The sequence below is a fragment of the Geotrypetes seraphini genome, chromosome 2 (assembly GCF_902459505.1).
Source record: "Geotrypetes seraphini chromosome 2, aGeoSer1.1, whole genome shotgun sequence".
Taxonomy (NCBI): Eukaryota; Metazoa; Chordata; class Amphibia; order Gymnophiona; family Dermophiidae; genus Geotrypetes; species Geotrypetes seraphini.
Genome location: NC_047085.1, coordinates 12650824 through 12785606, shown reverse-complemented (window position 1 = coordinate 12785606; position 134783 = coordinate 12650824). Strand labels below are relative to the sequence as shown.

General features: G+C 44.0%; 1 protein-coding gene across 2 annotated transcripts; it reads right to left on the bottom strand.

Moving 5' to 3' along the window:
* Nucleotides 1-21454: 21454 nt before the first annotated feature.
* On the bottom strand, nucleotides 21455-120113 carry EEF1D (eukaryotic translation elongation factor 1 delta). Of its 2 annotated transcripts, XM_033933042.1 has the most exons (8): nucleotides 118881-120113; nucleotides 102295-102421; nucleotides 91281-91352; nucleotides 47229-47316; nucleotides 35163-35272; nucleotides 34310-34534; nucleotides 26058-26252; nucleotides 21455-21539 (listed from the first exon to the last, which is right to left on the bottom strand). In XM_033933042.1, exons 1-8 carry the CDS (start codon nucleotides 120110-120112, stop codon nucleotides 21501-21503), a joined length of 2088 nt encoding a protein of 695 aa, XP_033788933.1. In that variant the 5' UTR covers nucleotide 120113; the 3' UTR covers nucleotides 21455-21500. The 2 variants fall into 2 exon arrangements, with proteins under 2 accessions (XP_033788933.1, XP_033788934.1); XM_033933043.1 differs by lacking the exon at nucleotides 91281-91352.
* Between the last annotated feature and the right edge of the window lie 14670 nt (nucleotides 120114-134783).

Sequence of the window (134783 nt, the reverse complement as noted above, 5' to 3'; positions counted from 1 at the left end):
GCTGGGTGCCTTCTAGCCGGGGCATTGGGTTGTGTGTGTCACTAGGCTGAAAAGTTGCATGGCCTGGGGTCTGGATTGGTGCTCATGGAAGAATTCTGTGTGTGTGCTATAGAAATGTAGGTATCACCTGCATGTGTGACATTAACACATCACATCAAGACCCTCTGGCCTTGACCCTGAACCTCTCACTTCGCCGGTGGGGGATCTCACTGCAAGAGGCACAACCTAGAAGCAGTCGGCCAGTGCTTCTCCTCACTGGCATCGCACTGGGGTATGCTAGAAAATGGCACAGGGCCGCGTTGGTCTTGTAGGGTCCATCTCCAGCCCCGGGTCTTCTGTTCATGTCCCCATAAACTCTGTCCTCATTGGCACAAGCCTCGGTTAGTTAGGATTGGACAAGGTTCTGTACAACTATTTATAAATCACAACTAGAAGCTTCTATTTCTATCTGGTTTTAATACAACTTTCCCAAAGGTTCAGTTGTCTATGTTTTTACATCAGCTAGGCAGGTAATTGGATTGTCTTTGAGACATTGGTATAAAAGAGAACCTAAATTGTGTAGTGGATGAACAGGAAAATAAGTGTCTATTAAATAGTGGAGATGCTCCTTGATGCCAGCAACAATGGACAATTCTGTTATAGTGACAGTAAGATGCTTCAGCAGCTGGGCCCAGTATCCTGTTGCAACAGTGGCCAACCCAGGTCCCAAGTACCTGGCAGAAACCCAAAGAGTAGCAACATTCCAGAGCTGAGATTGTGATGTCATAATACCTCATTCCACCAATGCCTAAGAGCTAACCTCAGCAGTGATGTCACAATGGCTGGACTGTCCTTTACTTGACTCACTTAAGAACATAAGAATTGATGTACTGGGACAGAATGATAAAATCCAAAAACAGCTTCTGCCAATTGTCTAAGTGTTTTTACATATCAATACAGTACTAGTCTCAAGATTTTAGAGAATGGCTCCAGGATCAAAGTTTGTCTCCATCCATACCGCACCTACCGTGTTTCACCAAAAATAAGACCTACCCTAAAAATAAGCCCTAGCATGATGACTTTCGGGGTAGGTCTTAATATAAGCCCTACCCCAAAAGTAAGCCCTAGTTGCCAGCAGCAGCGTTCCCCCCCGACCCTGCCAACACATCTCTCCCTCCGACCACGAGACATAAAGAAATGGAGCTTACAACAAACCGGCAGCGTCAGCAGCAAGCAAGACAGGCTTCTATGCAGCCTGGGACGTAGTTCTGCCGCATCAGTGATGACATCATTAGCAACGTGGCAGAGGAACGGCCGCGAAGGAGCCTGTCTAGCTTGCTGCCGACACTGCCGGTTTGTTATAAGCTCCATTTCTTTCTGTCTCACGGTTGGAGGGAGAGATGGGTCAGTGGCGGGAGGGGGATAGAAAGATACTACACAGGAGAATAGGAGGAATATAAGCTGCAAGGGTTCTGTACAAGGTATGGGAGGGAGGGATAGAAAGATACTGCACAAGGGGATGGGTGAGAGGGAAGGAAAGATGTTGCACAAGTGGGGGAAAGGAAAGAGGAAGAATTGGGGTGAAGGGGAGATCACGTACATGTAAAAAATAAGCCCTACCCGAAAATAAGACCTAGTGCATTTTTTGGGCCCTAAATGTCTTATTATGGGGGAAACACAGTAGTTGCTAAGCAATAACTCTTAAGACAGTCATGGTCATTTCAGTCAGACTTTCTCTCAGAAAAAAAATCCTGCCATACTAGCACCAACCGGGGGGGGGGGGGGGGGGGGGGGGGGGGGCACATATGAGATGAAAGTATTGCTGGTTCCAAGTGTTGAGGGTTGGGAAGCTGCCAGCGCCAGTCAAAGCTCTTCTGGGAGCTCAATGGACTTATCTGCAAGTGTCTAAACTTAGCTTAAGGGTTTCACAGTTTCTGCCTGAACTTATCGAAATATGTAACTGTTACTGTATTGTAACCAATTCAGAAATACATTGTGTACACAGGAGAAAAGGAGAAACTTTCGTAAGGGTTTAAATAGCTAGGTTGTTAGGTGAGACTTAACCCTTTCAGGACCAAGGGACATATTTGTCCCATAACTTTAAAATCCTATAAATTTTGATTGGGATAGTCTACAGTTCTAAATTTGATATGTACGGATTCCATATGATACTGCCTTTATGTAAACAAACTGGTTCCGACATTCATTCATTAGCGTCGTTGCTAGATTGACGAGAAGATTCACTTGCCACACTGTCCATAAGCCAGAAGTGTGATTTTTTTAAATAAAAATAATGATATTTCACAAAAAAAATCAATTTTTTGGCATCTGCAAGCCCTTTTTACCATAAAAATGTCGTCAAAACCACAAAAATTGGCCTACGATCCTTATGGTCCTGAAAGGGTTAAGGACATAAGCAGTGCCTCCGCTGGGTCAGACCAGAGGTCCATCGCGCCCAGCAGTCCATTCACGCGGCAGCCCATCAGGTCCAGGACATGTATAGTGATCCTCTATCTATACCCTTCTATACCCTTTTTCTTCAGGAAATTATCTAATCCTTTCTTGAACCCCAATACCGTAGACTTGATGAATATCTAGGCGAGTTTTTTTTCCCCCCAAATGCCTATTGCACAGTAAATGACAGCAGATAAAGACCCACACGGTCAATGGAGTCTGCCCAGCAAAGGCACAGCTACACCCACCACACTGCAGCTTAGTTATTCATGCCAACCACATCAAGGTAGTTAAGTATGATGCAGTCCTGGCACACATTATAACCAAAGGTATTGCTAATTTGACTTGCTAATCTCAACATTAAGATGTTTCCTTAGCATATGATAAAGTGATATACAACACACACACACCTGATCTTCTTGTCCTTTGGCTTCAGTTCCCAACTACTTTTGTCCAACATTTTAAAACCAATAGGAGGAAATATTGTTTCACTTAGAGAATAGTTAAGCCAGAGGTTGTGGGAAGAGCGGATAGCGTAGCTGGTTTTAAGAAAGGTTTGGACAAGTTCCTGGAGGAAAAGTCCATAGTCTGTCATTGAGACAGACATGGGGGAAGCCACTGCTTGCCCTGGATCGGTAGCGTGGAATGTTGCTACTCTTGGGTTTTGGCCAGATACTAGGGACCTGGATTTGCCACTATGAGAACGGGCTACTGGGCTTGATGGACCATTTTTCTGACCCAGTGGAGCTGTTCATATGTTCTTAACATAATACCTCAATAGCAAGGTCTTGTTTCCTTTCTCTTATTTAGGCAACCCTTGTGCTTATCCCACATTTTTTAAAAATTCCATCACTGTTTAAGACTCCACATCTGCTGGTAGTAGATTCCAGGTATCCAGTATCCTCCTTGTGGAAAAAAGTATCAACATTACCCCTAAGTCTGCCACTCTGCAGCTTCCATTTTTGTGTCCTCTAGTCCAACTGCCTCCACATCACTGAAAGAGTTTTTATACTACCATTATAGTACTCTTCCAATACCTATTTCCTTTTCCCCAGCACAAGCTTGTCCAAGTTTTTTTTTTTTTTTTAAGGTCTACATTTCATGACTTGCAGAGGGTCACGAAGTGTGTGCAAGCACTAACACACTCTTCCCCATGTACCCTATACAACAGTTTCTCAACTTCTTCAAGACAAATACCCCCCAAGTAACAAATATCAACAGAGTACCCCTGCCCAAGCTCCGCCCCAAACCCCACCCCCATAATAGTACTAATTGTAATGCAATTTCTTCCATCCATTTTTCATATACACACAATATAATCTTAATACATAATGGTAACCACACAAAAAAAAACAACCAAAGCACACTGTACACAGAGAAAATGTTAATTATCATTTGTATTTGGTTTTTTTCAAAGAAGTCAAGGCAGATGACTTTAAAATATGCAATGTCACCTCAGGAACAACTATAGAAAAATAAACAAATATAGTTTATACTGCAAAATATAGACAGCAGATATACATTCTCAAAATTGACATTTCGATCACTAAATCTTTTCCTACCTTTCTTATCTGGTGATTTCATAAGCCTCTGGTTGCACTTCTGACTGTGCATCCAATATTTATTTATTTATTTCTGTCTCCTGCACGCTTCCTCTCCTGTGGACGTCATTGCCTTCCCCAACAAACCTCTCTCTCTGTCCCTCCATAAGTTCAACTTTTCTTCCTCTCTTCTCCACCCCCATTGGCAATATGTCTCCCTCTCTCGCTGCAAAGGGAGTGGGGAAAGAGATCCAGGGTGCGTCTCTCCCACTCCCTCTACTGTTACATCCGTTTCTTTCTCTGCCTCTTGCACGCTTCCTCTCCTCATTCCCTCCTCCAACCATAAGTCTAATTTTTACTCTCTGCCTTCTCCCTCTTCCGCTGAGTGTGATATCTCTCCTTCCCGCCCTCCCCATCCATCTCGCTCTCCATGAGGCCAACACTTTCGGCCTCCTGCATGCTTTCCCTTCGCTCCATCCTTTAAGTGTGACATCCCTCCTTCCCACCCCCCAATCCATCTGTCCCCAACCCTACTCCCATGTTCTCTCCCTAGGTCCCATTTCTCCCTTTCCTCCACACCATATCCATTTCTCCCTTGAAGATGTAAACCGCTTCAAATCCTTTGGGAGATTTAGCGGTATATAAGACGCTCATTAAATTAAACATGTTGCTAATATTAACCCCCCCCTACTAATGTAATGTAACTATTCTTATAATGAAACAAAAACCAATAGAATAGTGAATTTTATTTTACTATTTTATTTAGTCATTTATTTAGCCCGTCCTCCCAAAGGAGCCCAGAACGGGTTACAAGAGTACATTCATAGTATGGGTAGGACAAACTTTGTTGGGGAATAAAGACTTTACATCATTTACAGTATAGACAAAGGGGGGTTAGATGACAGCATTTACATTGTAGACATAACATGTGGACTTAAAAATAAGACTTAGTGGACATAGAGTGGATTAAATTACAGTAATTTCAGTGTAGATATAACATGGAGGTAGAAATAGCTTTTCTTAGCAGGTAGGAGCATCTTTGTTGTTGGAGAATGTAGTAATTCTGGTTATATTTGCGATGGTGTGCAAGTTTTAGTGAGGTTCCCTTTGGTGTAATTTAGGTGGTGTTTTGGGGATCCATCCATCAGGGGTGTAGACGTGGGTCATTAAGGAGCTGGGTTTGTAAAGAGGAAGGTTTTCATGGCTTTCCTGAAGTTCCAAAGACTGTCTAGTGATCTAATGAATGGGGGGATGATGTGCCATAATCTAGGTATGTGGAGAGAATAAGAGCATCTTCTGGCTGTCTCAGACAGTGAGTGAGCAGCCAGGTGGCAGGATCAGACGTTTTTCTGTTTGAGATCTCAGTGATCGGTTGGGGACTGAAAAGCAAACGTGAAGTACTGCAAAGGCTCTGGGTGAAGGTCATTGCAGATGCATAATTGAATATGTTAGCAACCTGATTAAAAGAAACAGTTTTCTAATATATGAGCTTTAGGTTCAATCAGTCTGTTATGCTGTGGAACTTATTTGTTTTTATTTTCCTAAGGAGTAGTGCGAGATGGCAACACGTAGGCAGAAACAGGGTGACATTTGTAAATTATATGGGAAAAGAAGATCACAGGAAAATATGGAACAATGGAGTAAGGGAATAAATTTGGCACACTTGTCACACCTAAGCCTATACTATAGGATAAAACCATAAGAACTGCCATCCTGGGACAGACCAAAGGTGCATCAAGTCCAGTATCCTGTTTCCAACAGTGGCCAACCCACGTCCCAAGTACCTAGCTAGATCCCAAGTAGAAAAACATTTTATGTTGCTTATCCCCAGCCATCTCAATAATGGCCTATAAACTTCTCTTTTAGGATGTAAAAGGTTGTTGAATTAAATTGATATCAAGTTGTAGTGATGTTGGAAAATACAGTTACAGACGTTGCTCAAGGCCATGAAGAAGAAATAATCCAGAATTACAAGAAATCATGTGATCATTGTGTTATGGTCAGCTATTATGAGGAAAGACCTAGTCTCTAGGAAAACAGGTTTTACAGAAGTGTTGACAGGAAAGGTTTTATATAATATGGCTAGGGTTGTTGGCTCAAAGGGAAATGAGTTCCAGATGTTCTTTAAGATATTTCCTCACAATGCTTAACAGACAATAAAGTCAGTAGTGAACAACAGGACGTTTCGTATATGGGACAATGGGAGAATTAAGAATAGAAAATACTGTGAATATTATACCCGGTGGTCAGGGCCTAGACACTGAAGGCACCAGTTGTGCAGGTCAGTGGCCAAAATTATTCTGTTACACTGAGTGAACTGCTTGAATCCCTTGGCAGGCTTGGACATCGAGGGAAAAACTACCATTGCAAAGTTGAAGGACCGTGATTGAGTAGATGTACCGAAAAAGGTTCGATACCACTGTCCTGAAGTCAGGCTCCACGGGGCCTGAAGGTTCAAAAACCGAACAAAGGAAAAAAAAGGAAAGAAAAAAAGGGATGAAAAAAACAAAATACTGAAGGAAAATTCAGGATGGCACAAAAAGGAGAGTGGAGAACGCTGTGGAGACCCCCCCCCCCAAAAAAAAAAACCACAGCTTCTCAGCACCACAGAGACAGAGAACTGATGGTTAGAGAATGACACGGGGACAAGTTTTTCCTCACAGGAATGCATTTTCCCATCCCTGCGAGTTCTTTTCCCATCTCTGGCCCATTCCTGCAAGCTCCATCCTCATCTGCACAAGCATTAAAACACTTTAAAATCAAAAATGTTCGAGGCTTGTGTGGTTAAGGCAGAGCTTACAGGAATGAGACAGTGACAAAACTTGTGGGGATGGGACGGGGAAATTGAGTTCCTGTAGGGATAGGGAAAAATTTGTCCCCGTGTCATTCTCTACTGATGGTCTCATGAGCCAACGTTAGACAGGAAGGCATCAGCACATGGCAGAGTTCTTCTACAACAAGATTCACATATTTTCGCATTCTTAAAGTTGATGTACTCTGTATTTCCTCTGACTATCTGCATATTGTAACTCGCTGAATGTCCAGCTCTCTTGAATGTAAACCGCCTAGAAGTCGCAAGATTGTGGCGGTATAGAAAAAACAAAAATAAATAAAGATACACCTTGAATTCTCAACCGAATCACCTCCCCCACCACCCTCTCCAGCTATCCACTTTGCTAACTTCCCTTCCAAAAACCTCTGGCACCTTTTATTTTTCTGAAGTTATGGAAGAGGAAACTGATCATCTTCTCTCCTCCAAACTTATCACCTGTTCTTCTGATCCCACCCACCTACTTGAAGCTATCGCTCCCACTGTCATCCTTCCAATTTGTCACATCCTCAACCTATCACTCTCCACTGCAACAGTTCCTCATGTCTTCAAACATGCCATAGTTACACCTCTCCTCAAAAACCCTTACTAGACCCCACATCCCCCTCCAATTATCGCCCCATTTCCCTCTTCCCCTTCCTAAACTGCTTGAACGCTCTGTTCACCACCAGTGCCTGGACTTGCTGTCTTCTCATGATATTTTTGACCCGCTTCATTCAGAATTTTGCTCTCTCCATTCTTAATGTTCCATGCCAAATCCCAATGGCCTCTACTCTATCTTTATCCTTCTCAATCTCTCTCTGTTTCTTTTCTTTTTACAAGCAGTGCAAAGAGCAGCAGTGCAAAGAGCATGTGCAAAGAGCAAAAGTCTTAGTGCTATTTGCACATGCTCTTTGCACTGCTTGTAAAAAGAAAAAGAAATAGAAAAATAGAATTTTGAATTTTAGAAACCTAAATTATTGAGTAGTTGAATTCTGATGAAATAAGTCACTTATATTAAAAATTTTTTTATAAATAAGATGAATTACATCTTCTTAAATAATAATATGAAGGTTTTTTTAGATCAATGAAAGATATCCACGCCACAATTCCATTAATGGATGATAACATTATGATCCTTGGAGTGGCAATTCTGAGATCTTTTTCCTTCATTTAATATTATTATTTATTAAGTAGTTCTCTCTGCAACCTCATTAGCCTTTTTGTGGATCTGGTCAATTTGTGGTTAATTTTTTTCATTTGATATAATTTTTTCATTGACCTTCAACCAGCACTCCCAAGTCTCTTTTCTGGGGGGTCTCTCCAAGTAACACCCCAGACATCCTGCATTCGTGTATAAGATTTTTGTTACCAAGGAGAGCTGGGGGGTAGAGCAAACCTAAGATGGCGTCTTGAAGCTGCTACGAAGACACTGTCGCCAGGAAAGACTTTTTCTTCAATTTTACCCGATGGTAAAAAGGAAATCTAAGATCCGGGTCTTCCCGGAGGTGCCTGTTTCTCTTACCGGCCCGATGGACGTCTTCGTGGAGCATGGCTCCTGAGTTGAACAACCGGAGAAATCTTCGGCTGGAGGTGGCTCACGGGCTGAAGCAAGTGGATCCTCTTTTGAAGGCACCAGCTTATCTCTGGAGAAGCGGAGCCCACCAAGTCCCCCAGGAGCTATGGAGGAGATTTTGGAGGCTAGACCGGCCCTGGGCGTTTCCTCTCTGCCTCAGCAGAGCGGGTTTCTTGACCCTGTGCAGGAGCAGGAAGATGGTTCAACAAGCCGGGTGGAGGAAATGGAGCAAACCTATGAAGAGGAACTGGTTCGTGTTTCTTCAATTGCTACAGCTCAAGGTACTTTGCCTATCATGGGTCCTAGAATGGAGAGTGCCCCCTTCCAAAGACCTAAGGTCATCAATATGGAGATGATTTGTGAGGCAATTTCCAGCCTACAACTTTCTCTGAGTAATCAAATTCAACAGTTATCTACTTCTTGCATGACGATGCTCTCTGAGCATACAGCAATTAAGAACAAATTATCTACTTTGGAGAATAAAACGGCAGACTGTGAGACTAGACTGAAAAATTTGGAATTGCAAGCTTCAATTTGGGTTAAAGATAGTGGGAATTTGCACTTTAAGAATGAAATGCTGGAGAATGTAACTAAAAGATGTAATGTTAGGATTATAAATTTCCCAAAAGTTTTTCCTATTTCAGCACAAGAGATGTTTAAGCGATATTTGAATGAGATTTTGAAAGTACCAGAGGCTTCATATCCACCCCTCTCTAAAATTTACTATTTGCCTGGGAGAATAAAATCCTAAGTTACTAATCAGCAGAATTTGTCTGGGGATAGCCTTGATTTAACTAATTTCCTAGAGAGGTCTGATAGTGAAGCCCAAGTTCCGGCTACTCTTTTGGTACAGTTTGCCATTGATTCCCATAGGGAATGGTTACTTAAACTGTTATTTAAACATAGAGATGTTTCTTTTATGACATATAAAGTAAGAATGCATCCCGATGTGTCTAAACATACCCAGAAAAGAAGAAAGCAATTTGAGACTCCAGGTACTGCGGTTAGGAGCAACCTTTGTTTTACGATATCCATGTAAATGTGTAATGGTATATAAAGGTAATAGATATGTATTTTATGAGCCGCAGCAATTATCTAAATTTATTTCCACACACTCTATACCTGCTTCATGAGTGTTGTACTCCAGTTAATCTGTTCAATTGGAATTACTTGGGGACTATCAAGTGCCATCTTTATTTTCCTAATGTTATTTTTGATAGTAAAGGTTAATCAGTCATGTTATAGGTCTGTCTCTCTTATTGTGGACTAACTAACTATGGAATGTATCATTTTACCTGTAATTATTATGCAGGAATGTTTTGATTTTTGCTAATTAGCTATATTTCTGTTTCCATGGTAATTTTCCTTTTGACTTGTTTTATTGTTATATGATGAAAAAACAATAAAGAATTAAAGATTAAAAAAAAAAAAGGTTTTTGTTACCGACATGCATCACCTTACACTTATCCACGTTGAACCTCATTTGCCATGTCACGGCCCATTTCTCAAGCGTGTTTATGTCACGTTGCAGATCTTCGCAATCCTCCTGTGTCTTCACTACTCTGAATAACTTAGTATCGTCTGCAAATTTAATCACCTCACTCATCATACCAATTTCCAGATCATTTATAAATATGTTGAAGAGCACGGGTCCAAGCACCGAACCCTGTGGCACTCCACTGGTGACGCTTTCCAGTCCAAGTATTGTCCATTTACTCCCACTCTCTGTTTCCTATCCACCAGCCAGTTTTTAATCCACGTGAGTATTTCACCCTCGATTCCATGGCTCGCGATTTTTCAAAGTAGTCGTTCATGTGGAACCTTGTTGAACACCTTCTGAAAATCCAGATATACAATGTCGACCTGGTCGCCTTTGTCTATCTGCCTGTTTACTCCCTTGAAGAAGTGTAGCAAGTTCATCAAGCAAGATCTTCCTTTGCTGAAGCCGTGCTGGCTGGTCTTCATCAGATCATGTCCGTCAAGGTGCTCAATAATGTGGTCCTTTATCAGCCCCTCTACCATCTTTCCCAGTACCGAGGTCAGACTCACCGGTCTATAGTTTCCGGATCACCCCTCGAACCTTTCTTCAAGATTGGCGTAACATTTGCCACCTTCCAGTCTTCCAGAATCCTTCCCGATTGACAGATTGGCTATTAGTTGAAGCAATTCAGCTATAGCCCCTTTTCAATTCCTTGATTACCCTCGGATGGATGGCATCCAGTCCCGGGGATTTATCATTTTTAAGCCTATCAATCTGCTTGCATACCTCTTCTAGACTGGCTATAGACTTATCGCCCATGGTTTTCAATATCACCCTCAATGCTGATGACTCAGATCTACCTCTCCACAGCCAATATTCTCTAGAGGAATCCAGGCCTGTATCTCAGCCTGCCTGTCCAATATTGCTGCTTGGATGTCATCGCCATCTAAAACTGAATATGGCTAAATCTGAACTCATCTTTCTGCCTAATCTCGCCTCCCCCCTCACCTTCTGCCATTCTCTATTTCTGTAGATAAACTCCTCCTACCTGTCTCGTCAGCTCGCAATCTTGGGGGTGATCTTTGATTCCTCTCCCCTTTTCCGCTCAGATCTAACTGCTATAACTTGTCACTTCCTCCCTCTATACAACATTACCTAAACCTGACCTCTTCACGCACACTACCAAAACCCTTATCCATGCTCTTATCACCTCTCGTTTAGAGCAGTGTTTCTCAACTTCAAGCCAAATACCCCCTAAATCTAACAAATATCAATCAAGTACCCCTACTGATGTGGCCCTTCGGCTCAAATGAACCTGGGGGGGCAGCCTATTAAAAATGGACAGGTATGTGGTGGAATGGGCAAACATGAAAAACAAAATAGCCACTGAACTTTCGTACCATTGCTCAAGATTTTACTAGTTAGGGAAAATATATTATAAGATAAGGACTTAATCCAAGAGCAGAGAAGGCTTTATAAAACCACAATTGGATAAACCAGAATACAAACCAGGTAGACAAATACGGGATAACATATTGATCTGAAAAAATGTGTGTTTTGTGCTGTGGTCACTGGAAACAGAAGAGCAGGTATTTTCTTAGGGCATTAGAATTAATTAATAAGCTCTGTTGAAGGCCAGAGAAGATAAACCAGGGGCGGTAGCTTAGTTTTATGGAGTTCTATTGTTTCAATGTGTGCCCAGTCAGGGTATTACTCCAAAGACCTGTGGCAGATAAGGTTTGGCCTTTGACCTGGTTGCTATAGAGATGGGCTTTTCTTCTTACTAGAGATTACAATCCCGGGGGGGCTCCCTCTCCTTTTTTGCAGACGCATTTATGATGAATTAAATTTTAGTAAACTATTAAAATACAAATGTAGGAACTTTTATTAGAATATATTTACCTCAAAAATGTATTGGAAGATTTATATAGGAAAAAGTAGATTTTCTTAGGAGTAGGCTAGCCACTCCCCTTTTTTCACTGAGACAAAGGATCTTCAGTGCACGCTGTTAAGCGACTCAGTAGCATGGGAGAAGCAGAAATGATTTAAAGATGTGTGTATGGATAATTTTTCTTCGTAAGTATATTGCAATATTTTATTTCTCCTGTATTTTTATAAATGATGTAAGCTAGTATTAGAATATAACTTTTAGAAATCCTTGTGTGAGGGGGAAGATACTCTCCCAATATGCATGCAAAAGTCTTATATGGTATAAAGCAGTGGTCTCAAACATGCGGCCTGCGGGCTGCATGTGGCTCTCCAGGTTTTATTTGCGGCCCGCGGTCTGGACGTGATCAACAGCATTTCTCTTCCCCTTTCCCTTCCTTTTAGAGCAGCAGCGTGTCTGGCCGGCTTGTTCTGTTCAAAGCCGCAGGTTGGCGGCTCCTCGCGCTATCCACTCCTGCATCAGAAGCCTCTCTGATGTCACAACATCAGAGAGGCTTCAGACGTAGGCACGGATCTCGCAAGGCTTTGAACGGAACGAGCCGGCCAGACACGCTGCTGCTCCACAAGGAAGAGAAAGGAAGGAGAGGGGAAAGAGAAATGCTTCTGCTACATAGGAAAGGGGGACCCTAGGGAAATGCTGCTGCTGCTGCTGCTGTACAGAGAAAGTGAGAGGGAGGTAAAGGGAAAGAGAAATGCCTTTCCTGCACAGGAAAGGGAGAAGGGGAATGCTGCTTCTGTTGCTGCTGCACCCAATTGGGGAAAGAGAGGGAAGGAAGAAGGGAGAGGAGAGGAACAAGAGAAGAAGCCAAGTTCATGGGAGGGAGGGAAGGAAAGGAGATATCAGACATTGGAGGGGAGGGAGAGATGCCAGGGCATGAGGGAAGGAGACAGATGCCAGACCAGGGGAAAGGAAGGAAGGAGGGAGGGAGAGAAAGGAAGGAGGGAGGGAGAGAAAGGAAGGAGGGAGGGAGAGAAAGGAAGGAAAGAGATGCCAGACCATGGAAATAGGACGGAAGAAGAGAGAGATAGGAAGGGAAGGTAAGACATGGAAACGTAGATTTTGAAAAGAAAGCAGAAAAATTGAACATTAAGTTAATGCCAAAGATGGATGCAACTTCGTTAAGAATGAAAACAGGGACTTATGTATAAATGCTAGTCAGTAAAATGGCTATAGTAATAAATAGAAGACTGACTATACTAAGATAATTGCCAGTGGAGAGCAAGCGACTGTTACTTTGAAAAAATGCTCAGAGAATTGAAACTCTGAAGAGGGGGTGAAAACCTCCTCTTGAGAAAAGAGTTTACCGTCTAGTCATTGCATTGGAACGTCACTTTCAAACCACTGGTAAAAGGTTAAATTATACTTGCAAGCTCACAACACGTAATATTCAAAATTTCTTATGCAAAAAATCTCTCTCAATGGAAAAAATAATGCGATGCACTTATCTAAAAAATATTCATAAGAATCTTAAGGCTCTCAGGGGTCCCAACGCGGCCCCATTTCGAGTTCTGCTTCAGGAGACCCAAAACCACATTTCAAACCCTTTGTGCAATCATACTGCTATTCCACGAGATAATCGTTCACTGAATACAAGGATTCCAAACGTTGATTGATTTTGATTTTATTTTCAATATAGTGATTGAAATGTGCCAGTTTTGAGAAAGAAAAGATATTAAACTTTAAATGTGAGGGCTGCAGAAAAAATAGAGTACTTGGAGGGCCGCAGAAAAAATAGTTAATGTCTTATTAAAGAAATGACAATTTTGCATGAGATAAAACTCTTTATAGTTTATATATCTTTCCTTTTAACTGTTAAAGGAAAGTTTTATAAACTATAAAGTTTTATCTCATGCAAAAATGTCATTTCTTTAATAAGACATTAACTATTTTTTCTGCGGCCCTCCAAGTACCTACAAATCCAAAATGTGGCCCTGCAAAGGGTTTGAGTTTGAGACCATTGGTATAAAGTATTCTTGACCAATGATATGCAAGTAGAGGAATGTTGGTATTTATAAGTAAAACTAAACAAACCCAAAATTGGAATTTATAAGTAAACATAGCAGAATAGAATTTTGAGACCATTATCAGAGATGCTGCATTTACACTCTAACTAATGTGCCTCCATTATACAAATGCCATTTGAAACAAGATTATTCTGTTAATTTTTAATAAACAATATTTGATTGGAAATATTTGTATAATTCTCATTATTCCAGTGCATTTATGGGAAGCCAAGCTCCGCACCTGACCCCACCCCATAATAGTACTAAATGTAATGCAATTTCTTCCATTCATTTTTCCACACAATATAATCGTATATATAATGGTAACCACAAATGTATTCGAGAGAACCCTGAAGGAGTTAACTGGGATCCCCCGCTGACCCGGAAGACTTCCCTCAAACGTCAGCTCTGACATTGGTGGAAAGCCTTCCGGGCCGGCTTCGGCAGAGGGGGTAATGCACCTGGAGGGAAGAAGGGCATGGGATTCCCACCAGAAGATCAGGAAGAAGGGGTCAGGAGACCCGCACAGTGCCATATACCCCCAACAAGTGGCTCATGCACCCTTTACAGCATGTTGAGAAACTCTGGTTTAGACTACTGCAATGTACTTCTCTCAAGGTCTCCCACTCATCTGTCTCTCATGCCTTCGATCTGTTCACCTTCAATCTATTAAAGATGCTTCTGCACGATTCATCTTCTATGAGAACTACCATGCTCACATTACTACTACTACTACTACTGTGTTTCCCCAAAAATAACACTGTCATATTAATTTGGTGCCCAAAAAAGGCACTAGGTCTTATTTCCGGGGATGTCTTATTTTTTCATGTAATGATCATCTCTCTCTTCCTCTCCTCCATCCCAATTCTTCCTATTTCCTTTCTCTCCCCCACATGTGCATCATTTTTCCTCCCCTCTCACTCATCCCATTGTGCAGCAGAACCTTTGCAGCTTGTATCCCTCCTTTCCTCCCATACCTCGTGTAGCATCTTTCAAGGTCACAAGAAACCCGAAAAGAAAAAAAACCAAAAAACCAATCAGTGAGGTTTAAACACAAGTATAATTTCACAGTTCCAGTCATTAATAATATTAGCTTGTTGGTTCTTGATCAGCTCTCCACACAAGAAAAAAGAAATCCTGAGACACAGGGTTTCACTCAACAGCAGAAAAAAAGAAAACCATCTTTAGTTGGAACAGTTCTTGCACTACCCCAGCAGCCATGTAAGAAAAGGGTTTCACTTCAGTGATAAGGATATAGCAGTTCAGTTTCAGTCATTCAATAGTTCCCAGCAGTAATTCCAATAAACAAGCCAAAACACAAAAATGCAAAAACTCCTGTCAGGTGACAGTCATTAGAGATTCTCTTTCTCAGGTTTGTGTATTAAACAAAACATTCACAAACACCACAGTTCTTTTTCCAATAAGGCAGGACAGACAAATCCTCTTCAAAGCACACAAAAGAAAAACCAGCTGGTTCAGAGTGGAAAGGTAAACTTTCACCAACCTCCATGCATTCCTCTGCTCCAGACCAATCTGCCTGTGTGGGTTGCTCAGCTTCTCTTGAAGAATGGCTTTAAGCTGAAGTCTGTCCCACAGCTTAGACTGCTGCTTCTCTGTCCCTCTCTGTGGAGATGTCTTCCATTCTCCTTCCTGGCCTCCTCCTCCTCTCCTTGGCTGCATCTGGGGCTTATATTCTAATTAGAGAATGACACGGTGACAAAATTCATCACCGTCCCGTCCCCGCGGATAACCGTGGGAAATAATCCCATGTCATTTTCTAGTGTCTATTTCAACCTCAGTCCTTCACCAGCATTCTTCAGTGCAAGGCTTGAGGATCAAAGGTTGTGCCCATTCATACTCTGATTCTTCCCTCTCTCCTTAAAGAATGACATGAAGGTGGTTTCCCGCAGTTATCCGCGGGGACTGGAACGGTGATGAATTTTGTCACTGTGTCTAATAAGCAACGCCCAAAGCTCTGAGGTAAAGGCAAGGGCCAAAACTGCCTCTGGCTCCCCCCTTTGGCTAGGCTGAAAATAGAACTTAGGGAACCTAGGCCTTTGCTAGTTTGCCTAGGCATGTGAGTAATACTTGCTGGCTGCTAAGTGGAAGACACATCTCTCTACCATATATATACACACATACTTGACACTGGAACAGGTACCTCTCACTTATGTATTTGCCTTAAGTGCTTAAAATGATTGAATAAAGGACATATTGGCTCATTCATTCTTCCAATCAGATCTTCTCAGCTCCAACTCAACTTTCAAAATCCTCAGCTTTTATTTGCCAGAATGTAGATAATTTCATGGTGACTCAGACTGCTCTTGGTCCATTTGAAAATCATTCAAAGATAGTGGTTGGAAATCTGGGCAACAAATCTATACCCTGGGGTACAGGCAAATCAAAAGCTGAAATGATGGGGGTTTTTTTTAGCTTTGCTTTGTTTTTAAGATGAATATTATGTTGATAAAAGGGATTATTTTAAAGGATATGAGGGGTATTCAATAATTTGCCTGAGTCTGAAAAAGTAGCCAGCAGGTTACTCATGCACAGTTGTGGCTCAGTGCGAGTTTAACATTCCAAGAGACAGGATGTCTGGAAGTCCTCATGCAAAAATCAAGCAAGAAATTGCTAGATTTGGAATACCGTTCAGTGATAAAATTTCTCACACAAGCGAAAAAGCCAAAGATCATCCAATGAAAGCATGGCTGCAGTTTATGGTAAGTCTGCAGTTTATGGTAAATTTTGGAGCAAGTAGTTTAAGTGAGGTAGAGAGTCCACTGAAGATGACCCTCACATTGGACAGCCTGTGGAAGCTTCCACAGAAATATGCAAGAAAGTTGAGGATTTTAATTTTGTCAGACAAGACAAATGAAGTTTCCTGAATAGTTGATGGGCATCTCAGCAGGTACAGTTTGGAAAATAATTTATGAAAATTTGGGCATGTCCAAGGTTAGTGCAAGATGGGTTCCAAGAACGTTGATGCCATTTCAGAAGGCTACGAAGCTATAGTAGTGTCAGGAGAACTTGGGAGATGCTCAGTGAAAACCAAATAAATCTTTTTCATCGTTTGTTGACTGGAGATGAGACTTGGGTCTATCACAGAGATCCTGAGTCCAAAATGGAGTCAATGCAGTGGAAGCACAAGTCATCCCCACCCCAAAAAAATTCAAGACAAAAAAGTCTGCAGACAAATTAATGGCAGCTTTCTTCTGGGATGAAGGACTTTTGCTTCTGGAGTTCATGCCACACAAAAGAACCATAACCAGGGAGAGTTACGACAACACAAGATCGTTTTGCGGGAGTCAATCCAGGAGAAAAGACAAAGAAAACTGAGAATAGGCATGCTGCTTCTTCACAATACGACTGTGCACATGTCACAATCACAAGCTGCCATCTAGAGTCTTGGCCTGGTTCCCTCGGGTTATTTCCTGTTCCAAGTTTTGAAGAAATCTCTCCACGGACAGCGATTTTCAAGTAATGAAGATGTCAAGGAAGCTGTGATGTCCTGGTTTGAAGGTCAAACAAGAAGTCAATTGCAAGAAAAGTGGGGTTATAAGGGGACTCTACTGAAAAATAAAACAAAACTTTTTTGAAAACTTTCTTACTGAGGTAGAAAAATTATTGAATACCTCTCATATAGGCAACACCCTTTTGTGAGCATGCCTGGATTTGGGGCCCAAACTGGCAGGATCCCCTCCCCCTCCAGGCCAACTTCATGAGTCTCTTGTATGTGTGGCAATTTCCAACTGAGGTGGAAATTTAGTGGCCAAGATTTCTCTTCCTTTCCCCAGGAAAATTCCTAAGAGACACTTCTGTAATTTAACTTTTAGGATTTTCCAGTCCTGTTTATCTTTGACCTGCACTACCCTGACAAGTTTCAGAGATTAGAGAAAAGAAAAAAAAAATCGCTCTATATTCACTCTTTTGGAACCTCAGCCCTCTTCATACCATACCCTGTAACAGATTTTGTTTTATTAGTGAAGTATTTAGGTATAAGGAAAAATTAGGCTCTTACCTTCTAATTTTCTTTCTGTTAGCCTGTAGTTCCTTTACGGATACAGCTGGAGACTGAGATAAAACTTGTATATTAGTATAGCTTCCCCTCTACTAATCAAGTCTGCTGAATAGCAAAGCAGAACCTAAGAAAAGTCTTAACTGAAAACAGTAACAGACACTCCAAACAGGAGTGGAAAAAACATCTTTAAACAACTGTTGGAACATGTGTAGAACTGTATCTTGGAAAAAAAAACATCCCCACAGCTCACTAGCTAAGCTAGCTGAGCCATCGCCGCTGTTCTTAATTCTCCCCGGCCCTAGAAAAATACTAGAACCCGCAGAAAAATTCAAAATCTGCACACAAGCAAAAACTCGCAATCACTACACAAAGACAGATAGGGTGGGGAACAATACCTGTCTACAGGCTAACAGAAAGAAAATTAGCAGGTAAGAACCTAATTTTTCCTTCTATATCGCCTGGTAGACCGGAATAGTTCCTTTATGGATGGAACGTACCAAAGCAGTACCCATCAAGGGTGGGACTCCCGAAGGGCCAACACCAGAACACATTCACCAAATACCACGTCCCAACACGCTTGAACATCCACACGGTAGTGTCTGACAAAGGCTGCAGTTTGGTCTTCTCTGCATTCCTTGCAAATATCCACTGGAGGCACTAGGGAAGCCTCAAGAAGCTGTCTGGAATGAGCCTGAGTGGACACGGGACCTCCTGCCGCCAGCACATAAGCTTTACAAAGTGCTAACATAAATTCAGGGGGAAAGACCCCCAGTGGCTCCAAGGGATTCCCTGCCTCAGCAGGGGTCCCTGTTGTACCTTGCCCCTGTAATTCCAGAACAGGGATGTCACCTGAGGTAACTGAGATGACAGAGAAGGTTCCCACCGAAATTGGACCTGAAACCGCCAAAATCAGAGCTGCGACCTGCCATGTCTGAAAAGCCTGGGACTTTCCTGATGCTGAGGAACTGACAGATGCAAAAAGGGAATCCCTAGCCACTTCGGCGGCAAGAGAATCCTTTTTTCCCTGACTGTCGGCGGCTGGGGAACCCTCCATGTGGACGTCGGGGGAAGCCCAGGCTTCCTCGCGATCCGAAGCTGACTCACGAGGTTCATGCGGCGGGGTACCCTGGCTGCTGGCATCTGCTGTCGATGAGGCTACCCTACCGCTCCGACCTGCACAACGCTTGCATTGGCCGGCCGCAAGAACCTCGCGCCCGAAGCACAGTGAGCACTTTTTCCGAAAACCGCCCTAGCTGCAAGAAAAAGTGCCGGTTAGTTGAACAATAAAAAGGCAGTTTTAAAGGGAAATTAGCCTTTTAGACGGCACACCTCAGGATTTTTTTTTCTACAGAACAGACTCCACAGCTCTCAAAGCTGGAGGGCTGACCAACTAGGGGGCCAGGCTGCCAGCTGAGGCGCCTCTGCAAAAATATGGGAAGGTGGAGGAAGGTGGGGGGAAGGACCCAGCACGAGACCCGATGGGTTTAACACCCCCAAGGTTGGACGGATCCCCAAACAGTATCCATCCAAGCTCTATCCGGCACAAAATGGGGAACCAGGAGTCCAAAAACAAAGTTTCAACATTGCTGAGGGGGAGCCGAATTAGCCTTACTACTCTGCTACCGGAGACTGAGGAAGACTGGATTAGTAGAGGGGAACCTATACTAATATACAAGTTTGAGCTCATACCTCACTGCTACCAGCAGGGGGAGACTAATACCCATCCGTAAAGGAACTATACCGGTCTACCAGGCGATATAGAACGATTGTTTTATTATTATATATGTATCTCTTGTGATCTGCCTTGGACAACGGCAGACTAGAAATAACACCGTAAATTAAACTAATTATACAGCACAGAGGAAACATCCCCCTTCTCCCTCTAACAAAGAGGAGAGCAGAAAACCTCCTTCTATACTATCTCCTGGTTTTCTTTGCAATCAGTTCTTGTCCTAATAATACTATAGTACCTTTTAACTATACACCATCTCATCATTCTGCTCAACTGCCCATCACTGAAACACACCCAGCTTCCCTAGGACCACTTCACTTGCCCTCTCTAGGCATCAGGGTGAGGCATTTATTTGCCTTATCAAATATGCCTCCGTTTCCCTTGCATACAATCTGTATCTCTAACACACACTGATCATTTTATTTTTAGACACTATAAACAATTACATATACAAATGTACGATTTAGTGACCCCTTTTCTTACAGTAAGTTCAATAATTTGCATATGGCTGCACCCTTTCCCTAACACCACACTGAGGGATTAGAATATAGTCTTTCTCTGACTGGTCCTAGCCAGCCTCAACTGACAGCATGCTCTCATCAAAGCATAAGCCATGTCTTGACAACACCTCTTTATAAGGATTTTCATGTATACCATGATATAGAAACTTCATGGTATATAGGCATAGATGCACTAAAGTCAGAGATTGTCGCTAAACCTGTTTTCACAGCTTTGGCAACGATCAATTTTAACAACCGAATTCACAAAACAGCTCATTACTATTTTTTCCCCTCAATCACCCATTTTCCAATCTGGCCATGCAAATTAACTAAAACCCCATGAAAACTAGCCAAGCGATTCACTAACATCGCTTGACTAAGCAAAAAAAACAACCCAGGGGTTTTGACATCTGAGCCAATCAGTGCCTTAGGCTCCTCCCTGTAAATCACATGGTGCACCAGGGAGGGGAAGGCCCATCATTTTCGACCTGTGGGCCTTGGAGCTGGAGGGACCGTGCTTCCCTCCAGCTCCCAATGTCTACCAAAGATAGAGGGGGGAGGGGTTCAGGGGAGCATCTGGTAGCAGGAGGAAGTGGGCATCCCTCCTGCCTTTTTTTTTTCCAGGAGGAAGGGGAAGAGGGAGTGGGCATTCCTCCTGCCAGTTCTCATGGGGGAAAAAGGAGGGTGCAGGAACAGCATGGCAGGAGGGAATGGGAATCCTTCCAGCTGTTTTTGCTGCTGTAGGGTAGGGTGTTGGTTGGTTCCTGGTGCCAGGACATCGGGGAGGGTTTTTTTCCTTTTAGGTGGCAAACATTGTGTGTTTGTATGTAACATACACACACACACACACACAACATCTGTCCATTAAAAGAAAAAAAAAAAGGTTTCCTGCCCCTAACAGCTGAGTGGCAGGAGGCTTGTTTGCTCATTTGCTCGGGCCTCCCTTTGCCGGCTTTACACATATGTGAGAGTCACTCTCACACCAATCAATCGGAGAGAGGCGGGAATTATGAGGAACCTCCACGCGAATCATTTGCATGCAGTCTTTTTAGTACATCAATCGCTCTTCCACAATCGGTCAGAGAATTGGCCAACAGTGATCCGACTGGTATTGGCAATTATGTTTAGTGCATCCAGGCCATAGCTGGAAAAGGATTTCTCTCACAAAGGGCTGAGAAAATTTATTGGTGGCATTAGGCAGGTCAGCCAAAGATGACAAAAAGTGAACACACAAGGGTGAGGGCCTCTTCAATAAGGCCAGAAAGTTCACAACATACCATCTTTTACCTGAAAAGGACAGAAGTTTTTTTTGCTGACTGAGGTTTTGATAGACACTTCCAACCTCAGCCCAGCAGAGAACAGTTGGAGTATACAGGTAGAAGTTTAGAGTTAGTACAAAAATGCAGCCTCCAAATAATGCACAAATGAATTTTATTTTTCTCAAACTTTACATTTCTTTTTTAAATTTTGTTGAAAGCAGCAATATCAACGCTCTGCACCTGAAATTGAGAACATAAAAGGAGCTTTTAAAAACATGTGATGAGGGAAAACACTGCCAGGTTTAATGCCAGATAAAATAATGCCTGCAAATACTGGAGTATGCTTTTTTTGTAGCATCTTGTAAACGAATATATTGTACATTTCATTGGTTTAAAATTTACCTTAATGTAACTCACAATAGCAACGCAAAAAGGTTATATTAGTAAATTTCAGAAAGTCTGGGGACCATTAACAGATTTTTGTAATGAATGATTAACTTTTCCCATGATAAGATATTTGATTAGGGGGGGAAAGGGGTGGGTTTTACTTGTTATTATATAATACATGAGTATTTGAATAGTTTTCACAGTAAGGATGATTTTATGTATTATTGAATAGGGAGGGAGGGATGGGGGATTATTATATTCAATTAGAATGATTTAAATTTTAGATTTCTTACATAATATTTAAAATATTATAGAATATTAATTTGTAATGAAATGTTAAACTTTATGCTTATATGAGTCAGTCAAGTGTGTATCTTTATTTTGTTTTAAATTTTTTTATTCATTTTCATATATCAACAAGTGTAACATAGAAATTTAAAGAGATCACATAAAACATACACTTGAATTCCTTTCATGTATCACTGTAAATACAATATATTATTCTGTATTTATAAACAATAATACCTAAAATATCTGTATTACCTAATATGTATAATAATTGTTGTTAAAATTTAAACCCCTCTTTTCCCTCCCCTCCCAATACACATAACAATTATAATAAAAATAATGACAAATATTTTATGAGATAAATTAAATAAAATGAAACCCACCCCCTCCCTTCTTAATAAGAGTTTTATTATGGGAAAATGATTTCATTCATTACAGAAATCTGCTAATGGTCCCCATATCTTCTGAAACTTGCCAAAATAACCTTTGTGTTGCTAATACACGCTCCATTTTATATATATGGCATACGGAATTCCACCAAAAGTTATAGTTTAACCTATCATAATTTTTCCAGTTATATGTAATTTGTTGTACTGCTACCCCAGTCAATATAAATAAAAGTTTGTTATTGTTTGAAGAAATTTGACTCTTTGCTCTCATTGCTGTGCCGAATAAGATAGTGTGTATCTTTAAGTTCATATGAGTTTAATTGCTACACTTGTTGTAACATAAAAAAATGAATAAAGAATTTTTTTTTAAAAAAAATTTACCTTAATGCTTTTAGATCTACAAAGCCATGTTATAAATACAGCTATTTGATCATCCGATTTACCTTATTCCCTCAACAGAGACATGATAAATGAGACACCACTTAATTCTATTAATCTTAGTGCACACTACTAGCTGAGTCTACAAGTTTAGTGCCTAATGTGCATAGTGTGGGTCTGCAAGAGGGACATGGGGGGTCCCACATTCACCTACTGTAGATAACTTATAAAATACTATGTTACATGCTAAAATGCAACATTTAGGCACATACATTTACATTTTACCTGCCACTCACCAGGTGTACGCACTTGCGCTTAAATGACAACTTGCGCTCTAGTCTTTTTTTAAGTATATTTTTATTAACCACCATGAGTCAACTCTATGACGACACCTGGGAGCTGAGATGCAGTTAAATTGTGCTTAGTATCCGTCATTCTCTTGTCTATTTTTTGGCTCCCTGTACAGAATTACGCCCCAAGTGGGCAACGTCTTTTGTAATGCCAAATGTAGACTGCTTTTAACAAATAGAAAAGCCTAAAGGGCTTTACTGACTTCTGAGACAGCAAAGTTGCATACCTGTAATGGAAGTTTGTAAATGCAGCCACACTTACCAGTGACATCGTCTGATTAATCCAATGTGCTGGATCTTTTCTTTATCTAAGAAAGTCTTTTGGCTTACTGGGCATGTACTGGCTACCTAACCCCCCCTCCCCACACACACACACCATATTGAGCAAGCTGCTCCATTATGGTTCTCACACTTGATGCAGCTCCCCCTGGAGCAAACATATAGCAGGGCTGGAGGGTGAGTAAACGAGGCTGTATTTGTCTATGAAGATTACAGGAAAGCAACTTTACCTTCTTCTGAGACAAGCAGGAAAGATTCAAGCAGAGTATTTAATTTGTTTTCTATCCCATTTTGCTTTTGAGTCACTAGCTACCATAGAGATTCAGGGTAATTAGAAAGTTTCTTAGTAAGAAACAGGTTCCAGAGGACGGCTGAACATGTTCCGAGAGGGAGTGGTCCAAAAACATGAGGCACAGACCACACAACAGCTTTACAGATGCCCAGCAGGGGCAGGGGCTAGCTCTGAAGTGAGCAAATAAAGGAGACTGTAGCCCAGAGGCTATGAATGCCAATGTGTCCAGGCAGGTCCCTGTTGGCTTGCTTGAGGCAAAGGCCAAAGCAACCCAAGAGAATATAGTTCTCTTGGAGGCTGGAAGATCCATATTATTGGGGTTGAACTTAAACTAGATTCAGTATCGCTCAGGAAGTAGAAAGTTGCCCACCTACAGTCAAACGAGTGCAAGATCCTTTCTGCTGGTGGGGCTGAGGAAGGACGGATGGATGACTTGTCTGGTTATTATGAAAGTCCAAGATGACTTTTGGCTAGGTATTTCAGGCGAGTATGGTAGACTACTCTGTTGTGGAAGAACTGTATATAGGGAGAACAGATAACCAGAACTTGTTATTCACTAACCTGTCTTGATGAGGTGATGGCTGTGATAAAAAGACTACTTTCCAAATGAGGTATGGATGCAAGGCTTAGTGGTTCGAAGGGCACTTTGAAAGCATCCAAAACAACACTGAGGTCCATAAGAGTGTTGGGTTATGTAGAGAAAGGTGCACATGTATGAGTCATCTCATGAAATGAGACAAAAGGGTATGGTTTATTGAGATAAATCTGTTAATATGCTCATGGTAAGCCATGACTGCAAAGAGGTGATGCTATGCCAAAGTTGTCTTCAAATCTGAGTTGGAAAGATAGAGCAGATATAGGGAACAGGGCCACTGACAGGGTCTTGACTCCTTGTTTGAATCCAGTGAGCAAAGCAAGTCCTACTGCCCCAACTAGATTATTGTAATTCTCTATACTATGGAATCACAGGAAAATAACTAAAACACCTACAAGTACTCCAAAACACAACAGCAAGACTGATCTTCCAATCACACCGCTTTGAGAAGACTAGCCCACTGCTTCTCAAGCTATACTGGCTACCCATGAAGAAAAGAATCTATTTAGTCTGCATGATTCACAAGTTCATCTTCGGGGAAAACTCCAGATGACTAGTGGCCAACATACCGGTCTCGCACAACTTCCTTAATTCAAGGACCACACAGAAGTATAAAATACCATTCCCTTCCTCCCATGAAGTATGGAGGAAAAGGATATTCAACTCCACCTACAGGTTCCTAGGACCCCACATCTGGAATAGCTACCTACTCACTACCAGTTCAGGAAAGGAACAAACATATCTCTTCCCCCAATAGACTCTCTGTTGATTCCCTGTTGAAATTGCGGGATATAAGAAATTGTATTGTATTTAGATTGGTAGATTTCCCAGAACAGTGTCTTTATTTGTAGAATGCGAAGCAGCTTCTTGATTTTGATCCAGAAGAAGTCTTTAACTGTCGGGACAGGGCTGCTGTTTGAATAAGCATCATAATATTAATTTGTCTGATATATTTATTGAATTGCCAGCTGCACAGGATTTAGTTCAGCACTTTATACAAGCACTATTAAGTGTCTGATTCAAGATTCTTGTTGGCTGAATTGATTGGAGTTTTTCATTGAACAATCACTATAATAGTTTTTCATTGTATTATTATATTTTTATTAAATGCTATGATACAGATTATGATGTTGAGTGATATTGCACTTCACTTTAATGTTTAGTTTAACATTGTGCACTAAACAGTATAAGAGGTTTTTTTAAGGATCAATGATTGAAATCTGGAACTGATAAGTCTATTTCAATTCCTCATTAACCTGAGCAGGTTTCTGAGATCTTTTCCTCTCTTCCAATAACACTTGCTGTGAATGTAATTAGAAGCTTGTTGTTTTGAGCAGGTTGAAGGTTCAACTCCAAACCCCCACACTGCTCCTTGTGACCCTGGGCAAGTCACTTAGTCCTCCACTACCCCAGGTATATTAGACAAGACTGTAAGCCTGCCAGGATAATAGGGAAAGTGCTTGAGATTTGTAACCAATTCTGAGCTCCTTCGGGAGGATGGGCAAAAAAATTGAAGGAATGAATAAGACAACTTCATCAAGATTTGTCTGCAGATAGGAATCTTAATTAATTGTATTTCGCCGATTGTCCAGCTTTCTTCTGTTGTAAACCGCTTAGAAATTGTTTGATTATGGCGGTATAGAAGAATAAAGTTATGTCATGTTATCATATTGGGGTAAATCAGTGGAAAAAAATGTTTCAAATATTCAAGTGATACTTTCTTTAGCTAGAAACAGAATTCCTAACTACAGAAAAAAATATGAATGTAACAAGTGACTCCTGTCCAGAAAATTAACTTACATAATCATCAAACTTGGTGATCTCATCCTCAAGCATGTCAGTTCCAACCTTGTCATCCTCCACCACACACTGTATCTGGAGCTTCCTAATGCCGTAGCCAACAGGAACCAGCTTGGAGGATCCCCAGACCAGACCATCCATCTGAACCGTTCGCACACATTCCTCCACTTTAGCCATGTCTGTCTCATCGTCCCACTGAGGAAAGAAAGCATGACTTATATGATTTGTATTCTTCCCCTGGAATGTAAAAACAGTGATTTGCAGACTTCTACGGTCTATGTCCCAAAAACTGCAAAGACTGACCAGAATCAGGTATTTTATATCAAATTCATTGTTGGTTTAACCATGAATTGATGAGTGTGAATGATGGGCAGACTGGATGGACCATTCCGACATTTATCTGCAGTTATCTTATGCTGCGCATCCCTGTGACACCTTAAATTTGTATTCTTTATTTAACTCAGACTTTTAGATATTTCATGTACTTATGCATTTGTTGAAACTTTTTATATGTACTTTTCTAGACCGACTCCTTCACCTTGAGGCAGGCTTCCTATAGGAGGCCGAAACATGAACTGTGTCAGGTCATAAAAGGACAAGGACATTTTATTCATGTATTGGTTTTTTATTTGTGTTTACAATCAACTAAACTAAACATTAGGTTTGTATACCGCGCCATCTCCGCAAGCTTAGAACTCGGCACAGTTTACAGAGTTAGGAGGAAAGGAATTACAATGAAGGGTTATAGGAGAGGAACTAAGAAGATAGAGAGGGACAAGGATACCAGAGAGCGGGAGGTGATTAGATTTTTGAAAAGAGCCAAGTTTTCAAGTGTTACCTGGAAGGAAAGGGCCTGAAATAAAGATGGGCTTATACTATCGTCCGCCCGGGCAATCCGGAGATATTGATGAAGAAATGGAAGCCGAGATGAAGCGAGAATCCAAAAGCGGTAACACGGTTATTATGGGAGAGTTCAACTACCCCGGGATAGACTGGAGTCTTGGAAGCTCAAATTGCACTAGGGAGACAGAATTTTTAGAGGTTATACAAGATTGTTTCATGGAGCAGCTTGTCAGAGAACCGACGAGAGGAAATGCCACTCTGGATCTAATCCTAAATGGGTTAAGGGGACCTGCTAAAGAAGTAGAGGTAGTGGGACCGTTGGGAAACAGCGATCATAATGTGATCAAGTTCAAGGTTGAGGTAGGAATACCGAAAGGAAAGAGAACCATAGCGACAACTTTAAACTTCAGGAAAGGAAACTACGAAGCAATGAGGGAAATGGTAAGGAAGAAACTTAGGAACACTTCAAAAAAATGGCAAACGGTAGAACTTGCCTGGTCTTTTCTCAAGAACACGGTGAGCGAGGCGCAAAATCTATATATCCCCAGATTCAGAAAGGGGTGCAAAAAGAGTCGAATAAAGGACGCGGCGTGGATAACCAAAACAGTGAAGGAAGCGATAGGCAATAAGAAAAATTAATTCAGGAAATGGAAAAAGGACAAAACTGAGGGGAACTGGAAAGAGAACAGGAAGTATCAAAAAGAATGTCACCGAGTGGTTCGAAATGCCAAAAGAGAGTATGAAGAGAGGCTAGCCAGGGAAGCACAACATTTCAAACCGTCCTTTAGATATGTTAAAGGGAAGCAACCGGCTAGGGAGGATGTGGGACCGCTGGACGACGGTGACAAGAAGGTAGTGGTGAAGGAGGAGAAAGAAGTGGCAGAAAGACTTGACGCGTTCTTTTCATCTGTATTTACAAACGAAGACACATCCAACATTCCGGAACCTGAGCAATTCTTCAATGGGAATCAGGCAGAAAAATTAACAACCATGGAAGTGAGCCTTGAAGATGTACACAGGCAGATAGATAAATTAAAAACAGACAAATCCCCGGGTCCGGACGGAATCCATCCAAGGGTTCTGAAGGAATTAAAGGAGGAGATAGCGGAACTACTGCAGCAAATTTGCAATCTATCCCTGAAAACAGGCGTGATCCCGGAGGACTGGAAGATAGCCAATGTTACGCCCATCTTTAAAAAGGGATCAAAAGGAGACCCAGGAAATTACAGACCGGTAAGTCTGACCTCGGTACCGGGGAAAATGGCAGAAACACTGATAAAAGAAAAAATTGATGAACATTTTGAAAGAAACGAACTTCTGATAACCAGCCAACACGGTTTCTGCAAGGGAAGATCTTGCCTAACAAACTTATTGCACTTCTTCGAAGGAATTAACAAACGGATGGACAATGGAGACCCCATAGACATCATATATCTTGATTTCCAAAAAGCCTTTGACAAGGTGCCCCATGAACGCCTACTCCGGAAACTGAAGAACCATGGGGTGGAAGGAGATGTACATAGATGGATCAGAAGCTGGTTGGCGGGTAGGTAGATGGTGGGAGTGAAGGGCCACTACTCGGACTGGAGGAGGGTCACGAGTGGGGTCCCGCAGGGCTCAGTACTAGGGCCGCTGCTATTTAATGTATTCATAAATGATCTGGAAACAGGGACGAAGTGTGAGATAATAAAATTTGCAGATGACACCAAACTATTTAGCATAGCTCGGACTAAAGAAGATTGTGAAGAACTGCAAAGGGACTTGAACAAACTAGGGGAATGGGCAACGAGATGGCAGATGAAGTTCAATGTTGAGAAATGTAAAGTATTACATGTGGGAAACAGAAACCCGAGGTACAACTATATGATGGGAGGGATGTTTTTAAATGAGAGTACCCAAGAAAGGGACCTGGGGGTGATGGTGGACTTGACAATGAAGCAGACGGCACAGTGCGCAGCGGCTGCTAAGAAGGCAAATAGAATGCTAGGCATCATCAAAAAGGGTATTACAACCAGAACGAAAGAAGTTATCTTGCCATTGTATCGAGCGATGGTGCGTCCGCATCTGGAGTACTGCGTCCAATATTGGTCGCCGTACCTTAAGAAGGATATGGCGATACTCAAGAGGGTTCAGAGGAGAGCGACACGTCTGATAAAAGGGATGGAAAACCTTTCATACGCTGAGAGAATGGAAAAACTGGGATTTTTTTCCCTGGAGAAGAGAAGACTTAGAGGGGATATGATAGAGACTTACAAGATCATGAAGGGCATAGAGAGAGTAGAGAGGGACAGATTCTTCACACTTTCAAAAAATAAAAGAACAAGAGGGCATTCAGAAAAGTTGAAAGGGGACAGATTCAGAACGAATGCTAGGAAGTTCTTCTTTACCCAGCATGTGGTGGACACCTGGAATGCGCTTCCAGAGGGCGTGATAGGGCAGAGTACGGTACTGGGGTTCAAGAGGGAATTGGACAATTTCCTGCTGGAAAAGGGAATAGAGGGGTATAGATAGAGGATTACTGCACAGGTCCTAGACCTGTTGGGCCACCGCGTGAGCGGACTGCTGGGCACGATGGACCTCAGGTCTGACCCAGTAGAGGCATTTCTTATGTTCTTATGATTGGAAGGAGCTTGAATTTCTGAGCGGGGGTGTGAGGTTGTTCCAGAGTTCTGTGGTTCTAAAGGGGAGGGATATTCCAAGTTTTCCTGCGCGGGATATACTTTTATAGAGGGGAATGATAATTTCAGTTTTTGGAAGGGTCTGGTGGAGTGGGGGTTTGAGGAATTCCAAAAGAGTGGGATAACGGGAGGAAGGATGCCATGTAGGATCTTGAAGGCTAAGCAGGCACATTTAAAGAGGACTCTGGAGTGTACTGGAAGCCAGTGAAGCTTGGAGAGGAGTGGGGAGACGTGATCGAACTTGCCTTTTGCGAAAATAAGCTTAGCCGCGGCATTCTGAATTAGCTGAAGTCTATGTAGGTTTTTCTTAGTTAGGCTTATATAGATGGAGTTGCAGTAATCCAGTCTAGAGAGGATGGTGGATTGAACAAGGACGGCGAAGTGAGAATGATGAAAGCAGGATCTCACTTTCCTCAGCATATGAAGGCTAAAGAAGCATTTTTTTACCAAGGAGTTGAAGTGATCTTTGAAGGAGAGGGAGGAGTCTATGACGATGCCTAGGACTTTGCTTGAAAACTCAAGCTGAAGAGTGGGGCCGGAAGATAGTAGGATGGAGGTGGGTAAATGATCTAATGATGAGCCGAGCCAAAGTAATTTTGTTTTGGACTCATTCAGTTTCATTTGTACAGATTGGGCCCAGGATTGGAGGTTCATTATACATGCGGATATGTTCTCAGTGAGGTTGGTGAAGTTTGAGTCGGTCTCGAGGAGGATGAGGATGTCGTCAGCGTAGGTGTAGAGAGCTTCTAGGGGGGATAGATGAAGGAGTTTCAGAGAGGACATGTAGATGTTAAACAGGATAGGAGAGAGGGGTGAGCCTTGCGGGACTCCACATATCGGCTTCCGGGGGGGGGATGAGGTACCGTTTATGTTAACGGTGTAGGAGCGGAAGCGTAGGAATTTCGAGAACCAATCTAGGACTGTGGAGCTTACGCCTATTTCAGAGAGTTGGAAGATTAAGATATCGTGATGGACGATGTCGAAAGCTGCGGAGAGGTCGAATTGTAGAAGAACAGCGAATTTGTTGCGAGAATGGAGTTGTTGCACCTTAGAGATTAGTGAGGCCAAAAGGGATTCGGTGCTGAAGTTGGGTATGAAGCCGAATTGGTGGGGTAGGAGAATAGAGAATCTTTCTAGGTAGGATGAGAGTTGAGTGGATATGATAGATTCTAACAACTTGGTTAGGAGAGGAATATTTGCTATTGGACGGTAATTGATGGTATGGAGGGGTCAAGATCGGTCTTTTTCAGTAGAGGGGTCAATGCAATATGTCCCATATCGGAGGAGAAAAGGCCCGATGTTTGCCAAGGCTGACGTGCAGAGTCCCATTCCCTACTTGTTGTCTTGTTCTGTATTGATTTACGTGGGGTTGTCTCACCTGGCTTTTGTTTTCTATGTTTTAATCCACATGTTCATTCTGGATGGCGTGGAAACTGACCCTGGATGGATATATACTTGAATATAAACAGATTTTGTGGCCATAAATGTGCCCCCCACCCCAGATGACCAGCACTTCTCCATTGCTCTTCCTGGATGAAGCAGACATGGTTCCTGCCCTTTCTGAAACAGAGATGCTCAAGGCTCCGCACCAGCCCAGCACACAGTATCGACATCAGCTTCAGCCAGAAGAATATTGGTAAGAGTAATGGAGACGTGCTGGATACTGGGCAAGATGGAGGACGGAAGTGTCAGTAAGAGCCATGCTGGTCCGGGGCTGGAATATACATTAACCCTTTATTTGGCATTGTTGCTCAGTAGCAACATGTGTTTCTTTGGCTCCTTTGGGAGATCTGCATCTCCAAATGCCTGTTACTTGGCACTGTTGTTGGCGTTCAACATCAAGCTACGTAAAACAGCCGTTTCACAATCTGATAATTAAAGAGTTAATGAGCTGTCTAATGTGACAAAGTTGGCACAAGAGGGGACTTGTAAACAGGTAAAGCAGAGAGATGGGTTAGCATCCTCTTCCCAACATTGTTGAGGAGGCTCGCTTGTCTATTAGTATTAAGAGAAAGTAAAAATTGGAATGGGATCTCTATTGGTCCTCCCGATCTTCTTCTACTACACAGCCCTTTGGACCCCGTTACACTCACACCTAATCTGCTTTTTCAAAAAAAAAAAAAAAAAGAGTATGTATTGGATCCTCCCAGAGCCCACTGAAAATATACCAGATTGGTTCTGGTTAGAATGGAGACTCATGTTTCCTTTACGTCTGAGTCATGTTATCAGTATTCAAATGCCAAGGCTATATAAGGAACACAAAATATTTGTTGATATCTGGAAAACTATAAGGTATATAAGTAACCTAACTCCTATTCCAATAACTAAATCAACGACTCAAACAATATGGCTAAACCCAAAGATCAAGGTTGGCGGTTTTAAAATTATCTGGAAACATTGGATGATTGCTGGAATTCGTATTTTAGAGGACGTAATGAATAAAGGTAAACTGCTTGAGTTTTCACAATTGCAAAATAAATTTGGTTTAAATAAATCACAATATTTCAGATGGTTGCAATTGAAGCAGGCCATTCAAGTAGGGTTCCCTGAATGGAAAAACCTTAATAATTATCATAGTATGGAATTCTTATGTTTTCAGATAGATTCCATGGGTCACCAGGCCGCAATGTGGTATAAATTAATATCTGGATTCGTAAATAAAAAGAAAAAAAATGGTCTTAGAGATATTTGGAGCATTGAGATTAAGCATCAGATTAATGCATCTCAATGGCCACGACTTTGGTCTTGGAGATTAAGGTGTACATTGTCAGCTTCTATGAGACAAACTTGGTTTTTTATTTTACATAGAGCTTTATGGACCCCTACACGTTTACATAGAATTGATAGCTCTAAGTCTAATAGATGCTGGCATTGTCATCTTGAACCAGGGACATTAGATCATCTTTTATTCTATTGTCCATTCATATTAATATTTTGGAAATCAATTTGGCCTCAAATTAATAGGATGTTAGAAAATCCGGTAGCCTTGACATATGATACGATTTTGTTTGGTACTGCAATGAGAGCTCGGAGTCAAATTTCGTCAAATAATAATAAACTTTTATTTATATTGACTGGAGTAGCAGTTCAACAAATTACACATAACTGGAAAAATTGTGACAGATTAAATTATAACTTTTGGTGGAACTCAGTTTGCCATATATAAGATGGAGCGTACATTTGCAACACAAAAAGGATATATCGATAAGTTCAAGAGGATTTGGGGACCATTAACAGATTTTTGTAATGATTGATTTAATTTTTTCCCATAATAAGATAATGGTTAAAGGAGAGAGGGTGGGAGGGGGTAAGGTTTTTATTCTTTTTATCATAAATTATAAATAATTTATCATAATAGATGTTATTTTATGTGAAACTAAAAAAATAAAGGGAGGGAAAAGGATTCATAATTAAATAATAATTGATAAAATCATTAAATTTTATATGATGTATAAAATTATAATAAGGATAATATAATATATGTTTTATATAAAGTATATTATGGAGATATCAAGTGTATTTTTAAGATAAGTGTATGAAAATTTATGACACACTTGTTGTTATATGAAAAAATCAATAAAAATGTTAAACAAGAATGAAAATGTGATATACTGTCTTTTTATGTGGGACATATCTTGAACTGACAGTATTTTGCAGAATTTGGCTACATTGAGAGTGCCTTGCTTTCAGTCACATTTATATAATACTAGTCTTTAAGCCCGTTACATTAACGGGTGCTAGAATAGATATGAGAGTCTGTCTTTCTTTCTTTCTGTTTCTCTCTTTCCTCGGCTGTCCACCACCACCCCTTGCCTGCTCCCCCCGTGTCCAGCAGTAGCCCTTCTCCCTTCCTTTTACCCTCCCCCTGTCCAACAGAAGCCCTTCTCCCTTCCTTTTACCTCCCCCCCTGTCCAGCAGCACCTCTTCCCTGCTCCCAAACCACCGTTCCTACCCTCCCCTCCATCCCAGCTTCCTGGTCTCTTCTGGCCCACCGGTATGAACCGCTGCCACTGCTCTTCATTCGCGTCTGCCCTCCCTCTTCAAAGCAGCCTGCTGATGATCGCCGGCTGGCTGTAGCGAACCTCACAGGCTGCTCTCCACCTCGGTAGCACGTTCTCTCTGACGCGATCCCGCCCCTCCTCTGATGTACGGGATCGCGTCAGAGGGAACATGCTACCGAGGTGGAGAGCGGCCTGCGAGGTTCGCTACAGCCAGCCGGCAATCCTCAGCTGGCTGCTTTGAAGAGGAGGACAGACGCGAATGAAGAGCAGCAGTGGTGGCAGTGGTTTGTGCCGGCGGGCCAGATTTACTACCCTGCTGGCCAGATTTTGACATGTCAAGACTTACAGTGAGTGAGGACGGGACTGGGGAGTCGCCGGCGTATTCTCTGCCTCCTTGCATCCGTGGTCGCCATTTCAAACTCTGCTTGCGCAGAGGAGCCAGAAAACTGCCACAGGCTTCTTTTACTGGCACAGAGCTAGGGATCACAGATGCAGGGATCACGAAGTTTGAAGTACGCATGCGTACTTAGGGTTTTATTATAGTAGATTATCTCCACTCAGAATGGGATGAGGTTCAGTCATACTTAAAATGAAAGCAGACCTCATACAACTAAACAAATACTGTTTAACCATTTGGTGGTATACTGTGCTCTATTTCCCCTGTCTACCTCTAGTGCAGGTCACTATCTGGATGCTAAAGTGTTGATGGACATTAGTGCAAAACTCTCACCGGCTTGACATCAAGAAGAATAGACGACTTGGCAATCAGTCCAGGTTTTTTGGATTTCTTCTCTGAATACTGACGCAACCTCTCTTCTCGAATTCTAGCAGCTTCTTCATCTTCCTCTTCATCACTACCAAACAGGTCAATATCATCATCATCTTCATCTTCATCCTCAACAGCAGCAGTTGCGCCAACTACTTCAATTTTCTTTATTGAAGCAGCAGCAACGACCTTTGAAAGAATTCACAGAAATGAGCGTAAAAGCCCCCAAACAAAACAAGGAATACACCGACCCACCCGCAATTAACAGAATGCACAGTCTTTCTCTGGAAGAGGAGACCTGCTAACTTCCAATTACCAACAAAGTATCAATGTGGTCATAGAGGGCAAGCACTAAATTCTTTGCAGTTGATGGAAATTTTTTTTTAGGATGATTGTTTAATCAAATACACAGCTTATCAGAACATATATCATAACCTAGAGTGGGGCAACCTGTCGTCTACCACTGAATTTTGTGTGGCACACAAGATCATGAGCTCAATGATCATTACTCAATACTATAAACCCCTGCATCCTTGTAATCATTTGGATTTGAATGCAACTCGCTTGAAAACGTTGCTGTTTAAGCCCACTGAAATAGCTACTTCAGTGGTTCATGCCTAGCCACTTCACAAAGGGAAGGAAGAACAACGTTCTCTTGGGTAAACTGAACCAAAGGAAAATCATAGGTGAGAACGGAGACAAGAATGTAAAATTAATCAAATATTAAATACAAAATTTCCATTCATTAATATAAATTGATTCAAACAACAGAAGTTATAGCCTCGCAGTCTTCTTAAGTCACTATATAGTACTGTACCAGGGGCTGAAGGGTCGCCGCTACTGCAGGGGCATGCGAGGTAGACGATGTCTCCAGTACCTTCACACGAGTTTCCAGTTTAGAGATTGCTAGCTGAAGATCTTCCACAACTAGAAAAAGGAAAGGGGAAGTGACTACTTAGTAACCTAGGCTTTTATCCGAATACTGCATCTGAGAAAACAGCTCGGAGCTTCTGAGCCCAGCAAGCAGTAGAATAAATAGCAACACAGTAGTATTGTGGTAGAAGAGCCATTCATGAACAGGCTCTGCTAGAAATGGATTGCCTTTATTTATATGAGGCTTATCTAATGAAGTAAAAGGTTCTGAAGTCCTTTATTTGCAAATACAGTGGTACATTGTAAATTGAACGATTGGCTGATACGCTATTATGCACTCCTCATCCTATCTTAGTTTTAGAAAATTAGTAAAAACGAATCTGTTCAACCGATTTGTAACCTAAGATGTATAGTTATTCTCTCTCCTATTCTGTATACATGTATCTGATGATTTCACATTGTGACTATTTCTTGTGACTGTTTCTTGTAAACCACCTCAAACTATTATGGCTTTGGCGGTATATAAGAATAAAATTATTATTATTATTACCTTCGTTTGCAAGCATAATTTGTTCCAGAAGCATGCTCGTATTCCAAAGCGCTTTCCTATCAAAGCAAATTTCCCCATAGGAAGTAATGGAAACTCAGATTCGTTCCATACCCCAAAAACAAGCCTATCCTGACTTTAGATAAACCAAACTATCTCTGTAAAACCTTTATGATGCAGCAAAAAAAAAAAAAACAAAAAAAACACCCAACAATAGAGTGACTTTTTTTTCTTATTGCTAAAAGAAATGGCTTCCTGTCACCTATCATCTCCCTTAAAAGATCGCTATCCTGGTTGGCTTGTTTGTGCATGCACTGCGCTTATGTTGTGCATGAGTGACGTGCTTGTTTATCGAGACAACGCTAGTTTTGCAAGTTTAAATTTTCTGGAGTGTTTTGTTCGTATTGCAAAACACTCGCAAACCGTGTTACTTGCAAACCAAGGTTTGATTGTATTATTCATTGCAATGATAATCATTACAGACATTCGATTAGAAGATGGTGACGCACCAATCACTTTATTCTTTTTTTTTTTTTTAATTCTTTATTCATTTTATATTTTACATCAAGTGCACAGAAAATAACAATTTAATTTAATACATCACTTGAAATTCCACAAATTTTCTCATTAAATAAGATTTATCCCCTTCCCTCCCACCATACTAATATCAAATAATACATATAATATAATTCTTTCCTTCCCTTCATAACAAATAATGAAAATCAAAAACCCACCCCCTCCCCATACTTTCATTTATGTTAATCAGGGAAAAATATCTATTCATTACAATAATTTATTAATGGCCCCCACACATCCTGAAATTTATTAAAATATCCTTTTTGAACAGCTAATGCTCTTTCCATTTTATAAATATAACACACTGATCTCTACCAAAAACTATAATTCAATCTGTTCCAATTTTTCCAATTATACGTTATTTGTTGAATGGCAACTCCTGTCAGAATCAGAAAAAGTTTATTATTTTTGGAAGATATTTGGCTCTTAGCTCTCATAGACATGCCAAATAAAACTGTGTCATACGATAATGCCACATGATTCTCTAGCAAGCAATTTATTGGGCCCCAAATCGACTTCCAAAATGCCAAAATAAATGGACAATAAAACAATAAATGATCTAAAGTCCCCGCATCGAGATGACAATGCCAACATTTATTAGACTTAGAGCAATCCAGAATGCTCTATGCAACAGGAAGAACCATGTTTGCCTCATAGATGCAGACATTGTACATTTCATCCTCCAAGACCAAATTCGTGGCCATTGAGATGCAGTAATTTGATGCTTAATCTCAATGCTCCAAATATCTCTAAGTCCAGTTTTTGGTTTTTTATTTATATATCCAGATAATAATTTGTACCACTGTGCGGCCTGGTGCCCCAGGAAGTCTGCCTGAAAGCATAAGAACTCTAAACTAAATTGATTATTAAGATTTTTTCCATTCAGGGAACTCCGCCTGAATAGCCTGCTTCAGTTGCAACCACCTATAACTTTGTGATTTATCAAGGCCGAATTTATGTTGCAAGTGTGAAAAATCAAGCAGTTTACCATTAGATATAACATCATCTAACGTGCATATACCTGCTTTTATCCAATACTTCCAGACAATCTTAAACCCGCCAATTTGAATCTTGGAGTTCAGCCATATAGTTTGATTTGTAGATTTTTTAATTGGAATAGGTGTTAAATTGTTTACATATCGTAAAGTTTTCCATGTATCTATTAATATTCTGTTTTCTTTATACACTCTAGGCATTTTGATACTAAGAACATGGCCGAGCCTGAGAGGAAATAAGAGCTGCCATTCCAACCCCAACCAGTCTGGGAGCTTTTCCATGAGCTCTGGGAGTACCCAATACATACCCTGGCACATAATATAGGCTTGATGATACCTATAGAAATTGGGAAAATTTACCCCTCCCTCTGCAATTGGCTTTTGTAAAGACACTAAGGCAATTCTAGAAATTTTACCCAGCCAAACAAATTTTGTAAGAATACTATTTAATTTTTTATAAAAAGACCCCTGAAAAAAAACTGGTATCATACCCATTTGGTAACAAACCACAGGCAAAATCATCATCTTAATAGTATGAACTCTCCCCCTACAAGACAGATGTAAAGGATTCCATTGCTCACACAATTCTGTTACCTTCTGCAATAAAAATTTTTCATTCACTTTCATTGTTTCTTCTAGCGTGTTTTTTATCCAAATACCTAAATATTTTATTCCTTCCTCTCTCCATAAAAAGGGAAATGAATCAAATAAACCTTTTGTGCAACGTACATTTAGAGGAAGAACTTCTGATTTATTCCAGTTTATTTTATAACCTGAAAATTTCCCAAATTTATCTATCAATTCGAGCAAATAAGGAATTCCTCAAATGAAGGACTTTATATACCCTACCAGAATACAGAATACCCTGTATCTCCTTCACTTGCTGAATAGCTAATAACAAGGGTTCTAATACTATATCAAAAAGTAAAGGAGACAAGGGGCAACCTTGTCTAACCTCCCTTGTAAATTTAAACGCTCTGAGAAATTATTATTAATATACAATCTAGCAACAGGGGAACTATACAATGTTTGAATCATTTGTACAAATCCTGGACCTATACCAAACCAATCCATAGCCTGATACATGAAGGTCCATTCCACCCGATCAAAGGCCTTCTCTGCATCTAAGGATACAGAAAAGGACGGATCTTTCATGGCTTTTGTAAAATATAACATATGAAAAGCCAACCTGATATTATTGGAAGAATATCTCTGAGCAACAAACCCTGTTTGGTGCATACTAACTATATAAGGGAGAGACTTAGCCAAACTTAAAGCCAAAAGTTTAGCCATAAGTTTTCCGTCTACATTAATTAAAGAAATAGGCCTGTAGTTTGAAATCAATGTAGGATCTTTATTTGGCTTTGGCAAAACTATAGTTAACGATTCTGCCATAGTACCTGAAATGCAACCTTTAGTTAGTTGAGCCTGATATAAATTTAGCAAATGGGGTAATAGGGTAATTTGGAATGTTTTATAGAATTCTACAGTAAAACCATCAACACCTGGAGCAGTCCCTACTCTAAGGGACTTCAACGCTGTTTGTAATTCTTTTAATGATATAGGCTCTTCTAAACTTCCTTTTATATGATCAGGAATTTTTGGACCCTTAATTAATTCTAAAAATTCTAAACCATCTTTTTCTCTATCTAAATGAGGCTCAGAAGAATAAAGGGCTTTATAAAAATTTAAAAATCACTTTATTCTGTTAAAAAAAACCAAACACCAGTTATAATAAGTTACTAATAAATGGTGTCGTTTCCATTTCATGCTCTTCACCATTCACGTGCATAGAGTTGTGCACGTTAGTTAAGTTACTCATCTGTAAAAGGTATTCTCCAAGGCCAATAGGCCAATATATGTTTTTGAGTGGAAAATATGAAAAAGGATCTGCAAAAGTTAGAAGAATGGTCTAATATCTGGCAACTAAAATTCAATGCAAGAAATGCAGAGTAATGCATTTGGGGATTAGTAATCAGGAGCCGTATGTGCTGGGAGGCGAGAGGCACGGATTGGGAGAGGGACCTTGGGGTGATAGTGTCTGAAAATCTAAAGGCAAAGAAACAGTGTGACAAGGCGGTGGCTGTTGCCAGAAGGATTCTAGGCTATATAGAGAGAGGCACAGCCAGTAGAAGAAAGAAGGTGTTGATGCCCCTGTACAGGTCATTGGTGAGATCCCACTTGGAGTATTGTGTTCAGTTTTGGAGACTGTATCTGGCAAAGGACATAAGATGACTTGAAGCGGTCCAGAGGACGGTGACGAAAATGGTAGGAGGATTGCACCAAAAGATGTAGGGGGGGGGGAGATTGGAAGCCCTGAATATGTATACCCTAGAGAAAAGGAGGGACAGGGGAGATATGATTCAGACGTTCAAGTACTTGAACGGTATTAATGTAGAACAAAATATTTTCCAAAAAAAGGAAAATGGTAAAATCAGAGGGCAAAATTAGAGGTTGAGATGTAATGTAAGGAAATTCTTTACGGAGAGGGTGGTTGATGCCTGGAATGCGCTCCTGAGGGAGGTGGTGGAGAGGAAAACTGACAGAGTTCAAAAAAGCATGGGATGAACCCAAAGGATCTCGAATAGAAAATAATGGTATATATTGAAGAACTAAGGTCAGTACTGGACAGACTTGCACAGTCTGTGTCCCGTATATGGCCATTTGGTTTAGGATGGGCTGGGGAGGGCTTCGGCAGCTGGGATGGTTTAGATGGGCTGGAGTCCTGGCACAATCGACTTCATGTGCTTTTATTGTTAGAACGTAACTTGGCTTGAACCACCCCTAAGAGGACAAAATTATTTCTTGCCATCTGGCTCCCCTATATTCAATCTTTGAATCCTAGGGCTTGCAGCGATATTTTCAATGTTCTTTGAAGATGAACCTTTCTTTTTCCTTTCTCTCTTGTGTTCGTTCTTGTTTCTTCATACTTGAGGTAGGGACTTTGGATCATTTACTGTACTATTTGTCCCTTGACACTTGGGTTTTGGAGATCCATTTGGGGTCTAGTGAGTAAGATGTTGGAAAATACAGTGGCATTGTCATACGATACCATGCTATTTGGCACGTTAATGAGGGCTAAAAGCCAAATATCTTCCCAGAATAATAAACTTCTCTTTATTATAACTTAAGAGAAACTGGAAAAGTTGGGATCAGTTAAATTATACTTTCTGGTGGGAATCTCTATGCCACACGTTTAAATTGGAACGTATGATTGCTATACAGCAGGGACATTATAGAAAGTTTATGGCTGTTGAGCAAAATGAAATCGATAGGGTTAGGAGAAACACTAACTACTTGGGTCAATGATTGGCTAAGTGGAAGACTTCAAAGGGTAATGGTTAACGGTACCCTCTCTAAAACATCGGAGGTGACCAGCGAAGTACCGCAGGGTTCAGTCCTGGGCCTACTCCTTTTCAACATATTCATAGGGGATCTGACTCAGGGGCTTCAGGATAAAATAACATTATTCGCCGACGACGCTAAACTATGCAATACAGTAAGTGAATGTAATTTACAGGATAGTATGGCACAGGACCTGCTTACATTGGAAAGATGGTCCTCAACCTGGCAGCTGGGCTTCAACGCTGGGAAATGCAAGGTTATGCACCTCGGTAGCGGTAATCCATGCAGAAATTACACCTTGAATGGAGAAACTTTAACTAGTACTGGTTTGCAAGCAAAATTCGTTCTAGAAGCATGCTCGTAAACCAAAGTGCTCGTATATCAAAGCCAATTTCTCCAGAAAGTAAGGGAAACTCGGATAATTTGTTCCACATCCCAAAAAGAACCCCCCCCCCCCGAGGCCACTAGTGCACTTCCACCCTACCCCACCCCACCCCCAGGAACCTGCTTCACCCCCCCTTGGTACCTCCCCCTAAACTCTTACCTCGAGCGGATACCAGCACACAGCACCAACCCACTGGACATATATGTGCGGTACTGAAAGAGCCTGCTGCTGATCTATGCTAGGCTGCTGCGGGGCCTTGAGCATCTGCGCATACTCAAGGCCTTCTGGCTCTCACTCTCTCCAAGATTCTCATGAGATTCTCGGTAAGGGTTTGGGGGGGCACGGGGTAGGGGGCTCGCATATCAAGTCAAACTTGGTTTGTGAGTCAAAGTTTGCAGGAGTGTTTTGCTCGTCTTGCAAAACACTCACAAACTGAGGTTTGACTGTATTTGTTTAGCAATTCCATTTTTCTCCTCATCACTCTCCACATATCGGTTCCTAGCATCTTTTAGTTTAGCAACTCCGTTTTTCATCTTCCTCTTTTCACTAATATATCTGAAAAAAATTGTGTCTCCCTTTTTTACATTTCTAGCCATTTGCTCTTCTGCCAGACGTATCGCTCTCTCTTTGCTTCTTTCAGTTTCACGTGGTAGTCCTTTCTATACTCCTCTTCTTGGGTTTTTAATATTTCAGGAATGCCAACTCTTTTGCCTTTATTTTCTCCGCCACTAGTTTGGAGAACCATATCGGTTTCCTTTTCCTCTTGTTTTTTTTATTTTCTTCACATAAAGGTCTGTAGCCATTTTTATTACTCGTTTCAGCTTAGACCACTGTTTTTTCACTTCTCTTATGTCCTCCCAACCTAATAGCTCTTTCTTCAGGTACTCTCCCATTTTATTAAAGTCCGTATGTTTGAAATCTAGGGCTTTAAGTATTGTGCGGCCATTCTCCACTTTAGCTGTTATATCAAACTAAACCATTTGATGATCGCTACTTCCCAGGTGAGCACCCACTCAAACATTAGAGATCTCTCCCCATTTGTGAGGACCAGATCAAATATCGCTTTTTCCCTCGTGGGTTCCATCACCATTTGTCTGAGCAGAGCCTCTTGAAAGGCATCCACAATCTTCCTACTTCTTTCTGTTTCCGCAGACGAAACTTTCCAGTATACATCTAATAGGTTGAAATCTCTCAACAGCAGCACCTCCTCTTTCTTTCCAAACTTTTGGATATCTACAATCAGATCTTTATCAATTTGCTGCAATTGGGTTGGAGGTCTGTAGACTACACCCACGTAGATAGAAGTTCCATCTTCTCTTTTCAGAGCGATCCATATCGCTTCTTCCTCTCCCCAGATCCCTTGCATTTCCATCGCTTGGATATTGATCTTTACATAGAGAGCTACTCCTCCACCTTTTTGGCTATCCCTGTCCTTTCTAAAAAGATTATTACATAACATTAGAGATTTCTATTCCGCCATTACCTTGCAGTTCAAGGCGGATTACAAAAGAGTTATAAATAGTGGGTTACAATGGAAGATCATTGGTGAATTCAAGAGAAGTTGAGGAGAAGAACAGGTAGTATCTGAGGGGAGGGAAGAAGGTGGAAGGAGGGAAGGTATTTGTGATGTTAAGAGTGTTTCAATGATTTCTTGAAGAGTATCGTTTTTATTTCTTTTCTGAATATCTTGTAGTCGGGGGTGGTTATCAGAAGTTTGGAGATTTGGTTATCTAGGTTTGCTGCTTGTGTTGCTAGGAGGCCATCATACAGTTTTTTCCTTTTGACTTCTTTGATTGGAGGGTGTGTGAAAGGGGGGTGTGTTTTTCTATGTCTGGTTGACGTAGTTTGGTTGAGGCGGTTGTTTAGGTAGATTGGGCTTTCTCCGTTTAAAGATTTAAATAGCATGCAGTAGAATTTAAATAGTATTCTTTCTTGAATTAGTAGCCAATGTGAGTCGATGTATGCCTCTGTAATATGGTCGTGTTTCTTCAGATGAGTCTCAGAGCTGTATTTTGGACTGTTTGCAGGGCAGGGGAGGTAGAGGATGTTGCAGTAATCCAGTAGACCTAGTATTAGGGATTGAACTATGAGCTGGAATTGTGGTCTTTCGAAGAATTTTTGTAATTGTCTTAAATTTCTCATAACTGCAAAATATTTCTGTATTGTTTTGTTTATTTGTGGCTGCATGGTGCAACATCTGTCTATAGTCATTCCTAGTAGTTTTAGGGTAGTTTGAATGGGGTAGTTGATTGAGTTGATTTCTATATTGGTTATGATTGGGACTTTGTTATTTTTGAGGAGGATGAATTTTGTTTTGTCTGGGTTGAGTTTCAATTTGTGATCTTTCATCCAGGTCCCGGTATGTTTGCATCCCATCCATGGGATTTATGGAACCATGTCTCTGTGATAGCAACAATATCCAGATCTGCCTCTAACATCAGGGCTTGCAGATCATGAACTTTGTTGCTTAGACGGCGAGCATTTGTGGTCATTGCTTTCCAGCTATTTTTCAGCTGTAATCTCCTTTTCTTATAGTTTTTTTGTTTTGTTTCATTTCCCGCTGCAATGCTAAGAAGTGAGTTGCTAATATTGTTTATGTTGCAATCTTTACTACCATCACATCTTGTCTTTTGCTGGGGGTGGCCTCTATAAATGCTCTTCATATCCCTACCTTCTAGTTTAAATGCCTAGAAACCTATTGCCTGAATTTCTCAGCTAGGATTCTTTTTCCTGCAATGATAAGGTGCAGCCCATCATTACAATACAGTCTTTTGTTTTTCCATGTATTGCCCCATCCTCCTATGTATCTAAAGCCTTCTAGATGACACCAGACTTTGAGCCACCTATTGAAGTTCTCAGTGTTCTGTACACGTTCCACACCCTTTCCATAAGTAGGCAGTACTTCTCAAAAACCATAGGTTAAAGCCTGGACATAGTCTTAGCCACTTGCAGGGACCCCTCTGGCGATTCCCAGTGATAAGTGACCAGCTTTGTGATATCTGGATGCAAGGGAAAGAATGTGGACAAAGTAACTAAGCCCACTGTGATGAAGGGGCTGGAGGTTCCAGCTTCAGTTCTCACAGCGAGGTAGATATAATGCCTGAGAGCACAGAGGCTTCAAACAACCTGTCCAAGACCAGTACCGCTTCTTGACTGCTGTTCTCATGAAGAGAACCAGCCAGAGAATCTGCATCCTTGGCTAATAATGGCATGGAATTGGACTTTCTATCCTAGTTTATGTCAGACTAAACATTCTAGTCCAGGGTCTGTGGTCTCGTCTGGTCGGGGCACCTGCTGTGCGGAAAATCCCTATGCCACTATCTCCACACTGAATGCAGACACTGAGGACCTTTGGCAGTTTAACTAGGCCTTCCACATAAGGTTCACAAAATCCAGGGTGAAGTCCTGTACAGTCCACCTGGGCTCTGTATCTTTGGAGAATTCTGGAAAGGGTCTCTTCTCTTGGGAGAATGCCTCCTGCTGATCCCTAGGTCTGGAGGACTCAGATGAGACTGAGCCCAAGGCTCCTGTCCCTTCCCCAAGCGGGTCATGGACGCTCCTCAGCAAGCCATCCAGCACAATCCTAAAATGATACAAGGGTAGGAAGACCTGAAGGGCCCATCCCTATCAATTTTAAGTCAAATCGAGGGATTTTGAGGCAGATGGAGGCTTTAGAAAAAAAAAAAATAATTTAAAATCCAAGAAGGCTGCCAGCAGCAAAATTACACCAAAAAATGGCACACGGGGACTCCTCTGAAGCACAAATAATGTAGGGAAAGGGGTTTTAGAGGAGGGTGACCTTGGTTCTGGCTTTCACTTTTGGAGACCTTCCCGTCCCCTGATTTTCCCCATAGCTATAATGGCCTTACTGTGCCATAGAAACACAGAAAATGACGGCAGAAAAGGGCCACGGCCCATCTAGTCTGCCCATACTAGTGACCCACCCCCTAACTTCCTCCATGAAGAGATCCCACATGCCAATCCCATCTTTTCTTAATATCTGGCACGCTGCTGGCCTCAATTACCTGTAGTGGAAGATTATTCCAGCAGTCAACCACCCTTTCGGTGAAGAAATATTTTCTAGTGTCGCCATGAAATTTCTCACCCCTGATTTTCAGTGGATGCCCTCTTGTTCCCGTGGGTCCTTTAAGAAAAAAGATATCTTCTTCCACCTCAATACGGCCCGTGATATATTTGAACGTCTTGATCATGTCTCCCCTTTCTCTGCGTTCCTCGAGTGAGTAAAGCTGCAACTTACCCAGCCGTTCCTCATATGGGAGATCCTTGAGTCCTGAGACCATCCTGGTGGCCATTCGCTGAACTGACTCAATTCTCTGCACATCCTTTTGGTAATGTGGTCTCCAGAATTGTACACGGTATTCCAGATGGGGTCTCACCATGGATCTGTACAACGGCATCATGACCTCAGACTTGACGGCTGATGAAACTTCTACGGATACAACCCATGATTTGTCTAGCCTTGGATGAAGCCTTCTCCACTTGATTGGCAGTCTTCATGTCTTCGATAATGATCACTCCCAAGTCTCGTTCTGCTACAGTCCTTGCTAGGATCTCACCATTTAGGGTGTAAGTCCTGCATGGATTTTTGCTGCCTAGATGCATGACCTTGCATTTTTTGGCATTGAAACTTAGTTGCCAAGTCTTTGACCAATGCTCCAGTAAGAGTAAGTCTTGCTTCATACTGTCGGGCATTGAGCTTTGTCGGGCACTGTGCTTCTGTCTACAATGTTGCATAGTTTAGTGTCATCGGTGAATAATGTAATTTTACCTCGAAGCCAAGTCTCTTATGAAGATGTTAAATAGGATCGGGCCTAAGACCATGTGCCTGCCTGTTTCAGCTTAGGAGTGCAACTGGGACAAATGGAGAACTCTGCCTCACAGGTTTGTGGGATGAACTTGGTCTTTGTGCTGCCAGTCAGACTGAGCCTCAACCCTCGGGAAACCTCATGCTGCGAAGGGGGAGAGGTCCATGCAGTCAGACCACTATTAATCCCAGCTAAGCCGGAAAGGAGACAAAACAGCCCGAGATCAAGCTCCTGATAAATCAGGGATGTGAACAGCTACACAGAGGATGCCCTCCCCAACCAGATCTAAAAAGATACCAATGCAGGCAGGCTTGCTAGGTGTCGCTGAGGGCAGATCCTGCTAGCAGCAGACTTCTGCAACATGAGTCTGCGTCTTCTCATAGGCAGAGGTCCCAGGAAGTGGGAACTCTGGGCAATGAGCCTCCAACCAAACACTAAGAAAAAATACTTGAAAACAATAAATCTGCAGAGCAACTTGCTTGCAGAAAAAAAGCAGCTGTTTGGGAAGGAGGCAGAATTCAAAGATGACTGGCCGCATAACCCCATAGCTCAGCACTTCTAGACAGTCTATAAAAAAGGAAAGGGCGACGTCTTTCCAACCAAAGATGAAGTCTTTATACAGAAAACTGTTGTTGGGACAACAGTTTTCTAAATAAAGACTATCTCTGGTTGGAAAGATGTCTCCTTTGCCTTTTTTTAGGCTGTCTATATGCCAAGGCAAGGTGTTCTTTTGCCTGTCAGCACTAGAAATACTAAAGTAAATAAACAAATTAGTGAGCAAAACCTTATCAGAATTGGAGTGAAAGAGTGGCCAAATGGTTAGAGTTTCTGCCTCAGCATCCTGAGAATGCAAGTGGTGCTCCCTGTGATCCTGGGCAGGTCATTTAACCCTCCATTGCCCCATAGTTAGAATGTGAGCTTGCCAGGGAAAATAGAGAAAATACATGGAGTACTTGATTACTAGTTAACCAATATACATGGGGATTGATAAATTAAGTTTCTGGCTGCTTGAGAGTTACTATTAAAAATAGACCCAACTAATACTATACCTCATACTATGCCATATCCATAAACTGATCCAGACAAACTACCAGACATGGGGTAGGCAAAGTGTGGGCATACTCAGGTGTGGCATGCCAAGTTTACACTTAAATTTCCACCAGAAATTGATTTTATTTTCAATTTTATTTAAAGTACTGGTTACTTGAGAGTTCTGGTTAATTGAGTTCTGGCTAACAGAGAGTCAATTGTATTATAAACTGCTTTGATATCTTTGGAGGAAAGACAGTATATCAAATAAAGATAACCATAACATCTGGACACTAGTCTCACTTACCTTTGTGGAGGTTTTGGTTCTCCAACTCTAAATTGGCAACTCTTGCAATGAAGTCACAGTGATCAGCTCCTGTAGGAGGTGCTGGACTCTGCAAACAAGGAAACAACATGATTGAAAATATTTTCTAATATCAATTCCAACTGAAACAGTGACTATACAGGAAGTCTGCAGATTCAAACTGGATGTCTATCACCCTGCATGTAATGCTTAGAAGTACTCAGGTTCCAGGAGAGACTTCTGCTAACAAAGATGAAAGCTGACAGAAGCAGCAGGGACAGAATGATCATCAGTAATTCTTTTAAGATCTGTTAGTCTGTCTGCAGTTGCAAAGCCATGGTTTTCCAAGATAACCGGAACAAGTGCGAGTGAAGATGTAGAAAATTTCCCATGTTACCTATGATGGCCAACCATGCTAACTGCCAAGACAAAAACTATGAATATATTTTGTAATTTTTCTGGGCAAAGACCAATGTGACCTCATTTGCTTCATCATCTTCAGAATATTAGATGTTCAAATCCTGTGCTGCCCCTTGGGACCCTTGGCAAGTCACTTAATCCTAGACTGATCCTAGATTGTAATCCACTTAAAACACCTTGCAAAAGTGGTACATAAAACCTCATTCCCTTTGCCAGCCAAACACTCAAGAGATTAAAAGCTAGAATTTAAGCATTAGTTTGTAATCTTTTCTGATCCTCAGTAAAAGCAAAATGAGCAATTACTTAATTTTATTCTACTAAAAATAACTAACTTGTAATTGTAGTACTGTAATAAAGGTTAAGCCTGAAACAATTTCATGATTTCCAGATCAACTACTTCCCCCTCCTCCCCCCAAAAAAGACCCCCAAAAAACAAAACAAAACTCTAATTTAGGTAAATTTCTAGCCTCTGGTTTTACTTAGGTCTTACTACCGTATTTTCACGCAAATAACACGCACCCGTATAAAACGCGCACACGTGTATAGCGCGCAGAAATCACGATGATAAGCACAAAAACTTTGGTATAACGCGCTCACGATTATACCGCGCATGCTGCCCGACTCTCCGTTCACCCCCCTGACTTCCGTGCACTGCCCCGCCTCTCCGTGCGCTGTCCCGACTCTCCGTTCACCCCCCCTGACTTCCGTGCACTGCCCCGACTTTCCGTGCGCTGTCCCGACTCTCCGTTCACCCCCCCTGACTTCCGTGCACTGCCCTGAATTTCCGTGCGCTGTCCCGACTCTCCGTTCACCCCCCCTGACTTCCGTGCACTGCCCCGCCTCTCCGTGCGCTGTCCCGACTCTCCGTTCACCCCCCCCTGACTTCCGTGCCCTGCCCCGCCTCTCCGTGCGCTGTCCCGACTCTCCGTTCACCCCCCCTGACTTCCGTGCACTGTCCCCCCTTGAAGGTCTGTCCCCATCCTGAAAGCCTGATGCCCCCCCCGACGTCCGATACATCCCTCCCCCCGAAGGACCGCCGACTCCCCAACAATATCGGGCCAGGAGGGAGCCCAAATCCTCCTGGCCACGGCGACCCCCTAACCCCACCCCGCACTACATTACGGGCAGGAGGGATCCCAGGCCCTCCTGCCCTCGACGCAAACCCCCCTCCCCCCAACGACCGCCCCCCCCAAGAACCTCCGACCGCCCCCCCAGCCGACCCGCGACCCCCCCTGGCGACCCCCACGACCCCCCCACCCCCCTTCCCCGTACCTTTGGTAGTTGGGCCAGAAGGGAGCCCAAACCCTCCTGGCCACGGCGACCCCCTAACCCCACCCCGCACTACATTACGGGCAGGAGGGATCCCAGGCCCTCCTGCCCTCGACGCAAACCCCCCTCCCCCCCAACGACCGCCCCCCCCAAGAACCTCCGACCGCTCCCCCAGCCGACCCGCGACCCCCCTGGCGACCCCCACGACCCCCCCACCCCCCTTCCCCGTACCTTTGGTAGTTGGCCGGACAGACGGGAGCCAAACCCGCCTGTCCGGCAGGCAGCCAACGAAGGAATGAGGCCGGATTGGCCCATCCGTCCTAAAGCTCCGCCTACTGGTGGGGCCTAAGGCGCGTGGGCCAATCAGAATAGGCCCTGGAGCCTTAGGTCCCACCTGGGGGCGCGGCCTGAGGCACATGGTCGGGTTGGGCCCATGTGCCTCAGGCCGCGCCCCCAGGTGGGACCTAAGGCTCCAGGGCCTATTCTGATTGGCCCACGCGCCTTAGGCCCCACCAGTAGGCGGAGCTTTAGGACGGATGGGCCAATCCGGCCTCATTCCTTCGTTGGCTGCCTGCCGGACAGGCGGGTTTGGCTCCCGTCTGTCCGGCCAACTTCCAAAGGTACGGGGAAGGGGGGTGGGGGGGTCGTGGGGGTCGGCCAGGGGGGTCGCGGGTCGGCTGGGGGGGCGGTCGGAGGTTCTTGGGGGGGGGGACGGTCGTTGGGGGGGGGGGGGGTTTGCGTCGAGGGCAGGAGGGCCTGGGATCCCTCCTGCCCGTAATGTAGTGCGGGGTGGGGTTAGGGGGTCGCCGTGGCCAGGAGGGTTTGGGCTCCCTTCTGGCCCGATATTGTCGGGAAGTCGGCGGTCCTTCGGGGTGGGGGTGCGAGTGGTCCTGTCGGGGGGGGGGGATGTATCGGACGTCGGGGAGTCGGCCGGGCAAGAGGGCTTGGGCTCCCTCTTGCTCCGATCGTGGATGCGGGTGCGGGTGGGAGCGCGTGCGAGTGGTCGTTCGGGGTGGGGGTGCGAGTGGTCCTGCTGGGGGGGTGAATCGGGCGTCGGGCGGGGTGGGAACTATGTTTGAAAACTTTCGTATACCGCGCTCACGCATATAACGCGCGAGGGGTATGCGCGGTAGGTAAAAACGCGTATAACGCGCGCGTTATATGCGTGAAAATACGGTACTTTATTTTGCCATTTGTACCATTCATATGGCTAATTCAGAGAAAAAGAAAAAAATGAAGGTAGATAAAGACCATATGGCCTATCTAGTCTGCCCAACCATACCATCCACTATCTCCTCATCTCCACAGAGATTCAGATACGCTCCTCGTCGTCACCATAATCATCCACTGAGAGGCCGTTTCAAGCATTCAACAATTTTTCAGTGAAAGATTACTTCTGAATCTGTCCTCCCTCACCCTTTCAAATGAAGGACAACTCCAGAGAGGGCAAAGGATGAAGTTTGAGGTATTAGGCCCAAGAGCAATCTAAGGAAATACTTCTTTACAGAAAGGGTGGTAGATGTGCAGAATAGTCTGAATTCAAGAAAGCGTGGAGCAAAGATGTGGCATCTCCTAGGGAGAGGAGGAGATGGTGGATGCCGCGGATGGCCTTTATTCTCACAAATCTGTAAACAGTTAATTTTTTGAGCAATTTCTTCCCTTTATTTTCTGTATTATAATCCACAGTAGCAATAGTCAACCAACAGGCTTCTCATTTATAATAATAATAATTTACTTTCTTATATACCGCCCAACTGGAAGTTCCAGGCAGTTCACAGCAAGAGAACTGAGACATATCAGCAAAGACACAAAATACAGTAGAATTCAGTGGAATACAATACAGTGAAATAAAATATGATGCAGTACAATGTAATATAATGTGAAATCATCACAGAAATTTACCAAACAAATAGGTTTTTATCAATTTTCTGAACTCAAGGTAAGATTGGGATTGGGCAATTTACACTACAAACCTTTAAAAAAGTGAAACAAATGAGCTGAAGCTTAATTAAATCTCTAAGATTACAAGAAAGGTTCTCTCTCTAGGAGAAATTTTAATAATACTCATTTTTATCTTTAGATTTTGCTAATGGAACTATTTAAATCTGAGGAGAACATGCTACTTATAACCTATTCCAGGCCAGAAAGTTTATGGCAAGATCAGCTTTTGATGCATTTGATGTGGCATCCAGAACATTGGCTATGTCTACTATGAGAAGGCTACGAGTCTCTGACGTGGACATTAATGTTCAAGATCGTCTAGCAAATATTCCCTATCTTGCTGAAGAACTCTTTGAGGACAAAGTCAAGGATGCCACTCAAAGACGTACACGACATGAACAAAGCTGGAACTTAACGGGCTCCAAGGCTAAGACTCAACCATTTAAGTCTTTCCAGAGACCTGCTTCCTTTTCATATAAAGAGGCGTTATCCAACCACCTCATCCTCTTCCAAACCCCCACCATAGAAGAGGAAGAAATCAAAGAAGCCTCAAACTTCAGCTCCTCAAAAACCAGCTCAGTCGTCTTACATGCTTCTAGGGAGCATACTCTTCAAGGCACGATATGTTACTACTTCACATATCACTATACTCACTAGCACTCGGTGATTATGGCATGCAATTTACTTCTTCACCTCAAGGGACCTCAGAACGCCACCCAAATCAACATGATTGGCATGGCAGCACTCCTCACAGGTTCCCTTCTTTTCCCGGTGTGTAATTTCTTTATCTAAAATTTCCCACAGCTTCATCTATTCTGTCTTAAGGATGTTGTGAATGGGTACAGTTGCAGCTTCCTCAAAATTAAGTATGTCTGAAATTTATGCCCTGAGTTCATCTGCAACCTCCAACTTAAATGGGATGGTCTGGGCAATCTCCCAAACAAAATTTATAAAGAAGAGTTCCATTCTCCTTTCAATGGAAGGGTGGGGATCTGAAGGAATGACCAAATAACCCACCTGAAAGAAGCTGGGGCTCTTCCTCAGAACCCCAGGATCAGTCCAAAATAAGACGGGGTAGTAGTCTTCTGTTTGAATCTGCAGCTGACTCAACTGATTGGACTCATGACCAGGTTCTGAGTGACAGTGCCAAGGAATAGTATGGGACAAGGCCTTTGAGGAAGCTTCCTCCCCCAAAAAGGCTAGGCACTGACACCAACCCTAATGCCCCTCCAGGCAATAGTGTTAATGTACAGCCAACAAGGACAGCAGGGCCTCCAGCATAGATTGGACCAACCAGAGCCTGACACTTACACCCTCAATGCTTCAGCGTTACATGCCAGTTGAGAAGATGCCCCAGCTCTACCTAGGGCATAGTCTGATTCTACTTTAAGAACAGGAACTGGCAAAAGGCAGATACTCAGTGATCAGGTCCATAGAAGGTATCAATCAGGGTCAAATCAGAAGACTGGTCCTGGCCTGACAGAAGCTGGCATATTGGCATCAAATTTTTGAAAAGGGGAAACAAGCTTCAACATAGACATGTCTCTGATACTGGCACCATGTCTTAAAGGGAACCAATGCTGATTGACCTCTGCTTGAGATCAGAACTCCTCAAAGCCAATGAGGACAAATATCAAAACCTTGCTCATCTTTGGATTGGGGTTGGAAAGATTATACTGTATAGTTCTGCCCCAAACATGGCACACAGGAAGAACTTAAAATCACTGGGAGTTTTCTGGGACTTGCTGGGAAAGATAGCCAAAGTAAAATCAAACACCTCAATTTTGAAAAGGAAAGAAAAATTTCAACCTGGCTGAAATGATCAGGCTAAGGAAGCAAATGAGCTGTGGAAAAACAAAGAAAACCTAAAGTGCCAAAAACACTAAAAGGGAAAATAAGGGGATATTTGTCCTGTGCAGTACCTACACGCTGTGAAATAAAGTCAAGGCTATAAGCCAAGGGAGAGACAAGCTGTGGAGAGAACAGAAGAGCACGTCCTCGCTGAGGACTGAAAAATTGCAGGCAGACCTTAGGAAATTGGAAGACTAGGCATCCAAATGGCAGATGAAATTTAATGTGAACAAATGCAAAGTGATGCACATTGGGAAGAATAATTCAAATCGCAGTTATCCTATGCTAGGGTCCACCTTGGGCATCAGCACCCAAGAAAAAGATCTGGGTGCCAATGTAGACACTACACTAAAATCTTCTGCCCAGTGTGTGGTAATGGCCCCCCCTATAAAAGCAAATAGGACACTAGGAATTATTCGCAAAGGAATGGTAAATAAGACCAAGAATATTATAATGCCTCTGTCATTCCATGATGAGGAGTGTGTGGCACAGTGGTTGGATCTACAGCCTCAGCACCCTCAGGTTGTGGGTTCAAACCCCGCGCTGCTCCTTGTGACCCTGGGCAAGTCACTTAATCCTCCTTAGCCCCAGGTACTTTAGATAGATTGTGAGCCCACCGGGACAGATAGGGAAAATGCTTGTGTACCTGATTGTAAAAACCGCTTAGATAACCTTGATAGGCGGTATATAAAATCCTAATAAAACTTGATATGAGAGCTCACCATCAGCATTGCGCACAGTTCTGGTCAACATCTCAAAAAAAAAAAAAAAAAAAAATATTGCAGAATTACAAAAGGTTCAAAGAAGAGGAATCAAACTGATAAAGGGAAGGGAATGAACATAAGAATTGCCGCTGCTTGGTCAAACCAGTGGTCCTTCTTGCCCAGCAGTCTGCTCATGCGGCGGCCCTTAGGTCAAAGACCAGTGCTCTAAATGAGTCTAGCCTCACCTGCGTACGTTCCAGTTTAGCAGGAACTTGTCCAACTTTGTCTTGAATCCCTGGAAGGTGTTTTCCCCTATAACAGACTCCGGAAGAGCGTTCAGGTTTTCTACCACTCTCTGGGTGAAGAAGAACTTCCTTACGTTTGTACAGAATCTATCCCCTTTTAACTTTAGAGAGTGCCCTCTCGTTCTCCCTACCTTGGGTGGACAATCTGCCTTTATCTTCTAAGTCTATTCCCTTCAGTATCTTGAATATTTTGATCATGTCCCCTCTCAGTCTCCTCCTCCTTAATTGCTTCTGATAATTTCAGCTATACACAGCTGAAAGCAGTGCAACATGCAGAAAGATGCAGGAAAGTGCTTGCAGGAGTGAGGCAGGCAACGTTCCAGAACAATGGTAACATATTGAGGGCCTCAAAATAGTACCCAGCAGGCCTTATGTGGCCCCTGCCTCTCGTATGAAGAAAGGCTAAAGAAGTTGGGGCTCTTCAGCTTGGAAAAGACAGCTGAGGGGGGATATGAATGAAGTCTACAAAAGCAGGTCCAAGTGGATCAATTTTTTTACTCCATCAAAACTTACTGTACAAAGATTAAGGGGGAGACACTCAAAGTAACAGGGAAATACTTTTAAAACTAATAGGAGGAAGCATTTTTTTCACTAAGAGAATAGTTAGCTCTGGAACTTGTTGCCAGAGGATGTGGCTACAGCAGTTAACATAGTTGGGTTTGAAAAAGGTTTGGGCAAGTTTTTGGAAGGAAAGTCCTTAATCTGCTATTGAGATGGACAAGAGGAAAAGCCATGGAAGAGGGCCTGGGATAGGCACATAGGATCTCTCATGTAATTCTTCCCGCTAAAGAAATTTTGACAGTGGTGGTACTGAGGCCTGAAAAAAAGCTCCAACAAAGTTGTGTTTGAAGAACGGTTAGACTTGGGAAATAGAGAATAAATTTTGTAGAACAGCTTAGCCGATGTCAGGTAGTTACGGGCTGTCTCGACACTTTAGCACTGTCGTACCAGGCTTGGTGGATGATGTCGCCCACATGTGAGAATATATGCCTGCTTGTCCTGGGATAAGAAAACAACAGGAAGGCACAAAGGAGCTGATTCTCGTCATGCTGCCAAATGTTAGGCGGCTGTAGGCATCCTACCACCGCCTAACTTAATTGCTTTAATTGGTGATAAATGATGCAGTAATTGGCTGCGTCGTTTAAAACCAATTAAAAGGTGATTAACAAAGAAAAATAGCCACTGCTATGCAGCCTCCCAGACTGGCACCTACCTCCCTGGCAGCTAGTGGCACTGTGATGCCGAAGTCCGGAAGGGGGCATAGTTAGGGGCGGTGCCAGTCATTGGCATCACTATGTGCCACTGGCCACGATTCTGACATGATCCTAGACTCTGGAAATGTAGGCCTGTGAAACCCTGGCTTACATTTCTGGTGCCAAGGGTCCCATCAAGCCATGATTTTGGAAGCAGCACCTCTCAGGTGCCCATTTTGTAAGTGCTTCCAGAATCAGCCCCATGCTGACATCAGGCAGGAAGGCACCTGCATGAGCATGATATGGGTACCCATGTGAGAATGTAATGCCTGCTTGTCCTCGGAAACTGTCTATATAATATATAATCTGTATAAAAAATTTCTACCAGAGAGTCACCAAGCAATGCTGCCTGTGATAACCCAATAATATCTGGGCATATTTGTAATGCTTAAAATGAACTCAGTAAAATAACTGTTTGAGGACCAGTGGCATAAGTATCTTTTCTGCAAAGAATTTTTATTCTAGATTAGGTTAGCCAAGTTTCAATCCTTGCTTTCTTTCCCCTCCCCCACCCCCCCAAAAAAATTATGCTAGTGGTTCTGTTTCACCAGTTCAGCAGAACAAATTTCATGCACTAAACACACGATTCACCAAGTTCAGAAAAAATATTAGCAACAAGCACAGATAGATTATGAAGCACTAGCATGCAAAGCTTCAGAGAGTTATGTGCAAACAAATGTTTTTGGCATCACTTTTCTTATAAATTTCACCTTTGAAAACATATTTCAGGATAGTGGAACTATCAAAGCCAAGGTACCTGGGAGCAGACAATATTCTGAACCCACTTAAGACATCAGAAAATATATCAAGATACTCTACAGTCACACTGATTCAAGGTAAAGAGCTCAAAAATCAACAAGAAAATATCCTCAAATGTTAAGCTATAAATTTAGCTTAACATTTTTATCCAGCAGTATCCAATTTGCCCTTTAGATTGCAAATGGCCATCGGCCCCTGCTCAGCTTTTAATACCATGAGCTTTCCTTCATAGGTTCCATTATCCTCTTACTGCTGTCTGATTCAGCCTAGCCATCAAACATTTTTAGGCAAAAATCCCAGATTTGGCTCTATCTAGAACCCATGAATATATAGCAAGCCAAGTCAGATATAAATTTAGTTCAGGAGGTTCTTAATCTGAGACACAAAGCAGTCTAATTTTTAAGATCCACAATAAATATGCATAAGAAATTTACATGCACTGCCTCTACTGTATGCAAATATCATGCATATTCTTTGCCAGTAGCTGTGTAATGAAGACAGGGCTGAGACTCTTGCTGCAGTGCAATGACTGGCATGCCCTCTCTTGAGGCCATGATCAGCGTTACAACACACAGGATTCAATACCCAGTCTCTCTCCCAATTGTTGCAGAAGTTAGTGGAAAAGTACTCAGCTAAAATGTTTCAATCTGAGCATAACTAACCCCTCACCACCCAGTGTCTCCTATGCATTTATTCTCTTTCCTCAGAATTCAAGAGGGGAAGTCAAGAATAAGAGGATCCTTGGCATACAAAAAAAAAATAATGCAGAATCCACATTAGATGTCAGTAGGACAAGGCTCAAAATGCTTATCTCTTGCACAACAAAAAGCAGATAAAAGATTTCTAAGACATCAAGTCTGTATCTGCTGCATTAAGTTCGCATTTTTACTTACCTGTAATGGACATGTCTTCACAAACAGTAAGATAATTTGCTTATCTTAGTAGGGAAGCCAAGAGGCTGATTATTCTGCTGTCCACAGAATATCCCCCACCCCACCTACAAGAGAGGAGCAAAATTGGCCTCACAAATAGGACTTCCTCAAAATTAAACATCTCAATACTGACTGCAAAATTTCCCAACAAGGCACTGCAGCATGCAAAAGCAAATACTTCCTGAAACAAAACCTAATTAGGGATCCTTAGAGGATTAAATAAGGGCAAGAAAATCCTGAGCTAGGGAAACATGAAAGCAACCAAATATCAGCACTCAGGTCAAATATTTCAGCCCTGTAGAATCCTATGGTTAAAAGGGTGGTTTAATGGGCTGAGTAATCAGATGAAATGTCCCATGGACAGGTGGTCTCTTGACTGGGAGGATTCCACCACATTCCTTTATGAATTCAGACAATACACTTTTCCCTCCTTATTCGCGGTTTCAGCATTCACGGTTTCTAGCTTGCTGGCTCCTCCCCCAATTACATCAGCTTGCATAGAGAAACCGCTAATTTACAGAAGAAAAAAAAAAAAAATCTGCCGATTCCCAGCACTTTCTTCACCATGTTTTGTCTTTCCTTCAAGAACAGGCCAGGTCTCCCACCATGTTATTCGTGGTTTCACCATATTCACGATGTTTTTTAATAGAAAACAGTGAATAACACATGAAAAAGTTATTTGCGGTTTTTCTGTAATGTCACTGTCTGTATACAGTCTCTTCCCCTGTAAACCGCTTTGAACAGTCTGTGGTATGGCGGTATATAAAAATAAAATAATAATAATTGTATTTCTTGTATACCACTATACCGTCACTGCTGGGTCAGACCAGTGGTCCATCCTGCCCGGCAGTCCGCTCATGCAGTGGCTCCCAGGTCAAAGACCAGTGCTCTAAATGAGTCCAGCCTCACCTGCGTACGTCCCAGTTTAGCAGGAACTTGTCCAGCTTAGTCTTGAAACCCTGGAGGGTGTTTCCCCTATGACAGACTCCTTGAAGAGCGTTCCAGCTCTCCACCACTCTCTGGGTGAAGAAGAATTTCCTTAAGTTTGTATGAAATCTATCCACGTTGAACCTCATTTGCTGTGTCAATGCCCATTTCTCGAGCTTGATTATGTCACTGTAGATCTTCGCAATCCCCCTGTGTCTTCACTACTCTGAATAACTTCATATCGTCCACAAATTTAATCACCTCACTCATCGTACCAATGTCCAGATCGTTTATAAAGATGTTGAAAATCCCAGGTCCAAGCACCAAGCCCTGTGGCACCCCACTGGTGACACTCTTCCAGTCCAAGTACTGTCCATTTACCCCCACTCTCTGTTTCCTATGCTCCAGCCACGTGAGTATTTCACCCTTGATTCCATGGCTTGCAATTTTACCAAGTAGTCATTCATGTGGAAACTCGAACGCCTTCTGAAAATCCAGATATACAATGTCGACCGGGTCGCCCTTGTCTATCCGCCTGTTTATTCCCTCGAAGATGTGCAGCAAGTTCATCAGGCAAGATCTGCCTTTGCTGAAACTGTGCTGGCTGGTCCTCATTAAACCGTTTCCGTCAAGGTGATCAATGATGCAGTCCTTTATCAGCGCCTCTACCATCTTTTCCGGTACCGAGGTCAGACTCACCGGTCTGTAGTTTACTGATCTCCCCTTGAACCTTTTTTGAAGATCGGCGTACCATTCACCATCTTCCAGTCATCCGGAATCTTTCTTGATTTGATCGACAGATCGGCTATCAGTTGAAGCAGTTTAGCTATAGTCCCTTTCAGTTCCTTGATGACCCTCGGATGGATGCCATCAGGTCCCGGGAATTTATCACTCTTAAGCCTATCAATCTGCTTGCATACCTCTTCTAGACTGATCGTCAACTCTGTCAGTTTCCCGTCTTCATTTCCAGGCATCAGGACCAATGAATATCAAGTGTGAACAATGTACCTTTGATGCAGGTAACATCCTTAGTGTTTGATATAGCCTCAGGATATATGGAGACCGATGTTTCTGATGCCAAAGTCAATGGACTGTACTTCGCAGCACCAAAAATATGTTTGCACTGCTTTTCTCAACCACAAAGACCTCTCAGACATCTATGAACATAATTTTTTTTATGTTCAAATGATTTTTATTATTTCAACAAGAGCAAACAAATAGAAATGGCATACATATCCAAAATTAACAGTACAAGCTCACACCCACCCCTCCCACCCCACCCCACCCTCCCCACCCCAAGAGTCCAATGCCACTAGAAAGATTGAGAGTTAAAGATATTCCTAACAATTCAAGAGTCTACTGCGAGCATACGGTGTGAGGTCCTGCCAGAAGCACTCCCAGGTCTGACAGAATGTGCGGCCCGGTCCACGATCCAAATCTCCCACTTGTCTTCGCTCCAGCGTCGCATGAACAATCATCAACGCTCTCCATTGAGGATAGGAAGGTGGATCTCAGGACAGCCAGTTAGTAAGAATTGCCTTCTTCCCCATCAAAAGCACTCTAGTGACGAAAGCTGACATGCCTTTGGGTTTGGGCGCGGCTATATTATAATGGCCAAATAAAGCTCTCAGTTGTGGAAGCCAACGCCTCCTCCAAAGCTGCGTAATATAGTGCCCCAAATGTCGCCAAAACTGTTGAATTTTGGGGCAATTCCAAAACATATGCCCCAATGAAGTGTGAGCTTGAGCGCATTTCGAGCAAGAGTGAGTTGTAGTAATCCCCATCCGGGAAGCACGTTCCAGCGGGATGTACAGTCTCAGAACAATTTTCAACTGCATTTCCCAGTGGATAATATTGGGAGACACCCTCCGAATATTCCTCAGTGTCCTCTGTAGCTGTTGAGCCGTTAATGTGCAGTGCAAGTCCTCAGCCCTTGCTGCTGCTAAAATGTCCAAATTGGGGCCAGAATGACCATCCCGGATCCCCACTAGGTGAAATCAAAGCGGAATCCGCTGTTGCGCTGAAAGGCTGAAGAGTTCTGAAAGGGCCTCCCTGTTGTCTTCCTCAAGATGGTGCGCCGGAAGAGACTGTACGTAATGTCGAATTTGGTAATAGGCAAAAAAGTCATTGGGCTGTAAAGTAAATGTTTGCTGTAATTCAGCAAAAGTTGCCAGCCTCCCCTCCTCTGAGAATAAGTGAAATAGATATTGAAGTCCCTGCATACCCCACCTCTGGAAGGCGATATTTTGCAGTCCAGGCTGAAAGGCTCCATTGCCCTAGATAGGTAAGTATAAAGAAACCTCAGAAGACAATCTAGCAGTTTTGCAAACCCATTTCCATGCTCGTCGAGCCGGTGGAAATATCGGGTACTGGGACACCAAAGGACAGAGCCGCGGATCCGCCGCATGCAAGAAATAACTCACATGATACGAGCCAACAAAGACAACTCCAGTGACGTCGCAGTAAAATCAGACGTCCCCCTAAACCAATCATTAATGTGTCTCATCTGACAAGCAATAGCATACCAATGTACATTTAATAAGCCATAACCCCCTCTTATCCCTGGGTAAGCACATTCTAAGAAATTGCATGCGGGGTCGCTTACCTCCCCAAAGAAAACGTTGTAAACCTTTTATTAACCGTGCTTTATGAGGATATGATAAAAGCAGGGGCAGGACTTGAAAACGATATAGCCATTTGGGAAAGAGCACCATATTAAAAAGAGCCACCCGTCCCGCTACTGTGAGGGGGAAAGTGGACCAATTTTGTAGGTCACGTAAAGTGTCATGGAGCAGTGGGGAAATATTGCAGTCATAAAGAGTCTTAAGGTCTCGGGGGATCCAAACACCCAAGTATCGAATCGAGTTCCCAGCCCAGGTAAAAGGAAATCGGCCTCTCCAGGTCTGCTGCAATGTTACCGGACCGGCTAAAGCAACAGATTTCTGATAATTCAAGGTGAAGCCCGAATAAAATTTGAATTCGGTGAGGGACTGCAGAAGGTGTCTGATGGAGTGATCGGGATCAGTAAGCATAAACAAGATGTCATCTGCAAAGGCTAACACCTTTAATGAGTGGTCTCCGAAATTTACCCCCGCTATATCAGGGTCCCGTAATACAGTACGAATAAATGGTTCCAAGTACAGTAAAAACAACAGGGGGGACAAAGGACATCCCTGCCTAGTGCCTCTTTCAATTAATATGGGATCAGTGATGGTGTCATTAACGAGTAGTCTCGCCCGCGGTGACGAGTATAGCGTGTGTAACGCTGAGGTGTACCAGCCCGTAATTCCCATAAAGTGCAGCACTTCGAATAGAAATGTCCAATTCACTTGGTCAAATGTTTGCGCAGCGTCCAAGCTAAGTAATAACATCGGGGTGTCATGAAATTGTATATGCGCTAATGACAAGAGTGCCTTTCGAACATTATGGACCGCCTGCCTGCCTTTTACAAATCCCACCTGTGCGGAATCGATAATATTTGGGAGAAGAGTGGCTAGTCTATCAGCCAATATTTTGGATAAAATTTTTATGTCTACATTTAATAAAGAAATGGGTCGATAGGACTCAGGAGCAGTGCTATCTTTACCGGGCTTCAAAATCAAAGTGATCAGAGCCTCATTCGCCCCCTCGGGAAAGTGATCATCCAGCGTTACCTGCGAATAATAGTCCCTAAGGAAGGGACTCAGCTGCTCCGCTAAAATTTTATAAAATTCTGCAGTAAAGCCATCCGGCCCCGGGGCTGAGAAATTTCTTTGATGCTTAATAGCTTGTGACAATTCTTTAGGAGTGATGGCTGCATTAAGTAACTCAACTTCTGGGTCAGAGAGCGGCGTTAGGCCAGAATCTGCCAAATAATCCCTAATAAGTGGAGCAGCGCCCGAGTCCCGGCGACCATAGATCTTCTGGAAATGAGCTTTAAAAACCTGCGCAATGTGTGCTGTGGAATGCTGTAGATGCCCCTCAGCATCCCTCAGTCCCAGTACAAAGCGATGACCTCGAGCCTGTGTAGTCAAGCGCGCTAACAATTTCCCTGCGCGATTGCCATAGCGATGGTAGCGGTATTTTTGATACAGAAGCATTTTAACCATACGTTCATGGATATGGGAATTAAGGGTCGCCTCCACAGAAATCAGGCATTCCCTAGTTGCTCGTGTAGGATATTGTGTATAGTGACGTTTAGCAATTGCCAATTCTTTTTCTAGCCGAAGGATGCTCCAAGATAACCGGCGATTCCGCGCTATAACATATGCTATACAATCCCCTCTGAGCACTACCTTGGCTGTGCTCCAAAACAGCGTCGGGTCATTACAGTGTTGACCATTGAAGGTCAGAAAGTCTTCCCATTTGGTTGTTAAATAAGTTTTAAAATGGTCATCCGAGTATAAATAACTAGGGAAGCGCCAGCGTACGGGTCCCCGAATGCCAAAGCCCACGTTCACGTTGATCCATATCATCGCGTGGTCAGAAATGACTACAGGACCTATAACCGCCGCATCCACATTTAGGAATGCCCTACTCGTGGTAAGAATATAATCTATTCTAGATTGAGTATTATGCGCCCTAGAGCGATGAGTATAATCCTGTTCTGTGACGTGTAAGAGCCTCCAGGGGTCAACTAAATCCAAAGTGGCACAGAGGTAAGGTATGCCTCTAGTTTGGGACGAGCTCAGGCTTTGTCCCGGCCCAGAGCGGTCACAGGTCGGGTCTAGAACTTGATTGAAATCTCTGGCTAAATAAACCGGAGCAGTAATGCGCTCTAAAAGCAATGCTGTGATGCCCTCAAAGAAGGCGTGATCATAAGTATTAGGTGCATAGATATTCAAAAGGTAAAAAGAGTATGTTCCCACCGTCATCTGTAACAATACATATCTGCCCAGTGTGTCAGCTGCAACCACTCTCGCGGTATATGGTAGGGACTTACGGATCAAGATGGCCACCCCCGCTCGCTTTTGTGGAGACGAGGCTGCATATACTGCGCCCACCCAGGACTTCCTCAACTTCTGATGCTCTAGCTCCGTCAATCAGATTTCCTGTAGACACGCTATATCTACTTTGTTGCGTTTTAACTGTGTTAAGATTTTAGTTCGTTTAATAGGGGAGGTGATGCCAGACACATTCCAGGAGGTTATTCTCAGGGTATTAGCTATACGGTGGAAGAGGGGCTAATATCCGCAAAAAATGTAAAGTATAGATAAAGAAACCGCCCCAGGTTCCCAGCCACACCCAAGGCAGCCAGAAAGCACTCAGGGCCTGCCCGAGTGCCTTCAATACAGTAAGCATGTTATCTGATAAGAAGCTCACAATAGCTTTCAAGCCTGCACTCTCTAGCATCCACATAGTACATATATAGTTATACAATAGCAAAGGGCTCCCCCCCATTCTATCCCCTCCCCCCTCTCCCTCCCTTCCCCGCCTATCCCCCTGTCGCATAGTTTCAGAATCACAACTAGGGGCCACCCTAGGGCGGTCCCTGAGGTGTGAAAGATCACAAAACAATGCCATTCCAGGCCCTGAGTCCCCAATAGTGCAAAGAGTACAGTTAAACAGTGTTAGCCCATTACTAGGAGAACATGTAAAAGACAACTTATCCACTACATACTATCCCATGTACAATTATAACGTAACCGAGGAGGCCCATCAACTCGAAACACGGTTACTAGCAAAAGTGGGCATAGAATGTAGCCCTGAGCCCTCACAATGCTGGGTTATGACGTCCCATAAACCCAGATCCAGACTTCGACAATCAGCTTGGCGTAAGTACCCACTCAGGTCATGCTCTCAATTAGGTCAAGTCAGACTGGGCAAGCACATGGGTATTCACATAGAGAGCAGCTTCCGCAGCTGCGTCAAAAACATGCCATTGCCCCAGATGGTAAATACGCAATATGGCCGGGTACAAGAACAGGAAGCGTACTTTTTTCTCAGCCAAGGAAGTACATATCGGGTAAAATTGCTTCCTGCGCTCTGTGAGGGCCGCTGAATAATCCTGGAAAATGCGGACCTCTGACTCTTCAAATTGTAAGGTCTCCCGGAGTTGTTTATATTTGCGTAGGATTTCCACTTTATGATTATAATTTAAGAGTTTGGCTATAACCATTCTAGGCCTGGCCTCTCGGGCTTGTTCCCTGCCCAGTCGATGTGCCCGTTCAAGTCGGATCGGTCCCAAGCTCTTGTGTAGGGAAAAGGTAGTTGTGAGCCATACCTCCAGAGCTCGGAGTAGCTTTGGGCCCACCACCGTTTCCGGGGTACCCAGAAAGCGCAAATTGGACCTACGTGAGCGATTTTCCAGGTCCTCCAAGCGCTCTGCTTGCTTCTAGGTCAGTGTTTGTAGCTCCAGTAGAGTAGCTACCTGGGCGGTCTGTAGGTCATCTAATCCGGATACTCTGGACTCTAATTAAGTAGTTCTTGTAGTCGTCTCCATAAGCAGATTTTCCATTTTTAAAAGTTGCTCAGACAATTTATCAATGCTAGGCTGCATTGCTGCTGCTACCGCCTGAGTGATTGCAGTCAGCGCCTCCGGCGCTATTTGCTGGATGGCCGGAGTATGTGTGCCCGATGCCATTTTGTCCCCGCTGTTGTGCTGGCGTTCGCGATCCTTTTTTGTTAAGCGGGTCGACATCGGCGGCGCGGGAGCCGCTAGAAATTTATCTATGCAGCGGGTATTGTTAGCGCTGCAAATCGCGGGTCTCCGGCGCTCCACTAACTGCCGGTTACAGGGCGAAATTGGACTCGGGGCCCGGGAGCTCAGGCAGCGTGCGTCTGCCGCGGCTCAGAGCATCACGTGATCTCTCACATAATTTTTTTTTAAAAGAAGACATGGTCAGGCCTCAAGCATTGCCAACACCAGTTATATGATCTTGCTGCATTGCATACTTAAAACTGCTGGTAACCGATGCAACTCATTCAAAAGTGGACAAACCCTCTCAAATTTTCTGGAAAAACGCATCTGGAGAAATAGCCACTGCAAAACTAAAATGACGATTTGGAAAATAGTACACCCAACTGAGAGCCCAAGGTTATTTAAAAAAATGAAGGAAAATAACTGGAAAGTCAAGACACTAACAGGGAAAAGAATACTGTTCAATAGTGACAGGATGTGAGAAAATTTCAAAATTGTGACTTTGATCAAGAAAATGTTTTCTTGAAATGAGCTCTGGCAACACTTGTCACACTGGTTCAGCAGAAAGATGACTGAAGTGGTTCCATATGACAGCAGCAGTGAAGTGATGCACATATGCAGTGAAGCAACTGAAAAGCTTCTAGAACACTAAGCAGAAACAGCTTTCCCATGCACACTCAACTGATGTCACTGATACTTGAGAACTTACAGAATAGAGGGTTACATAAGAACATAAGAACATAAGAAATGCCTCTGCTGGGTCAGACCCGAGGTCCATCGTGCCCAGCAGTCCGCTCACGCGGCGGCCCAACAGGTCCAGGACCTGTGCAGTAATCTTCTATCTATACCCCTCTATCCCCATTTCCAGTAGAAATTTGTCCAATCCTTTCTTGAACCCCAGTACCGTACTCTGCCCTATAACGTCCTCTGGAAGCGCATTCCAGGTGTCCACCACACGTTGGGTAAAGAAGAACTTCCTAGCATTTGTTTTGAATCTGTCCCCTTTCAACTTTTCCGAATGCCCTCTTGTTCTCTTATTTTTCGAAAGTTCGAAGAATCTGTCCCTCTCTACTCTCTCTATGCCCTTCATGATCTTGTAAGTCTCTATCATATCCCCTCTAAGTCTCCTCTTCTCCAGGGAAAAGAGACCCAGCTTCTCCAATCTCTCAGAATATGACAGGTTTTCCATACCTATTATCAGACGTGTTGCTCTCCTTTGAACCCTCTCGACTAATGCCATATCCTTCTTAAGATACGGCGACCAATATTGGACGCAGTACTCCAAATGCGGGCGCACCATCGCCCGATACAACGGCAGGATAACTTCTTTCGTTCTGGCTGTAATACCCTTTTTGATTATACCAAGCATTCTATTCGCTCTCTTAGCAGCCGCTGCACACTGTACCGACGGCTTCATTGTCATGTCCACCATTACCCCCAAGTCCCTTTCCTGGGTACTCTTATTCAATAACATCCCTCCCATTGTATAGTTGTACCTCGAGTTTCTGCTCCCCACATGTAATACTTTACATTTTTCAATGTTGAACTTCATCTGCCATTTCGCCGCCCATTCTTCTAATTTGTTCAAGTCCCTTTGCAACTTTTCGCAGTCCTCTGTAGTCCGAGCTCCATTAAATAGTTTGGTGTCGTCCGCAAATTTTATTATCTCGCACTTCGTTCCTGTTTCTAGATCATTTATGAAGATATTAAATAGCAGCGGCCCGAGCACCGAGCCCTGCGGGACACCACTCGTGACCCTCCTCCAGTCGGAGTAGTGACCCTTCACTCCTACCCTTTGTTTTCTACCCTCCAACCAGTTTCTGATCCATCTATGTACGTCTCCTTCCACCCCATGGTTCTTCAGTTTCCGGAGTAGACGTTCATGGGGCACCTTGTCAAAGGCTTTTTGGAAATCTAGATATATGATGTCTATGGGGTCTCCTTTGTCCATCCGTTTGTTGATCCCTTCGAAGAAGTGCAATAAATTCGTTAGGCACGATCTTCCCTTGCAGAAACCATGCTGGCTGGTTATCAGAAGTTCATTTTTTTCAAAATGTTGATCGATGTTTTCTTTTATCAGTGCTTCTGCCATTTTCCCTGGAACCGAAGTCAGGCTCACCGGCCTGTAGTTTCCCGGGTCACCTCTTGATCCCTTTTTAAAGATGGGCGTAACGTTGGCTATCTTCCAATAAAGGTTCCCATAAAGGTACATGTGAGAAAATGCTATTAGACTCAAATGCACTTTTATTAAGGAGATGCTTGAACCAGATAAAAGGTAAGTAGGTTATATATAAAGCAGATAAACATGCCAAGTTCTCCCTGGAACACATCAAATGAAGAACCATGTAAAATTTATGATGGAATCCAGCAACTCCAGTAATTGAGTTCTCACCAGTTCATTTGGTAAAGAAAAATGAAGACTTCCCTTCCTTTGAAGATGGACATTTTAAAAAATCATTCTGCCAAGTCCAAATGCAAGTATTTGCTACTAATAGCAAATGCTGTTCATTCTGAAATACAGTATTTTATATTTAAAAAAATGTATACACCACCTAAAAACCTAGACTGTTCACAAAGCACCACACATAACATAACGGCAGATAGAGACCCAAACGGTCCATCCAGTCTGCCCATTAGTTATATCCAGTACAAATACATGATTAAATTAACTTGTCTCTTTGATATTTCTGGGTCACAGAAAACATATAAAAACAATCAAACCTTACAAACCAACAGTCATCAAAATCCTGATCCAAATCTTATAATGTGCTAAACAGGCAAAATAAATGTCCTTGCAAAGAGTTGAGTTTTCAACACTCTTAAACTTCCATCTGGTACTACATTGACCTAACAAACCAGATTAACAATTCCATAACTGCACTCCAGCTATAGCAATTATAGATGCTCGTGTACTAGCATAATGCATTTTCACAATTTTCTCATGAGGTAACAGCATAGCATGCTCTGATCTTAATGTTCTTCTAGGTCAATAGCCCTTCAACAATTCTTTACTAATAAGTCTGGCAAAGAATCACGCTTATACTAAATGCCTATAGTGCCATGCAATGGCAAAAGGAAGCAAGTGCATATTTTCACTGAAACAGTTGCTTCCTTTTGCTGTTGCAGAGCAGTATAGGAAATAACTCCAAGAAAACTGTATAGAAATTTATGTTTACCACACCAGAAAGAGATGATAATCAAGTATATATGCAGAGACAAATGGGCAATCAAAGAAAAAAAGTAAAGTCAATCTCTATCAATACACTTAGCTCAAAAATCACTACGTAGCCACAGGTGGGCTCTCCTTAGAATCTAGGAAATATAAGCTGATGGACCAGATAGGAGGACATAAGAATTGCCCTACTATCCATCTAACCCAGTATCTTGCTTGCAATAATGACCAAGCAAGGTCAAGAGTACATGGCAGAATCCCCCAAAATACCAACGCTAAAAGTTAAGCAGTGGCTTTCCGCAGTCTACCTCAATAGTTTATGACTTTGGTCAACCCTTTTTTAAACCCAGTTGCACCGAGTTGTAACAAGTTCCAGAGCTTAAATGTGCATTAAGTGAAACAATATTTTCTCCTATTATATAGTATACTTTTGAATGAACTTCATGGCATATTCCTAGTCTTTGTAGTTATTCAACAAAATCAATTCATGTTTACCATTTTGCAGACCACCATAATACCCTCCCCATCTGTGTTCTCCAAGCTGAAGAGTCTTACCTTCTTTAGCTTTTCCTCCCTTTATCAATTTTGGTCATTCTTCTTTGTACCTTTCCTAATTCCATTATGTAAAAGTAAAAGTTTTTCCTTCCTTTGAATCCATCAGAGAACATTAAAAATTTCTTAAACTGTATTTTATATCTTCAGGTATTGTTTCAATAAGGCCTACCACCAAAGACATCCTATCCAAACCTTTTTCTTCATCTTCAGAACTCTCCCAAACCATCATCAATTCCAAAGGAACAGGAGAAAGTTCCATTACAGAATGTTCGTCAGAATCCCTTAGTAAATGCCTTTCCTGAAAGGGAGATGATGAATTTTTGCAAGGGAGGAAAAGCATGTTCAGGATAAGATTTTTTTTTAAAGATTATGGCAATTAAGAATAATAAGATCAGTTTTAATTCAGTCTAGCTTTAGGATCATTGGACAAGCTATATTTGGATTACTGCTACTCCTTGTATTGTGGGTTATCAGAAAAGGAATATAAAAGATTACAGCTATTGCAGAATATGGCGGTTAGACTAATTTTTCGAGTTAACAAATTTGAGAGGGTTAGTCCACTTTTGAAAGAGTTGCATTGGTTACCATTGAAAAAAAATCTATTTCAAGATTTCTTACATGGTTTATAAAACTATATATGGTCTCAACTTTACTAGGCTAATTTCTAGTATTAATTTTTAGATCCTTTCATAATTCAAGATCAATATAGAGTTATAAAATTTAAATTTTCCTTCCCCTTTGTATGTTTGCCGAAAACGATTACATGAATCTACTTTTGAATATCAAGGAACCAAAGTTTGAAAGTGTTTACCATCAAGCTTGCATCAACATGAAGCATATTATCAGTTTAGGAAATTGTTAAAAACACTTTCTCGTGAACTATTCTTGAATAATTGATTTGTAGAACCTAGTTTTAAGACTGTAAACCACATTGAATCCTTGCTGAAATTTTGCAAGAGTGGTCCAGAGGACTGGAAAAGAGCAGATGCGGTCCCTCTACAAAAGAGAAAGGAAGAGGTTGGAAACTACAGGCCAGTTAAGTCTGACTTCTGTGGTAAGTACATTAATGGAAATGAAAGGGGATGAGATCTGGATTAGAGAATGACACGGTGGATGTTACCGGCAGCTAGCCACGAGTAACCCACCAAAACGGTGGAGGGGGAAAGGTGTTCACCGCAGGTACAGGTACAAGGCCATCCACCGCCCTGTGGAGTGGTGAATGGCCTTGTCCCTGCAGTTAAGGGAGGGAACGTGCGCGGTCACAGACCGCACATGGCTCCCTCCCTCCTTCCTACCTACCCAAATCTATCTTCCTCCCCCTTACCTTCACGGCGCAGTTTGAGATTTGTTGAAAGCTGCCGGAGTGTACGTGCAGTCACATGCGTGTGTGGGCAGAAGCTTCTCCTCTGACGCAACTTCCAGTTGCATCAGAGGAGAACCTTCTGCCCACACAATGCACGCGACTGAACGAACAATCTGGAGGCTTTCAACAAGCTACTCAAATCTTAAAACGCGCCGCGAAGGTAAGGGGGAGGGAGGGAGATGCACGGACCGTGCGAGGGGTGTCGAAGGGCAGTGAGGTGGCGAGAGGGAAGGGTGAATGCTACAGGGACGGGGCGGTAAAGGGGATGACGGGGACAGTGGTCCAGTGACAAGGCAGTGACGGAGACAGATTTTTTCCCCCGTGTCATTCTCTAATCTGGATACACCGCCTTTGTGGTTACAATCAAACCTTTTTACATATTATATACAGGTACTTATTCAGTGACTTGTCTAGAATTGCAAGGTGCTGCAGTGGGAATTAGATTCCCCAGCCACTGCACTAACTTTAGGCTACTCCTTCAGAAACCAATAGACTGCAAAACCCAAGGGCAGCATTGTTTCAGTAGAGACAAGTCTTATCAGACAAATCTGACTGCTTGGGTGACCAGAGATTTGTATCAAGGGAAAACACTACATATGGTGTATTTAATTTTGGCAAAGCCTTCGACATGGTTCTATGTAGATTAAAATAAATCTAGTGCCATGATCGACTGGATTAGGAACTGGTCATGTACAAGGTGACAGAGGGTAGTAGTAAATGATTTATCAGTGGTATGCAAAGTTCAGTTCTTGGGCCAGTTCTTTTTAGCATTTTTGAAAGAGATATTGCTGAAGTGCTATCTAGTAAGGTTTATATTTTCGTAGATAATACCAAAATCTACATTAGGGTAGACACCCCTGATGCTGTGGATAACAAAGTTCGAAGAATGGTCCAGAATTTGGCAGCTAAGATTTAATTATTAAAAAATGAGAGGTCATGTATTTGGGTTACAAAAACCCAAAGGAACTGTTTAGGTGGTTTAGAACTGTTAGGCACATAAAAAAAGAGGACGGCGACTTGGGTATGACTGTATGTAATGATCTTAAGGCAGCCAAAGAGTTTAAAAAAGGAGACAAAAAGGTAGAAGGATGCTTGGGTACATAGAAAGAGAAATTTGTCAATAGGGGGAAAAATGACAGAAAGCTCGTTTAGACTACTATATTCAATTCTGGAGACTGCATCTTCAAAAAAATATATCAACAGGATAGAGTCAGTTGAGAGGGAGTCTACCAACATGGTCAGTGGTCTTTGTCATAAAGTGCATAGGGACAGACTAAGATCTCAATATGTACATTATATTTTAGAAGAAAGGTGGAAGAGGAGATATAAATAAATATGTTTAAATACTTCAGTACCATTAATGCACAAAGTGAGTATCAACTGAAAGGAAACTCTGGAATGAAGGGGATAAAGGTGAGAGACTCGGAAGTAACCTGAGGAAATAGTTCTTCACAGAAAGGGAGGTGAAGTCATGCAATGGCATCCTGACTTGGCCACGGTTGGAAGCAGGATACTGGACTAGATGGACAATCAGTCTGACCTAGTATGGTTATTCTAATGTTCATATGTGAGGTAAAAACTATCTGAATTCATGAAAGCTTGGAATAAGTATATAGGATCACTAAAGGAAAGGACGAGATTGTAGATAGATGGGCAGTCTGGATAAACTCATATATTTGCCTTCATTTTCTATGTTTTCTTGTAAACAAGTCTTTGGAGGAAATGTCAAGACCTGTGGAAAGTTAATATCAAGTTTAAAAACAGTATAATTATCAAAATGTTCAACCTTCCTGTGTAGCTTCATCCTCTTGTGCCAAAGAAGTTTATTGCTTCTTAATCTGAGAAATATCAGACAATGCAGCTTAAGAGGTCTGGTTTGAAATCCACACCTCCAAGTTCTGAATCTTAGAAACATTTACAGAGAACAAATTCATGAAATTTGCCCATATCTTGTGTAAAGCGTCCACAGCAGTCCATGATGACTCCAAGGTAACTTCCTGATGCTGAACACAAGATTGTAGGCTGAATAAATCTAAATGTGAGAGACCTTCCATTCCAAGTTTCCACCAACGTCATCTGGGCCTTGCCTAACTTCTTCACTGGCTGAAGCCTGTGCACCTCTCAATGTCAACAGGCACAAGCCCCATTAATGGCCTAGCAATACGGACCACTCAATCCAGCTATCCATCCCCTCTTCGTTACCCCTCATTCTAATTACCTCTGCTCTACCTTATTGAACATCGCTGTATGTAACACCGCCATATGTAACACTGCCTTATGTATCATCGCTGTACGTAACTCACAGCAAATGTATCTTCATCTCAAATGTAACTTTGCTGTAATAATAACTTCACTGTAAATGTAGCATCGCTGAAAATGTAACTTCGCTGTAAATGTACAGTTCTCTTCATCTGTTAACCGCATAGAACTTCCATGGTAATGCGGTATACAAGAATAAAGTTATTATTATTATTATTATTAATCACACATTCTGGTGGAATTCATTATGCCATATTTTTAAGATGGAAAGAGCAATAGCGATACAAAAAGGAACATATAATAACTTTGTAAAGATATGGGGGCCATTGGCAAAGTATTGCGATGAATAGTCATCAGTTCTTTTCTTTTCTTTCTTAGCTGTATTTAGCACACTCAAGGGGGAGGGTGGAGTTGGGGAGTAATTTTATAAGATATGTTATAATATGTTATATCAAAAAAATATTGTAACTAATAAAGTGAATTTGAATAATAAACAATATTAATCAATCATTAAAAATGATTTTAAGAGTGCTCAGTGTGATATCTTATTCATAACCAGCAGGTTATTGGAATAAAGATGTGTAATCATTGCATCATCGCACTCACCTCCCTACCAGCCCTAAACATCTTGCAGGAAATAAGCTGTTCAAACAGGTTTATGATAAACGATGTATAAAGATGAGTACTTAGCTGAATTCACAAGATGTTGATAAGTCCACCACTCATGAATGAGATTGCTCAAAAAGAGACGTCTTTGAAGGCTGATCAGAGATGAAAACTAATTAATTGCAATGAATTGTTCCAAGTTGTTACTTCATGTTGTTACCGCTGGTTAGGAAATAATGTCAAATAAAGTGAGTCTCCACAACAACCACAAAAATGAAAAATAAAAAATAAATGTGTAACTAAAATGTCTATATCTAAAAACTGAAGTAAAGTGTCCAATATCTCCTTATTTCCTCAACACCGATCGTGTTTCGCTACAAATAGCGTCATCAGGAGGAAAAAACTAAACGTAAAACAAAACATAACAATGAATATATTATAGTTGTCAATTTATCATTAGTTTTTTCAAAAATTTTTCTTCAAAATACATTTATGACATTTGACAACTATAATATATTCATTGTTATGTTTTGTTTTACGTTTAGTTTTTTCCTCCTGATGACGCTATTTGTAGCGAAACACGATCGGTGTTGAGGAAATAAGGAGATATTGGACACTTTACTTCAGTTTTTAGATATAGACATTTTAGTTACACATTTATTTTTTATTTTTCATTTTTGTGGTTGTTGTGGAGACTCACTTTATTTGACATTATTTCCTAACCAGCGGTAACAACATGAAGTAACAACTTGGAACAATTCATTGCAATTAATTAGTTTTCATCTCTGATCAGCCTTCAAAGACGTCTCTTTTTGAGCAATCTCATTCATGAGTGGTGGACTTATCAACATCTTGTGAATTCAGCTAAGTACTCATCTTTATACATCGTTTATCATAAACCTGTTTGAACAGCTTATTTCCTGCAAGATGTTTAGGGCTGGTAGGGAGGTGAGTGCGATGATGCAATGATTACACATCTTTATTCCAATAACCTGCTGGTTATGAATAAGATATCACACTGAGCACTCTTAAAATCATTTTTAATGATTGATTAATATTGTTTATTATTCAAATTCACTTTATTAGTTACATTGTTTAAATTGTGAATTAAGTATATAGATTTTTTTCTCCAATTTATTTAGATTTGGATATCAAAAAAATAACCAACAAATATTCAAAGTCTAGCTGCTAATTAGCAGCTAGACTTTGAATATTTGTTGGTTATTTTTTTTATAATATGTTATTTAACATGTGTATATTCTATTTTAGTTGAAAATGTGATGAAGGGTGGGTAGGTGGGTGGGGATTATTACACTATTAGATTTTATGTGTTAGATATTATAGTGCTATATTGGAATTACTTGTATGATGTATTTTTGTGCACTTGTTGTTTTGATTTGAAAATGAATAAAGATTTTTTTTTAAAAAACAGGCACAAGCCCCATTGCTTGCAGGAGTACTCTGCAGATTGGGACCTCCTCAGCTACATCACTGCACGATCTGATGGCTGTGGACCTTTGCAATCCTGGAGTAGCTTTTGAACTGATCAAATGAAGCAAATTGTCATTCCTTCCTTTTTGGTCTCCTCTTATCCTGAGATTGCAAAGATGCTCATAGTGAAGGATGAGCTGAAGGAGGAAATGATAGTTTGTTGCACTCCCTGAGGCTACTGTGAAATGAAAGGGCTCCCCAGTTCCCCCTTACACATGAGGAATTTTAAGCAGGAAGAAAAAAAACCCCAAAACGAACATTTTTGACATATTTTAAAGGGAGTACAGTCTCCCAACATAGAGCATGGATCAAAATTCAGAGAACATAGTCAGTTCTTCACATCCAAAAAAGGAAAGAATGGTCTAATCTAATATTGGTCTCAACCCTCCTGATATTAGATTTAATGTGATTCCACCATTTCCCTTAAGGAAATATTCCACCTTCTGCAAGAGAGGCTATCAGAAGTTATCCAATGTGTAAATTTGAATATGAATCTGCAAGAACCTGAAAAAAATATATATAGCCTATACCTTTGGTTCACTATTTTTAATACCAACTTGCCTTTTCTTATCAATTGTCACAATTCCCAAAAGAGCTATTTTGCCTTCCACTTTGTTGGTGACATTCTAACAAAATGAGTAGACCAGAACTTGAAATTTTTTCTTTGATTTAGGAGCCAATGGCAGAGACCTCTTGCAAACCCTCCTCCCCCTCCCGGCCATCAACTCCAATAAAGTGATGCATGGGAGGGGAATAGAGAGGAGGAGGGTAATCTTCTGATGCTACCCTGCTATTTTCCTTTCTTTGTCAAAGGGAAAAGCACAGTTACTTACCGTAACAGGTGTTATCCAGGGACAGCAGGCAGATATTCTTGACTGATGGGTGACGGCACCGACGGAGCCCCGGTACGGACAATTTTAGAGTGATTGCACTCTAAGAACTTTAGAAAGTTCTAGCTCGGCCGCACCGCGCACGCGCGAGTGCCTTCCCGCCCGACAGAGGCGCGCGGTCCCTCAGTTAGTATAAGCCAGCTAAGAAGCCAACCCGGGGAGGTGGGTGGGACGCAAGAATATCTGCCTGCTGTCCCTGGATAACACCTGTTACGGTAAGTAACTGTGCTTTATCCCAGGACAAGCAGGCAGCATATTCTTGACTGATGGGTGACCTCCAAGCTAACAAAAAGAGGGATGGAGGGAAGGTTGGCCATTAGGAAAACAAATTTTGCAAAACAGATTGGCCGAAGTGTCCATCCCGTCTGGAAAAAGCATCCAGACAATAATGAGATGTAAAAGTGTGAACTGAGGACCAAGTAGCAGCCTTGCAGATTTCCTCAATAGAAGTGGAGCGGAGGAAAGCTACAGATGCTGCCATTGCTCTGACTCTATGGGCCGTGACAGAACCTTCCAGTGTCAGTCCGGTCTGAGCATAACAGAATGAAATGCACGCTGCCAGCCAATTAGACAACGTACGTTTAGAAACGGGACGTCCCAATTTATTTGGATCAAAGGACAGAAAAAGTTGAGGAACTGATCTGTGGGGTTTCGTACGCTCTAGATAGTAAGCCAGAGCCCTTTTACAATCCAAAGTGTGTAAAGCTTGTTCTCCAGAATGAGAATGAGGTTTTGGAAAGAAAACAGGGAGAACAATGGATTGGTTGAGATGGAATTCAGATACAACCTTAGGGAGAAACTTTGGATGTGTACGCAGAACCACCTTGTCATGGTGAAAAACCGTAAAGGGAGGATCTGCGACCAGTGCATGAAGCTCACTGACCCTCCTGGCAGAGGTAAGGGCAATAAGGAAAAGCACCTTCCAAGTAAGAAACTTGAAAGGAGAGGTAGCCAAGGGTTCAAATGGAGGCTTCATTAAAGCAGAAAGAACCACATTGAGATCCCAGATAACAGGAGGGGCTTTAAGAGGTGGTTTCACGTTGAAAAGCCCACGCATGAACCTGGACACCAGGGGATGAGCTGAGAGAAGTTTTCCATGGACTGGCTCATGAAAAGCTGAAATGGCACTGAGGTGGACTCTGATGGACGAAGACTTAAGGCCAGAGTCAGACAAAGAGAGCAAATAGTCCAACAACGTCTCCACTGCCAGGGAAGTGGGATCAAGATGATGAAGAAGACACCAGGAGGAAAATCTCGTCCACTTCTGATGGTAACATTGCAGAGTGGTTGGTTTCCTGGAGGCATCCAGAATGGAACGAACAGGCTGAGATAAGAGAGTATCATGAGATGTCAGCCCGAGAGATACCAAGCTGTCAGGTGTAGAGACTGGAGGTTGGGATGAAGGAGGGTTTCCTGCTGTTGCGTAAGCAGAGAAGGAAACAGAGGAAGAAGAAAAGGTTCCCTGGAACTGAGTTGAAGTAGAAGGGAGAACCAATGTTGCCTGGGCCACCTCGGAGCAATCAGAATCATGGTGGCTCGTTCCCTCTTGAGCTTGAATAAGGTTCTCAACATTAGAGGCAGAGGAGGGAAGGCGTACAGGAACAGATTCGACCAGTCGAGGAGAAAAGCATCCGCTGTCAGACGGTGAGGAGAGTAAAGTCTGGAGCAGAAGAGGGGCAGCTGGTGATTGTGAGGAGCTGCAAAGAGGTCTATCTGAGGAGTGCCCCATTGAGTGAAGATAGACTGCAGAGTTATAGGATCGAGTGTCCACTCGTGAGGCTGGAGAATTCTGCTGAGTTTGTCCGCTAAAGAATTCTGTGTTCCCTGAATGTAGATAGCTTTCAGGAAGAGATGGTGATCTATGGCCCAATTCCAGATCTTTTGGGCTTCTTGGCATAGAAGGCGAGAGCCTGTCCCACCCTGTTTGTTGATGTAGTACATCGCAACTTGATTGTCTGTGCACAACAAGAGGACCTGAGGAAAGAGAAGATGTTGGAAAGCCTTGAGGGCATAAAACATCGCTCTGAGTTCCAGGAAATTGATTTGATGCTTCTTTTCCTGGGCTGTCCAAAGACCTTGAGTCTGGAACTCGTTCAAGTGAGCTCCCCATGCATAAAGAGAGGCGTCGGTGGTGATAACCAGGTGATGAGGGGGCTGATGGAACAGAAGACCTCTGGATAGATTTGAGGATACCAACCACCATTGAAGAGACTGACGAAGAGATGATGTCACAGATATGTGTCGTGAGCAAGGATCCGTCGCTTGGGACCACTGAGTAGCAAGGGTCCATTGAGGAGTGCGTAGGTGAAGACGTGCGAGGGGCGTGACATGAACTGTAGACGCCATGTGCCCCAAGAGTACCATCATTTGCCTGGCTGAGATGGAAGGCAGTGAAAGTACCTGTTGACATAGAGACTGAAGGGTCTGAAGACGATTGGATGGCAGGAAAGCTCTCATGAGGAGTGTGTCCAGGATCGCTCCAATGAATTGAAGTCTCTGAGTAGGGATGAGATGAGATTTGGGTAGATTGATCTCGAACCCCAGAATTTGTAGAAACAAGATGGTTTGGTTGGTGGCCAGAAGAACTGCTTGAGCGGATGTGGCCTTGATTAACCAGTCGTCCAGGTAAGGGAAGACCTGGAAGTGATGAGAGCGTAGAAATGCCGCTACCACAATGAGACACTTGGTGAAGACCCTTGGAGAGGAGGCAAGGCCGAAGGGCAGCACCTTGTATTGGTAATGAGAATGATTGATCATGAAGCGTAGGTACTGTCTGGAAGCCAGATTTACTGGTATGTGAGTGTACGCTTCTTTGAGATCGAGGGAACATAGCCAGTCGCCTTGATTGAGAAGAGGATAAAGAGTGGCCAGAGAAAGCATCTTGAACTTTTCTTTGACCAAATATTTGTTGAGATCGCGGAGATCTAGAATGGGTCTGAGATCTCCTGTTTTTTTGGGGACTAAAAAATATCGGGAGTAGAACCCCTGCCCCTGCTGGTCTAGGGGAACTTCTTCTATGGCATTTAGAAGAAGGAGGGATTGAACCTCTTGGAGAAGAAGGGTTAATTGAGGACTGGAAGCAGACTCTTTTGGTTGACTTGGAGGAGGTAGTGACTGAAAGTTGAGAGAGTAGCCGTGGCGGATGATGTTGAGGACCCACTGGTCTGACGTGATAAGTTCCCAACGGCTTATGAAATAAGTAAGGCGTCCTCCTATAGGTTGTGGAAGTTGGGTAGAAGGAACAAAACTGGCTATGTTCTGGAGAATTAAGTCAAAAGGGTTGTGTAGACTTTTGCACTGGTGCAGGTTTTACCTGTTGTTGTTGCTGAGGCTGTCTAGCAGCCGGCCTTTGTTGTCTCTGGCGTCGTTGCTGGGGAGCAGCTTGAGGCAGAGGACGAGCCACAAATCTACGCTGGTAGGAGGATTGTGGACGAAAAGGTCTGGTTGTTGGCGGCTTCTTAGACTTAAGAAGTGTATCCCATCTAGTCTCATGAGCCGATAACTTTTGAGTGGTGGAGTCCATGGAATCTCCAAACAACTCATCCCCTAGGCAAGGTGCATTGGCTAGCCGATCCTGATGGTTAACATCGAGTTCAGAAACCCTAAGCCAGGCCAGCCGTCTCATTGCCACTGAGATGGCTGTAGCCCTAGAGGTCAGCTCGAAGGTGTCATAAATGGATCTAACCATGAATTTCCGGAGCTGGAAAAGCGAAGAACAAGTTTGGTGAAAAACCGACTTTTTCCGATCAGGGAGATATTTCTCAAAAGCAGAGATATTCTGAATAAGCTGCTTTAAGTAGAAGGAGAAATGGAATGCATAATTCCCTGATCGATTCGCCAACATTGCATTTTGGTATAGTCGTTTCCCAAACTTGTCCATAGACTTTCCCTCTCTGCCAGGAGGGACAGAAGCATACACACTAGCCCCCTTGGACTTTTTGAGGGTGGATTCGACCAAAAGGGACTCATGATGTAACTGGGGTTTATCAAACCCAGGGATAGGAAGGACTCTGTATAGAGAGTCTAATTTTCGGGGAGCCCCAGGAATGGTGAGGGGAGATTCCAAATTTTTATAGAACGTCTCTCTCAAGATATCATGGAGAGGTAACTTAAGGTATTCCTTTGGAGGCTGATCAAAATCCAGAGCATCAAGAAAAGCTTTGGATTTCTGTGACTCAGCCTCCAAAGGAATAGAGAGAGAGTCACACATTTCCTTTAAAAAGGAAGAAAAAGAAGATACTTCTGGTTTAGAGGAGGGCCCCAAGGCAGAGGTGTCCTCTTCACCAGAAGAACATTCTCCCTCAGAAAGGAGAGGGTCTTCTGAGTCGCCCCACAAGTCAGGGTCTTGAACTTGGAAGCTCCGGTCCCGAGAATCCGGCGTGGAAGACTGTAAGTGATGGGATTTTCTATGAGATTTCCCTGACCTGCCTGACTCGGTACCGGGGGATGTGACTGTATGCACCGGTGCCGAAGTCTGAACAGCTTGATGGTGGGATCTCGGCTCCGGTGCAAGAATCGGCATGGAGACAGAGGAAACAGACTGTACCGGTACCGACGAAGTGGAAGTTGACAAAGTAGGACGATCCACTGTCGGTACCGTCGGCTCAGACCGGACTGGTACCGGAAGACTCGGTACCAGGAGTGAAGGCAGAATGTGCTCTAACTGTTCTTTAAGTTGTAATTTTAGAACAGCAGCAATACGGTCTTCGAGAGAAGGCACCGGTACCGCCTTTTTCTTTTGCGGTACCTGCGGTGCCGCTCTACGCTCCGAGGATGAGGAACCCGATGTAGAGGGGCTCACCTCTATTGGAGCGGAGCGCTTCCGTGAGCGCCTCGAGGTCTGCAGGATTGGGCTCGCTGCTATTGAGACCGGAGGACGCTCCAACGGGGAAGGCTTCTTAGCCGGCTTACCTGGAGGAGCCGACACCGACGCGGTATCGCGTGGTGTCGACGATGTGGGTGCCGACTGAGCCGGAGTCGAAGTCGGTGCCGGAGTGGTATCGGACATCTCGGTGCCGAAAAGAAGTTTTTGTTGAATCTCTCTATTTTTAAGAGTTCTTTTCTTTAGAGTCGCACAGCGGGTGCAGGTAGACGATTGATGGTCCGGGCCAAGGCACTGTAGACACCAATTATGTGGGTCAGACAGTGAAATTGGCCGTGCACACCGCTGGCACTTTTTAAACCCGGGTTGAGGGGGCATGAATGTGAAGACGGCTTCAGCCAAATCGAAGGCCGAGGCTTCGATAGTGGCAGTAGGCCCCGCCGGGGCGAAACCGAAAAAAGAAAGAAAACTAAATCAGTTTTTTTTTTTTTTTTTTAAGAAAGAAAGTAAAATAAAATGAAGGAAATAAACCTTCTAAAGACGTTTACGCGAGCGGGAAGGCGAAAAATGGAAAAAGTTTTCAACAGCCGTTGAAACGTGCGACTTCTTAGCTCCGCGGAAACTAAGAAACTGAGGGACCGCGCGCCTCTGTCGGGCGGGAAGGCACTCGCGCGTGCGCGGTGCGGCCGAGCTAGAACTTTCTAAAGTTCTTAGAGTGCAATCACTCTAAAATTGTCCGTACCGGGGCTCCGTCGGTGCCGTCACCCATCAGTCAAGAATATGCTGCCTGCTTGTCCTGGGATAAAGGAAGCTTAATGAAACCCTGAATGCCACTGGTAAAAATACAGCCAGTGTTCATTCACACCAATTCTCTTTCATTAAATTGGCTTATGATTGCAGTATTAAGAGTAACAATCGCCATCTCTGAGAAAGGCTAGGGATGGTGGAAATGAAGTATGGAGAAAACTGTCAGCCAATCATAACTGTATGTGAAGACAAGCAAGCATATAATTATTTACACAAATTGCCAACAAAAGTTCATTCTTGAATGGGGGGTTGGAAGATGCCATTTCTTTGCACATGCCCCGACTGAAAAGGAAGCAAAGGTAGTGTAACACCAGACAGAGCCAGGACTGCAGATAGTCCATTCAGAGCGTCATGGGTGCTTATCACCGTAAGATTAAATATAAATGCAGAATGAATGGCAAGCATATATTAAAGTATCAAAATAAATCAGTGTTCAATTAACAAGGCTCATGAATTTTTCATTGTATGAAACATTCAAACCCGCAATCGCGATGGTTAAAATACAAATCAAACCGGTATTGCCAATGGGACCAGCATGATGTTTCACCGTCCCGACCGCCTATGAACTCAATAAATAACCACTGTGTATAGTGAGTGGATATAAAATAAAATGAATAATAATAAAGCTTATCTGTATGTGAAGTGAACTTTTCACTCAGTGTAGGCGGTTGGCAGGTCCGCAAATATTCAGGCAGTACCAGATTTGCTGATCGTAACTCTCAAAACCGATGAGCTGTCGCCCCTCGACCCAGGTTTCATTTCCTTCTTCAGGAGGGGTACGCGCTAATAGCAAACTCAGGCAGGCATACTCAAAAGGCAGGCAAGAGAGGTCCGGGACAGTGAAACATCATGATGGTCCCATTGGCAATACCGGTTTGGTTTATATTTTAACCATCGCGATTGCGGGTCTGAATGTTTCACATAATGAATAATTCATATGCCTTGTTAATTGAACACTGTGATTTATTTTGATACTTTGAAGCCATATCTCAGTGCATGAGTTAAATTCCCTAAACCATTGTGTTTAGATAAAAAGCATATATTAAGCCAATTTCTTGAATGAAATAGATAGTCAATTTTTCCCACAACATTCACATGGAAACTGAAGTTCAAACCATTGAGAGGGCAAGAATGTAATTTTGAAAAGGTCAGAAATTCCAGGTAATGCTTTAAGAGTGTTTCTCAACCATGTGCTGTAACACACTGTCGTGCCATAGCTGACAAGAAAAATCTACATTTTTCCATGGCCCCTGAGAGCCTGGCAGAAGCAGCTGGGGTGTGCCAAAACTGTCACTAACTTGCCAAAGCAAAGTTGTCCGTTACATCTTTCCCCCACAATCAAGTTGGGAAGCTGCATTTTACTTCTTCCTCTCTATCAAACAAAAATATTCTGTTAGAAATGTTTCATTTGTTTGTATATATGAATTTTAAATATTTCTATTTGTATTAATTTCATTTTATTATTTTAGCTGACATTTTACACTGTTCAATAAATTTTAACCAGGCTACTGATTTTACCCCTTTCATAGGGCTTCCTCAGGAAGCAAAATCTAAACAAGTAAATACATTCTCCACAGTATTTATTGTCAAATATATTTTATTGAGCTCAACGAGAACAAGAAACAAGCAGCACATCAAAACATACAGTACCAGCTCATTATAGCAACAAAGACCAATCAATGCCCCCCATCTCCCAACCCAAACCACCCCCCAGTTCTCCTTCAGCCATTGAACTCAGCATGAAACAAAAACAACTGGTCAACAGTTCAACGAACAACTACGAGCCGCTGGGGTCACTGTGTTCCAAAAAGGTTCTCAAGTGCGCTGAAAAGTGCGCCCAAGCAAGGAAGAAAAATTGTGCACATCTCTGCGTTCCCACATCAGGAGTGTTATCAGGTGACAGAGCCAGAGAGAATAATCAGGAACATCCGCCTCTAGCCATTTAAGCAAAATGCATTTCAGAGCAATCAACAGTCCACCAGAGAAAAGCTGCAACCCCTCGTCGCCTAGGGAAAAAATGGAGGGGGGCTCCAAATAATAGCAATGGAGAACATTGTATAGTAACATGCCAGATTCGTCCCACAAAAAGAAAAATGGCATCCCAAAAGGACTGAATGATAGGACAGGTCCAAAACATATGGCCCAAACCAGCCTCGGGGGCGGTACAGTGAAGACGAGCAACGGAGGCTCAGAACCCAGAAAGGTAGGCCCTCTTAGGGGATATATACAAACGCAGGACCAATTTGTAATGTTCCCAAAACGTAGTATATTTATGTAAAGCAGGCAATTTTTTGACAGCATTTAAAATCACATCAGGCAATGTTATACTGAGATCACAAGCCCAGGAGTCTCGCAATCAGATGTGGTCAAGCAGGGGGACTCATCCTTCAAGTGTCTATGGTGAAATTTAAGAGGAACAGGGAGTTGAGATCCAATGGTAAATGCTGTAGACCAGTGTTCTTCAACTGCCGGTCCACGGACCAATGTCAATCCACAGAAAATTCCTGCCAGTCCACGCAGGGCTGGCGAGATCGACGTGCTTAAATTTCCTGCCGGGTGTATAGCAGTGCGGCACCAGTTTTGGGCTCCCCGACTGCAGTGGTGTTGGCGGCAGGCTGCTGTTCCACCCAGCCTCGGGCTCCAGGCGGTGCGCGGGGCCGGCGTGTGGATTGGGGCCATCGGCAGCATCTGGGCCTTCCTTCTGCGATAGCTTGCTAGTGCGGCGAGAGTCAGCTCATGTGCAGCATACGTGCAGGCACCCGGCGGTTGAGAGGGTGCGTCTGGGTGCAGCGGGTTGAGCCCATGCAGCTGTGGGGTCATGCCATTTTCACTAGCTGCCGCCGGGTTGTTGACTGCATCAACAGGTGAGCGAGTGGTGCAGTGCTAGCCCTGAGCTTTCCTGTCGGTGAGCCGCTCACTCGTGGTGACTCGACAGCAGGGTGGAAGGTAGGGGCCTCTGGCTCGTCTTGGGCAGCAGGGCATGCGCTGCAACGCTGTTTGTGATGAGGGTGGGGGGCAGCCGCAAATGTGCAAGGTGTGCGGGAGTTTTGGAGCAGGGGTGAGTGAGATCATGGAGAGCCTTCAATAGTGGCTGTCTCCTATCCCAGCAGCTCTCATACTTGCCAGCGCAGTGATTCACTTCGATAACTTCCTCTTTCCTCAGAGGCAGCAAAGGACCCAAGGCTGCCTAAATAAACCGCTGCTGCAGGCAAGTACTGAGAGCTGGAGGGAGGGAAGGGGAGGAAGCCACTGATGGAAGCTGCTGCATAAAGTGAGAGCTGCTACTGGACCTGGAGGGAGGTAGAAGGAGAGATGCTGCTGGGAGGGGAGGAGGGAAAGGGATGGGAAGAGATAGGGGGAGGAGGGAAGGGAGAAGGAAAAATGGAAGGAAACAGCTGGCAGGGAGATTAGAGGAGGGGAAAGATCAGATGAGGGAAAGGGGATAGATAGAGGAATGAGAAAGTAGAGAGAATAGAAACATAGAAAGATGACAGCAGAAAAGGGCTATAGCCCATCAAGTCTGCCCACTCTACTGTCCTACCCCATTAAATCAGAGTGCTGCTCGACCCACGTAGAGATCCCACGTGGATGTCCCATTTATTCTTAAAGTCGAGCACGCTAGTGGCCTTGATCACCTGCACCGGTAGTTTGTTCCAGTGATCCACCACTCTTTCTGTAAAGAAATACTTCCTGGTGTCACCACCAAATCTCCCTCCTCTGAGTTTGAGTGGGTGCCCCCTTGTGACTGAAGGTCCCTTAGGAAAGAATATGTCGTTTTCCACCTCGACACGACCTGTGACGTACTTAAACGTCTCAATCATGTCACCCCTCTCCCTGCGCTCCTCTAGAGAGTAGAGCTGCAACTTGCCCAGTCTTTTCTCATATGAGAGACCCTTGAGTTCGGAGACCATCCTAGTGGCCATTCGCTGGACTGACTCAGCTCGAAGTACATCTTTACGGTAATGTGGCCTCCAGAATTGCACACAGTACTCCAGATGAGGTCTCACCATGGCTCTGTACAGTGGCATTATGACTTCAGGTTTACGGCTGACGAAGCTTCTATTGATACATCCCATCATCTGCCTTGCCTTGGATGAGGCCTTCTCTACTTGTTTGGCAGCCTTCATGTCTGCACTGATGATTATTCCCAAGTCCCGTTTTTCTGAGGTCGTAGCTAGTGTTTCTACATTCAAGGTGTATGTTCTGCATGGATTTCTGCTGCCGAGATTAATCACCTTACACTTCTTTGCGTTGAAGCCCAGCTGCCATGTTGAGGACCAGTTTTCCAACTTGATCAGATCCTGCGCCATACCATCCGTGAGATCGCTTTCACCTACTATATTACACAGTTTGACGTCGTCGGCAAACAGTGCTACTTTTCCCTGAAGCCCTCGGGTCAAGTCCCTTATGAATATGTTAAAAAGGGATGATGCTGAAAGGGGGTCAGCAGAGAAATGAGAGCGGGACAAAGATGCTAGATCTGGTGTAGGAGAGATAAAAATGAAGAGAGCAGTGAAGCTGGAATGAATCATGTAAAAAGGAGAGAGGGGGCACAGGCTGGATGGAAAGGGGAGCAGGGCATAGAAAGAAGGCAGATACCATATGGAAGGGGGAGAGGGCAGACAGTGGATGGAAGGGACAGATGCTGGTTTGAAGAGACAGGGCAGATGCTGGAAGGAAGAGAGTAAAAAGAAGATGAAAGCAGAAACCAGAGACAACAAAAAAAATAATTTTTATTTCTATTTTGTCATTAGAATATATCAGATTTGAAATATACTGTATATCCTGCTAGAGACATAACTGGGGACTGCAAAGCCCAGGCAATGCTTCTTTAGCTTCCAGCTGGCTTAGGGCTCTCTGACCAGGGGGCACTCCCCTAACACTATTCCTGTCATGAGTGACTACGGTATTCTGTTAGCATGATATTTCTGTGTAGCATTCTGTAATAATTTGGCTTGTTCAGTTTTCTTGATAGTAGAGGAGATATATGTGAAGGGGAGACAGGGATTTTATTGATTCTTGCTCTGTATATTTGTATTTATAAAATGACAATTGTACAAAATATTGTTTCTTTTTATACTTTAATAAAAATACATTCAATATAAAATCATAACTGAGGCTTGTGCGGATGGGATCAGATGGTTTGCGTGGACCGAGCTCACGGAAAAGGAGTGGAAATTTTTTTTTTTTAAATTTCAGTCTTAGTAGTTTGCCGGTCCACAAAATAATTCTTTGAAAAACACTGCTGTAGACAACAACTCCTGACAAGAAGCCGTTAAAATGGCAAGAAGGTAAGGAGGCAATGTAGTGATGGAGTTGCATGTAAGCAAATTCCTCGCACAACTGATCAAAAGATTTGATCCTCCCATCGTCCTCCACTAATTGGAACAGATAGTGAATCCCCCTGCTTCCCATCGCACAAAACTGGCTTCTCCACAGTATTTATAGTGAAATATACACTATTATACTCACCTAGTATCATCTGATCAACACACTGACATGTATTGGTTAAATAAACTTAAACCAATCAAAACGCAAAACAAAAAAAACCAAACTATCACTGGGTCTTGAAAGGTCTACATGTACACGCTCTTTTCTACTTAGATGTTTTGAAAAACCACCACCCCATGGATATTTCCCCAGTTCAACAGCAAAATTGTAAATAGGTAAATAGTAGTTTAAGCCACCATAAATTGTGGACCAGAAACGACTATCACTAGTACAATGATGCATGATTTTATAGCTTTTTTCAAAATTTTACATAAGAAAACTACTTATGAAAAAACTCACATCATTATACATGGTCACATAAACTCCTGGTGGAATTCTGCGCAAAAAAATTCAAAATTCTGGCACACAAAACTAGCAAATTCTGCAAGTTTTGTCAAAATTTAAATAATATTTTTGTTAATTATCCATAGTCCATTTAAAATAAAACGGCTTTCTACCTTTGTTATCTTGATGTTTTATTTTTCCATCATGTTGGCTCCAGCTTCTCTTTTCTGCTTTCCTGTCTGCTAATTCTCCGTCAAGCAGTTGCTATCCATTTGTCTTTTCTCCTCTTTCCTGTCTATTCCCTCACTACACCTGCGTCTGACATATTGATCATTTTTTTAGCTCTTTTCTGCCCCTTACCCTTCTCTCTTCTTCCACTTTCCAATCAAAATTTCCATTTCAAAATAATAATTTCAAGTGTTTTTTCATAATTGAATGTATTACATGTATTTCACTTGATGTAAGAATTTAAAAAAAGAATAAAAAATATTTATAAAAAAAAAAAAATTTCCATCTTCTCTCCATTCCCCAACCTCATTCCTTCCTCAGCCCTCTATTCCCATATATCTTCAACATACACCTCATTACTATTATTTCTAATCTTTCTACTATCTCCTCTCATCTGTTTCCTTGCCACCCTCATCTCCCCCTCTGGATTCTACAATTCTCAGTGTCTTCCTTCTTCCACCCTTATTGACCAGCATCTGCTCCCTCTACCTTCCCTCCCCACTTTCGTAGCCCAACATCTCCCTCTTTCTTTTCTCCTGCACTCTCTCCTCACATCCATTGCCAGACATCTCTCCATCACTCCATTCTGCTCCTGGATCCAACACCTCCCTCTTTCTCCCCTCTGCTCCTGGATCCAACACCTTCCTCTTTTTCCCCCTCCACCTCCTGTGCATCTATTCCTCCCTCTCATCCACCCCCATGTCCAATACCTTTCTCTCTCTCTCTCCTTTGTGTCCCTCCCCCCATGCAGCACTCTCCCTTCCTCCCTTCCACATCCAACATTTCTGTTTCTTTCCCAATGTCCACCATCTCCCTCCCTCCCCCATGCCAGCATCTTTCCTTCCTCTCACCCTTCCCCTCCCTATGCCAGCAATTTTCCTTCTTCCCCTCCCCGTACTCTCTCTAACCTGGAAGCCTCTCGTTGCTGCCGAGACTTCCAGGTTAGCAAGCAGGCAGCATGTGAGAATTGCTGCTGCTACTGTGACAGTCAGATTCTGCACGGGAAAGGGGGAATTCTGTATCTCTGTACAATACTGTGTTGCACAGACAAGTGGAATTCGCCAGTATTAGTTCCATTGGATCAAGGAATCGTACAAAGTGGAATATTTAACACATTTAATGGAATAGGGGGAAAACATCCTCAGAGTGGCAATTTTTCGTAACATCTAGTAGATTTATTTTGGATCTGACCAATGCATTTTCTTATATAACTCAAAATTGCACTAAGTATAGAATATATTTATCGTTGTCAATCAAATCCTAATGGCTTAAATACTGAGACTGAATGGCAACTATATTTATATAGTTTGTGTATCACTATTTTTCTTGCCCAATATCTCCAATGATACAAAGTAAATGACTAATAACTCACATTTTATCTCCTTAAATATTGTGGCAAATAAGGCAGAATTTGTTCTTACAAGCTAATGTTTCCTTGAGCCCTGCTAGACCAGTCTAGACTATACTTCCCCCTCCCTATTCGCGGTTTCGATTATCCGTGATTTTTTTTTTTTGGGAGGGGGAGGAAAGCATAGTTTAGGGCCTTCCCACCTCCCTACAGGACTTAAAATGTCTAATAGTGCTATAGATTACTCCTTACCTGGTGATCTAGCGAGCTTTCGGGGCAGGAGCAATCTTCCTACACTCCTGCCCTGTGTAGATCACCAATAGGAAATGGCTGCCGTGAGCTCCCGTCGTAGTCTCGAGAGGTAAGGTCTGGGATGCCGGGAGGGAGGCGGGAAGGTCCGGAATGATGCGGGGGTGGGTCAGAGCCGGACGAGAAGTTATTTGCGGTTTCTCACACTTCAGTCTGGCTCTGCCCATCCCCCGCGAATACTGAGGGAGAAGTGTAGTGGGTTGTGCGCTCCAGCCAGCAGACTCATGTCACAAAGTCAGCATTTTCTGCTCCCATCTCCCGATTGGAGAGCGCATTAGTCCTTCTCTCTCTGAAAAGAAAAGGCGTGTCTAGGATCACACCCTCTCAGTGGGAGCTGTTATCCTCTCCTGAGCTGCCAGGAATAAACGAAAGCAATTACATATAGGCCAAGTCATAATTCTTTCAGCAGCATCAAATACATCTAGGCTGTGACTCATCCAGGTGCCTCCAACAGCCCCCAAACAACTGAATACAATTATTATTGTCCTTACCACTACAGCACTACTTAAGATCTTCGCTGCTTTCCTGGATGAGAACTGAGACAACACTGAGCTACACTCCAGCTGGTGAAAGGAGGCCAGACCAAATAAGGCAGTCATTCATTCAATTTTCTATACCGTTCTCCCAGGGGCGCTCAGAATGGTTAACATGAATTTATTCAGATATTCAAGCAGTTTTCCCTGTCTGTCCTGGTGGGCACACAATCTATCTAATGTACCTGGGGCAGTGGGGGGGGGGGAAATTAAATGACTTGCCCAGGGTCACAAGGAGCAGCAGGGTGCTGAGGTTGTAGCTTTAACCACTGCCGCCACACTCTCCCCCCTCAAACTAGTTTCAGTATTAACGTGTGAGGTAAGAAACTCACAGCTGTTCTGAATAGGATTTTGGAGCTGGACTATTTATCATATATACTCAAATATAAACAGATTTTGGGTTCAAGAAATGGCCAGAAATGGGGGTCTTGGTTTATATTTGAGTTAGTGCCCATCCTCCCCCCCTCCCGAACCTGTTGCAGGCCTCCACCAGGCCTACCATTAAGATCTGTGACCCAGCAGTGGGCCAAGACAGGAATGATCCCTCCTGCCTCGGTCGACTAACAATTTTTGCTGTCTTCCCACCTCCCCGATTAGTAAAACTGGTACCTTTAAAATCCCTGGTGGTCCAGCAGTAAACCAAGACAGGAGCAATCTTCCTACACTCCTGACCCGTGCAGAGCTGCTATCTGAATGACTGCTGTTGTGGCAACCACCAAGATCACAGGAACTCACGAGGTTGCCGCGAGAAGTTGCAGCAGCCATTTAGATAGCAGCTCTGCACAGGGCAGGAGGGTAGAGATCGCTCCTGCCCTGGTTCACTGCTGGACAACCAAAGATTTCAAAAGGTATCAGTCTTACTAATCAGGGACGTGAAAGTCGGCCGAGACAGAACCACTAGGTCTTACAGCAGGCATGGTGGAGGCCTGCAAGGCATTGAGAGGGAGGGAGACAGAGTGCTGAGTCTGGCAGGGCACTTGAATATAAATCCACACACTATTCCTGGACAAGTGGGTTATGCATCCTATGTCATGAGACTGCTTATGGGAAGCCTTATTCACATAATTTTTTCTGAACATCCCTTATCATCTCAGGACTGCCCTCTGGTTACCAGTTTGTGCAAAAGCAGACAGTCACATCTGTAGAGGATACAGACAAAAAAAAGGAGGGGGTAGGGGAAACTCCTCGACAAACAAGTCTAATCTGCTCGTGACTTCCAAGTACCTCAAGTCTGAAGCATGACTTCAGAACTCAGTCATGCTTGCTCGATCCCAAAGGAGTAAAGGCAAGCAACTGCACCTCCTGATTGATGTGGAAACTAGAGACCACCTACGGAAGAAAGGAGGGAACAGTGTGTAGAAATCATGCTAGAGTCTATAATCTGAAGAAAAGGATCCCTGCAGGACAAAGCCTGAAGTTCGGATACCCTCCGGGCCAAAGTAATGGCCATCAGGAACACCATCTTGATGGCGAGATCCATTAAGGACAGCTGGTCTAGAGGCTCATAGTGTGGACAAGCAAGCACCCAGAGAACCAAATTGAGATTCCAAGTCAGGCACGGATGATGTAAAGGAGGGCGAAGATGCAACATGCTCATGAGAAACCTGACAATAGCCAGAGCACTTCCCAGAGGTTTAGGACAGAGGAAGAAAGACTGGCAATCTGAACTCTCAGAGATTCGACGGCAAGCCTTTTCTCCAGCCTGTCCTGAAGGAAGATAAGAATCAGTGGTACCAACATCAAGGTCAGGTTCTTGTCCTTCTGGGTGCACAAAGATTGAAAACACCTCCAAGTTTTTGCATAGGTTGCCATAGTTGACTTCTTACTGTGCAAGTAGCTGTCACACCTGAAGAATAGCCTCTGCAAACTAAGGCTGAAGCATGAGCCCCTGAGCCAGATGTAAACAAGGTTAGCATGCCATAGCCGCCTCAATCAGTCGGGCGCCACAAGAATCACCCAACCCCGGTGCACCTTGGTGTGTCTCAGCAGACGACCTATCATGGGCCATGTAGGGAAGACAAAGACGACTAATCCTTATAACAGCATTGATGTTATGAAGTTGGTGTTCTCTGTCTCCATCTACTGGTTGGGGAATACAACCCACTACTCTGGACTAGTCTAGCAGAAGAGTATGTAATATTTTGTATTTGTTTAGATTTTCCTGAGGAAGCCCTGTGAAAGGGTGAAACCAATAGCCTGGTTCTAATGTTTTTAAGGCCCTTTTGTTTGCTCTACTATGTGGTTTGTTATATTTATGAGTAAGTAAAATTATAAAATGATGATATGAAGGATACATATGCATATAATGAAATATGAATATATTTAAAAATTATGTTTATGAAGTTACTGGTTCGCTTGCAAAGATTTATAAAATATAAATGATGTAAAAAGGGTGTTTACTACACATTTATTGGTGAACATTTTGGATTTTTTTATTTTTAATATATGGATATATTATTTGTATAATTTACTGGTGGACATTTTGGTTTTCCTCTGAAGCCAGAATCATGTGGTAACCTGCAAGTCTCATGAGAGCCCCCAATTCCATGCGCTATTGACAGAAGGAAACAGGCGTACAGATGATGAATCTTCACTTCAGAGTAAGAGGAAGGCAAGGTGATGTCTTCCAACTCCTCTGACAATAGTGTATTATAACATGAAAAAAAGGATTAGGAAACACTGCTTTGGAGCAATTCTTACACAGGTGAAATTTTTACCTGGGAAAGTACTAGGAAGGCAAAACTACCACACCCAGCGTGCTGTAGCAGGTTGGTTAGACTGCATCTAGTGTTACACTGTACCTTGTCTGTTAGTGCTAACTCTCAGACAGACATACAACTACTGCATCAAGAGCAAGGCCTGCAAGATACTAAGAACGGTAGCCAGCCAGCTGGTGAGAGGAAGCACAGGTACTCACGCTAGCCAATGATTTCTGGATAGTCTCTCGCGCTCTGGCAATGTCTCGGAGAATTGTGCTTGCTCCATCATCCTACAGGCAGTGCAGAAAGAACCACACGAGAGAGAATTTAAAAGCACAGAAATAAAATGCATATGCTTTTTTGAAATGAAAATCCTGTTGGGCCTACTAGCCATAGAAAGGTTTTATATTATACAGATTAAACCTCAGCATGAGGCATCGGCTGCAAATTAAACCATGCTTAAATGCAAGGAGAGCTTATGGGCTTTACAAATATATTCAAACAGTCAAGGCCATTAAACTGAAGAAAAACAATTTTTTTTTTTTTTTTTTTTAAATAAGGCTCTTGGTAGTCAAGTGTTATTTTTATATTACTATAGCTATGCCTTCTATAGGTTTTAATATAGATGGGAAGGCATCTTGAATCCTACTGGATGCCACACTAATGACTGCCATCTATTCAGAGTAAGGCATCACAGCAAGATCAGCTAGTCCTGTTTTCAATTTATCTTTTTGCTACTGCAGCAAAGATTCAATAACTGAAATTTTAAAAATATGCATCAATGTTGAGTTGCCTGAATGGTTCACTGCTAGACTGGAGTTTGATTCCTAAGCCCAGTTTCTTCCTACTTACCAGCAAGCAAGGGGAAACTGTGGAGACAGTGCTCACAAGCTTGGGAAGAAATACCAGTCATCACACAGTGGCGACGCCTAGTCAAACTCTGGATGCTTGCTTAACAGGTTCCAAAGAAAGTCAAAATTTGTACCCCTGGGTTAAGAGTGCTACTATAATGAGTAAGCACGAGAGACGGAAGACACTAGGCAAAGGGTTCTCAATGCCACCATCAGAAGCTATAAAAAGTAAATGCCATAACATCAGAAAAGCTCAACTCTAATACCACTAGAAGCCTGCGCATCTTCAGAAGAACAAAATGAATGTTGATTTAAAAAAATTAAAAAAATGCAGTGTCATTTATTTCATTTCAATTCCTCAAGGCATAGCAGCAGAAGTAATAAATGCAAACCTATATGGTCCAGATTTTCTTCCCTTTTTATATGAGATTTTGGGAACTGTCATGGGGAGACTGACAATCCTTGCAGTAGCTAAAGTCTAAGCTGGGGAAGAGGATCCTTTACTTTCTGTACTTACACCCAAAGGACTTTATGATGAGTCAAGGCCAACTGGTTGAATATTAGAAGATCACACTCCTTGAAGTTGACTCTATAAAGGCAGGAATTTTAAATTCCTGCTATCTAAAATAGAGAGATTATTGCCTGATTTGTTCAGAATCCTCCTCCAAACGTTTCTTTGTGAAATAAGCGACTGCTTACTACCCCCCTTGCAAATGAGAAATGACAGGCAACACTGGTGGAGGGTGTGGGAAGATGGATTCTTTTATCCACACGTGGCAGGAGAGTGAGGCCATAATGGTCCACAGTACAGCAAAGGATGTAAGACATCACAAGGATTTGGGATTATACTTGCTAGTCTGGTGGTTAAACAGGGCGAGATGGGTCCTTCTATTGTTTACATGAAGAAGTTGCAGTTGTGGCTCCCCCTCTCAAACTTGATGGATAAAGTAGGAGAAATGAAGTGTTTTGACAAATTAACCTAGTAATGAGGGGGAAGGATGCACACTTCCTTTCTACATGGCAGCCTGTAAGTGATCCTTGTCTTACAAGTAGTGTTGAAGCATTTATACAGTATATTGCTATACACAAGTGCACCAGCAAATAGTTATAAAAGTTATATTGGTTTCTTTCTTGTTTGTCATTGGATGGTCTCTAAATGCTTGAAGAGGCTCTTTACACTGCTGGTGTGAGGGGGAGATGCTTGGTCTTTGGGTGCAGGAGAGCCCATGAGACTCTACCCTCTATACCGTATAATTACGTCTCTGGGGGTTAATGGTTACGCTGCAGGTTGAAGAGAGGGTAGCTTGGCAATGCGAATGGAATTTGTTAGGGTTTTAATTGCAATTCAAGGCAAAAAGCACAGTTACTTACCGTAACAGGTGTTATCCAGGGACAGCAGGCAGATATTCTTAACGTATGGGTGACGTCACCGACGGAGCCCCGGTACGGACCTTTTTAACTAGAAAGTTCTAGTTGGCCGCACCGCGCATGCGCGAGTGCCTTCCCGCCCGACGGAGGAGTGCGTGGTCTCCAGTTAGGATAAGCCAGCTAAGAAGCCAACCCGGGGAGGTGGGTGGGTCGTAAGAATATCTGCCTGCTGTCCCTGGATAACACCTGTTACGGTAAGTAACTGTGCTTTATCCCAGGACAAGCAGGCAGCATATTCTTAACGTATGGGTGACCTCTAAGCTAACAGAGAGGGAGGAGGGATGGTTGGCCATTAGGAAAATAAATTCTGAAGTACAGATTGGCCGAAGTGCCCATCCCGTCTGGAGAAGGCATCCAGACAGTAGTGAGTAGTGAATGTGTGAACTGAAGACCAAGTGGCCGCCCTGCAGATTTCCTCAATGGGCGTGGAACGGAGGAAAGCCACAGAGGCAGCCATAGCCCTGACTTTATGGGCCGTGACAGCTCCTTCCAGTGACAGGCCGGCCCGAGCATAACAGAACGCAATACAGGCAGCAAGCCAATTGGACAGCGTTCGTTTAGATACAGGGTGACCTCGACGGTTAGGATCGAAGGTCAGAAAGAGTTGAGGAGAGGTGCGGTGCGCCCTGGTACGGTCAAGGTAGTACGCCAGGGCACGCTTACAATCCAGCGTGTGCAGAGCCTGTTCCCCAGGATGAGAATGTGGTTTAGGGAAGAAGACAGGTAACACGATGGACTGGTTGAGGTGAAAGGCTGAAACCACTTTAGGAAGGAATTTAGGATGGGTACGCAGAACCACCTTGTCGTGGTGAAAGACAGTGAACGGTGGATCGGCGACCAGTGCATGTAGCTCACTAACCCTCCTGGCAGAGGTGATGGCAATGAGGAAAAGCACCTTCCATGTGAGAAGCTTGAGCGAGGTAGTAGCAAGCGGCTCAAAGGGGGGTTTCATGAGGGCTGACAAAACCACATTGAGGTCCCAGACAACCGGGGGAGGCTGAAGAGGTGGTTTGATATTGAAGAGGCCTCTCATGAACCGGGAAACCAGAGGATGAGCCGTGAGGGGTTTTCCAAGGATAGGCTCGTGAAAAGCAGTGATAGCGCTGAGGTGGACTCTGATTGAGGTAGACTTGAGACCAGCGTTAGACAGAGAGAGCAAATAGTCCAGTACAGTCTCCACGGCCAATGAGGTGGGATTGTGATGATGTAGGAGGCACCAAGAGGAGAACCGGGTCCATTTCTGATGGTAACATTGGAGTGTGGAGGGTTTCCTGGAGGCCTCCAAAATGCGACGGACAGGCTGAGACAGGTTTCCTGGAGAGGTCAGCCCGAGAGAAACCAAGCTGTCAGGTGGAGGGAAGACAGATTGGGATGTAGCAGAGACTGACGTTGCTGTGTAAGCAGAGATGGAAATACAGGAAGAGGAATGGGCTCCCTGGAGCTGAGTTGAAGTAGAAGGGAGAACCAGTGTTGCCTGGGCCACCGAGGGGCGATGAGAATCATGGTGGCTCTGTCCTTGCGGAGTTTGAACAGAGTCCGCAACATCAGAGGAAGTGGAGGGAAGGCATAGAGGAACCGATCCGTCCAGTCGAGCAGGAATGCATCCGGGGCCAGACGATGTGGAGAGAAGAGTCTGGAGCAGAACTGGGGCAGCTGATGGTTGTGAGGAGCTGCAAAGAGGTCCACCTGCGGAGTGCCCCAGCGAGCAAAGATGGAGTGGAGAGTGGGAGGATCCAGGGTCCACTCGTGAGGTTGAAGGATGCGGCTGAGCTGGTCGGCCAGGGAGTTCTGTTCGCCCTGGATATAGACCGCTTTGAGGTAAAGATTGTGGGCTGTGGCCCAGGTCCAAATTCGGAGGGCCTCCTGACAAAGGAGACGAGATCCGGTGCCGCCTTGCTTGTTGATGTAGTACATGGCGACTTGGTTGTCCGTGCACAGGAGAAGAACCTGAGGATAGAGAAGGTGCTGGAAGGCTTTGAGAGCATAAAACATGGCTCTGAGCTCCAGGAAATTGATGTGATGTTGGCGCTCCTGAGGGGTCCAGAGTCCCTGGGTGCGTAAATCCCCTATGTGAGCTCCCCATGCATAGGGGGGAGGCATCTGTGGTGATGATCATGGAATGAGGGGGTGGATGCAAAAGGAGGCCCCTGGAAAGATTTGAGGAGTTCAACCACCATTGAAGAGATCGCTGAAGAGACGATGTCACAGAGATGGGATGAGAAAGAGGATCCCTGGTCTGTGACCATTGGTTGGCGAGGGTCCATTGCGGTATCCTCAGATGGAGTCGCGCCAGAGGAACTACATGGACTGTCGAGGCCATGTGACCCAGAAGAATCATCATCTGGCGAGCAGGGATGGATGGTTGTAGGAGCACCTGTCGACAGAGGTGAAGTAGTGTCCGGTGCCGGACGGCAGGGAGGAACGCTCTCATGAGGTTGGTATCGAGAAGTGCTCCGATGAACTGAAGGCGCTGCGTGGGAAGCAGATGCGACTTGGGATAATTGATCTCGAACCCCAAGAGATGGAGAAAAGAGATGGTGTGGTGAGTTGATTGCAGCACAAGTGGTGAGGTTGTTGCTTTCACCAACCAATCGTCCAAGTAGGGGAACACTTGAAGGTTGTGGGACCTGAGACAGGCCGCTACCACAATCAGGCACTTGGTGAACACCCTGGGTGATGATGCGAGACCAAAGGGTAGCACTTTGTACTGATAGTGGTGATTCAGTATCTGGAATCGGAGGTAGCGACGTGAAGCCTGATGGATTGGGATGTGAGTGTAGGCCTCCTTGAGGTCCAGGGAACATAGCCAGTCGTGTTGAGACAGAAGAGGATAAAGTGTGGCAAGGGAGAGCATCCTGAATTTTTCCTTGACCAAACACTTGTTGAGGTTCCTGAGATCGAGGATAGGACGAAGATCCCCTGTTTTCTTGGGTACCAAGAAGTAGCGGGAGTAAAATCCCTGACCTCTTTGGTCTGGTGGAACTTCTTCGATGGCATTGAGAAGGAGGAGGGATTGGACCTCCCTGAGGAGGAGAGGAGTCTGGGAGGAGTGAGAAGCAGACTCTACGGGAGGATGGTCTGGAGGAAGAGTCTGAAACCTTAGCGAGTATCCGTGACGGATGATGTTTAGAACCCACAGGTCTGATGTGATGGCCTCCCAGCGCCGTAGAAAGATGGTGAGGCGGCCTCCGATAGGTTGAGGCAGAGGCAGCGAGGGTTGAAGACTGGCTATGCCCTGGAGAAAGGAGTCAAAAGGGCTGAGGAGGCTTAGTTTGAGGGAGAGGCTTAGCTGTCTGGTGAGATTGCGAGCGAGCCTGAGAGTGCTGTTGTTGTTGTTGGCGAGGCCGACGAGATTGCTGTTGAGGAGGATTCAGTGGCCTAGCAGAAAAGCGACATTGGTAAGAAGACTGAGGTCTGTATGGTCGTGTCGGCGGAGTCTTCTTTTTAGGCTTAATGAGGGTGTCCCATCTCGTCTCATGAGCCGAAAGTTTTTGTGTGGTGGTATCTAGAGACTCCCCAAAAAGTTCATCACCAAGACAGGGCGCGTTGGCAAGGCGGTCTTGGTGGTTGACATCCAGGTCAGATACTCTCAGCCAGGCAAGGCGTCGCATGGCAATTGCCAGAGCAGAGGCACGGGAGGAGAGCTCGAAGGAGTCATAGATTGAGCGTACCATGAACTTCCTGAGCTGAAGGAGGGTAGAAATTTGTTGCTGAAACAATGGGACCTTGCGTTCAGGGATGTACTTTTGCAGAGCAGAAAGTTGTTGTACCAGATATTTCATATAAAAAGAAAAATGAAATGAGTAATTGTTGGCTCTGCTAGCCAGCATGGCATTCTGGTATAGGCGCTTTCCAAATTTATCCATTGTTTTACCCTCTCTGCCAGGAGGGGTGGAGGCATAGACACTGGAACCATGAGATTTCTTGAGAGTGGATTCTACCAGGAGGCTCTCATGTGGCAACTGGGGTTTATCAAATCCCGGAATAGGGATGACCCGGTATAAACTGTCCAGTTTCTTAGGGGCACCTGGAACAGTAAGGGGGTTCTCCAAGTTTTTATAAAACGTCTCCCGCAGAATATCATGGACGGGGAGTTTGAGAAATTCTTTGGGGGGTTGGTCGAAATCCAAGGCTTCTAGAAAGGCCTGGGACTTCTTGGAGTCGGACTCAAGTGGGATGGAAAGAGCCCCAGACATCTCCCGAAGGAATTTTGTAAATGAGGACTGCTCGGGTTTGGAGGTGGATTCAGCCATGGAGGGTTCCTCATCAGTGGAAGAGGCATCCTCCTCGGTACCGAGTGGGGATTGCTCCCATAAGTCAGGGTCCCTGATGGCCGGCTCAGCATGGCGGGTTTTAGAAAGGGACTTGCCAGATCTCATGGATACGGTGCCGGGGGATGAAGACCGGTGCCGATCTCTGTCCCGGGAGGAGTGGTGTCGATCCCGGTCCCGAGACGATCGATGTCGATCTTGGGTTCGGGATGGGTCCTCCGACGTGCAGGTCTGTAGTGTAGGCTGTGCCGATAAGACCGGCATCGAAGTGTTCATCGGTACCGAGGGGGTGGCCACTGGCGTAGTGGTGCGAGGCTCGGGCCGGACCGGTACCGGAAGGAGTGGTGCCAGCAGGGTTGGAAGCAGTTCCTGAAGCTGGTGCTCGAGTTGCTCCTGTAATTTAGTTTGGAGGATGGCCGAGATACGGTCCTCCAATGGGGGCACCGGTACCGTTTTACTTTTCTTCGGTACCATAGGTGCCGCTCTACGCTCCGGTGATGAGGAGGCCGATGAAGAGGCACTCACCGTTATCGGAGCGGAGCGCTTACGGGACTTGCGGGACGTCGGAAGGACCGGTGTCACCGCCGTGGCTGGAGGGCGCTCGAGGGAAGTGGAAGGCTTCTTAGCCGGCTTACCTGGCGCCATCGACCCCGCAGAAGGATCAGGTGGTGTCGATGTTGACGGTGCCGATTTCGGCGGTGCCGTCGACGTCGGGGTCGGATCCATAGCAGAACCGGTGCCGAAGAGGAGATTCTGCTGAATTTGTCTATTTTTAAGTGTGCGTTTTTGAAGAGTCGCGCAGCGGGTGCAGGTGTCAGCCCGATGTTCCGGACCCAAGCACTGTAGGCACCAGTTGTGTGGGTCCGAAAGGGAAATCGGGCGTGCACACCGCTGGCACTTCTTAAAACCCGGCTGAGGGGGCATGAAGGGGAATACGGCCTCAGCGAAATCAAAGCCGGAGGCTTGTATGATGGCAACAGGCCCCGCCGGGGCCTGTTGAAAAATAAAGGAAAAAATAAAGTTTTTTTTTTTTTTTTTTTTAGATTAGACAGAAAACAGAAAAACCCGAAGGAAAAAAGCAGAAAAAAATCAGAATAACGCGAGCGGGAAGGCAAAAAAGGAGTGTTCAACAGCCGTTGAATACCACATGCGTCTTCTTCGCTCCGCGGAAACGAAGAAACTGGAGACCACGCACTCCTCCGTCGGGCGGGAAGGCACTCGCGCATGCGCGGTGCGGCCAACTAGAACTTTCTAGTTAAAAAGGTCCGTACCGGGGCTCCGTCGGTGACGTCACCCATACGTTAAGAATATGCTGCCTGCTTGTCCTGGGATAATATCTCTATATCATTGTGAATTGTACAATTGTGTAGCTTGATATGTATTGAACAAAAATAAATTTGAAAAAAATATTTTGCTGATAAGATTGTTGACAGTGTACTCAGAGTTAGCAAGTCTTAGGAACATCTAGCTATTAGGTACAGGCCAGTCATATTTGCTGATGAGAGTACTTTGCAAGTAGCAATAACTCTTATTTGATAGCCAAGGGGCCAGTTTATGTCAAGTATTAACAGGCTGACCTTGTGTGATCAAAGTGGCATCAATGACAGGTAAAGGCACATGAACATCCTTTGGTAAAAGTCCTACCAAACCTTACTAGGTCTAAAAGGCTGGCCCTTCCACCACTTTCCTCCTTTTCTGGCAATCAAATCTGCAGCAGTAACAGAAAGTCAGCAATAAAGAGATAAAATTCTAAATTTTAACAATCCCTCTAACACCACCTGCCAGACTACTTTAAAAAAAGAAGAGAGAGAGAGACTAGGCACACAGATATTCAGGTTTGCTAAGTCAACAATCTGCTTAATCAGAAAAGGTAAATGCAGTCAGAAGCAGATGGATCTCGTAACATCCACAGTAAACCAGGACATTTTAACATCCACTGGAACATGTCAGCGAGGCAAACCCTCCAGGAATATAAAGGCTGAGAAAATGGACAAGGGGAGAGATCATACTTGGGGAAACATGCACTAAGCTAACCCAGGCAACACAATAAAAGCTGCAGGCAAGTAGGCAGGGTTCAGTCTGCTCAAAGCCAGGGATTTTTGCAGAGACGACATCAAGTCTGCCACATTAATATCTTTACTTTGCGTATAATCAACATAGGCTCTAGTAAAACCTATGACCATCTTAATTTCTCTTTTATAATTGGAGCTTCTACAATGACAAATAGAAAAAAAGTGAGTGATATACCATTATACATTGCTCCCTATACCACTTGTATGGAAATGCTTATATTGTATAAGAAATAGCTTTTGATAAGAGAATAGTACAATTTTATCAGATACAATAAACAACCCCAACCCAACACTATACTGGGAAGAATGCAAGACTATATTAACAGTTACACAAAAAGAAATCTCTTATAATCCCATACCTCTAGTAAAAATGCAGCTATTGCCCTGCTTCATACAAACTTAACCTATCTATTGAGAACTAAACTTCTAGCCCCCAGGAGAAGGATTCCCATATCATTTACATTTTGAAGTCAGCCTCCCACAATTTTATTTAAAGAATTTCTAACCTCCTTATTCCAGGCAGTTTACAAAATACAATCATAATATGAATACAGACAAAAAGGCACCTACACTAGTTTCTTCAAAGAGACAGCTATCGAACATCGCCTTCTATATATATCGTTAGCAATTGCCTCATATCCTGTTTAAATAATCATTTAAATGCTTCCATGAATAATTAGACAATGAACTTGTTCCTGCAAGCAATAATTAAGAACGCACTTCTTATTCACCAGAGAGATTCTGTGATGGCAGTGCCTCGGATTTATTTAAACCCGGAGAAGTCTCCACATCTCAAAAAAAAACATTCTATCAGGATCAAAAAGTGTTCCAGCTCTGTAAGATGCACTAAAAGAGCCATAAAAGCTGCAATTTTGAACCAAGTTATTAACCCAAATTTGTGCTTTAGGATCCCAATATAAAAGCTTGAATGACATCCTTAAATAAATTAGGCTCCATATCTCTCCAGCACTCCAAACAAAAAAGCCCAAGACAGTCAGTCGAGCGCCTTCTCTGCATCAAAACTAGACGAGAAGGCACGCTATGACAAACCATTTCTAATGTGACTAATACCCTGCAGATCTTCACCACATACCTTCCCCTGACAAATCCAACCCGAGGGTCTGCTACAACTGAAAGAAGCACCCTTGCCAACTGATCCACTAATATTTGGGCCAATAATTTAGTTTCACAGTTTAGGAGAGAACTATGAGGACATAGCTCTAATGCTGGAAAACCTGGTGCTTTGTCTCCCCTATGCCCCTAATGGTTCCCTGCTAAATTTGAGGCAAAATGAGCTATGTCTAGCATCACATTCCTGGCAGGATATCCCTCCTGTTGCTCTCCCAATTGACCACTCATTGTGGAAAATTCTCTTTGCTGGCGTCATCCAACTGAGGGTTTCCCCACCACAAACTGGTTTTTATTTCCAGTTTACTGCATGTTTCTCTCCCCCCCCCATCCCACCTCAAGGTTTACTGCCTCTAACAAAATTGTCCAGCAAAGGTAAAAAAATGAGGGCATGGGGGATGGAGTCATAGGATACTCCCTCCCACAAAAATACCGTCGGACATAGCCTTATCAAGCACAGGCTCCACAAACCAGGGCTTAGGACCTCCAGGAAACCACCTCTCATTGCTCAGAGGAATTTGTCTGGAGACCAATTCCTGCGAGTATCACCTAGCCAAAAGGCAGCTCAAAACATCCTGTTGCACATGTCCACTTTTGCCATCTGCAGGAAGAAAGAGGAACACTAGCAAGATCCAGACTGAAGCTCAGGTTTGCCTCCACCTGTCCATAAATGGATGGGCAACTGTAGCATACCCACAACACAGACAATGACTATGGCAAAGGAAAATAAAAATGAATAAATGAGAACATTCGGCATCTCATCCTGGGCACCATAGTAAAATTTGTATTTCAGAATTGATTGTCCGACACAATCTGTACTACTCCACAGGAGTCTCAAGACATTAAGAACTATACTGATGTTTCTGTTGTGCGATATACTAGTCTCTTGATTTCAAGGGGAGAGTAGTTGTGTCTTCTCTGCTCCAAACATTTTGAGGATGTACGTATGGAGTGGCAGGCTGTCATGGTTGAGGTTAAGTGCTCTAGGCTTAAAGTTTTAAGTATCACTTGGGTCTTTGGCCTTTCTATCTATCAGCTTCATCACAAGTCAGTTTTGTATAAGATGATTTTGTATTACATATAAGGTCTGAATGTGTTTATTACAATAACATTTGTATGTACAGTAAGTATGTTGTGACAAACTTGCATGAATGACCTCAAGTGAAAAAAGATATACATGCTTACAGCAGATAATGGAAACATAGGAAAACTGTTGAGAAGTCCAATGAAATTTCAAGAGCAGATGTTCAATTGGTTATGAGAACATGTACATTCACCTACTCAATTAGAGAAATAATGAAGCTGTTTCAACTACGTTGCCCTCACCCGTTATGTACTGTGTTAAACAAAATGTTGCAAGACTCATGCACATTTGGTAGAAGCACTTCTCCATGCAGCCAAGCATAGGGAGGAGAGACAACCAAAGCCACCACATAAAGCCTCTAAGTATTTCTCATGAGCTCATTCTTTTTTGCCCGTTACCTGCTGTTGGCATTTTGTTGTTGTTACAGGTCCATTCAGTTGTTCATAATACTGTCTCTCTGCATCATCATACTTGAATTTATCAAACCAGATCTTCTCATGTACGAGGTACTCTGTTGCCATTTTTCTGTGAGAGAGATTAGTACCGATATTTAAATCCACTCATTAAAAATAATTGCAAAGAATGGGGGGGTGGGATTTCTGATTTGATATTAAATTAATAGGAAAGAATATATAATATATTATATGACATATGTAATACATATGAATTAGTAGGATTGGAAGAGAGGGTTTAAGTATTATGATTTAAGTTAAATTGATAGAATCAAGTGATATTGTTTAAGTTTAAATGTTATTTTATGTTACACTTGTTGAAAGATGTAAAATGAATAAAGAATTTTTAAAAAATCCACTCATTAACACAGACTTTATTGTGTAGGGGTTTTCAAACCCAGTCCTCAGAGCACATTCAGCCAGTTGGTGTTTGTTTTCATGACATCCCCTTTAAATGGCGATATCCTAAAAACTGAATAATTAGCCACACTCTATATTCACTGGAACCCCTCGTTCAAGACTATCCAACAGAGACAGAAAGCCAAAGCTCCAACAAAAATAGTAAAGTGGAGAAAAACCCTCAGTCTTCATGGATTAAAAAAACCCTCACTTTTGTCACATTAAATAGTCCAAAAGAAATTGCAATGTTCTTTTAAGTCCCAGGTTATCAGTCTTCAAAGAGAAAATCAATTCCACTCTGATAGTCCTACACCGATCTATTCAACAGTGTTCAGTTTCCAATTCATATATACTAGCAAGGATCAAAATAGAACAGGGGGACACTTAGCTGCAAATTTCCAAGCACATGCCAGTCCATCAACTTCATAATCTTCTCTGGTGCGCTGCTGTGTCCCACCACCCGACAGGGAATCTCCGTTTCGCCAAAACGCTGCGTCAGCGGTTCGTCCTCTTCCTTGCAATTGGGAAACATCTCGGCTCAAACATGACACTAGCGGTTACAGACACTGCTTGGAGGCAGCTTTAAAAAGAAAAACTAGCGATTTCTCTACCAATGACTTAATGAATTGTAGTAGCTGATTGTAAGCACAAGGGAAGCGGTGTTTGGTTTTCTTTTTATAGCTGCCTCCCAGCAGTGTCTGTAACCAACCGCCAGTGTCATGTTTGAGCCGAGATGTTCCCGATTGCAAGGAAAAGGACAAACCGCTGATGCAGCGTTTTGGCAAAACAGAGATTCCCTGTCAGGTGGTGGGATACAGCAGCGCACCAGAGATTATGAAGTTGATGGACTGGCACGTGCTTGGAAATTTGCAGCTAAGTGTCCCCCTGTTCTATTTTGATCCTTGCTAGTATATATGAATTGGAAACTGAACACTGTGTTGAATAGATCGGTGTAGGACTATCAGAGTGGAATTGATTCTCTCTCTGAAGACTGATAACCTGGGACTTAAAAGAACATTGCAATTTCTTTTGGACTATTTAATGTGACAAAAATGAGATTTTTTAAATCCATGAAGACTGAATTTTTTTCTCCACTTTGCTATTTTTGTTGGAGCTTTGGCTTTCTGTCTCTGTTGGACAATTATGGGAGAGGGGTTCCAGTGAATATATAGAGTATGTATGGTTAATTATTCAGTGATTTATCGTACTCTCCTATAAATTTTGATATTCTAAAAACCCCAGCTAGATAGGTAAGCCCCAAGGACTGGGTTGAAATCCCTCAGCATTTGAGACCTCTGAGTAATGTCATAAACATATACAGTACTAAGACACAGCAATGCACAGAATAGAGATTAGCAAAAGGAAACACTTTTTTTCTGTACTCCCATTTCCTGACTAGCTTTCAGGAGCTCACTGCCTCTTCCTCAGATCTGAACAGAATGAGCATAAAATAACACTACCAGAAAATAAAAATCATGAAATATGCGGATTCCTGGATTCCACTGAGAGTATGAGGCTGATACATTAAAATGGATATAACCTAAACTAAGATTAGATCAGATTTTGGTTCTTTAGTCCCAAGTTATTAATTCCCTTATAACGCAATGCTGGGTCTATGAGGAACCCTGCTAGAAAATCCGAGCTAAAATTTTATAAACACAACCGTTTTCCCATTGAAATGTTCCTTTTCGTGCTTGCTCTTTTTACCAACACCCCCGTTTTAGTGGCTGGGAAAATACTGATCAGTTACAAGTCAAGGTATACACAGTTGAAAGGCTAATGCTCTTAAAAGCGAAAAAGTAGCTGAAGTTTTGAGTTGAATACGGCAAAGTTACTGTGAATCAAAAAGGTTTCCTAGAATTTTAAAAGGTCATTCATGGTTCTGAATGAATCAGCAATATATTTAGGGTTCTTAAGCGTTTATCAAATGTAAAAAAGTGTGTTTTATTTTCCTGCTGATTGGGGATGCTTTGAGAGAGTATGACTTATCAATGTTTAAATTCTCTGTTTGTGGTCCAGATCCTGTTGCTGAATACCGCTTCCATTCAAAAACATACATTTGAGCAACTAAGAGCCATTAGTATAGAAATGACAAAAAGTAGAGAAGAAAATTCAAGACAGACAAGAAAAGGGGTAAAGCATTAGATTAAGTGATATACTGTAAATGATGGCAGATAAAAGACCTGTACAGTTCATCCAATTTGCCTAACAAAGCAACCAGGGTTTTATCTGGCATTCTGCACAGGTTCCACTTCATGATTTAATACTTAATCTGTCTCCCTGGAGTTCCGAGTTGTAAAAATGTTGATATTTTTCCCCCCTTTCAACATGGGGAATCGTAAAGAAATCAAACCGAAAGTCTCTACACAGATTGTGACAATCATATGGCCCCAATTGGATAGAGGATTGCAACCGGATCTCAGGTACTCTTCTTCTGAAGTCATAATGATCCCTCCAGAAAGACCTCCTCCCCCTCCATTAACTCTTCCTGAGGTAGGGCAACCCCAAGAAGTTTCCCAGTCTCCTTTGGAGACTTCATTGAGTTCAATAATTCCACCTCAAACTGTGTCCCTTATATATTAAAAAAAAAAAGTCCTGAAATAACTTATTTCTGAAACTCAAAAGGAAGTTTCTTTGCAGAATATATGGAAGCTCTTCCAGAGTCTGTTGTAGGGGAAAACACCCTCCAGGGTTTCAAGACTAAACTGGACAAGTTCCTGCTAAACTGGGACGTACGCAGGTGAGGCTGAACTCATTTAGTCTTTGACCTGGGGGCTGCCGCGTGAGCGGACTGCTGGGCAGGATGGACCACTAGTCTGACCCAGCAGCGGCAATTCTTATGTATGCTTAGCTCAGTAAGAGACAGGGATTTCAATATAAAATGTTACTGCTAATTCTTCTCACTATCTCACTCTAGAAGACCATCCTCCCTCCCTCTCCTCTGCCTTTACTTGAATTGTACGTCAAATTGAACCTGTTTAGGCACAGAACGACTCACAAATTGTAGATTAGATTAATTTCTCCAACAGCAGCCTTCTCCAAACAGACGATAGAGAAATTTGAAAATGTGGACTACTTTTTTATTATTGGATAAACACGTTTAAGGGTTAGAGATGCAGGTTTCAACTCTGCGGGATTTATCTAAGTAATGAAGGATTCATAATTTTTTCATTTAAAGTTGGAAATGATGGAAAATGTGCATTTTGTAGAACGTATCTCAAAGTAGCATTGGGGTTGGTTAATTCTGAACCAATTCAATTGCTATTATTTACTGCTTTAAAAAAAGCTTCAAGATGAACAGGACATCGATCGACTGGCAACGCCTAAAGTAGACTTATCAGCTTTTCCTGAATATTCTTAAGATACTACTGTATCTACTACACTCCTAGTAACCTTTGTTTGTGAAAGTGATAAATCATTAGTAATGAAAACTTATTAGGGGGGAAGTGAACTTCTTTTAAAGACTTAAGAACTTTAAGAAGGGGAAAAGCCTCAGAAGCCACAGGGCACATCTATGCACCGGAGCTATGAGAGCTATTTGTTCTTATCAGCTCTCCCCTCATGCTTCTATCAATCGGCTATTCAATAGCAAGTCCACTGACAAATGTTACTGCAACAACAGAGAAAGGCACCAAAAAAAAGCAGATGTTACTGCCTGACAAGAAGCACAAGATCACCTGAAGAAACCTCTACAACACTTGTGAGTGTTGAGAAGCTGTTGCTTGAGATTACTTGCATTGCTCAGGATAAGGAAGATATAGCTAAAGGATAGCAACAAACGCCAGGAGAAGAAACATGCTGCCTCAATGCAATAGGGCAGAAATAGAACTCCAGCAAATACACTATGCAGCCAAAAAAGGAACTGGCGGAACAAGCCTGGAAGCCCCAGGATAAGAGGATCACCAAAGACCACCCCGAGATGTTGGAAATACAGAAGCAATGCAGGCACAGAGCAGAAATGGGAATAAGGATCTGCTCTGCTCTGAAAGAAGCAGAACCAGATAAAATACAGAAAAATATGTTCCTGTGCTGCCCTGCGCAAGAACACTAGCACCAGCTCAATATTTCAGCTTACCTGGAGGCAAGCATATGCCATGAAGTAAAACACACAAAACTGGAGCTCCAGCTGACGCACTGATGGGTCCCACGCCAAGGAAGAAAAAAATTAGGTGGAACAAGCAGCGCAGCGCAGTCAGTCATGCTGAAGCCAGAGACAAAAGGCAACTCTTGACTCGGAACTACCGAGAAGGGAATCAAATATGTTGAGAGAAAGTTCCAGAAAAAAAAAAACTGCTGTCAAGCAATAAAAGCACTTACCTCAAAAGATAGGAAATTAAAACAAAAAAAACCCCTAAAACACCCACACTTGCCAAGATAATGTCAGATCATAGGAAGCCTACTGAAGTACCTCACTATACTGCAACAGCTACCACACCAAGAGGAGTGGGGCAGCACCTGGCCCCAATGGGTCTCACCCCAGCTGGGGGATGAAAGGATTGGGACCACCAAGCATCATCCTTGCTCAGGCATTTACAGGCAATAAGATGATAAACCAGCAGTAATCCCCCCCTCCCCGATACCCAGAGAAACCAAGACAGTAGCTGCCACATGATAACCAAGCAGGAGCTGCACAATCTATCCACCATCCACTAGGTCAGGGGTAGGCACTGTCTCCTTGAGATGCAAATCTATCTCATGCATATTTATTGTGGCTATCCTTAAAACCTGACCTGGCTCCGGCTCTTCAGGAAAAGGTAAATAACAGAAGGGAGGTGAAGGAGATCAGAATAGGAACAAGGCTTCAACAGAACCGTTTCAGCATTCATATGCGATATATACCCACTTGTAAGATTAACCTCTACCAGTCTGGAGAGTGCTAAAGAAAGGAAGGATTTAAGATTCCCTCTGAATTTATTTAAGTTTTGTTCGTCCCTGATATAGGGTGGTAACGAGTTCCAGACAGTGGGTGCCGTTGTAGCGAATGAAGAGGCCCGCCGCATACTGAAGATGGTACGTAAAGGAGATGCTGAGAAGAGGATCTTAGGGGTTTGTGTGGAATTACAAGCTTATGAATGAAAGAAGGTTCTTTGGTATTTTGTCTGGTGATTTTATTTTTCTACTCATCTTTTCCCAGTCTCTGGTTGCATTTCCTTCTGTCTGTGCTCTAAACTGTTTCCACCTTATCCATTTGCCGTTTTTCTCTCCTTCACTTTCTGCCCTACATACATCTTTGTCATTAACTTTTTTCAACTTTCTTCCATTTTCCTGCTTCCTCCTCAAATCTACCTACTTTCCCATATCTTCCCTTCCCATCTATCCATGCACACTCCTCTTCTCTGACCTTCCTCTCATCTCCTCCCTCTTTCCATCTATTCATAAACAGCATTTCTTCCATTTTCTTCCCTTCCCTACTCCTCCCCTCCTTATGCAACATCTTCTGCCTCACTCTCCCCTTCTCCTTCCCTACCCATCCTTGTACATCATGTCCTCCCTCTCTTCCCCTCCATCCCTGAATACCCTCTCCTCCCTCTCTTTCCAGCTCCTATGGTCTGACATTATCCTCCCATGGTCTCTATCCTCTTTCCCACAATCTGGCATCACTCCCCTCCTTCCTTTCTCTCCTCCCGTTTTTTGGTCTGGCATCTCTTTCTTTCCCTTCCCCTCCCTTAGTCTGGAACATCTCCCTTCTCTTTCCTTTCCCTGGTTTGACATTTCTCTTCTCCCCCCCTACTTCCCCATCCAGTGGTCTTAACATTTCCTTCCCTTTCTTCCCCTCCTGTGATCTGCCATCTCTCCATTTGCCCCTTCCCTTTCTTCCCCGGAACACCCTTCCGGAGGCCGTGATAAGAAATAGCACAGTACAGGGTTTCAAGGATGACCTGGATAGGTTCCTGGAAGACAAAGGGATTGAGGGGTACAGATAAGAGCAGTGGAAGGTTTAGAGATAAGTGTAGAGGTAGGCATAAAATTAGTCAGGGACCGCTGACCAGGCAATATGCCTGATGGGCCGCCGCGTGAGCGGACCGCTGGGCTGGATGGACCTCTGGTCTGCCCCGGCGGAGGCGACTACTTATGTACTTACTTATGTACTTATGGAAGTCTGGCATCTCTCCATCTGTTCCTTCCCTTTCTTCCCCAGAGGTCTAGCATCTTTCCATCCCTTTCCTCCCCATCCCTGCAGTCCAGCATCTTACCCTCCCCACGCAATTTCCCCCCCCCCACACACACACTTGTGAGATCTAGTGCTTGTCCACCGTTCTCCCAGTACTGCTGCTTTAACTCTTTGGCTGTAGGCAGTGTGAGTAAATTAAACACGTTGCATCTGGCTACTTGGAAGCTCTCTCCCTGTTCCGCTTCCCGCTTATGAGGGGTCAGGAAGCAATAGCAGAGGAAAATCTTCCAGGTCACCAAAGGCAGCGTGTTTACTTCACTCACTCTGCCTATGGCTGAAGAATTAAAGAAGCAGTGCTGCGAGAACAATGAATAAGCACTGGATCTCGAAGTGGGGGGGGGGCATGGCATGGGATTCCGGATAGGTGTGCGGGCCTTTCAATGACTGCTGTAGGGTTTCCAGATGTCTGGGTAGCTTTTCGGTTTTGCTATTTTTGTCCCAGGAAACCAGACTTTCTAGAGAGTCCTCAAAAAGAGAACATGTCCGGGGAAACCTGAACATCTGGTAACATTACATTACATTACATTACATCAGGGATTTCTATTCCGCCATTACCTTGCGGTTCAAGGCGGATTACAAAAGGTTAGTTTAAGGACAGAATTACAATGAATAAAGAATTACAGCGTTACAGAATGACAGAATTATATGAATTGTAGAGCATAGCTAGAGAGGTAATATGAAGAACTTGAGGGCTTTTAGTGGTCGTAACCCTAGTCACAGAAGACAAGTTGTCTCAGAAGAGAAAAAGAGGGAAGAGGACATTCTCTTTCTGAGAGGAGAAGAGTAGAAGACATATCTTTGGGTAAGTATACATGATTTTGCTCTGAGCTTTCATAGGTTTGGGGAGAAAAGCTCAATTGTAGGTTCCCTTCTAAAGACAGATCTTAAAAGAACAAACTTTACTTAGCTAGTCTCCATAGGATAGCCTTTTATAGTTCTACAGTTTTGTAAGCTTGTACCTGCTGCTAGAGATAGTTTCTGGCAGGCAGAGCTGGGTCTGGCTTAGTCTCCATTCCTCTCCCGTCCACCCCTAGCTTATAAGAACATAAGAACTGCCATCTCTGGATCAGACCTACGGTCCATTGAGTGCGGTGATCTGCACACACGGAGGCCCAGTCAGGTGTACACCTGGTGTAATTTTAGTCACCCATATCCCTCTATGCCTCTCATAAGGAGATGACTAATATCAAAGGACAATGTCTCAACTTTCTTATCGATTTTTTATCGATTTTTTGGGGGCTTCAGACATGCCATTTGGTTGCCCGTTTTTTCCGGCGACACAAAAATCTTAATGACTATGGCTGTGGCTTCTTCATTTGCCCACTCAATAAAAGTTTTTAACGTTTTTTTATATATATTTTTTTGTCTTGTTTTTCTTGTCTTGTGACAGGTCCCTGACCCAATCCTACCAAGGAAATAACATCTTTTAAGATAAGTTATTTATTTACAAGTATTTATGAGAGCACTATGAACTTTATATAAGAAAAACAAGACAAAAAAATATATATAAAAAAACGTTAAAAACTTTTATTGAGTGGGCGAATGAAGAAGCCACAGCCATAGTCATTAAGATTTTTGTGTCGCCGGAAAAAACGGGCGACCAAATGGCATGTCTGAAGCCCCCAAAAAATCTATAAGAAAGTTGAGACATTGTCCTTTGATATTAGTTATAAAATATTGGTCAATGTTTGAGATGTGACTGGGGTATTTACTCTCATAAGGAGATGTGCATCTAATTTGCTTTTAAATCCTAGAACGGTGGATTCCGCAATAACTTCCTCTGGGAGAGCACTCCAGGTGTCCACCACTCATTGAGTGAAGCAGGACTTCCTGATATTTGTCCTGGACTTGTCCCCCCTTAGCTTCAGTCCATGTCCTCTTGTCCATGTCACGTTGGACATGGTGAATAATTTTTTTCCTGTTCTATTTTGTCGATTCCTTTCAGTATTTTGAAATTCTCAATCATATCCCCTCGCAGTCTCCTCTTCTCAAGGGAGAACAGTCCCAGTTTCTTAAGTCGTTCCTTGTATTCCAAGTTCTCCATACCATTTATTAGCTTTGTTGCTCGTCTCTGCACCCTCTCCAGCAGTTTTATATCCTTCTTTAGGTTGGGAGACCAATGTTGGACACAGTATTCCAAGTGTGGTCTGACCATTGCCCTTTAAAGCGGCATTATCACTCTCTCCGATCTACTCGCGATTCCTTTCTTTATCATGCCTAAACATTCTATTTGCTTTCTTTGCCGCCGCAGCGCATTGTGCTGACGGTTTCAGGGTCCTATCTATCAGTACACCCAAGTCCTTTTCTTGTTCGCTCTTACCCAGAGTTGTACCTGACATTCTATACTCGTATTCCTTGTTCTTACTGCCTAAATGCATTACTTTGCACTTTTCCACATTAAACTTCATCTGCCATTTCTCCGCCCATTTCTCTAACTGACACAAGTAACTGGAGTACCTCACTATCCTTCTGCGATCTGATTGCCCAGCATAGCTTTGTGTCGTCAGCAAACTTGATGATCCCACTGGATGTTCCTTCTTCTAGGTAATTTATGAAAATATTAAATAAGATGGGCCCAAGTACCGAGCCCTGGGGCACACCGCTAGTCACTTTCTCCCAGTCTAAGAACTTCCCATTTATGCCCACTCTCTGCTTTCTGTTCTCCAGCCATTTGCCTATCCATCTTAGTATATCTCCCTCTATTCCATGGCTTTGTAGTTTCCTGAGAAGTCTTTCATGTGGAACCTTGTCGAACACTTTTTGGAAGTCCAAGTATATTATGTCCAACAGTTCTCCATTATCAATTTGTTTGTTCATGGTTTCAAAAAATTTAAGTAAATTCGTCAAACATGATTTCCCTTTCCTAAAGCCGTGTTGACTGACTCCCATCAGCTCATTTCTATACTTATAGTCTCAATTTATTGTCAATTATTCTAATTAGGAAAACAGAAGAACTCTAAATAAGCATACACTATAACCCTAAGACTATCTAAGAAACAAGGTGGCGGATTTCATGCATCACATAGATAGTATTTTAGATAGTGCTGGGGAGAAGCCAGCTGTCTTGGTACATGTAGGTACTAATAACATACGAAAATGTGGGAGGGAGGGAGGTTCTGGAAGCCAAATTTAGGCTTAGGTAGAAAGCTGAAATCCAGATCCTCCAGGGTAGCATTTTCAGAAATGCTCCCAGTTCCACACGCAGGGCCTAAGAGGCAGGTACAGCTCCGAAGTCTCAATGCGTGGTTGAGATGATGGTGCAGGGATGAGGGATTTAGATTTGTTAGGAACTGGGCAACCTTCTGGGAAAGGGGGAGCTTGTTCCAAAAGAATGGACTCCACCTTAACCAGTATGGAACCAGGCTGCTGGCGCTAACATTTGAAAAGGAGATAGAGCTAAACTGAGATGTGGGGGAAAGCCGACAGTCGCCCAGGAGCGGATTGCTCGGTGTGAGGTATTACATTACATTACATTAGGGATTTCTATTCCGCCATTACCTTGCGGTTCAAGGCGGATTACAAAAGGTTAATTTAAAAAAGACAGAATTACAATGATTAGCTAGAGAGGTAAGTTGTAGATCTTAAGAGCATTTAGAGGTCGTGTTGTTATTGCTGTTTCAGGAATTTCTTGAAAAGTGTGGTTTTTATTTCTTTTCTGAATGTCCTATAGTCTGGGGTGGTCATCAGAAGGTTGGAGATCTGGTTGTCCAGTCTTGCGGCTTGAGTGGCTAGGAGGCCGTCGTGTAGTTTTGTTCTTTTTACTTCTTTGATTAGGGGGGGTATGAATGGTGAGTGCGTTTTTCTGTGTCTGGTACTGGGTGCTTGGATGAGGCGATTGTTCAGGTATGATGGGCTGTCTCCGTGTAGGGTTTTAAATAATATGCAGTAAAATTTGAAATGGATTCTTTCTTGGATTGGGAGCCAGTGTGAGTTGATGAAGGATACTATTGAAAAAGGATATTTAGGGAGTCCCAGTAGAGAAGTTCCAATAATGGTGAAAGAAAGCCAGGAGGGTTTAGAGGAAGGCAGAATAAAAGACTCAAATTTTTCCCTGTCTTCTCAACAGCCTGTAGTTGCAAGGAAAAAACACGGTTCATAGACAAAATCGCGCGAGACAACGGCGTGCAGACAACTGAGCGCAAGGTTGACGGCACGCCGAAGAAAAGCACTATTTTAAAGGGTTCTGACGGGGGGGTGTTGGTGGGGAACCCCCCTATTTTACTTAACAGACATCGCGCTGGCATTGTGGGGGGGTTTGGGGGGTTGTAACCCCCCTCATTATACTTGAAACAGAACTTTTGCCTGTTTTTTAGGGAAAAAGTTCAGTTTTAAGTATAATGTGGGGGGTTACACCCTCCAAACCCCCCACAACGCCAGCGCAATGTCTGTTAAGTAAAGTGGGGGGGTTTCCCCCCACACCACCCGTCGGAGCCCTTTAAAATAGTACTTTTCTTCGGTGCACCGTCAACCTTGCGCTCAGTTGTCGGCACGCCGTTGTCTCGCGCGATTTAGTACCGTCACCAAAAACACAATTTGAAGTGTCTGTATACAAATGCTAGAAGCCTAAAACATAAAATAGGAGAGTTAAAGTATATAGCACTGAATGATGAGATACCGTGTTTCCCCGAAAATAAGACCTACCCCACAAATATGCCCTAATTAGATCGCCCCCGAAGCCCCTCATGAATGTCCTTGCGCAGCATCTTTCCATCTCTGCCTCCCATCCGTACCCGCCGACCCTCCTAATGCAAGACCGACATACCTCCCTCCAAACAACAGCATCGGTACCATTTTTAACAGGCTGCTTCGCAGTCTTCTCCTGCCGAGTCCTAACCTCTGCCTCATCACTGATGATGTCACCAGTGATGTGTCACAGGGAAGGCCGCGAAGTAGAATGTTTAGAGTGCTGCCAAAGCTGATGTTTTCAGGGAAGTATGTCAGTCTCGTGGCGATGCAGCAGAGTGTAGGACCTGCAGGGAGAAGACCATGAAGCAGCCTGTTTTTAAAGTGCTGCCAACCATGTCTGGCAGGAGGTATGTCGGTTTCGCAGTGGGAGGGTCAGCATGGTTCTGCTGTGCGGGGGGGGATGGGAGGGATAGAAAGCTGATGCTCAAGGGTTCTGCTTCACTGGGGGGATGGGAGGAATAGAAAGATGATGCAGAGGAAGGCACAAGGGGGTGGGTGAGAGGGGAGGAAAGATGCTGCACATGTGGGAGAGAAAAAGGAAATAAGATTGGGGTGGAGCAGAGGAAGGGAAAGATGATCACTGTACATGAAAAAAATAAGACATCCCCTAAAAATAAGCCCTAGTGCATTTCTTGGACCCAAAATTAATATAAGACACTGTCTTATTTTCGGGGAAACACGGTAATAGGCATCTCAGAGACCTGGTGGAAGGAGGTCAATCAATGGGACACTGTTACCCGAGTACAAATTTTAATGAAAGGATAGAGTAGATCAAATTGAAGGGGGGGGTGCAATATATGTTAAAGAGGGAATTAAAACAAATCAAATAAACATTCTCCATGACATAGATAGCAGTGTGGAATCCTTATGGATAGAAATTCCATGTGTGAAGGGAAGGAATATCAAGGTTGGGTTATACTACCATCTCCCGGGACAAAATGAGCAGACTGATGAAATGTTTTCAGAGATTAAGAAAGCTGGAGAATGGGGCAACTGTATAATAATGGGGGATTTCAATTACCATATGCTCAATGTATATACTCTATAATCACTAATTCACATAAGCCCCCCTGCACTAAAGCTAAACACTGTTACTAAATGCAGAGAGAAGGAAGAGATTCCAAAACTTTCATGCATCAATAGAAATAAGTGGAGAAAAACCTCAAGTGGAGAAAAGTGGAGAAAAACCTCAAGATGGGCTTCATGGCTTCAAAAAAAAAAAAAAAAAACAACCTCCATTTTCTCAAACAATATTGTAACAAACAATCAGCCGTTTCTTCTTCCACTTTACTTAATAGACATCGCGCCGCGTTGTGGGGGATGTGGGGGGTTGTAACCAGTGTTCCCGCTAAGCTGCGTTGGCCTGCGCTCGCGCACAAAATATTACATCGCAGCGCAAAGTTTCTCTTCACAGCGCACACACGCGTCGGTAAGGTAAGGGGACGCATTGGGGGGATTGCACTTCCCCACAATTGCCATGCTTCGGTTCCTCTTCTTCCTTCCTTCCTCCTCCCCCCCTCCCCCCGCGGGACCCTGCGGCACCATCAACTCTTACTCCCTCTAATGTCGGCCCTGCAGCTCCAGACTTCCTCGCACCTTCTCCCCTCCCCCTTTGGATCGCTATTATTTTAAATGTTATAGCCGCGGAGCTGTATCCATCAGTGGAGATGTCTAACCTCGGCCTGCCCCGGAACTCTTACTGCAACAGTGACTTCCTGTTCCTGCCTAGACGGGCGTCTGCTGCAGTAAGAGTTCCGGGGCAGGCCGAGGTTAGACATCTCCACTGATGGATACAGCTCCGCGGCTATAACATTTAAAATAATAGCGATCCAAAGGGGGAGGGGAGAAGGTGCGAGGAAGTCTGGAGCTGCAGGGCCGACATTAGAGGGAGTAAGAGTTGATGGTGCCGCAGGGTCCCGCGGGGGGGGGGGGGAGGAAGGAAGGAAGAAGAGGAACCGAAGCATGGCAATTGTGGGGAAGTGCAGAGCTGCAGGGAAGAGTGTTGCGGTACCCAGCTGGAGGGAGAAGGAAGATGAGGGAGGGAATTAAAGGAGATGCCAGGGCTTGGAGCGTAGGAGGAAGGTATGCCAGTCTAAGGGAAAAGGAAGGGGGAGATGTGAGAGCATGGAGGGGGAGCGAAAGATGGAAGAAAAGGAAAGGAGAGAGATGCCAGAGAATCAGGGAAGGGGAGATACCAGACTATGAGGAGAGGTGTGGGAGAGGGAAGGCGAGGAGAGAGATGCCAGACCAATGGGGTGAAAGGAGAGATGGAAGGGGGAGGCATACAGTTTCTGGAAGGGGCATAGAAGGAGAGAAGATGCCATATAGGGGAAGAGAGACGGCAGACAGTGGATGGAAGGAAGAGAGTTACAAGAAGATGAGGAAAGGAGAAACCACAGAAGACAAAGGTAGAAAAAAATTTCTATTTATTTATTGCTTTAGGAGACATGTGTCACTGTTTCTGTGAAGCATTGTATGCAGAGTCCAGCTTCTTGCTGGTTCAATTTAACCTTTGTCTATGTATTTTTATTTTATCCCCCCTTTTACAAAACTGTGAAGCGTTTTTAGCACCAGCCTTGGTGGTAGCAGCTCTGATGCTCAGAATTTTATGAGCATCAGAGCTGTTACCTCCGTAGCTAAAATCCACACTACAGTTTTGTAAAAGAGGGAGGGGTTAGTTTGTGATTACATATTCCTTACTAGGCGAAGGTGTTTTCTGTGTTCTGTGTGTTCGAAAGACATGGTTTTCTGTTAGGATTGACGGTGTAGGATTGATCTGTGCTGGTCTGGCTTGTTTAGTTTTACAATGGGTGTATTGATGTACTGCTCACTGCAATATGTAAGATGCTGCCTTTTCCTAGGTACTCATGTGTGACGTGTGGTTTGTTACTAAAAATCATGTTTTTCTTACAGATGGGGGGGGGTGCCAAAAAATGATGGGCCCCGGATGTTACATATGCTAGGTACGCCACTGTATGTAAAGATACCAGAAAGCTGGCGTAGCAAAAACTTCTAAGTTTTGAGTATTTAACCCTCCCACAATCTCACGGGCACTCGTTTCAAGTTTATTGAGATTTTGATTTAAACGCAATATCAAATATTTTCAATGCGTATAACAAAAATAAATTTGGGGAAATAAATAAAACCATTTGAACCAGTGTTCCCGCTAAGCTGCGCTGGCGTGCGCTGGCGCACAAAATATTACATCGCAGCGCACACGTTTCTCGTCACAGCGCACGATCGGAAGAGGCGTACGGCAGATGGCAGGGCGGCGAGAGGAGAATCGGGCGAGTTGGCTCATAACTTGCTGGCGCCCGATATTTTTGGCTCACGGTGAAAAAAGTTTGCTCACAACACCCGCCCGCTTAGAGGGAACACTGGTTGTAACCCCCCACATTTTACTGAAAACTTCACTTTTTCCCTGTTTTTAGGGAAAAAGTTCAGTTTACAGTAAAATGTGGAGGGTTACAACCCCCCAAACTCCCCATAACGCCGGCGCAATGTCTATTAAGTAAACTGGGGGGGGATTCCCCAACAAAACCCCCCGTCGGAGCCCCTAAAAACTGTAATTTAGAGCGTCACTTTTGTCTTTCGCGCCGTTGTCTATGAACCTGCCAGAGGTTGTGGTAAGAGCAGATAGCGTAGCTGGTTTTAAGAAAGGTTTGGACAATTTCCTGGAGGAAAAGTCCATAGTCTGTTATTGAGAAAGACATGGGGGAAGCCACTGCTTGCCCTGGATCGGTAGCATGCAATATTGTTACTCCTTGGGTTTTGGCCAGGTACTAGTGACCCCGGATTGGTCACCGTGAGAATGGGTTACTGGGCTTGATGGACCATTGGTCTGACCCAGTAAGGCTATTCTTATATTCTCATGTTCTCCTCCACAGCTAGCAAATATGGGGATTGCAGCCACTGGGGAAGGAGAGGTACCTAACATTTCTTCCCCAGGGTGCCAAGGAATCAACAACATACATTTCAAGTACATTGCTGGTTGTTCTGTGTTTCTTCATGGAGCAGTCACACGTACTGTGTATACTCTAATATAAACAGATTTTTAGGCCAAAAAAAAAAAAAAAAGAAAAGCCAAAAAATAGGGGTCTCAGTTTACATTCAAATTGTCACCCACCTGTCCCTCCCCCGGACCTTCTGTAAGTCCTTGTGGTCCAGCGGTAAGCCAGATCAAAGGCCCCTCCTGTCCCAGCCGAACATCTTACCTCCCTGATCTCTGAAATGCCTACCTTGAAAGCCCTGGCGGTCCAGTGGTGAACCAGAACTAAAGCTATCTTTCTTATGCTCCTGCCCCATGCAAGCCACTATCTAAAATGGCTGCCGCGAGTTCCCATGGTCTGTCAAGGTCTGCCATGAGAACTCGCAGCAGACATAGCGGCTGCGGCTCACACAGGGCAGGAGCGTAGGAAGATAGCTTCTGTTCCAGTTCACCACTGGACCACCAGTGCTTTCAAGGTAGGCTTTCTGTATTTATGGCATGTGGGGAGGAGGTGGGATGTGGTACAGTGAGTCATGACAGGAGACAGGGAAGTTCCCTCCTGCTTTGAATCACCGCTGGACCACCAGGGCTTCCAACAGGCCCGGAGAAAGTACCTGGAAGGCATCAGGGGAGGGACTAGGGACAAAGTGCAGAATTGGGCAGATCACTTGAATATAAACCCTTGGTTTATACTCCAGTTAACCTATTTTCTCCCCTTTTAGGGGCAAAAAAAGGTTATATTGGTTTATATTATAGTATATAAGGTAAGTACAGGCTTGCTGTATATAACATAATATTGATGATGTAACCAACTGTTAATGCCATTACTATATTGTGATATCTTGGTTGAGAACCACCAACCTAAAACATGTAACCTGAATTTTAAAGCTAGCTAAGACAAAACAGAATATACTTGCTCTGTAAACTGGCTATTTAGTTAAATATAGCCAAAATCTAGGTAAACTATACATGAATTAGATCTCAGAGCATCAAAACTCATACATGCAAACTGTATCTACATACATAAAAATCTTTCAGGTTGAAAAGACCTTAGTAGCATTTTCTGTAGAACAAACTTCATAAAATCTTAACTCATGTAACCTATACCAGCTACTTAGTCAAAACTGAGTCTAAAAAACATGCGAAAAAAACAAAACAAAAAACCCAAAACACTTTTCACAAGACATTTAGAAAACAACAAACTGAAATTCTATCTAGGTATCTATCCTACATCTAATGACGATTAATATTTTCAAATTTGAGCAGCAAAGATGAAATTGTTCCTACTTCAGTTGATGATCCCGTACAGCAAGGTGAGAAGGCTCTTCTAGCTGCATCGTCCGATCCATTTTCGCCTGTCCGGGGGTGGACATTAACTGAGCTGTGGATGCGTAGTACTGTGATTCTGCCTCATCACAGACAGGCTTACTGAGCCACATGTGGTCGCTGTCCTTATGCAAAAAAGAGTTAACAGATTCTTCAAGACTCCCTGAGGGGCCTTCACTTTTGACCCCAAGTTGTTTTACAGCACCATGCTGATATTTTTTGTTCTTTTTCATGACTTCTTGTTGTAATTTCTGACACTCATTTGACTCTGCATTTGTTACAGAATGACTACCAAACATGTTCTCATAGAAGTATCTTTCTGCATCATCATAAACCGGCTTGTCCAACCACACCTCGGCAATCAACTCCTGCCAACGTGCCCACTGAGGCTTGCCATTGACAGTTGAATTTGTGGCAACAGGAAACCTGGAAGTTCTGGCTGCACCAGAAGCAATCTCATGATCTGGAAGATTTGATGCTACAGGGGTTGCAGGAGTTGGCATGGCAGACATATATCCCTCATCAGGGGTTCTCCGCATACTACTAACATAGTCATCATGCAATATAAGAGGAAGATCAAGAAGAGGCTGCAAGGAAAAAGGTGACTGGTATCGTTCAATGAAGCTCATCTCAGCATTACCAAAATGAACCTTGTTCACCCAAACTCCATGAATGATATGGTGGCAAGCAACCAGATCGCCATGGTTACAGTTCATGATTGTGTGGCTTGCCATTCTGGTATTAAGACTCTGAGTGGGTTCCTCCTCAGGGTTGGACACCAATGTAGATGGTTTAACAGTAGGTTTATTATTTAGCAATACTTTGGCCAGATCAGTTGCAAGCTTAGTTTGGTATTCACATTCAGCTTTTTCATATAGGTGTCTGTCAAACCACACACGATCTGCTAACAAACCAGCCAGCACAAAATTTAACCTGGGCACTAAATTCTTGTGTTTGGGTGAACGTCTTTTCCTTTGCTTTTTTCCATTTCTGGGCTTCCTGTGCTCACCATCTGGTCCAGTTTCACTGGACTCATCTTGGCTTGTTCCATTCAATGTCTCCACTTTGAGCTCTTCTGATGCTATGGCTGTCACTACAGCCTCTCTCTCATAGTGGAGTCTTTCTGCTTCATCATATTTGTGTTTATCCACCCATACAGTTTCCACTGGACAGGGGTGTTTCCTTGTCCTCATCCTCATACAAAAGCAGCATTTAAAAACAATAAGAACAGTAATGAAATTTCATTTTAACTTTAGTAAAGATATATACAAATATCCACCATGGAAATATTGGGTTTATCTAGCAAATTTCAACTATGGAAGTGTAATGTGCTAGAGAAAAAAAAAAAGAGATTACAGTATGTCCTTACCTTGCTAATATCTTTTCCAGTAGATAGGTGTATCATTCTAGACAAGTGGGTTATCTCCCTATGGCCATCAGCCATCTGCATAAGGAATCCACTTCGGATATTTTCTAGTGTTAAACATGATGGCAAATAAAAGGCCAAATGGCCCATCCAGTCTGCCCATCCACAGTAACTATTATATTTTCCTCTCTCTCTAAGAGATCCGACTTGCCTATCCCAGGCTTTCTTGAATTCAGACACAGTCTCTGTTTCCACCACCTCTTCCGGGAGACTGCTCCACGGATCTAAGTATTTCCTTAGATTACTCCGGAGCCTATCACCTCTTAACTTCATCCTATGCCCTCTCATTCCAGAGCTTCCTTTCAAATGAAAAACTCGATTCATGCGCATTTACATCATGTAAGTATTAAAACGTCTGCAAACAAAGCAAAAGCCCAGATGGTCCACAGTCAAAAAACGGAAGTCCAGAGAACAAAAGGCTGTGGAATACTATGATCTTGACAAGGCATTTATTGAGGCAAGTCAAATACAAATTTAAAAAATATATATAATCTCCACTTCATGAATAGCTGACGTATGATGTGATATGGACATCATACATCGGCTATTCATGAAGTGGATATATATTTTTAAAATTTGTATTTGACTTACCTCAATAAGCGCCTTGCCAAGATCATAGTATTCCACAGTCTTTTCTTCTCTGGTGTTAAAATGTCTATCATATCTCCCCTCTCCCCCCTTTCCTCCAAAGTATACAGATTGAGATATTTAAGTCTGTCTCCATATGCCTTATGACGAAGACCACACACCATTTTAGTAGCCTTCCTCTGGACCGATCCCATCCTTTTTATAAAAGAACATAAGAATTGCCGCTGATGGGTTAGACCAATGGTCCATCGTGCCCAGCAGTCCACTCACGCAGCAGCCCTTAGGTCAAAGACCATTGCCCTAACTGAGACTAGCCTTACCTGCATAAGTTCTGGTTCAGCAGGAACTTGTCTAACTTTGTCTTGAATCCTTGGAGGGTGTTTTCCCCTATGACAGACTCCGGAAGAGCGTTCCAGTTTTCTACCACTCTCTGGGTGAAGAAGAACTTCTTTACGTTTGTACGGAATCTATCCCCTTTTAACTTTAGAGAGTGCCCTCTCATTCTCTCTACCTTGGAGAGGGTGAACAACCTATTTTTAGCTACTAAGTCTATTCCCTTCATTATCTTGAATGTTATGATCATGTCCTCACTCAGTCTCCACTTTTCAAGGGAGAAGAGGCCCAGTTTCTCTAATCTCTCACTGTATGGCAACACCTCCAGCCCCTTAACCATTTTAGTCGCTCTTCTCTGGACCCTTTCGAGTAGTACTGTGTCCTTCATGTACGGCGACCAGTGCTAGACACAGTATTCCAGGTGAGGGTGTACCATAGCTCGGCACAGTGGCATGATAACCTTCTCCAATCTGTTCGTGATCCCTTTCTTAATCATTCCTAGCATTCTGTTCACCCTTTTCGCCGCCGCCGTGTATTGTGCGGACGGCTTCATTGACTTGTTGACCAGTACTCCCAAATCTCTTTCCTGGGGGGGTATTTCTCCAAATACTGCACTGGACATCCTGTATTTGTGTATAATATTTTTGTTACCGACATGCATCACCTTACACTTATCCACGTTAAACCTCGTTTGCCATGTCGCAGCCCATTTCTCAAGCATGTTTTATGTCCCGTTGCAGGTTTTCGCAATCCTCCTGCATCTTCACTACTCTGAATAACTTCTTATCATCTGCAAATTTAATCACCTCACTCGTCATATCAATTTCCAGGTCATTTATAAATATTTTGAAGAGCACAAGTCCAAGCACCGAACCCTGGGTCACTCCACTCGTGACCCTTTTCCAGTCTGAGTATTGCTCATTTACCTCCCACTCTCTGTTGCCTATCCGCCTGCCAGTTTTTAATTAAAGGGTGTGTTTCACCTTCGATTCCATGGCTCACAATTTTTTGAAGTAGTCATTAATGCGGAACCTTGTCGAACGCCTTCTTAAAATCCAGATATATCTTTTTGAAGGTGCAGCCTCTACAATTGTACACAATATTCTAAATGAGGTCTCACCAAAGTCTTATAGAGGGGCAGCAATACCTCTTTTTTCCTAATGGCCATATCTCTCCCTTTGTACCCTAGCATCCTTCTAGCTTTCATCGTCACCTTTTCAATCTGTTTGGCTTCCTGTTTCACTGGGAGCTCTGCCGCCATCTGCAGTTAGTACTGAGAAGGATAACCTGGACATACAGAACAAATTAACTGTTCTGCTTAAACAAAAAAAATCTCGAACACTCAATGAACTAGCAACAGCCAACAGAAGCATCAAAGGAACTCAGGAAGTATCATGTAGATGCTAAAACATAAATCGTACTGTATTCTTCCAGGCCCAAAGAGCTGACTGGCATCCCAGATGCAACTTGGAGAAGCAAAAACACAATGAAACAGTAGGAAGGCACAAAAGGATGGGGCGGGAGTCTAGAAGAATGACATCTCCTGAAAAGATATCAAAGTAAGGACAATCTTTTTCCAGCACAATAGGTATGTCATTCTAGACAAACAGGACATATAAAACAGTTTCAGGAATCCAGGGCAGGCTGACTTTACTGGCTCATCACATGAAGGAAACAAAAGCAGAGTCCTCTCCTGCTGCAATGTCCACCATGTAAATAACTTTGCAAATCTGTGTAGAGTGGGCCAAAGTCTCCGCTCTACAAATCTCCTCTAAAGAGACTGCCCTAGCTTCTGCCCACAATGAAGCTACACTTCTGGTCGAATGCGCCTTAACAGAAACAGGGGACTGTTTCCCACAGACAATGTAGGCTGACTGATCCATCTGGAGATTGTGGCCTTGGAAGGAGGCATGCTATGCTATGATGAATGATTTGGCACAGGTGGTCAGAGCCGAAACTCGTTGTTGACCTCTAGACAGCAAAGAAACACTCTTCTCATGTCTTAACTTCAGCAAAATGCAGTCCCATTTCCTAGAACCTGTAGGTTGGAATACAGGCAAACAGACCTCCTCATTAACATGAAATGCCAAAACCACCTTCGGCAGAAAAGGCGGAACAGTGCATAGGGAGATTCCAGTCTCCCAAATTCTGAGGAAAGGCTCTCGACAAGATCAATCCCGGAGCTTTGAAATGCGTCACACTGATGTCACTATTATCAGAAAAAACACCTTGAGCGTAAAGAGGGACGCTTCTTCCAAAGACTTGAACAGAGCCTTGGTGAGGCCTTTGAGAACCATGTTAAGGTCCCACAAAGGGAACAGCTGTTTGATTGGTAGTCTAATGTGAAGAGCATCCTTCAGAAATTTGGCGATGTCTGGATGAGACGCTAGCATAGATCTATGGTCCCAAAATCTGAAACAAGAGCCCAGCGACTTGGACCCGAAGCAAAGCCACAGTGAGGTCCTAGTCAAGGCCTGCTTTGAGAAAATCCACCACCAGCTGAAAATGGCTACACACGTTCTTGGGGGCACTAATGCTGGAAAGACCTCCACGTTTAGTGTAGGCAGAAATTGTAGTTGACTTCTTAGCCTAGAGAAAGGTGGCAATGATCACGTCTGAAATATCCTTTGCATTCAATAGCCATGTCATAAGAGCAAAGCAATCTGGATCCTTCATGCATACTGGACCCTGGGATAGCTGATCTAGATGCATCTACAACCTGAGGCCGTGGGCTGTTTAAAGACGCATCATATCTGCATACCAAAGCCTGTGAGGCCAATCTGGAGCCACCAGAATGACTCTTCCCCGATGAGCTGCAACCTGTTGAATAACTTGGTCTATCATGGGCCAAGGAGGAAAGACGTAGAACAGGATGACCAAAGGTTACGGCTGGACTAGAGCATCTAGACCCTTGCTGCTGAGCTTGAATCTTCGACTGAAGAACCTGCCCATTTTTTTGTTTTTCGCTCTTGCCATGAGGTCAAAGTATGGTTCATCCAGTACTAAATAACTCACCTGGATCCAAGGTCTGTCTGCTTGAACACTGTCCACACCCATGACATGAGCTGCTGACAGCACCTGAAGACACTCTGCCCAGTAAAATAGCAGGCGGGCTTCCAGACATAGTTACACTCTTGGTACCTCCATGGCGATTGACACCGAGAGTCTTATGTATATTCACCAGAGCCAACCAGATGGCAAGCAGTTCTAACCTATTGATCGACCACCTTCTCTGAGAGAGCAAGGAAACTGGCATCTATCATTACAACTACATATGAAGCAATCCGCATAGGTACACCCTTGGAGAGGGACTGAGAACAGAGACACAAGTTCATGCTGGCAAGAGCTTCTAATGTCCAGGAAAAAGGTTTCTGTAAGCAGTCCGCTTGTTGAGACCAGCAGGAAAGAACATCTTCTGAAAAGGACGCATGTAGGCTCTTGCCCAAGGTACCACATCTATTGTAGCAACCATGTACCCTAGGACTTGATGACAGACCCATGCCGACAGAGCAGATTTTGCCAAGAAACAAGAAATTTGGAAGCACAGCATCTGTTTGCATGGCTCTGATAGAAAGACACGGATAGCAGCCGATTGAGTTGGCGTGAAATTGCTCTTTCAGTAATTTACAATCCAGTCAAGATCTTCCAGGACTCAGATCACCTGAGAGTGTGCCAACCCTCAGACGAGGGGGCTCTAGTCAGTCAGTCGTCCAGGTAGGGATGCACCTGCAGCCCCATCTTGCACAGGTGAGCTGCTACCACAACTATCACTTTGGTGAAGTTGTGAGGAGCTGTTGCCAGCCCAAAGGGAAGAGTTGAAAACTGAATGATTTTCTAGAACATGTAATCTGAGAAACTTCATGTGGTCTGGGTATAGGAATATGCAAGTAGGCCTCTGTCAGATCCAAAGAGAATAGGAACTCTCCTGCCCCTATGACAGATCATATAGTCTCCATGCGAAAGTGCGGCCCTTAGGTCAAAGACCAGTGCCCTACTTGAGTCAAGCCTTACCTGCATACATTCTGGTTCAGCAGGAACTTGTCTAACCTTGCCTTGAATCCCTGGAGGGTGCTTTCTCCTACAACAGCCTCCAGAAGAGCGTTCCAGATTTCTATCACTCTTTGGGTGAAGAAGAACTTCCTTACGTTTGTACAGAATCTATCCCCTTTCAACTTTATAGTGAGCCCTCTCGTTCTCTCTGCTTTGGAGAGGGTGAACAATCTTTCTTTCTCTACTAAGTCTATTCCCTTCATTATCTTGAATGTTTCAATCATGTCCCCTCTCAGTCTCCTCTTTTCAAGGGAGAAGAGGCCCAGTTTCTCTAGCCTCTCATTGTATGGCAACTCCTCTAGTCCCTTAACCATTTTTGTTGCTCTTCTCTGGACCCTTTCAAGCAGTACTATGTGCTTTTTCATGTACAGCGACCAGTGTTGGATGCAGTGTTGGATTCTAGGTGGGGGCGCACCATGGGCCAGTACAGCGGCATGATAACCTTCTCCGATCTGTTTGTGATCCCCTTCTTAATCATTCCTAGCATTCTGTTTGCCCTTTTCGCCACCGCCACACTTTGAGAGGACAGTTTCATCAACTCGTCTACAAGTACCCCAAGTCTCTTTCCTGGGGGGTCTCTCCGAGTACTGCACCTGACATCATGTATAAGATTTTTGTTACCGACATGCATCAATTTGCACTTATCCACGTTGAACCTCATTTGCCATTTTGCGGCCCATTCCTCAAGTGTGTATATGTCTTGTTGTAGGTCTTCGCAATCCTTCTGTGTCCTCAACACCCTGAATAACTTTGTATCATCCGCAAATTTAATCACCTCGCTCGTCGTACCAATTTCCAGATCGTTTATAAATATGTTGAAGAGGACGGGCCCGAGCACCGATCCCTGCGGCACTCCACTAGTGATGCTTTTCTAGTCCGAGTATTGTCCATTTACCTCCACTCTCTGTTTCCTATCCGCCAACCAGTTTTTAATCCATGGCTTGAAATTTTTCAAAGTAGTCTTTTATTCAGGGCCTTGTCGAACACCTTCTGAAAATCCAGATATACAATGTCGACTGGGTCACCCTTGTCTATCTGCTTGTTTACTCCCTCGAAGAAGTGCAGTAAATTTGTCAAGCAAGACCTTCCTTTGCTGAAGCCGTGCTGGCTGGTCCTCATCAGATTGTGTCCATCAAGGTGATCAATGATGCGGTCCTTTATCAGCGCCTCAACCATCTTTCCCGGTACCGAAGTCAGGCTCACTGGTCTGTAGTTTCCTGGATCTCCCCTCAAATCTTTCTTGAAGATCGGCGTAACATTCACCACTTTTCAGTCTTCTGGAATCCTTCCTGATTCGATCGACAGATTGGCTATTAGCTGAAGCAGCTATTGATTACCCTCGGATGGATGCCGTCCGATCCCGGGGATTTATCGTTTTTAAGCCTATCAATCTGCCTGTATACCTCTTCTAGACTGACCGTCGACCCTGTCAGTTTCCCGTCTTCATTTCCTGTGTATAGCCTGTCAGCTTCTGGTATATTGGATATGTCCTCTTCGGTAATACAGAGAGGTTAAGCTGGCCGCTCCCACCTCCACATGGTGCAAGGACGCTCCTGAGGTGGCAATTTTGTGCAATCCTGGCATGGATTTGGGATAGAAGAGTCCAAGGACTCCATCCCAACCAGTTTTGAGACAAAAAGTAAAGTTTTGGAAATGCAGGGAGCTTTTGAAAAAAGATTGCTAAAAATCCAAGATGGTCACGTCAAGATTTTCATACCTAAAAATGGCAAATTTAAGTTACGGGAACACAGGAAAACACTCAGAAACCTTCAAAGCCCTGTTTTTCAGAAACCACCCGATTCACCTAATAGGCTGCAACAGCCTTACTCACTATGACCTGTGCTGGCAATGTGCTCTCTTACAGAAGCCAGAAATGAGATACTGCCTCAAGCTAGAAATGCCGCTTCAGCATTGATCTTTGGGCTGCCAGTCAGACAGTGACTGACCATACCTCCACCACTGCGGACCAACGGACACACTAATAAAAAAAAAGGGGGTGGTGAGAAATGCAGCCAGCATCCTGCAAGACACTGCTGAGAACATAAGAACATAAGCAATGCCTCTGCTGGGTCAGACCTGAGGTCCATCTTGCCCAGCAGTCCGCTCACGCGGCGGCCCAACAGGTCCAGGACCTGAGCAGTAATCCTCTATTTATACCCTTCTATTCCCTTTTCCAGCAGAAAAATGTCCAATCCTCTCTTAAATCCCAGTACTGTATTCTGCCCTATAACGTCCTCTGGAAGCGCATTCCAAGTGTCCACCACACTTTGGGTAAAGAAGAACTTCCTGGCATTTGTATTGAATCTGTCCCCTTTCAACTTTTCCGAATGGCCTCTTGTTCTTTTATTTTTTGAAAGTTTGAAGAATCTGTCCCTCTCTACTCTCTCTATGCCCCTCATGATCTTATAAGTCTCCATCATATCCCCTCTAAGTCTCCTCTTCTCCAGGGAAAAGAGACCCAGTTTCTCCATCCTCCTAAGGATGCCAAAACAGCCTGCACGCAACCCCTGCTAAACAGTGAGGATGAAAAGTGGGGATGGCCCCACGTTTCAAAAATACTTGTGCAGGCTGGCTAACAATCCAACCAGGGATCGGCGTCAGCTACACACTGGAGTTTGCTTCTTCTCTATGCAGGCAGAGCTGAAACCAAGGTGAAAACTCCGAGTACTAAAAACACCAAATAAATATTGCACACACCAAATAAAATAAGAGAGAGAACAAAAATGCTTCTTTCGGTTCATGTGCAGAAGGAATAAACTGCAGGTAGCAGTAGAGCTCCCAGTGATGTAGGAGGGACACAGAAAATTCTGGAGTGGATTCCTTCTGCAGATGGTTCACAGCCATGGGAGACAACCCGCTTGTCTAGAATGACACACTTATTGTACTGGAACAGATATAGCACAGTTACTTACCGTAACAGGTGTTATCCAGGGACAGCAGGCAGATATTCTCACATGTGGGTGACGTCATCCACGGAGCCCCGATGCGGACAGCTTTTCAAGCAAACTTGAAAGAAATTTCAAGCTTGCTGTGCTGCACCACGCATGTGCATGCCTTCCCGCTCCACTAGAGGGCGCATCCCCACCTCGTGGTCCTCAAGTCCATAGCCAGCAAAGAAGCCATCCCCGGGGAGGAGGGCGGGTTGTCAGAATATCTGCCTGCTGTCCCTGGATAACACCTGTTACGGTAAGTAACTGTGCTTTATCCCAGGACAAGCAGGCAGCATATTCTCACATGTGGGTGACCTCCAAGCCAACCAAAAAAGGGAAGGTGGGAGGATGGCAATTTAAGAAAACAGATTACGCAAAACCGACTGGCCAAACCGGCCGTCGCTCCTGGACAGAGTATCCAGGCAGTAATGGGAGGTGAAAGTATGAACCGAAAACCAAGTGGCAGCTTTACAGATGTCCTCAACAGGTGTAGACCGGAGGAAAGCCACAGAAGCCGCTATCGCTCCTTATGCCCCGTAACCCGACCATGCAGCGCGAGACCAGCCTGAGCGTAGCAAAAGGAAATACAAGCAGCCAACCAGTTAGACAAGGTGCGCTTGGAAACAGGACGTCCCAGCCGATTAGGATCGAAGGACAAAAACAATTGAGGAACCTTCCGATGAGACTGAGTGCGTTGAAGATAAAAAGCCAACGCACTCTTACAGTCAAGCGTATGAAGTGCCACCTCGCCGGGATGAGAGTGGGGCTTCGGAAAAAACACCGGAAGAACAAGGGACTGATTGAGGTGGAAATCAGACACAACCTTAGGAAAAAATTTAGGATGAGTGCAGAGAACCACCTTGTCATGATGAAATACCGTAAAGGGTGGATCCGCTACCAAGGCCTGCAGCTCACTAATCCGTCGAGCGGAAGTGAACGCAAGTAGAAAGATCACCTTCCAAGTCAGGAACTTGAGATGAGATTTATCCATAGGCTCAAACGGGGGTTTCATAAGTTGAGCCAGAACCACATTAAGATCCCAAACCACAGGAGGAGGCTTGAGAGGAGGATGGACTTTCAAGAGACCCCTCATAAAACAAGAAACCAAAGGATGAAGGGATAGGGACTTTCCCTCAAGATGCCAATGGAAAGCAGCAATCGCACTAAGATGCACCCGAATAGAAGTTGTCTTCAGACCGGAATGAGACAAATGAAGCAAATACTCCAGGACCGAAGCCACAGGAACCGACACAGGGTCCAGATGATGAGAGGAACACCAAGATGAGAATCTGGTCCATTTTTGGGAGTAGCAAAGCCGAGTCGAGACCTTGCGAGAAGCCTCCAAAACTTCCCGGACTGACTGAGATACAGGAACAGAAGTCAGGGGGAAAGGAACCAAGCTGTCAGATGTAAGGACTGAAGATTGGGATGTAAAAAAGAACCCCGACTCTGAGACAGCAGAGAGGGAAAAACAGGCAGAAGCAGAGGCTCCCTGACACTGAGTTGAAGAAGCAGGGAGAACCACGACTGGCGAGGCCAACGAGGTGCAATTAGAATCAGAGTGGCCTGTACAGACTTGAGATGTACAATTGTCCTCAGGATCAGAGGAAAAGGTGGAAACGCATAGAGGAACTTCCCTCCCCAATCGAGAAGAAAGGTGTCGGCCTCGAGACGATCTGGGGAGTACATCCGTGAACAATAGAGAGGCAGTTTGTGATTCACCAGTGAGGCGAACAGATCTATCTGAGAAATCCCCCACCGGTCGAACACCTGTCGCAGGACCCGAGAGTGCAGCGACCACTCATACGGCTGGAGAAGGCGGCTGAGTTTGTCCGCCAGACAGTTCCGCTCTCCTTGAATGTAAACCGCTCGAAGGAAGATGTTTTGGGAAATCGCCCACTCCCAGAGACGAAAAGCCTCCTGGCACAGGGACCAAGAGCCCGTCCCCCCTTGCTTGTTCACATAATATATCGCCACCTGGTTGTCCGTCCGGACTAGAACTACCTGATCGTGAAGCAGGTGGCGGAAGGCCCGAGCAGCCAGATAAATGGCTCGAAGCTCCAAAACGTTGATGTGACAACGACGGTCCTCCGCCGACCACATTCCTTGAGTGTGCAGACCGTTGAGATGAGCCCCCCAAGCGTACTCCGAGGAGTCCGTGGTTAGGACCTTGTGGTGCCGAGGGGCGAGAAAGAGCAAACCCCTGGAAAGATGTGAAGAGTTGGTTCACCAACGGAGCGAGCGTCTCAAAGAGGGAGTCACCGTCACATGAGTGGAAATCGGGTCGCGATCTTGACGCCACTGAGAGGCCAATGTCCACTGAGGGATTCGAAGGTGTAAGCGGCCAAATGGTGTGACATGGACTGTAGACACCATATGACCCAGGAGAATCATCAGGCGGTTCGCCGAGACCGAGGGCAGTAGCGAAACCTGCCGACTCAGGCGGACCAGGGTCTCCAAACGAGGAGGAGGAAGGAACGAACGGAGGCGAACTGTGTCCAGCACGGCCCCGATAAACTGTAGGGATTGAGAGGGGCACAACTGGGATTTGGGAAAATTCACCTCAATTCACCCAGACGCTGAAGAAAGATGATAGTCTGTTGGGTCGCTAAGATAACCCCCTCCCTGGACGAGGCCTTGATCAGCCAATCGTCCAGGTAAGGAAAGACCTGCAGCCCTCGGGACCGCAGGGCTGCTGCGACCACCACCAAGCACTTCATGAAGACTCGAGGGGACGAAGCTAATCCGAAGGGGAGGACCCAGTATTGAAGGCGCAACTCTCCCACCTGAAAACGCAGGAATTTGCGGAAGGCGGGATGCACCGGAACATGGGTATAAGCCTCCTTCAGGTCGAGGGAGCACATCCAGTCCCCCTCGTCCAGCAGCGGGTACAGAACCGGAAGGGAGAGCATACGGACTTCTCCCGGACAAGGTACTTTTTGAGCCGCCGGAGGTCTAAAATGGGGCGCAGGTCCCCGGTCTTTTTCAGGACCAAAAAGTAGCGGGAGTAGAACCCCTTGCCCCGCTGACAGGGGGGAACATGCTCCACCGCCCGGAGGCGCAACAAAGCCCTGGCCTCCGAAAGGAGAAGGGGGAGCTGCGACCTATTGGAAGGACACACGCCGGGCGGACTGTCCGGAGGAAGTTCCCGGAAGTTGAGGGAATAATCCTCAGATACGACCCGAAGGACCCAAGCGTCCGAGGTGAGAAGGGTCCAAGAGTGATAGAAGGCGCGAAGACAACCCCCGATGGGTAGCGGGGTCGACGACAGTGCGGAGGGGGCCCGCCCCCAACCGCCCCGGGCGTCAAAAGGACGGAGTGGGCTTAGACGCCCCCTGTGCCTGAGGCTTCTGCTGTTGCGCTCGAGACTGCTGAGGAGGCCTCCGAGGAGGTGGCCTGGAGAAAGCCGGTGTGGTCTTCTGCGGGTAGCGCCTAGGCGGAGCCCGGTAGGTCTTAGGAGCCGACGGTTTCGTCTTGGGACGTACCAGATCAGCGAAAGACCGTTTGTGCTCCGAGAGGCGTTTCGTGGCCGCCTCAAGGGACTCGTCAAAGAGCTCCGAGCCCACACAGGGCAGATTGGCCAGGCGCTCCTGAAGGTTAGGATCCATATCAACGATCCTGAGCCACGCCAGCCTGCGCATAGCGACAGCAAACGCAGAGACCCTGGAGGTCAGCTCAAACGTGTCATAGGTCACATGGAACAAATAAAGACGAAGCTGGGAGAGAGACTCAACCAGCCGCCCAAATTCGTCCCGGTGAGATGCCGGCAAGACCCCATGAAAGGTCGGCAAGGACTTCACCATGTGACGGAGGTAGGATGTGAATGTGAAGGCATAATTCAGAACCCGATTCGCCATCATGGAGTTCTGATACAGTCTCCGTCTAAATTTATCAAGGGTGCGACCCTCGCGTCCCGGCGGAACCGCAGCGGAAACCCGAGAAGGCTGGGACTTCTTGAGGGATGACTCCACCATCAAGAACTGGTGGGATAACTGAGCCCTTTCAAACCCTTTACAAGGCACCGTGCGGTATTTGGATTCCATTTTGGAGGGGACTGCCGTCACCGCATATGGGGATTCCAGATTCCGCAAAAAAGCCTGCCGGAGAACCGGGTTCAACGGGAGGCGGGGAGACTCCCTTGGTGGGGAAGGCAAATCCTGCTCCGCCAAGAATTCCTTGGAATACTGGGACCCTGCCAAGAGGTCCAAATCCAATGCTCGCCCCATGTCCTGAACAAACCTCGAAAACGAGGAAGGACATAGACCGGACCGGTCATCCTCAGGGGTAGGCGAGCGAGAGCAACGAGCCGCCGAAAAAGAAGGCGAGGCCTCGCGGGAATAGCGGGGCTCTCGGCCAGCTCCCACATCCGACCCCCAAGAAGCAGCGCCGAGGGAATGCGCCGGGGTCGGAGACCTCCGAGGTCCCAAGGAGCCCCTCGAGGAAGACCTCGGGGTCCGGGGCACAGAAACTTTCCGACGCCTCGGAGAGGAATCCCGGGAGCCCCGGGGCAAACCCTTCCGAGGAGGAGATCGAAGCAACCTTAGGTTAGAAAGGGTAAGCTCAGAGACCCGGAGCGCCTCGACGTTCCGGGCCGGCGGGGAGCGACCACGCCTCGGAGGCGACCCTCGAGAATGTGTCGGCCTCTTGGAACGGCGCTTCGCCTGAGGCCGACCCGAGGGCGAGGAACCCCCCGAGGCCTTGGAGGAGGAGTCCGAGGATGAGAGCCGGCGGGTCCGGCGCACCTTGTCCCGGGGCACGCGGACGCTGCGCTCAGGCTGGGCCGGGGCCGAGGTCAAGGAAGGCTGCAAGTGGGCCAAGGCCGAGGACAGCTCCGAGGAAATAAGAGCCTGGAGCATGTCCTGAAAAACCGGGACCACCATCATGGATGTCATGTCGGAAGCAGCTGGATACTCCGCAGAGGGCGACCTCGGTAACGAGTATTCCCGAGGAGTAGAGGACTTGAAAGACCGGGACGGGGCCGAGGTCGACCCACCCGGTCCCGTCGAGGACCCCGAGGATGGCTTCTTCGCCAGAACGGCGCCTGAGGAGGGAAGCGGGGACTTACCCTGAGAAGGCTTTGAGCCCGAGGACGAGGGCTTCGAGGTCGAAGACAGCCGAGGCGGGGCCGAGGAGACCGAGGCCGAGGTCAAGGCCGGGGCCGAAGCCTAGGCCGACGTCAAGGCAGGGCCCGCCGAGGGCTCTACCACAAAAAGCTCTGCCATGCGTGCACGACGGCGGCGGAGGGCCCGAGGCTGGAAAGTCGCACACCGGGGGCACGAATCCGTAGGGTGGTCCACGCCCAAACACAACAGGCACCACCGATGGGGGTCGGTGATCGACAGCAGCTGATCACACTTGGTGCACTTCTTGAACCTCGACAAGGGCCGGGACATGAAAAACCAACAGGCCGCGACCGATCGAGGTCAAGCGGCAACGGCAAACCGGGAGCCCCCGGATGCCGAACAACGAAGGGAAATTTTTTTTTTTTGAAACGAGAGCAAAAAAAGAAGGAAGAAGAAAAACGCACAGCGACTCCGATAAAACAACAAAGCCGAGGTGCTAGAAGGCACTTCACATGGAGAGAAAACAAGAACAGGGCTTCTGGCTCCACAGAAACTACAGAACTGAGGACCACGAGGTGGGGATGCGCCCTCTAGTGGAGCGGGAAGGCATGCACATGCGTGGTGCAGCACAGCAAGCTTGAAATTTCTTTCAAGTTTGCTTGAAAAGCTGTCCGCGTCGGGGCTCCGTGGATGACGTCACCCACATGTGAGAATATGCTGCCTGCTTGTCCTGGGATAATATAAATTTCAAAACCCTTTTAAACAATCATTTAAGTTGGTGTTACATGTAACAGGACAGGCTATACTGGCCATAAGTTCAAACAGGTCACACACTATCCCTGGCCAAAGAACACAACCTGTTTTACTACTAGGATCTATCTAAGAACTTGGGACCAGGGATGGCCACTGCTGGAAACAGGATACTGGGCTTGATGGACTTTTGGCATGTCCCAGTATGGCAGTTCTTAAAATTAAGTCTGAGTAGCGATTTAAATTGCAATTTAAAATCAATTAGGATTTAAATCAAATCCACCATGGGCAGATAACATACTTAAATAGTTTAGCTTTTAGAGTGTCATTAAAAGTAAGAAAATCAGTTTGCCATTGTTTGAGTTTGAGATGTTCCAAGCAAGGAGTGCTATTTTAAAAAAGTGAAGTAGCTGCCCAGTGATTACAACACATGGTGAGAACTAGGCAAGCCGAGGTCCAAATCCTATTTCTATTCTCTGTGGGCAAATCACTTAATCTTTGTTGACCTAGATTCAGATTCATGGCACTAAGAATTCATCCCTATAGAAAGAGAAAACCTTTAGTAAACTGCCCCCCTTACATTCAAGGCTTGAAATCTCTCCTTGACCTACCAACAGAAAAGCATGAACTAAAACTAAATATCTGCTCTTCCATCAAGTTGCCTCAAAACTACTTTTGTTAATTTCCAGTTACCATATATACTCAAATATAAACCGGGACATTT

Excerpts from the sequence above, each read along its gene's own strand:
- EEF1D (XM_033933042.1), bottom strand. The coding sequence starts at position 120,112 with ATGAGGACAAGGAAACACCCCTGTCCAGTGGAAACTGTATGGGTGGAT. Across the intron at positions 35,273-47,228 it reads GAACCAAAACCTCCACAAAG|TTGTGGAAGATCTTCAGCTA; the intron begins GTAAGTGAGACT and ends TCCTTTTTCTAG. Across the intron at positions 34,535-35,162 it reads CGGCGACCCTTCAGCCCCTG|GTCGTTGCTGCTGCTTCAAT; the intron begins GTACAGTACTAT and ends ATTCTTTCAAAG.